At 40.8% G+C, this 144,179-nt stretch overlaps 1 protein-coding gene across 2 annotated transcripts; it reads left to right on the top strand.

Annotated features, from left to right (window-relative positions):
* Window positions 1-49,034: 49,034 nt before the first annotated feature.
* Window positions 49,035-115,121, top strand: LOC126234703 (dehydrogenase/reductase SDR family member 11-like). Of its 2 annotated transcripts, XM_049943445.1 has the most exons (6): window positions 49,035-49,166; window positions 82,375-82,537; window positions 91,230-91,359; window positions 95,750-95,879; window positions 113,463-113,612; window positions 113,863-115,121. In XM_049943445.1, the coding sequence occupies exons 1-6, from the start codon at window positions 49,035-49,037 to the stop codon at window positions 113,917-113,919; spliced, it is 762 nt and encodes a 253-aa protein (XP_049799402.1). In that variant the 3' UTR covers window positions 113,920-115,121. The 2 variants fall into 2 exon arrangements, with proteins under 2 accessions (XP_049799402.1, XP_049799404.1); XM_049943447.1 differs by lacking the exons at window positions 49,035-49,166; window positions 82,375-82,537 and adding an exon at window positions 88,094-88,302.
* Window positions 115,122-144,179: the final 29,058 nt, after the last annotated feature.

Raw genomic sequence — 144,179 nt, 5'->3', positions numbered from 1 at the left:
TTGGTGTTGAGAATGCTACATCAACATCGATTGCACCCGTACCATATTTCTATGCACCAGGAATTGCATGGCGACGACTTTGAACGTCGAGTACAGTTCTGCCACTGGGCACAAGAGAAATTATGGGACGATGACATATTTTTTGCACGCGTTCTATTTAGCGACGAAGAGTCATTCACCAACAGCGGTAACATAAACCAGCATAATATGTACTATTGGGCAACGGAAAATCCACGATGGCTGCGACCAGTGGAACATCAGCGACCTTGGCGGGTTAATGTATGGTGCAGCATTATGGAAGGAAGGATAATTGGCCCCCATTTTATCGATGGCAATCTAAATGGTGCAATGTATGCTGATTTCCTGTGTAACGTTCTACCGATGTTACTGCAAGATGTTTCACTGCATGACATAATGGCGATGTATGTTCAACATGATGGATGTCTGGCACATAGCTCGCGTGTGGTTGAAGCAGTATTGAATAGCATATTTCATGACAGGTGGATCGGTCATCGAAGCACCATACCATGGCCCGCATGTTCACCGAATCTGACGTCCCCGGATTTCTTTCTGCGGGGAAAGCTGAAGGATACTTGATGTTGTGATCCACGGACAACGCCTGACAACATGCATCAGCGCATTGTCAATGCATGTGCGAACAATACGGAAGGTGAACTACTCGCTGGTGAGAGGAATGTCGTTACACGTATTGCCAAATGCATTGAGGTTGACAGGCATCAATTTGAGCATTTATTGCCTCAATGTTGTATTTATAGGTAATCACACTGTAACAGCATGCGTTCTCAGAAATTATAAGTTCACAAAGGTACATGTATCACAGTCGAACAACCGAAATAAAATATTCAAATGTACCTGCGGTCTTTATTTTAATTTAAAAAAAACTACTTTTTACCAACTGTTCATATAAAATTGTGAGCCATATGTTTGTGACTATTACAGTACCATCTATCACAAAGCGAAAAAAGTGGTCCAACTAAAACATTCATATTTCTTTACGTAGTACATGAATATGTAATAAAAAACGGGGGTTCCTATTTTAAAAAATGCAGTTGATATCCATTTGACCTATGGCAGCACCATCTAGTGGGCCAACCATAGCGCCATCTGGTTTCCCCCTACAAACTAGACAAGTTTCGTTCTTTGTAGTTTTTTTGTTTGATGCTTATTTTGTGAGATATATGGCCCGGTCATGATCAATGGACCACCCCGTGTACAGATACCAGATATGCAGCAAACATCATCCCTATCTTATAGTAGTGAAAGGGGTAAAAGAGTTATTAAATAACACTACCAATGGTTGACCATAATGCTCATTAAGGCACTCGAAATAACATGGAAAGAAAACACACCTGGGAATCAGAACTACTTCTGTTCCAGTACGTAACTCCAACAGAAATTTCCATTTTCTTCATGCTCCACAGATGGAGCCACCCCAGTAATATAAACATGATATATTTCTTTCTGAGAAATGTTCCTTTCCCATGTACACAGTAGTTCCAATGAATAGCCAGACAAGGTTGCGCATCTATTCAGTCTTAATGTTTAAATCAGAACATAGCAGACTATAAACAGTCTAACCTAATGGTAATCACGTCCAAGATGTAAGGTAATTGAATTTCACTATAACTGGCACAAACATCAGAAGTAAACTTTACACCAACTCTAAACATTTTCTCAACTTTTCACAAAATCATCAGCACAATGAGAGTATAACATTATAAACTCAATGAGAGCATCATATCCAAAATGTAAAGTAACAGAATTTCATTATAACTGCACAGACATCATAAGTAAATATCAGACCAACTCTCCTCAAAAATCATACATATGTCGCATTATCATATTTTCTGACCACCTGCATTTATTTAAACAACATAATCCTTGAATTACTAACTATTGGAGGACATGGATAGTGGAAGGGGGGTCAGTTTGGACAGAAAAGTAAGAGAGGATGTGACTTGAAAAGGAAAGAGTCACACCTACTCGGAGCCTTGGGTTCACCACCCCCTAATTGCAAAAAGAGTTTGCAACCTCCTGAGGAAAAACAATTCTTGTGATATATGAGTGATCAAGGTTGTCTGTATAATTTCAGCAATATAACATTCCTGAGTCCAAATACAACAAATTCAAATGGTCCTACATAAATATCAAACAACCCTCATTATTGCCAGGTAAAAGCATACACAGGTGTTCAAATATGCACTTTTCACCCCCACTCTACAAATAGACAAAATATAGATAAAAATATGCAAATATTCACACATAAAAGAAAGATGAATATAAACTACAAAAATTATTTTACAGTATTAGCTTCAAATGTGTTAAGTTATCCAATTTATCACTTCTCTGTGTTTGAATTTACAGAAAGCACTGAACATTATTTGCACCTTTTATGATTTGTAATTTTCTTTCAATTAGTCTTTTCATTAATACTGGGTCAGAATATTCATAACTTGTCTTAATAAGGTGTACAGCATGGGTTTGTCTGTGTGGCATAGAGTATACATTCTTCAACACAGTTTACTATTTTCTGGTTGTTTATTTGGTTTTGTGGTACTTTTATTAAATGGGTAATTGTTTTTGCAAAGCTCCCTCAAATCTGTCTGCAAGCTACTGATCTCAACACACACACTCCCTTCCTCCACCGCTTGTACACATTCACTGATTGAATTACCTTTACGTACCTGTTCCAAATTCCAAAACAACTTTCCTTTCCTAAATGCACATTTTGACAAATTTCATTTATGATTTCAAACTTTTGGCCACTATGATTACATCTGTTACTATAGTCATTACATTCAGACACAACATCACAAACATCTGCTGGCAAAATTGAACAGTCATGTACTTCTCTACTTGTCTCAAAATCATCACTCAAGCTTACATCAGAGTTTCCAGAATTATTCAGCACACAATCATCAACCTTAACTTCTGTATACACCATTTCATCCAATTCTGTGAGCAACATAGTATTATCAACCACATCATCATAATCAGAAACATTATCATCACACTTAATGTTATTCTCAGCACTAAATTCATTTCTCTCTTCACACACGTCTTCAACAACCTCAACAGTGTGACCATTCTGTTCTACCACATCCACATTTTTCTGTCTATTATCTACTGCAATTTCATCTGGAATTACCCTGTCATTCTGACTTTTATTGCCAAGTGCATGATCATTAACTTCCAAACAGACAACACCAGTATCAGTTTTTCAGTCATTCCACAATCACTCAACATTTTCACTAATCCACACTCATCAAATCTGTTTTCAACAATATCAGTAGATACTACTGCACTACTACTGCCAAAGAAATTTGTCAAAACGTTTTCATCTAATTTAAATTCAGATTTTCTTCTACTTTTCTGTTCATTTCTGTTTTCAGATAAAAAAAGTTTCCCAAAATGCTCTATCAAACTTCATTCTATTCACTTCAGGTTGTGTTCTGGATACAAAATCTTGGTATGTCCTATTTGTTCTACCCTTTCCCCTTCTGAATTTGGCACCATGTTCCTGGCAGTCTACGTTTCACTGCATCAGTTTGGATCATTTCATCAAGTGGTTTATCATGATGTACTAAAGTTCTTAACTGTTGTTTACAAAAGGTTTTCGTGAGACCACCTCCCTGCTTGAAATTGGGGCCATTCAGAAATTCTGACTCAGTTCAGGCTTGTCTAATCTCTGACCAAAATTTGTTCATGAAAGCACATTCTGCTTCATTAAACAATGTCTCATGTTTGATTGCTTGGTTCGCCCATGACAAAGCCTCCCAATCTAAAAATCTTTTAAAAAATTTATTTTCAAATTATTGGACATTTTATTGTCAAAGTTATCTTTTATCTGGCACATGAAATCAACTGGATGTATATTCCCTTCCCCATAAAATGTTTTAACATTGACATTGTTCCATAAAGGATTGTAATTACTGAAGGATTTCATAACAACGGAATCTTGAATTTCTTGGAATTTTGATTTTAAGTTTGAAATTTGGCCTAAACAAGTACCTACATCTTCTTTTAATTCTGCACAATTGTCATTTGTGATTTTTGTGAAATTTTGTATACTATTCACAGTTTCTGAAAATTTCTTAACGATCTCTTTACTGAATCCTTTTAATTGTTGCACCTCTGCAGTTTTTTTAAACTATCCACAGAATCTAACCTCTCTTCAAATTTTTGGTATTCCTGTTTTAAGGTAACGATTTCCCCTTCTGTAGTCGACACATTTTTGGTATTCTTGTCTACTTTTTCACAACATCTTTCTAAACTCTCATTTGTCTCATGAATTTGGGTTCCATGCTTGTCTAATTTTTTATCGATTGAATCAAGAAAAGTTTTCTGTTCATCAATTGATCTTTTTTGTTCATCCATTGATCTTTTTTTTTTTCTTCCATTAACTGAACTAGCCTATCATAGATACATTTGTTCAGATCCACGGAAGGATGAACATACACTACTGTGGTCACTATCATCTCCGATTTCATTGTTCCGATTAAGTACATCATTTACTTCCTGTCTTGATAAGCAAATACATGCATTATTGCCAGTAACATCTATGCTATTTTGCATGTTTCCATCAATCTACTTCCCTATTGAATGAGATTTTCACTCTGCAGCAGAGTGTGCACTGATTGAAACTTCCTGGCAGATTAAAACTGTGTGCCAGACTGAGACTCAAACTCAGGGTCTTTGCCTTTCTGAGGCAAGTGCTCTACCATCTGAGCTACCAAAGCATGACTCACGCCCCACTTCTGCCAGTATCTCATCTCCTACTTTCCAAACTTCACAGAAGCTCTCCTGCGAACCTTGCAGAACTAGCACATCTGGAAGAAAAGATATTGCGGAGACACGGCTTAGCCACAGCCTGGAGGATGTTTCCAGAAAGAGTCGTGCTTGGTTAGCTCAGATGGTAGAGCACTTGCCTGTGAAAGGCACACAGTTTTAATTTACTTCCATATTGTTTTCCGTACTGATGATACAATCGAAATTTTCCACAAGTAAACTATTAAGTAAATTTTGTACTCACAGTTAGGTTTTCCATGTTGCGTTTTACATAAGTATTATTAAGTTCTTTTTGTAGAGTTTTTCATTTTCTTTGTTGCCCAGTCATCACAAAAGGAATTTTTGTAGTACAATAACAAATAAATTCTCAAACAAAATACAATAATAGTTTACAGAATTACACTGCATCCCAGCTCAATACACCACATAAAACATTACTATGAATTAGTTTGATTTAAGGTCGTGTACTCATTGTTGCAGACGATCTGTCGCAGCCGTAATCCTGGTTTCTTAGACAGCTACTCTAAAATGTGACTATGAAGTTAAATGAATAATTAATCCCGTATAATGTTTCAGCAGAGTATTCATTACGATCTCAAAGTAAATCAAAGCATCTTGACTAAATTGAAATAAGTAGTAACATACTTACAATAATGAAATCAATCCTACTCAACAAGCTACATGCTTTCTGTCCAAATACTCACAAAGTAATGACTCCCAAGCCAACATGGCATACCCTATATATATGTTCTAAGCAGTCCCAAACAATCATCAGCATTGTTATAAAGGGTTTTTTAATAAAATTACAATTAAAACTGTTATCTAAATATTAATGTCTGATTCCATCAGTTGCATTGGCACTTATAGAAAGAACATATATAACAAAATTTAACCATTTGATATTTTATAAATGTGAAAATACTCAAATATGAAATATTAACAATACTTTGGATGTTTTTATTAATTACAGAAGATTCATACTGATGCAAACATTCCAACTAATTACAGGACCTACACTCTTCAATACAATTTCAATATACTAATTATCTTATTAGTGACTATTTCACAAGTACATGTTTACCTACATCCCTATAGTATTTATGTCAGAAATTTCTTGTTTATAGTCGAAAATATTTTTTTTAATCGGTTTTAATGGACTGTTATGTCTCAAAAATGTAGGTCTAACCAACCAAGTGTCTAAACTTAGCAAAAAGAGTAAGTTCTCATAATCATGTGAATTATAAGGGAATTGCTACTGAATTCACATAACCATCTGTGTAATAAACTGAGTGACAATAAGCAAGGTGACAAGTACACATTTATATGGACAAGTGTGAGGAATAAGCAATGTACTATAGAATCTATGCAGCCATGTATCTAGTAAATTTAGTGATAATAAGCAAAGTGTCAGGTGTTGGTTAATATAAGTACATGAGCAACAGATGTTCAAGATAGTTTACCAGACATTCACAATTGTCAGTATTTATCAGTTTTCTCATGCCTAAATGAAAGGACATCTGGAATTGTTTTCATCTTCGACATAAGCAGCATACCTACAGATTTCATCTAAAAGGACTATACATGTATTGGTAATATGAGCGGGTTGGTAGTATATGTGCAAAATGAATGCTAGGAGTTCAAAATATATGTGTGTGTGTGTGTGTGTGTAGAAATGGTGTAAAGAATAGAAAAAGAAAGGAATGTGATATCAGAAACTATGTTTATATTGAAGAAAATGCCACATGGCTAGGGCCCTGTATTTACCACATGCATAATGCATAAAGAGGATGCATTTTCCTGATTGTATTTTTCTCTTTCTACGGTGAAATGTAATGATCAAATTCATATGAAGAAAATTCCAAATTGGTATAAAAATTTCTGAATAAACAAGTTGGTGTGTAAAAGGTATTAACTTCATCAGAATGCTTGAATGGTTTCAATTGTGTTACATTTTTGAGTCCATAAAGCATCCTGGATTTGAGAAATGAGCCTGTAAGCATTAGAATGTGGGTTTTCATAAATTTAAAAGGTTCTATGTAAATATCAAAAAATTTCTTGATTTCACTATTTTCTGCTTTAGAATTTGTACGAATTTTTGTTAGAACTAAATCTACAATTTTAAATTGTATGGGTTTTACTTTCCTATTATATCTCTGGTATCTCTTATTGTAATACTGTCTCCTAGTCCCTTACAATATCCTCCCTTTCAGTGGCAACTATCCTTTTGCACACTGGAATTCACTGAGTTCATTAATGAGGTAAGCCAGTTTCCTGTTATAAAAAATTCCATTTGGTGAGAATTCTGTTGCAGTATGTCATAAGCTTTTTCACCGTCTTCAGAACTACTGATATATTCTAATCAATTTGAATGATCCTTACTGCAGTATGTTCTACATAAATGATTATTTCTCCCATGTATCATTTTGTCAGGTTACAACTTGGTGGCTAAGTGGAAATATGTTGTAGTCTTCGATAAATTATTTCCATACTTTTGATGTAAACTGACTTCCTTTATCAGATGAAACTGTCTTTGCTATGCCTACTGTTTGAAAAAGAGTCCTTCGTGGTTTTAGTAATGATTTTCTTGCTGGATGATTTCTTCAAAGGACAGAGTTTTATATATTTTGAGAACTAACCTACCATGACAAATATATATTGAAAACTACCTTCAGGTCTTGCCAATTTGCCAAACAAGTCAATATCTACTTAACCCATTTGCTTATTGGGTATAACACTTTGCAAAAGGCCTCTATTCATTTTGTTGTTAACATTAACCCTTTGATATCTATCACAATTACCAGAAACTTTCTGATTTTTTGGCAATGTTGTGAAAAATGTTTTCCTGAATTTTTTTAATACCCTTCCACAAACAACACTGTCCAAAAATTCCATGACCATCTCTTCTAAGTGTGTCAATATATACAAGGTGTTATCCAAAATTTTTGAGTGGTGCTGCCATCTGTTGAAAACCTTACCTTTGGACTAATGGTCTCGAAGTAGTTCCCATACACACATACACACCAAACCCAGTGCTTCTGCCACTGGTCAAACATTTTCTGGAAGGCCTGTTCTTTGATGGTGTTTATCACTGCCAGTGATGCTTCTTGAATCCTCTCTAGAGTGTCAAACTGATGGCCTTTCAACTTGAGTTTCACTTTTGGGAATAGTGTGAAGTTTTTTGCCAAAAAGGTCCTGGTGAGCAAGGATGTATGACAGGACACGTTGTCATGATGCAACAGCCAGTTCCCTTGATGCCAAAGTTCGAGCCGTCATCACCGCACATTTTCACAGAGCCATTGCAAAACATCACAGTAGTATATGGAATTCATTGTTTGTTTGGGTGGGATGAATTCTTTGTGCACAATGCCCTTGGTATCAAAGAAAATGATGATCATGCTCTTCACTTTGCTCTGCACCTGTCTTGCATTTTTGGGTCTTGGAGAGCCCGGGCTCTTCCACTGGGACACATGTGTATGGCTCATGCTCTGTCCCCCAAACAGTTGTTGAATCATTGCAAGGGTCTCTGTAGCACTTTTTCAGAAATTCACAGAATCTGATACATGCACTGTTCTGTTCGCAGATCCATCGTAAAATTTCCACACACCAAACACAGAGTATTATGGAAATCACTGTGGACCTGCAACACGTCCTCCCACTTGCATGCCACTCCACACATTGACTCATCAGATATGCAGCTCTCCCCACCTAGCAGTGCGAAGATCTACTACTCCTACTTTCCAGATGGCACCACCAGTCCCAAAAATTTTGGATTCCACGTCATATGTCTTTCCAACAAACTTTCCATCTGTCACTGTCAGAGCTCTGTCTAAAAAATAAAATAGCTGTAAATTTGACAGTAAAGCTATACTTTATAATGTCCCTTCTTTCTTCTGAAATTTACAGTCAGATTTTTGTAAATAAACTGTACACATGGTGTTTCTTTGACAGTACAGCTTACACTTTTGAATACATAATAGTGCTTTGTCATCTGAGAAAACTATAATTTTGTGACCAAGAAAATAATTTATATATTTGTTGAAGCTCCAAACCATTGCTAAAACTTCTTTTTCTGCGATCATGTAATCTGTTTCATGTTTTTGTAAATTTCTACTGGTGAATTGCAGTAGAATGATGTTCAATTAGTCCATTAACCTCTTTTTCTTCAAATAGATACACATTTAATCCTGTTTCACTGCTGTCTGTCATTAAGCAGAAAGGTAAATCTCTTTTGTATAGAATCTTCCTGTCACACAACTATTTCTTAATTTCAACAGAAGCTAGTTAACATTTTTCACTCCATTACCACATAGTATTTTTCTTTGAAAAACTATTCAAACAGGGTGCATTACATGTTTAGGTTCTTAAGTACTTCCCATTGAATCATACTAATCCATAAAATAACCTTAATTCCTTCTTATTTCTGTTTTGAAAATTTTGCAATGGTTTCAATTTTCTCTCTTGATCAGGCATAATTCCCTGTCCAAGGAACTTTACTTATATCACAGCAAATCTACAGTTTCCATGTTTTAATGTCATTCCCTCTAGTTTCAGATTTTCCAAATTTTTCTCAAGGAACCTATGATGTTCTTTCCAAGTTCTACTCAGTAACAAAATATCATCTACATGTATAGTCAAATTTTCCAAAAGTTCTATTCCCAACACACAAACTAATCCCCTGATAAACTCTGCTACTGGAACATTTAAACCAGATGGTACAATATGACACTGAAAGCTTTCTCCGTTATATAAAAATGCTGTATTTGTTCTGGAATCATTTTCTAGTTCAATTTGTTGGAAACTGGATGTCAGACCAAGACTAATCATAAACTTTACATTTTCAAACCTATTTAGCACTTCATCAGCATTCTCTGAATGGTCTGTTTCTCTTTCACAGTACTTATTTAAATGTCTAGGGTCCAATACAAGTCTTATTCCTCCACCACGTTTAGATACCACTACTGAATAGTTTGGTACTGACCTTCTCTATACTACTCTCCACTTCTGCAGTATTTGCAACACTCTTTCTACTTTCTTTCTTATAAATATTGGTATGGTATAGGGATTAACAAAAAATGGATCATGCTGATAACCTTTTACTCTTCCTGGCTTAACATCAAAAATATCATTGTGTTCCCACAGAAAATTTACTAGCTCCTCTCTGTTTTCTGTCCTTAAAGATTCATCTTCAGATAGTTTATTTAGCTATTAATTCACTATAGGAATTACTTTTGATTTCATCATCACAAAATTCATCGCCCTCATCATAATAACCTCTATCTCTAAATGCTTCTATCTCCCTGATCTGATTACCGTGGCTATTGTTGAACATCACAATACTTGTTTCTCCATAATTCCACTTTTGGTTCAGTAAAAGTTATTCTTATTTACATCCAATTAAAATTTATGTTTACTTTAACCATCCAATCCGTACCAAGTATTAGGCATTCATTTATTTCCTTAATTACCAAGCATCCTTGAGTAAAGCTAACATCATTGATCTTGAATTCTAGTGGTCTAGTATTTAACTTGCTACTGTTTCCAGCAGCTCCTTTGATTCTAACATGTTACCAGAAATTCGTAAAAACTGTTCTTCATTCTACCTCTTAACTTTTTCAACATTCCAGTAAAGGGACTACCACTGTTCAAAAGACAGTAACCTCTCCAATTATCAATCTGATCAGAAGTATAAAGGTTTCAGAGTTCATCATATGTTTCAACATTTCCATATATTATATCTTCCTCAGTTTCTCTAAAACTCATTCCTTTCTCTTACTTCTTTCTACAGGCTGCAAACTTTCCAAAACTACCTTATGACTGTATGGCTTCTCATTACAACCAAATTTTATTTCGTTATCTGAGTGCACATTTTGATAAATTTGCATTAAATTTTCATGCATTTTTTTGCCATTGTCAACATTATCATAATAATCACAAGCTACTTTCAGTAGTTCATTACTAATTAAATCATTTCTCTTTCTACGATCAGAACAAGTTGACACAATCTCATCGATATCAATTGGCAAGAACAAATTTTTGTGTGCTTCCCTACCTAACATAGAATCATAATCTAAACCTACAATAATACTACTAACTCCATTCTCCATTGAAGAATCAATTTTAATCTCCACATAAACTTTTCCACCTAACTCATCACATGGCAAAGTGTTGTCACCAGCATCACCGTTATCATCAGTAAAAACTCAATCAACTTCATCACAAAAGTCATCAACAAAGATATCATTATCTTCTATATAAACATCATCAATAGCATCCAAATCATCATCAACTATTTTAGTAATCCTAACAGAATCATCATTAATAACATCATCATCATCAGTACTCGAATCATTATTCATAGCATCCATCATTTAAGCATCCCCCTACATATCCTCCTCTCCCCTCAAGTACATGACTCTTATCCTCTGCACATTCAACCTCAGTACCAATGGGTTCATTAAACACTTAAAAGGTTAATGAATAATTTTGATACACAATACCATATTAGTCATAATTCACATTGTTTTCAACATTAAGCAGTACTTACTGTTACTTGATTCACCAAAAAAATTTGTCAAAATATGACTACTAATATCTACTTCAGATTTTTTCTTGCTATATGCTTCTTCTTTCATCTTTCCTAGAGTATCTTCTCAAAATTACATGCTAAATTCAATTTTATTCATTGCCCTACTGGTGTCTCCACTCTGGTTTGTCCTATTACAGTTATCTCTCCCTCTTCTGAAATTACTGTTGTCCTGATCTTGGTCCATATCATTGCCTGCCTCAAACCAATAGGTCACCCATGAGGCATGACTTGGTTTTTCTGATTTCTCCTTCCATTTCCGAAGTTCCTATTACCACTGTTCCTGTCATTACTATTTCCCCATTGTGTATACTTTGCTCATGACCTCTCTCTTCATACCTATGCCTGTCATTCCAGTGATTATCCCTCCTGTTACTATTATAATTATCCTAATAATTGGTTTTGTTATCCCTCTCTTATCTCCATCTCCATGATGAGCATTGGAAAAACCACAGTTCCTATAAAAGACATTTTCCCCTCTGTCTCTCCATGTGTCTGTCATTTTCTCCCAAGCCATATCCAATTTATCTACATATCTTACAAATTCTTCTACTGAATCACCTGGTCCATAGACCAGTTCCCATTGAACCTTGTGTGGTAATTACCTTTTAAGAGTATCAATTTGAACCATTCCATCTAAAGATTTTTCAAGCATACTAATGTTTTAATCTGTTCTTTGCACAAGGTTTTCATTCTGCCACTACTACCATGAAGTGAAGTCCAATTAAAAACTCTGACTTTATTCTTGATTGTTTAGCTTTTGACAAAAATTTGCTCATGAAACACTTTTCAGATTCTACAAAGACCATATCTGGATTAATAATCTAATATTCCCATTATAGGGCCTCACCATCTAAAAATTATTGTACAAATTGGATTTTCAAGTTAACTGAAATGCCAGCGAAAAAATTATCTATGTATTGACAAATGAAATTGACAGGGTGTATTTTATTAGCACCTCAAAAATTTTTGGTATTAATATTACTCCAAATATTATTGATATTGCTGTAAAAATTTCTAGTTACAATATTTTCTTTAATGTCACCTACGTTTTACTTTGAATTTGAAATACTGTTAACACATGCATCAATATCACATTTAATTTCTGGAAGACTGTCGTTAAAACTTTTAGTTCTTTAGTTCTTTCTTCTACCATCTTATTTAGGGTTTATGTTCCATTCTTGAATATTTTGCATTGTATTTTGTCCAAACAGTTCTTCATCCTTGTTTATTGTTTGCTTGGTCGAAATTTTCTTGCAAATTTTGACGACTGACAATATGTCATCAAAATATAACAGAATGTCAAAACTGTGTGGGCACTTCAGTCAGAAATTTATGTTTATTCCAGCTCCTTCACCAAATAAAAGTTTCCCTTGACTAGGATCAAGTGCCTGAAAGTCATTTAATACACTGTACTTGTTAAAGTTACTGAATTTAATAATGCTGCAATAAAGATTCTTGAAGTTATCAGTTGATTAGCAGTATCTGCAGAAAATGAATCAATGGGAGAACTCACTGAAGGTATGTTTCCCATTATTACAGAAAGGATAGTTGCTAATCACCATATAGCGGAGATGCTGAGTCGCAGATGGGCACAACAAAACAAAAAAACCGTAACAAAATAAGCTTTTGGTCAACAAGGCCTTTGTCAAAAATGGACAAAACACACACACACAGGCAAACGAAACTCGCACACACATGACCACAGTATTTGGCAGCTGCCGCCAGACTACAAGCACCAGCAGCAGTGAATGAAAGCGGAAACAACTGGGTGTGGGGAACGAGGATGCAGGGTAGGGATGGAAGATAGTGAAGTGCTGCTGGGGAGCATGCTGCAATGAGTTGTAGAGAACGTAGGACAGCTAGGTGCAGTCAAGAGGTTAGTCAGAGGGCAGGAAAGGGGGGGGGGGGGGGGGGAAGAGTAGTTTAAAAGAAGAGAAGTGAAAAGACTGGGTGCATTGGTCGAATAGAGGGCTGTGTAGTGCTGGAATGGGAACAGGTAAGGGGCTAGATGGGTGAGGACAATAACTAACAAAGATTGAGGCCAGAAGGGTTATGGGAACATAGCGTTTATTGAAGGGAGAGTTCCCACCTGTGCAGTTCAGAAAAGCTGGTGCTGGTAGGAAGGAGCCATATGGCACAGGCTGTGAAGCAGTCACTGAAATGAAGAATGTCATGTTGGGCGGCATACTCAGCAACAGGGTGGTCCAGTTGTTTCTTGGCTACAGTTTGTCAGTGGCCATCCATGCTGACAGGCAGCTTATTGGTTGTCAAGCCCACATGGAATGCAGCACGGTGCATGCAGCTTAGCTTGTAGGTCACATGACAGGTTTCACAGGTTTCACCAACCCCACCAATCAGACTCAACTAAAGATCAATATTGAACCCTACCTGACTCAGTTCACTCCTCCATCCATCCGTCCATATTCCATACCCATTGCCCTCACATCAAGTCCTGTTAACTTCTCAGAACTTTTTAACCTAAAAACTGGCTTCATCATTATTCCCCAAATCCCTTAACACGCAAACTAATCTTATATCTGCAGAAAGAGCAGCAGTCCACCAGCTAAAAACTGATCCTGATCTTACAGTTCTACCTGCTGATAAAGGCTCCACCACTGTTGTTTTGAACCACAAGGGTTATCTAGCAGAAGGACTCCACCAGCTGTCAGATACATCCACCTACAGACCTTGCCAAAGTGACCCCATTCCAGAAATCCAGCAGGCTCCCCAGTCTTATCTCAGTCCCTTAGGCCCATATCAGAACCTCTCCACAGAGTCCATCTGTCTCCTCACCCCTACCATTCACCCCACTCCTAACTTCCACCTGCTTTCTAAAGTCCATACACTCAATCACCCAAGACACCCCCTTGTGGCCAGTTACTGTGGCCCCACTGAGAGAATCTCTGCTGTCATTCACCAACACTTTCAGCATATTACCCAGAACCTACTCTCCTCCATAAAAGATACCAACCATTTTCTGCACTGACTCTCCACAGTTTCTGTTCCTTTACCACATGGTGTCCTTATCATCACTATTGATGCCACCTCCCTTTAGACTAACATCCTGAATACCCAAGGCCTTACTGCTATTGAACATTATCTTTCCCACTGCCCCAATGGATGCAAATCCAACAACCTCCCTCCTAGTCACCATGACCATATATATTCTCACCCACAATTACGTCTCCTTTGAAGGCATTATCTTCAAACAAATCCAGGCTATGACTATGGGAACCTACATGGCGCCATCCTATGCCATCCTATTCATGGGGGAGCTGGAATAATCCTTCCTAAACACCCAGAATCCTAAAACCCTCAAATAGTTCAGTTTCACTGATGACATCTTTGCAATCTAGATCGAGGGTGAGGGACACCCTATCCACATTCGCCTAGAACATCCTCAGCTTCTCCCCCATTCTCTTCACCTGGTTCTACTCATCCCAACAAACCACCTTCCTACATGTTGACTTCCACCTCAGAGATGGCTTCATCAGTACATCTGCCCATATCAAACCTACTAACTACCACCAATATCTCCATTGTGATGGCTGCCATGTGTTTCAGGAAGTTCCTTCTATAAGGCCTAGCCAACCATGGCTGTTGTATCTGCAGCGACAAGAAGTCCCTCTCACTGAGGCCTTTACAGACTGTAATTATCCTCCCAACCTTGTACAAAAACAAATCTCGTGTACCTTATCTTTCCAGTCACCCACCACCTCAAAAAGTCTCACCGTCTGGCCACAGAGGAGCATTCTCCTCCTAACTCAGTACCATTCAGGACTGGAGCAACCGAATTACATTCCAGGTATTTAGGAAGGATTCCTTTAGATGTCCCTTGAATAGGTTGTCATAGGATGGTGCCATGTGGATGCCTATAGCCTCTCATCATGCCCTGAAATGTGAAATGTCCTGCCCACTATCCTTCCTACCCCTCCCACAGTGGAATTCTGCCATCCACAGAACCTACACAATATACTCGTCCGTCCCTAAACAACACCAGCTCCCAATCCTATACCTCATGGCTCATATACCTCTAATAGACCCAGATGCAAGACCTGTCCCATACATCCTCCCAACACCACTTATTCCAGTCCTGTCACAAACATCACCTATCCCATCAAAGGCAGGCCTACCTGTGAAACCAGTCATGTGACCTAGAAGCTCAGCTGCAAGCACTGTGCCGCATTCTATGTGGGCATGACAACCAACAAGCTGCCTGTCCACATGAATGGCCACCAACAAAATGTAGCTAACAAACAATTGGACGACCCTGTCACGGAGAATGCCGAGCAACATGACATTCTTCATTTCAATTACTGCTTCACGGCCTGTGCCATATGGCTACTTCATACCAACACCATCTTTTCTTAATTGCACAGATGGGAACTCTCCCTGCAGTGTACCCTATGTTCCTGTAACCATCTTGGCCTCAATCCTCATCTTCCTCAGCCATCCAACCTCTTCCCTGTTCCCATTCCAGCACTACACAGTGATCTATTCTACCAATGCATCCAGTCTTTTTACTTCTCTCCTTTCTCCTTTCTTGCTACCCTCCCCCCCCCCCCCCCCGCCCCCCCCCGCACCCTCCTCTATCCCCTGCCCACTGTCCGCCTCCAGCACCTAGCTGTCTTACCCTATCCCCATCCCACCCCCGCATGCTCCCCAGCAGCAATTCACTGTCTCCCATCCCTACCCTGCTATACCTTACCCTCCCTGCCCCAGCCTCCTCCTTACCCCCAATCAGTTGCCTCTCCCATCATGCACTATTGCTCCTGCTGCTCGTAGTCTGGCTCCAGCTGCCAGACTGTGGTCACGTGTGTGTGTGTGTGTGTGTGTGTGTGTGTGTGTGTGCGTGTGTGTGTTTACGTGGGAGGGTGGGGGACAGTTCAAGTGCCTGTCATTTTTGACAAAGGCCTTTTGGCTGCTGAAACCTTATTTTGTGACAGTGTTATGTTGTGCCCATCTGCGACTCAGTATCCCCGCTATGTGGTAAGCAGCAACTATCCTTTTCATTATAATATTCATTACATTGTTTGAAGGTATACTTAACATGAGTTATCTGCAGTTATCTGCATTGTAGAGCTGATTTTCTGCTGTTGCTGTTCCATAGAAAAAAAAATCCAGATCCTGGTATAGAAATGTCTAACCTAAGTGGGTAAAATGCTTATATTAATTCCTGCCACATATTGTTGTGGGTGACAGTGTAATTTATTTCTCTCTTGAAGTCATTCAGGTAATGAAACAGGCCATCATACAACTGAAATAAATTGGCACAGTGTATGCCTCTAAGAGTTGATTATATATTTACCAATCAGACTGGCATGGAAGCCACCTCAAAAGATTGAGCAAAACTGTCATGCAACAGCAGTCCCATGTGGGCCTTATATACATTTTGCTACACTGTCAGTTATTGTTAGAACACAAAATTAGTGAAATACAATGAATTTTGACACATAGTAGAATGGAAAATAACAACAATATGGGAAAAGATAGATTGCTACTTACCATAAAGTAGACATAATAAGTCACAGACAGACACAGTTAAAGACAGTTATGTAACATTTTCAGCCACAGCTGTCATCAGCAAAGGGAAACAGAGAAACACACACCATTCATACACAGACACACACACAAGCACACCTCAGCACACATGACCACCAACTCCAACAGCTAAGTGTGTATTTTTTACAGTAAGTATGAGGCTAAGTCAATTATTATCCACAATTTAGCTATATTTTTTTTTGTTTTGGTAGTATGTCATTTTACATTGATGACACATGCTTTGTTTATTTGTTGTTATATCTTTGCAATTTTCAAGCTGCTAGGTTAGTTTCATTATCGCTGCTGTGCTTTTAATCATGGCTGCTCCACTGTCTATTTGCACCAAAGAAAACCAACATTCAGTGATCCATTTTTTGTGGTCAGAAGGCATATTAGGGGCCAAATTCATCAAAGTCTTTTGGTACAGTATGGCAACAGTGTTTTTCCACAACGGAGTGTCTATGAATGGATGAAAAATTCCAAAATGGTCGCACAAGTGTTCCGCACAATGAAGGAGTCAGACAACCATTTACTACCACAAATGAAGAAACCATTTAGCATTCACATGGAATGATTCTCTTAGATAGAGGATTAACTATTGACAAAGTGGCACATCATCTGCAATTTAGTCATGGTTCTGCCTATGAAATCATCTACAACAGTCTTGGATTTCATCTTGTGCAAGATTGGTCCCAAAACAACTCACACAGTTGCATAAACAAATGCACTTGGACATCTGCACAAAACATTTGGATTGCTATGGCAATGAAGGGGATAACTTCTTAGACAGGATCATTACTGGTGATGAAACATGGATCCATCGTTATGAGTCAGAGAGTAAACGGCAGAGTATTGAATGGAAACATCCAAATTCACTGGGCAAGAAAAAATTTCAATACCCAACTGTCTGCAGGAAAACTGATGCTTACGGTTTTTTGGGATGCACAAGGTCCAATACTGGAACATTATGGGGGAAGGGGCACAACAATACACAGTTTACATTGCAGTGAGATGCTTACTGCCAAGCTACAGCCTGTAATTCGAAGCAAATGGTGAGGATTGCTGTAAAAAGGTGTTGCATTGTTGCACGACAATGCCCATCTGCATACTGCTGCCCACACTGCTGAAACGCTCCAGAAACTCAAATTTGAAGTACTGAATCACCCTCCATATGGTCCCAATTTTGCCCCTTCTAACTATCATTTGTTTGGTCCACTGAAACAGGCATTACGGAGCCGTCGATTTGCCTCAGACGAAGCAGTGGAAGAAGCGGTGCATTCCTGGATCGAAGCTCACCTGAGAACCTTCATTTATGAGGTCATCAGGAAGCTTGTACAATGATGGACCAAGTGTGTTGAAACGCAAGGAGACTATGTCAAAAAATGATGTTCTTGTAAGTTTCCTATTTGACTGTAATAAAATTATAATTATCATTCTTGTTAATTACAACAATTATGTACCACACAGACAGGATAATGTTTTGTAGTCACACTGTAAACCTATATTTTAATTTAATTCTATTTTTTTTCAGGTAACAGACAATCATTGTAACCATATTACAGTCACTTTTCATATTTGATAATTGATATTTATTGATCATCCATTTTATCATATACAGTGATATGGGCTTGCCAAATGTTGATACAAAAAATTTAAATAATAGTTTCTGCATACAAATCATACAGATAACCAAATACACAAGTCAAACAAATTCTAAGTTTACATTATATCCAGTGATATATGGCTACATTTAACTTAAGTTATGGATGCCCCTGAATTCATAAAATTTATGTACTCATCAGCACTGTAAAACCTTTCATTTATGGGCATTTTATTAAGCTCATTTTTAAAGATGTGCAGCTCTGATAATTTTTAATTCTTAAGAGAAACACACTAAAAAGAATTTTTGGATGATATATTCCACTTTCATGATACTGGGCTTTCTTATGTATTTCTCCATGAAACTTGAGTTCTGTGGCTAGTTTCATAATCATGGTTATCACCGTTCAAAGAAAATAACTTGGAATGCCATTTCAGAAAGCACATATTTTCATAACTTTCAGTTCTTTGAATATTTCCCTGCAGGACACACTAAGTGAAACGTCTTTTATAATTCTTATTGTTTGGTTCTTAATAGTAAAGGAGTGTTTTGCTAGACTTGAAATACCCAAAAATAAGACACCATATAACAGTAGACTAATCAAGAATATATAGTAGGCACTCAGCACTGTTTCTTCACTGCAGGAGTTTTTGAGCATTCTAAACACACAATAGCATTTACTTAATTTTTAGTTGAGCTTTTCTGATTGTTTATCCCATTCAAGATGCTCAACTAACCAAATTCCTAAAATTTTAGTATGTGAAGTTTGTAGTATTTTCTGTTCATTTAACTTCACTATTATATTAGGGTTTACTTCATTTGGTGTATGCCTGAAATTCATCCATAACATTTCCTTCTTGTTAACAAATAGATTGTTATCTCTAAACCATTTAACTGCTTCTTCAGTTGTTATTTATATTTTTTGTGTTGGTCAGTTATATTCTGAGTCATTGGTTAGTTGCATTAACAAAGAGACCAATCTTGTCTGCAAACAGTACAGCATCAGCTTGTGTTAAATAACTTGGTAAGTTATTTATTAATATCAAGAACAACAGGGGTCCCAACACCAATCCTTGGGGTACTCCATGAGTAACTTTCTCATATCCAGGAAAGTAGTATTTACCTTCATGAATTATTTCCACTTTCTGGTAGCTATCAGATATGTATGATTTAAAACACATTGAGCTGTACCATGGACTCCATAGCAAATAGTTTGTCAAGCAAAATTTTATGATCAATAGCATCAAATGCCTTCACTAAATTTTAAAACAATCCATAATATACTTCATAATGATCAATGAGATGTAGAATAACTTCTAGGAAATCATATACAGCAATTTCAGTTGCTCTGTTTTTTCTATAACCATTTTGTTCACTGTCAAATATTACAGTCTTGTTCTAAAATGCAGAGTGTCTTTCATACAGCATTCTATCAAAAATTTTTTTGAAAACGAGGTACGTTTGATAAAGATCTGTAGTTTTTTGCATCATAAGGATCACTGTTTTTATACAATGATTTTATTGTTGATAGCTTAAGTTCTCTAGTGAAAATACCAGTGCTGAAAGAAGCATTAATTGTACCAACACACAGAGAAACAATACATTTGCTGTGTTTAATTACTTTATCTGGAATGCCATATGTACCACAAGTATATAGTATGGTTTCAAACACACCTGCCAACTGCTGTGGCTAAGCAGTTCTAGGTGCTTCAGTCTGGAACCACGCACCACTACGGTCGCAGGTTCGAATCCTACCTTGGGCATGGATGTGTGTGATGTCTTTAGGTTAGTTAGGTCTAAGTAGTTTTAAGTTCTAGGGGACTGATGACCTCAGATGTTAAGTCCCATAGTACTCAGAGCCATTTGAACCATTCAAACATACCTGACAATTACAGTGTCCACATGAGGCACAAGGGATACTTTGTACAGGTTTATTTCATCATAACAGTTCCCAAAGTGTAGTATTACATATGCTGTCCATACCTGGCTGTGCTTAGGATTGCTGTTGACAAGTCATTTGCTTTTCAATTAATTAATTTGAGTGAGAATCTGTTGCTAACAAGCTTTAAAGAAGAGGAAAGGTCCTAGCTGTTAGATTTCATGAGCTGCTCTTTCTAGATCACATGTTGCATATTGTCCCACCTAGCTCTGAGGATGGAACCAGAGTCTCAGACTGGATGAACAGTGGACTTTGTCAAACAGGAAAGGCACACACATGATTCTGAACAGTCTTGAAAGCCACACAAGCATAGCAGCAATATCATATGCAAAATACAATGCTATTATTTTGCTGACTCTGCCACCTCACATAGGCCATAAGCTACAGCTTCTGGATTTGGGAGGTTTTCTTCTTTCAAGAAATTCTATAATATAGCACCCTGTGAGCTTATGGCAAGCACATAGGTATCAGTCACAATCTATGATATCGGTTGACTGGTTTGCCTTCACCAACCTAATATATGCAGCTGTTTTACAGCATGCAGTACTGAACAAGTGAACTCAGATATTTTTCAGCCTGAAGACTATCAACCAGCTCATTTGACTAATTGACTTTTGCCAACTCAATCTGATCAATTAATTGATTTGTTACCTAGTTCCTCTCTTGATAGTTCTGACTAGACCATAAATGCAAATCTCAAGATTCACAAACCTTCTGAAGAAGCAAGGTTGGTGGAGAAAGAACTGAGGCAATATCACCAGATGACACTTGGTCTCACCCCAAAATCCCTCCACCAGGAAGAATACAAACTAAGAAACATATATCAATGATTTGACATACACTTCCATTAAAAATGAGTCTTGAAGAAGAAGTTAGATTAGCACAAGAAGATAAAATGAAGAAATCTAGTAGGCCTATAGAAAAGGTGTAAAAATGAAATCTTCAGCAGTGATTCTCTCTCCAGATTAAGAAAGCAATGTGTATTCTTCAGGATATTTCATTATTGTTAAAGTCTAAGGCAAACATTCTACAACTTTCATACATTATGTTGCTAAGGTTTTGCAAGTTCTAAAACACAGTGATCAAATGTCATTTCACATGTACATGTGACTAGACAATAAAATTTATGCCAGCACATGAAAGAAGTTTTGTACATGAGACTAATGGATTTAAATCTAATCCATTTTAATTAAAAGCAGTTCATTACACAAATATGTTACCTTTTAATTGTGATTTGCATAACTTTAGTTTCTATTAGCTATTTATTAGCCTTGTGAGGGCTTTTGTGTTTCTATAGTTTATTGTTTACTTGTAATTATGCTGTATTCTGCAGTGTCACTGGATACTTTTTATATTTTGCATCTGAATTCCTCACTTGAATACTTTTATAGTTAATATTTCTGATCGGTACAACCTAACAGACAACTCATTTGTAAACCAGAAAATAAAATAGCAAATCAGGAACTAAGAAAAGTTTGTAACAGTTTTAAACATGTTAAATTTATTGAAATAAACTGTTCACTTAGGGAACACTTCACAAGACATGGGCCGTGTAGCAATCCTAAGCAGAAGAGGAAACTGTGTAGACAAATCTTACATGCTATTGCCGATACCAAAACAGAGAAATATCACCACCTGAACTATCTAAATTGGCATCTTGTGCAGCATATTCAATGAAAGAAATTAATAGGGGGAAACATTCCACGTGGGAAAAATATATCTAAAAACAAAGATGATGTGACTTACCAAACGAAAGCGCTGGCACGTCGATAGACACACAAACAAACACAAACATACACACAAAATTCAAGCTTTCGCAACAAACTGTTGCCTCATCAGGAAAGAGGGAAGGAGAGGGAAAGACGAAAGGATGTGGGTTTTAAGGGAGAGGGTAAGGAGTCATTCCAATCCCGGGAGCGGAAAGACTTACCTTAGGGGGAAAAAAGGACGGGTATACACTCGCACACACACACATATCCATCCACACATATACAGACACAAGCAGACATATTTGAAGACAAAGAGTTTGGGCAGGCTCTGCCCAAACTCTTTGTCTTTAAATGTCTGCTTGTGTCTGTATATGTGTGGATGGATATGCGTGTGTGCGAGTGTATACCCATCCTTTTTTCCCCCAAAGGTAACTCTTTCCGCTCCCGGGATTGGAATGACTCCTTACCCTCTCCCTTAAAACCCACATCCTTTCGTCTTTCCCTCTCCTTCCCTCTTTCCTGATGAGGCAACAGTTTGTTGCGAAAGCTTGAATTTTGTGTGTATGTTTGTGTTTGTTTGTGTGTCTATCGACGCGCCAGCGCTTTTGTTTGTCACATCATCTTTGTTTTTAGATATATTCAATGAAAGGTTTGATTACAGAGGTACAAAATCCAGTTCTCTCAGCACTAGAAGAATTATTGTCAACTGATTTGACACCACACTTAAGTGCAATATCAAGTGCCAGTGGCACACAGTGCACTCAACCCATTGGAATCTAGACACATAGAATTATTCAAATCTCCAGCAGCAGTCCAGCAGCAGCCACAAGACTAATGAAGCTGAGAACAAAGAAGACTTCCACACTCCAGGAGGAATTTTGGTATCCTTTACTGCAGAGAAAAAGGGTACAGCTTATAGCACAAAATCAGAGGCACAAATCACCAACACATGTCCTCACTGAAACTAGCCAGACATCTCATAATTCTAAAAATGGTGCAAATATAACCAACTGTAAATATCTAGCAATTTCCTACCACAACATGACTTAAAAATAAAATAGACCATTTAGTAATGAATCTAAATGATACTGAGTGTGAAATGCATCCTGTTTATAATTTTTTTTAGACTGCAGCAAAGTAACCTCTAAAGTTAGTTACTTTGCTCCACTTAATATAAACATTATTTTGCGACAGGATAATAGCTTGGGGCAATGTTAGACTCTTTAAAATTTATTGTGTTACCATATAGGACCTTATAAACCATTATCTATGCACTATTTTTATTTTAAAGGCACAAAAGTAATAAAAATCTTGGGTTGGGCAATTTTTTTGTCTAAGTTGTAAATAAAAAGTAACGAACATGAACAAAATTCAGAATTTTTTTGCTGTTGAAGAAAAGGTCAATGTTTCATTAAGTATGCTGGTGCGTCAAAATGTCAGTGATTATGCCAGAAAAACAGTTAGCACAAATTCATCACCATTGCCAACTGTCGCACTGAGAAAATACCTCTTTTCTCCCTGAGGGCCTGAATCTCACTGATGCCTCATCTGCAATAGGAATGGACACCAATACTCAATCAGTGGCAGCAAGTGACCCTGAGGCGTAAACTGCCTCCTTGAGCGTTTCATGCCTTCCAAGCCTCACGATCATGTCATCCTCCAGTGGAATTGCGGCGGATTTTTTTACACCGCCTGGCTGAGCTATGGCAACTTTTAAGCTTTACACCTGCTTCCTGCATTGCCCTCCAGGAAACATGGTTTCCAGCAATGCAGACCCCTGCCTTCCACAGCTATAGGGGATGTTACAAGAACTGTAGCGACTATAATAGAGTGTCAGGTGGAGTCGGCATCTATGTTCTGAACTCAGTATGTAGTGAACCTGTGCCCCTTCAAACCCCTCTTGAAGCTGTGGCTGTCAGAATATGGATGACACAGGAAATAACTGTCTGCAATGTGTATCTTCCTCCAGCTGGTGCAGTACCCCTGAACGTAATGGCTGCACCTATTCATCAACTAACTAAACCTTTCCTACTTTTGGGAGATTTTAACCCCCATAACCCATTGTAGAGTGGCACCATGCTTCCTGGCTGAGGTAGAGATGTCAAAAATTTACTGCCTCAACCCAACCACTGCCTCTTAAATACTTGGTCCCCCACACATTTCAGTGTGGCTCATGGTACTTACTCAGCCATTGATCTGTCCCTCTGCAGCCCAGGACTTCTCCCATCTGTCTACTGGAGAGCCCACGAAGATTTGTGTGGTAGTGACCACTTTCCCATCTTCCTGTCACTCCCCCGGCATCATTCCCCTGGATGTCTACCCAGATGGGCTTTAAACAAGGCAGACTGGGAAGCTTTCACCTCTGCTGTCACCATTGAATCTCCCCCACATGGTACCATAGACGTGATGGTTAAGTGGGTCACTAGAAAGATCATTTCTGCGGCAGAAAACGAAAACCCTTGTACCTTAGTTTTCCCATGGCAAAAGTCAGTACCTTGGTGCCGCCGGAAATTGCTGAGGCAATTAAAGAGTGTCAGCGAGCTCTATACTGACATAAGCGGCATCCTTCCCTGGAGCACCTAATAGCTTTCAAATGGCTCCATGCCCACGTTCGCCAGCTTATTAAAAGACGGAAACTAGAGTGTTGGGAGAGGCACGTCTCGACCACTGGGTGTCATATGTCACCTTTCCAAGTCTGGAAGAAGATCAGACATATTTCTGGGTAATAGACTCCGATAGGTATCCATGGCATTAACAGAAATGGTGTGTTCTCTACCGAAGCAAATGCAATTGCCGAGAACTTTGCTAAGCACTATGCTCAAGCCTCTGCATTGGAGAATTACCCCCGCAGCCTTTAGCATGGCAGATGGGAGGGTAAGTCCTCTTGTTCACTGAACATCACAGTGAACCTTATAATGCACCATTTACAGAGTGAGAGCTCCTCAGCGCTCTTGCACATTGCCCCAACACAGCTCCTGGGCCAGATTGGATCCACAGTCTGATGATTAAACATCTCTCATCAGATTACAAGTGACATAACCTTGTCATCTTGAACCATATCTGGTGCGATGGCGTATTTCCATCGCATTGGCAGGAGAGCACCATCATTCCAGTGCTCAAACCTGGTAAAACCCCGCTTGATGTGGATAGCTATCGACTCATTATCCTCACCAACGTTCTTTGTAAGCTGTTTGAAAGTATGGTAAGTCAGCAGTTGTGTTGGCTGCTGGAGTCACGGGGCATACTGACTCCATGCAAGGGCAGTTTCCGCCAGGGTCTCTCTACCAGTGATAATCTTGTGTCCCTCAAGTCTGCCATCTGATCAGTCTTTTCCAGGTGCCAACAGCTGGTTGCCATCTTTTTTGATTTGCTAAAAGCTTATGACACAACTTGGTGATATCATATCCTAGCCACTTTATATGAGGGGGTTCTCCGGGGCCCAATCCCGATTTTTATCCAAAACTTCCGGTCCCACCATGCTTTCTGAATCCAAGTTGGTGTTTCCCATAGTTCCTCCCCCCCACCCCCCACCCCACCCGCCATACCCAGGAGAATGGAGTACTGCAGGGCTCCATATTGAGTGACTTTCTATTTTTAGTGGCCATTAATGGTCTAGCAGCAGCTGTAGGACCATCGGTTTCATTTTCTCTGTATGCTGACTTCTACATTTTGTACTGCTCCTCCAGTACTGGCGTTGTTGAGTGGCGCCTACAAGGAGCCATCCACAAGGTGTAGTCAGGGGCTCTAGCCCACAGTTTCCAGTTTCCTGCCCTGAAGTTGTGTGTCATGTACTTCTGCCAGCGTCATACCATTCATCCAGAACCAGAACTTTATCTTACTGATGATCCACTCATGGTAGTGGAGACATATCGATTCTTAGGGCTGGTTTTCGACGACCGCTTAACTTGGCTTCCCCATCTTTGTCAGCTTAAGCGGAAGTGCTGGTAGCACCTCAATGCCCTCCACTGCCTGAGGAACACCAACCGGGATGCAGATCGCTCTATGCTGCTGCAGCTGTACAGAGCCATTGTTCAATCCCGCCTTGACTATGGGAGTCCAGTTTATGGTTCAGCGGCGCCCTCAGCGTTGCATTTACTCGACCCAGTGCAGCACTGTGGAGTGCCACTAGCAACAGGAACTTTTAGGATGAGTCCAGTGATCAGCTTACTGGTGAAAGCTGGAGTCTCTCCATTGCAGATCAGACATGCACAACTGCTCACCAGTTATGTTGCACACATTCATAGCACTTCTAAGCATCCAAATTACCATCTCCTTTTCCCAACCATGGCGGTTCATCTCCTGCATTGACAGCCCAGGTCAGGACTTATGATTGAGGTTCACATCCGATCCCTTCTCTCTGAACTGGAGTCCTTCCCTTTACCACCTCTACTCAAGGTCCACTCACATACACCTCCATGGTGTAAGCCTAGGACAAAGCTTCATCTGCACCTTACACACAGCCCTAAGGACTCAGTTAACCCCGCAGCTCTCTGCTGTCACTTCCTCTTGATTCTTGACGTGACCTGGGGCTCTGAAGTGGTTTACATTGATGGCTCAATGGCTGACGGTCACATTGTCTTTGCCTACGTTCACAGATGACATATTGACCAGCACTCCTTGACAGATGGCTGAAGTATTTTCACTGCAGAGCTGGCGGCCATGTCTCATGCTCTTGAGCACATCCGCTCATGCCATGATGAGTCGTTTCTTCTCTGTACTGACTCCTTGAGCAGCCTCTAAGCTATCGACCAGTGTTACTCTCGCCATTCTTTGGTAGCGACCATCCAGGAGTCCATCTATGCTCTGGAATGATCCAGTCATTCAGTGGTGTTTGTCTAGACCCCAGGACACATTGGCATCCCAGGCAGTGAAGTTGCTGAAAGGCTGGCCAAACAGGTTACATGGAAACCACTTCTGGAAGTCGGCAACCCTGTAACTGACATGTGTTCATTATTATGCTGAGAGACAGAATGGCATAACCTCAGTACGCACAACAAACTGGATGTCATTAAGGGGACCACACCGTGGTTCAGGTTGAAAAAGATCGATTTTCAGTTTTCATCATATTTCGATTGATTAAGATTTTATTTAAATGCTCTGAAAAGGATTTTGCTGAAAAAAATTTTTTTCGAGTATTTAAAGAAAATTTTCCTACCACGTGTGTTTATGTGCCATGCCCACTTTTCTGTCACCTACTTTTCTGCATATATTTTAGATCTTTATATCCCCTACATTGCACGTTAGGCATTTTTGTTTTACTCCTGAGTGTGTTGGCTTTCCTTGAAATGCAATGGTCAGTAGTCTTTTGTTTCTGCTGTTTGTAAACTACACGCTTTCAAACACACGGATAGTTTTGTTCAAGTGTGATTGCGAGTAGTTGTTATACTTACGTTTGCAGTGCTTATTTATGTGTGTTTTGTTGTGTTTATTGAAGATGATGAAACGTAAAGGCATTTTCAAGAAACTACAATTTAGAGGAAACAAATTTAGAATGCTTTCTGTACAAGAGGTTATGTCTCCTGGCAATGATGTTTTTAATTGTAATTCTTTAACAAGTGCATCATCAAAGAAGCTCTCACCATTTCAAGAGAGTTAAAATTAATTTACTGTAAGTGACAAGGGGTGCAGTAATATTTATTATAAATTTGAGAATATTATCAGATGTGATTTCTAAATTTGTACAATGTAGACAGTGTGGTGAGTCACAGAATGTGAAAATTTGTGAGAGTGCCAGTGGGAGAAAAGACCTAGCAATTGCTTTGGATTTAATTTACACTAAATACTCAGCTGTGACTTCATTTTTAAGTTCTTCAAAACCAGATGCAAGTGGCCCTATGAAATCAATACTAGATTAGTTTATGCCTTACAATCCATTGGCAAGGGCATGGCTGCAGGGAGAACATTTTGTTCAGTGATGAATTTACATCAACCACCAAATAAATCTGAAAAAGTGACTGCAATATTAGAGAAAGCTGTATGTGAGGTCAGTGAGGAAAGCGTGAAACAGGCTGTTAGGGAAGCAGAGGAAGAAAATGATGGATGTTCGGATATTGTAGTTGCACTTGATGGAAGTTGGCAAAAAAGAGGACATACTTCTCTGAATGGAGTAGTGATTGCCACGAGTGTAGACACTGGTAAAGTGTTAGATGTGGAGATAATGTATAAATATTGCAAATGATGTAAAGTCAATGAACATAAAGAACACAACTGTGTGGCTAATTTTAGAGGAACAAATGGTGGTATAGAAGTTCATGGAGTACAACAAATATTTCATTACTCCATAGAAACAAGAGGCGTATGATACACCAAATATTTGGGCGATTGTGACAGTAAGGCATACAACAATGTGGCGAACTCTAAGCCATATGGAGATGCCATTATTAGCAAAATAGAATGTGTAGGTCACGTTCAAAAACATTTGGGAACAAGGGTGAGAAAACTAACTGTTGATAGGAGAGGAAAAAAATTTGAAGATGAAAAATGTTGACCGGACAGAGTCAGTTAACTAAAACTGAAATAGGAAACTATGGACAGGCACTTAGGAGAAGTAAAGAAAATCTGGGGTAATGAAGAGAGATGTTTGGGCCATAATCTTCCATAAGTCCTCTACTGATGATAAGACATGTCATGGATTGTGTCCATCAGGAGAAAATTCGTCGTGCAAATACAGTAGGGCTCAGGCAACTGGAGAATCTTATTCTCACCAGCATTCTCTTCCTGCTGCTGTTATTACAGCAATTAAACCTATTTTCAGAGACTTGGCTCATCCTGACTTTCTAAGGAAATGTCTGCATGGGCAGACACAGAACCCAAATGAATGTTTCAACAGCACAATTTGTAACCGCCTTCCTAAAACTGTATTTGTAGGCATGCATACAATGAAGCTAGGAGATCACAATGCTGTTATTACATTCAATTGTGGCAATATTGGAAAGTGTTGGGTACTGAAAAAGCTGGGAATAAATCCTGGTGAAAATATGATCACTGGCGATAAAATGAGGATAGCTGAAGCTGACAGATCTGCATCTAATGTGGCCAAGAAAGCAAGAGAAACATCCAGGATGGTGAAAAAGAAGCTGGAAGACCTGATAGAGGCCAAAGAAGGGCCCTCATATGCAACAGAACAGTTTTAATTAACTGTAAGCAACAAATTTCAAAAGTTTTTTCTTTAAAGTCAATTTCCCGCAAACTAAAATTTTCAGTACATATGCCCCATTATATCAGAAACTCTCATAGATAAATGAATGAAATTTTCAGAGACTCTGCATAGCATAAAAAGCCACCTCTGGTACGACATTCATTAATATTCCCCCATTAGGAAGTTCACAAAAAATATTTTCTGCAGAAAAACTTAATTTTTGTTAATAAATTTAAAAAAGTATTTCATAATAATTCTAAAATGGATAAAGCAGATTTTATTACAGTTGACTCTATTATCATCATGTAACATACAGTAAAAATATTAAGGTCCTGCATCAAATAGTTTTTATCGGAAATGGGCCAAATACTTGCCTAAATTAACATGGGTTAGATAGGCAGGGTGTGGTCCCCTTAATGAGATTACAAATGTCTGGAAGGCTTCCATGCGGGCCTCTCACAGGAACATTATGATTGTCTGCTGGCTCCGCATTGGCCACACTTGGGTGACTGACGGCTATCTTCTGTGCCATGAAGACCCACCTCAGTGGGGGTGCAGTGCCCAGTTGACAGTGAGTGGTCCGTATTCTGTTGAGCTGTCCTACTTTGACTGCCCTGTGATGAGATCTTTGATTACCAGACTTGTTAGCATTAATTTTAGCTGACAACACCTCATCGGCTGATTTAGTTTTACGTTTTATACGTGTGGGTGGATTTTATCATTCTATCTAAGTTTCTGCGCATGCCCTACGTCCTCTGTGTTGTCCATCCTAATGCTTCCAGGCTGAAGCTTTTAATGTGTTGCAGAGTGTCTGCTTTATGCTTTTTATTCTCGTGATCAGCCAGCCATGTCCATCTGATCTCTTGTTTTAATTCCTTCTGCCTGTTTTATGCATCTCTCTGTGTTTTTCTTGTACTATTTTATCGATTGTAGCGTCTGTTGCTCTTCTGCCATTCTTGTGGTTTTTACCTTTCTTGCAGTTTTATGTTGTAAGTCTAATTTGTTTCATTCTCGCCTTTGTGGAATTGTTTTAATAAGAACAAGGGACCCATGAACTAGCAGTTTTTTCCCTTTCCAACTCTTTAATCCAACCAACCAACCAAAATACCTCTTTTGCATAAGTATTTAGAAGGTCTTACACCTTCAGTCACATCATCCCATTTGTGAAATAGTATATCTTTATTTACTGGCCATTTCCAGGCATCAAGAGATGCGCTATGGTATTTATTGTGGCAACATCTTTGATGAAACTTTCAACAACATCGGGTAATGTTTATTTTCATACTGTGTAGCCACCAAAACATCAGTTTGCTTACTGACTGATTTCAGTTTTTTCTGTGGTTTTGATAGGCTTTCTTAATATTCCACACATGCTGCTAATACTTCCATTTAATTTTTTCTGTTTGATTCTCAATCTTTGTGTGAACTTCAAGTTCTGTCTGGAGTTTCCCCTTTTTTATTTTCTTTTTTTAAGAAAACCTGGCACTGGTTTGGAATCATTTGGTGACATTTCAAGCAAGTGTTCTATTTCATATGGATTCCAGGCATTCCTTCAAATTTTCAGTACTGTAAACCGCATATTGTTGAAGTTCTAGCTCATGTTTAAATTTGCACCATACTATAATAACTTTAATTTTCTTAGGGCCAGTTGTACAATCTTGAGATAAATCATGGGCTAGGTACCTGAGGGAATGAAATGAGCATATGGCATTGTTGGTCAGGAGGCCCTATGTGGGAAGCTCAGCCACGAAGTGCAAGTCTTATTTCAGTTGACGCCACATTGGGCAACTTGCATGCCAGTGAAGAAGATGAAATGATCATTAGGACAAAACAAACCCAGTCCTCGAGTGGAGAAAATCTCCAACCCAGCCAAGAGTCAAACCCGGGCCCTCTTGCATGGGAGGTGAGCATGTTGCCACCCAGCTAAGCAGGCAGACACTAACTGAGGAATAGGCTAATCATGGATTAACTTGGAGTGCGCTTTGTACATCGCCATTTTATTCCTTTGTTATCTATTTTCGGAATAGCATTCATGTCTAATTAAGTTGGCAACAGCTGAGGAGCACTCTGAATATTTTTGCGTATGTCATTTAATGTTTAGTTAGTCACTGTCTGCAGAAATAGCATGTTAAACATGAGTGACAAGCGTTTCAGATCACAAAACGTTTCCCTTAAGTAAATTTTGTGACTTCTAGATATTGGAAATGAGTTCAAGAGTATAGTAAAAAACACGAAAAGTGCTACAGGATCATTCAATGAAAATATTGGTGCAAAATTTTAACTAAATTGGTAGGGTACTGGTATGTATAACAGTGTATCTTGACATTAATTAAATGATCAGGTATTTGTTATTTGACCAGTAAAGGATCTTTCTAGATTTTCGAGTAAAATATAAGAAAAAATATGAAACAGATTCCATTCACAAACAACTTCACATTGAGCAACAAAGCAGCTATAACAGACGTATGATTATTCTTCTTCTTATTATTACTTTAAGGAAAGAAACATGTAAATATTATTCACGGAAAAGGTCGCAGAGGCAACGGATTGGTGGCACTCCACATGTGGAATGTAAGTTCCAAATTGTGTGCAGTGAAATACAGGAAAAACTGCCCCTTGTTCATGTTGTCCAGTGTCATACACATCCTTTTACTAATCATGCTGGCTGTCTCACTGCAAATACCAGTGAAGTCTCCAATGCGCACAAAGAAATCACCAAAGGCAAAACATCTGAGTGTCTGTAGTAGCTGGTTCATTGGTGGAACAGAGCCTTTTTTAAAAAAAAAAAAAAAAGAATGGCATGAGACAATTCAAGAGAAATTTAAAAATATAATTTGCCAGCCACTCCTTCCACTGTTATGATTATGCAGATTCAATAACTAAAGATTCCTGTCAGCTGAATGAAAAGTACCTATGTTCCTGAAACACAGTGATAATTACTTTATGATGAATAAGGTTGTGGTTATGTGAATAACAATACACACATAAAAAAAGTTTTGCATCACCTCAGTTCCGAGAGTTCCAGAACCTGTACAGAAAATTGGAACAGAGATCAACATAAACATCATTTCCACCCTTTTTACTGCTCATGAAAACAATGCATTGCATGTTGTACCACCATACAGTGAGACATTCAGAGGTGGTGGTCCAGATGCTGTACACACCGGTACCTCTAATACCAAGAAGCACACCATCTTGCATTGATACATGTATGTATTCGTCCTGGCATACTATCCACAAGTTCATCAAGGCACTGTTGGCCCAGATTGTCCCACTCCTCAATGGCGATTTGGTGTAGATCCCTCAGAGTGGTTGGTGGGTCACATCGTCCATAAGCAGCCTTTTTCAATCTATCCCAGGCATGTTTGATAGGGTTCATGTCTGGAGAAGATGCAGGCCACTCTAGTCAAGTGATGTCGGTATCCTGAAGAAAGTCATTCACAGGATGTGCACAGTGGGGGTGCGAATTTTCATCCTTGAAGGCAAATGCCACACCAATATGCTGCCGATATGATTGCACTGTCGGTCCAAGGATGGCATTCGCAAATTGTACAGTCATTCCATGACCACCAGCGGCGAAGATTGGCCCCACATAATGCCACCCCAAAACATCAGGGAACTTCCACCTTGCTGCACTCGCTGGACGGTGTGTCTAAGGCATTCGAATTGACCGGGTTGCCTCCAAACATGTGTCCAATGACTGTCTGGTTGAAGGCATATGTGACACTCATCGGTGAAGAGAACGTGATGCCAACCCTATGCATTCCATTCGGCATGTTGTTGGGCCTATCTGTGCCATACTGCACGGTGTCATGGTTGCAAAGATGGACCTCGCCATGGGTGTTGGGAGTGAAGTTGCACATCATGCAGCCTATTGAGACGTAACATGACGTCCTGTGGCTGCACAAAAAGCATTATTCAACATGGTGGCGTTGCTGCCAGGGTTCCTGTGAGCCATGACCGAGCAGTCATCCAGAGCAGTAGTAGCCTTTGGGCGGCCTGAGTGAGGCATGCCATCGACAGTTGCTGTCTCTCAGTATTACCTCCATGTCCGAACAACAGTTACGTTCTATAGCTGGGTAAGCATCATCTTTAAATTAAAAAAAAGTGAAGAAGAACAACAAAAGGAAAAAACTAACTTTCCTCTTAATCTTCCTCTGTTAAACGTAGCCCGAGTAAGAACGATAGATACTGGCTTCAGTAAATAATGGTAGGTGGATGACAATGTTCGTGCTCTCATGCATTAATGGGCCTGTGATCCTAATATTTTCACTAAACGGAGAAACGTTGTTATGGCACTGCTGTGGTAGTTTACAAAACGTGGAATTCCCGGTAGAAAACAGAACGGAACAATATTTTCTGCTATTAATATTTTCTGCTATTGGTGAAACTGGGGCACTGCTGTTTTATCGAAACTTTTTGCAACACGAGAAAATCTGTTTCGTCAGAAACAGAAAAAGTGGTTGATACAAATAGTACACATAACGTGTGGTTTTTCTATCTGATTAATTCTATTATTGGAACTGTCTGCTACATAAAACAGAGAGTCCTTTCCGCTACTGCAGAAATTGCAACACACGCTAGCGTACAAGACTATTTTTGTATGAATCGTCATTTTAATATGCTGAGATTTACATAAATAACACGACGGAATTTACGAGGTACTGGAATCGAATGAATATTACTACAGTTAAATAGTATTATTTTAAAAAACTGAGAAGTAGTCTCACCTGTCCGTCATGCTCCAGTTTCCCATGTGCAAGGTTGACAAGATGAAGTACAGCTTCCTCTGGTAAGTAAAATCTGAATATAAATGCGCAATCGGCGGCGTCCCTTTCCTTCCTCATTCTCATGAACAGTTCAGTCACAACCTCGTCGTCTCTGTCTGCATCTGCCACTATGCCTACTATCCTGAAAAGTTATTCCCCTGTTACGCTCGCTAACCGGTCAGAAATCGCCAGTTATCTCTATTTTATTCTCTGGTTAGCTGTTAATCTGGGTTCGTACAACGCGTTTCTCGCTCTATTCCGAGAGTAGTGCTGAACCGGCTACTAACAGAGATTGTACAACTGGCCATTAGCAGTACTGACTTTGAACATAACGAGATTCATCCCAGGCTAAATCAAGTCTGAAAACAATTAACGAAAATACTGTGGCGCTATTTTGATCCACTTTATCAGTGGGATAAAGTTACCCCAGTTTTCCCGGAAACTGATCTTCACAGCTGTTTTGATCATACAGGGATAAATAACACGATGGATACGAATTTGCGGGTATGATTTAGGAGATAACTAATTTCTACACATGACTGAATGCCACTCTTTAAACAGTTGTCTGGTAGCACAGTACCACTTATTCTTGACAAAAATTACCTCAAAAATGCAGTAGTCATACAGATTTGATTAGCAGAAAATATCCAAGATGGCTAGTGACAAAATAACTGAAACACATGAGCTACCGGTAGTAGCAACTGTCAACTGGACAGAATCAAAAATGTTTCGGAATGCGTATTAGAACAGGTGCTTCATCAGAGCTGGAGCAAAGTTACCCCCAGAAGCAGACAAGGCACACTTTACAGGATGGTGCATTATGCTGGTGAAAGAGTGCTTTTTGGAGTGCCAACCTTGGTCTTTCTTCAGCCAACGCAAGTTTCAAACGATCCAACAATAAAGCATAACAGGCTCCAGCTATGGTTCTGCCTTTTTCTAATTAATCTATGAGAATTATTGCTTGGGAATCCCAAAAAACAGTGGTCATCATCTTACGAACTGCAAAATGGTATTGGTTTCTTCAGTGTCCTTTCAACAGCCTTTGTCCATTGTTATGACTGCTCTTTTGACTCTGGTATGTAACGGGGGATCACAGTTTCATCAACAGTCTCATATCAGCACAAAAAGTCTTGCCGATTGTGGTTAAACATCACCAGACATTGTGAAGAATTGCTGTGCTAGATGTCAGCCCTGGATCTACGATATTTCCGACCTGGGACAAGTACTTGATAGTGCACCTGCGCCCCATCCCCTCCCTTCTCTCAATCCCTCAAGCGGTTTGAGATAAGACGTCAAAAATTGTAAAAAAAAAATCGATTTTAAAAAAAATGCTCATTTTGTAGCGCACATATTTTGAAGAGTTTTACATATTAAACATGTAAGTTCGACGAAATGTAAGACACGTTATTTGGTCTTATGTGTGCCAAAGTGCAGTATCAAGCCTCTCCACTCAGCATTCTTCTATCGCACATCACTGTATTTCACTCTGTGGAACTCAAACGTATGTGCCTTGTAATGGAAGCCATCAAACGAATATTCAGGGCAGTGGAAATTAAGGTCTCCTGTGGTACCTCTCCTGCTCCCAGTCAGCTGGTTTGACATCGCCTCCCCCCCCCCTTAAAAAATTCACAGTTAATACTGGATGGGATTATTTGTGACAGGGAGAATAAGAACTCTTCAGAAAATTTGTATTCTTTATTCCCTATTGGCTAATAACTTTTTCTTTTATGTGACGTAAAATTAAGTATAGGAAACTCATAAGCAGCAAAGACAGGAGACAAGCAATACAGTACATTTCTTCAATCCTTAGGCCCCAGTATTTTTTTTCATTAATCTTGCTACAGCTTTACACAGCTAGATTTCCTTTTTGCAAAAGAATCTGTTACCCCATCAAAGTTCGTCAACCGTTTTGCTAGGTGAAAAATCAAAATGTCGTTGTCTAATACTGAAAAATCTGTTATTACGAATAGCACCCAAGAGTGATGTGGTTTATTGATTTGGTTAGTCTATTTTGTCACTGTGTTCTAGATAAAACGAAATAGGACTTTCTAATACTGCAGCAGAACACACGCCAAATAAGCGGGACTGTTTCTGCACAAATGGTCATTTTCAGCTACCGCATGTACATAAAAAACAAGACAGAATATAATTCACGAACAACCAGTATCAAATGCCTATTGGGCATATTACAAGCAAGAAGTCTGACGTTAGGAAGTTGTTTCACATTTCATTCCTAAGCTCCAGTTTCTCAAGCATGAGATAGAAAAGTAGTAATAGTACGAAATTTTCATATAAATTTGGAATCGTCATATTATTCCATAAAATTTGTGCAAAGTTCCCGTTCCTTTTCCTTCCTAGTTCTAACAAACAATCTTGTCATCACTAATTCCGTAACTACTTCTGTCATTGTCAAAACTTATTCTCTAGTTAACTTCATTAACCTTGCCGGAATCACTAGTTCAGTTATCCCGTGTCTATTCTCTGGTTAGCCATTATTACAGGTTCGTACAACGAGTTTTCCGCGCTTTTCGAGAATAGATCTTAAGCGGCCTCTAACCGGGGCTGTACAACTAGCTCTTGTAGTGTAGCAATGTGGCAAAAATTGTTTGTCAAAATTTCGTTATCTTGGATGCACCGTGAAGGTAATATGTAATCTTATCACTTATCTTACCGCTTATCATTCACACACACAATCAACCACATAAATAAACAGCGATTCGCATCCACCCATTCAGGTGTATTAAGCTCAGCTCTTATAGCCCCATCCCCTTTTGTCTGATGGAAAGCTTTTTATTTCTAGAAGCGAAGGGGATTCCCCTTTCAGAGACATCACATACACCATTCACACATTCAAAAATCAACTTGTGATTAGTTCAGAAATCAACTTAGAATATGTTCAAACATGTTCAAAAACCAACAGGGATGCATTTCAAAATCATATGAATAATCGATAGACTAATGTGCACTGGGTGCTAGGCGCTTTATGAAACAAGGATTTTTTTTTCTTTCTTCAAGGATAAGAATTTGGCGACCCCTGAAATTGCTGCCCAGGGCAAATGCCCTGGTTTGCCCCCCATAGATTTGGGTCTGTTGGATGCACATTTGGTCGACTGTGAGTAATCACGGCACTCGCCTCACACACAGCTACTTCATAGCCAGTTCTCTAAGCAGGACATTGTGCACTCGCCTACAATCTCAGCAGTGACTCCAGTTGGACAGCTTAATGGTGCTCTTACTTATCCAAACATATTTAAATTCATTAATCCAAAAAGTTAATGGTCTTCAGTGACAGTGCAGATTCCGCATGCACTTCATCCAATTCTGTTTTGATTTGTGTGGCAGTCTAACCCTTCAAATGGAATTCCTCCATTTTCAGTCACAGTTGACATGTCGAGCAATAAAGAAGGTAGTCAACAATGAACTGTACATTGTTGAAATTATTTGTATGATCCTTGGAATAATCATGAAGGCCCACCAAAAATGTTTCCAGTCTTTAAAATAAATTTACCAGATTTATCAAACCACCCTCATAATTAGCATTGTGCTATTAGATTTCAGAGTAACGAAAACATTTTAGATTCTAATATATTCTCGTGATTTATTCGGATGCCATCAAAGTATTAAGTACTGGTAGCTACTGATAATAACTGAATATAACTTATTTTCTTGGGCAGAAGATACTAGTCCATTAGCTTTCTGATGATGTGGTTTTACAGGAATATTCACTCACAGCAATTATGCTTATAGTCTTGCTTGTTGAAAACACATTATTGTTTTCTACAAATTTTCGATGTTGTGGTTATGCAAGAACCTAGCAGCACAGCTTAAATTGCTGAGATTTGTAACGAAGTGAAACAGATTTTTAACTGAGATCAAATCACATTTCTACAAGTACTCGAAATTATCTTTTGTTATCCAGAAGCGTTTGATGTATTCAGCTTTACATACTCAATATCATTAGCGATGACCCTGAGAAGCAAGATAACAAACACTACATTTTGCTGAATTTATTTGAAGTTGTGCACCCATACGTTAGTTATCCTTCAATTACCACCAGTTAGCATATATTGAAAGATAAATAAAGCTTAGAATAAGACACTAGGAACAAGTAAAGCATTGAAAACTGGACACACATAAGCAGACACACGTAAACAGTGATATCATTCGCAAATTACATCTGACTTATGATTGGCCGTCTTCACTTCCCGTGATTCATCACACTGTTACCACCAGGTACACAACATGTAAAAAACCACCGACACAGAATGTACACTTTTACTGAATGTGGCCCAGTTAATCTAACATAACCTTCTTCAACAGACGAAGATAGAATGACTTCCACTCCCTGCTCCTCAAATTGGTATCTGTGCACAGAAAGAGCTGCTTCCATCGTTAGTTGACATATAAGGCTGTGTTCACAGCGGTAGTGACAATGATCATCAGACTCTGCCAACAGAGGCTACATGATAACATCGGCCAACAGCTTGCTCACTGTGCGTCAAATCTCCTTCGTCAGTTTGTGGCAGAGTCAATGAGGTTAGGTTAGGTTAGAATCTATTCTGTATTTGCAATATAGGTTAGATTATTACCTCCAAACGTGGGATGGACAACACGACACCTTTGTGCTTGGAAAACAGTGCTGCAGTGCTGCATTTGCTATTAAAAAGATTACCGAATGCATCTAAATAATCTGTATCTGTTCTGGAAACAATATGTAGCATACTGTACATTCTGTCATCATTTATTGGAATTTCCGGTGTGTGACTAGTTTTATGAATATGAGGTGATGGGGAAAAAGCCATGCTACAGAAGTTAAAAATGCTTTAACTATGTGACTACTTTTGAATCTAAAATGCTGTTCTATATATATATATATATATATATATATATATATATATATATATATATATATATATATATATATATAAAATATGTAGTTTCAAAGATACACCACATTAAGACTCTCTCCTAAACACATTTTTAGGAGTATGGTTTATTATGCAACAGAGGTAGGATGTGCGATTTCTATGTATGAAAGTTTTGCCAATGAGGTAATGAGCACATAATGGTTATGTTACATAGTAAAAGTAGATACTGCTTCTGTTGTATGATACACAGATAAAATTTCTGTGAGCATAAGGATGAATTATTCAATCAATGAAAGATAGATTTGTGGTCTCACAGCAGCTCATTTTATTTTAAAAATGGTGAAAATTAATGCAATGGTAGCAGTATATTCGGATAATCAAATTTTAGTATGGGAAACTTCAATGCTCTTTAAACACTTGCACAGTGGATTTGAGGAAGGAAGTATCAAGGTTTCTAATAGCAGTATTATTTCAGATTGAGTGTAGCTATTACTAAAGGAAATTTTCTATAACTTTGTCTTTTTAGTGCACTTGCATAATGCATTTGGTATAGAATAAATGTAAAATTTCGCAGTATTTGGAGTGCAAGAGGGAAGATATTAGCTTTTAAACTACTCTTAGGGCATCATAAATACTAAGGTAACAACCGAAAACTCTGAAATTGTGCTTTTCCAAATGTGGTATGGCTTGAATAGTGGAAAGATGTAATTCCCAGATGTCACTGAAGTGTCACATCTACTTTTACTTAAGTCAGAACTGCATCTTTAATGTATCAGATTTTTTAATTGAGCTATAATCACAGCTCTACAAGTACTCAAAATTAGCTTTTGTTATCCGAAAGTGGTTCCCGTATGAGTCTTCAGCTTTACATATTCAATGTGATTAGTGATGACCCTGAAAAGTAAGATTACAAACACTATGTTTTGCTGAATTTATTTGAAGCTGTGCAGGCATACGTTAGTTAACCTTTAATGACTGTTATTTAGCATATGCGTGAAAGATAATTAAAGCTTAGAATAAGACACTACGAACACGTAAAGCACTGAAAACTGGACGCACAGCACTGAAAACTGACCCACATAACACACCATTTGCGAACCATTTCATGTAACAGGATCACCCCCCTCCCCCTACCGATCACCCTGGTAGCTGAGTGGTCAGCACGACAGAATGTCATACCTAATGGCCCGGGTTCGATCCCGGCTGGGTCGGAGATTTTCCCCGCTCAGGGACTGGGTGTTGTGTTGTCCTTATCATCATTTCATCCCCATCAACATGCAAGACATCAACTCGAAAGACTTGCACCAGGAGCACGGTCTACCCGATGGGAGGCCCTAGGGACATGGCATTCACATCCCCCCCCCCCCTACTAGCATAAAAACGTATGTAAGCAGTGTTAATAATTTGTAGACAGCTACTGTCCACCTCCAATAACACAAAAAAGATCCACTACGTAACTTTAGGCATAAGTTACTCCATCATTCTCATTTGAACAAATTTTTTTTTTTTTTTTGTTATAATTCACACCTAAAATTTCCGATAAAGATTTTGCCTACTAGTGGTTTTCCAACAAACCTGCCATTTCTGTAGACAGATTCCAAACTATATCCAAAGTACGATATGTTTATCCTCAGAATGCTACAAATTCATCAGTTTCTCACAGCTCAGATGTGAGAACGTCAGTCGATTTGACTGAAGAAAACAAACAGATTTGAACTTCACTGATTGTCATCCAAAGTCTATACGTTAGGGCAATGAGATTGGCTACAGTCTGACCGCGCTCATAGTGGCATACTGATTTGAAAAGATCAACTATCTTTGACCGATGTTGGTCGTCGGGGGAATTCACTGATATCGGTGCCACTATGACCACAGCCTAAGATTTGCATTGTATTTTCAATCGCAGTTGACTCTCTGACCAATAAAGCGTCTGTTGAGCTATCGTGCCAACGTATATTTTCCGATATTTCCTAAGATTTTTTCTGATAAATTGTAAATTTCTTAATTTCTTACTATCCCGGTACATCGTTTCTAACACATTTTGAGTCTTGTCAGTAACGTTTCTATTTACTATCGACAGTTCATATATCTGAATCTGCTCATGACGAATATAGTTGAAGTATATTTCCGGTGATAGTTTCCATTTTCTACGATAACATTTACTTTCATTCATTCTGTGTGTCGTGCGTGACGTCCGTTGCTACGGCAGTTTCTATTTTATGTACGATACTGTTAGATACAATATGTGCCTAGAAATCGTCGTAGATCGTGAAGCTGTAGCACAACTCGACGTGCGTGGACTAAAAGTCTGAAATAGTGCTGGAGGGAAAAGACACCATGAATCCTGCAGGGCTATCCATAAATCTGTAAGAGTATGAGGGGATGAGATCTTTTCTGAACAGCATCCCAGATATGCTCAATAATGTTCATGTCTGGGGAGTTTCCCAGTGGAAGTGCTTAAACTCAGAAGAGTGTAACTGGAGCCACTCTCTAGCAATTATGGACGCGTGGGGTGTCGCACTGTCGTGCTGGAATAGCATAAGTCCGTCAGAATGCACAACGGACATGATGCAGACCTGTCAGAGTCGTATCTGACGTATTACGGTCCCATACACACCATTACTACAGAGCTTCAAGCTTCAACAGTCGCCTACTGACATGCAGGGTCCATGGATTCGTGAGGTTGTCTCCATACTTGTACACGTCCATCCACTCGATAAAATCTGAAATGAGACTCGTCCAACCAGGCAACATGTTTCCAGTCATCAACAGTCAATGTCGGTGTTGACTGGCCACGGCGAGGCGTAAAGCTTTGTGTTGTGCAGTCATCAAGGGTATATAAGTGGGCCTTCGGCTCCAGAAGCCCATATCAATGATGTTTCTTTGAAAGTTTCGTACACTGACATTTGTTGACGGCCTATCATTGAAATCTGCAGCAATCTATGAAAGGGTTGCACTTACGTCATTCTGAATGATTCTCTTCACTCGTTGTTGGTCCCATTCTTGTAGGATCTTTCTCCGGCCACAGCAATGTCGTAGATTTTGTGTTTTACCGGATTCCTGATGGTCATACGAGAAAATCCCCACTTCATTGCTAGCTCGGAGATGATGTATCCCATCACTCATGCTCCGACTATAAACTCCACGTTCAAACTCACTTAATTCTTGATAACCCACCATTGTAGCAGCAGTAATTGATGTAACAACTGTGACAGACACTTGTTGTCTTGTATAGGTGTTGCCAACTGCAGCGCGCCATACGCTGCCTATTTACATATCTCTGTAATTGAATACACATGCCTGTACCAGTTTCTTCGGCGCTTCAGTGTAGCATTTTCTTTTTATAGTTATGAAGTTTGTCACATGTTTCCTGCGTCGTTGGCCAAGGCCACCAACTTTAGTAATTCTTCCAGTCCATTTAATTGTAAACCATGGCGACTATGATATTTGCATCCAATGCCCTTTACGTTTATCCCTCGAGCATTTTTGAAATGAATATGTATTTTTTAGAACATTTCGTTTTCTGCTCTTATTTGTTGGCTGACACAGGTCTACCGTACAAGATCACACCAATGTGCAGTATTGAATAAGACAGTGGAAGGCAGCTTACTTGTTTCTGTTTTGCAAATTTATTAATTTCTACAAATGACGCACCAGGCTTGACGAACGCCATGGCATGCATACAGATGTTTCAGTTTTGCAGTAAGAGATGCTGCAACCTTGGCCATCATGTCGCATACCATAGTTACATTTTTCCTGCAGTTCCAGTGTTTGGTTGGATGGAGATAGGTGAATGGTAGTCACTACATTGTGTATCAAAAAATGTTTAAATGTGTGTGAAATCTTATGGGACTTAACTGCTAAGGTCATCAGTACCTAAGCTTACACACTACTTAACCTAAATTATCCTAAGGACGAACACACACACACACATGCCTGAGGGAGGACTCGAACTTCCGTCGGGACCAGCCGCACAAGATTGTGTATCAGGCTGTCTTCAACACTGCTTTGTAAGGCATTATCAACATTGATTTCACTGGCCACTTTTATAGTATGTTTCCTCTCCAGGGGACACCACCTAGAAGTAGTACTGCCTGTGTGGGTGGAGAGGCTTTTGTGCTCACATGAAGCTGAGGGCTAAGCCGGCTGTGGGAACCTGACACCACCTAGAAGTAGTACTGCCTGTGTGGGTGGAGAGGCTTTTGTGCTCACATGAAGCTGAGGGCTAAGCCGGCTGTGGGAACCTATGGTCGGTAAGGTCTAGGCCAATGAACCAGACTGTCCCTCACAACGACCTGTCATCCCACATCCAATCCTTGTCCTTGCCCAATTCCTAAATAACCAACACAAGGTGTCAAGTGATCCATGCCAAGGGGTGCTTGGCATATGGGAAGATGTGTCTTGAATGGAGCCTCAGGGATACTGGGCGACCTCCCAGAGTAATTAGCCTTGCACCACTTGGGGTTTCCGTCATGTGGACCGATTAGATCCCCAACTCTCGTGGGACCAAAATGGACACAAAAGAGAACAGCAATACTGAGGGATAAATAGAGACTTCAGACACCCAAACATCTGGGCTGGAACCGATGGAAAACATCCTCTCAATTGAACAGGCGGACAGACTTGTTCAAGAAGTGGAAATGGTTACTAAGAAGTTGGTTCAGATTAAGATCAAAGACTTGTCTGGCTCACAGAGGAGGAAACTTTTAGAGAACAAAAGTTAAAGGAAGGAAAAGAGTAGCTTCCTAAACAAAAGTGCAGTGAACTAAAAGGGCTTGAGCCCAAGACCTCCAAAAAACGACTGTCCCAGGGCAAAGGAGGTGTACAAACCCCTTCTACATTGAGGGTAGACAGTAAGAGAACAAGGGAGGAATCTAAGACTCCCTCTTCTCAGGATACGTATACCCAGAAAAAGCTGAGGAAAGAAATAGGGAAACAGACCCATAGTGCTGCAGTCTCAGTTTTTAGAATGGCGGTTATCCAGCAAGGCTGTCCACAGGTCAAGATCACCTCGCAGCAGGAGGAGCTCGTACAGATGGCTCTCTTCAAGTAGATTGGCAGGGACGCTGGTCCGGGACCCAAATTCAGAAAAGTCTATCTGGATCACGGTGCTCTTATCTTTGTCTGTGAGGGGGTGGGTACAGTGGACTGGTTTACAGAAAAGGTGCACCTGATATCACTGTGGGAGAACGTGAAGCTGCTGGTAAAGACAGCAGCTGAGCTCTTAAAGACCGCAAAGATATTAATCTGGGTGCCGAAAATCCTTAAGGATACTTCTCCAGAGACTGTGATTGTGGAAATAGGGTCTCAAAACCCGAAAGTCCCGACAGAGGATTGGAAGATAAACAACCAGAAGGTTGCATCAAACAGCCAAACCCTTGTGGTGGAAGTCGGAGAGAAGTCCCTGGAGGCAATGCAGGAACAGGATCTGAGACTATTCTTGGGGTTCTCACAGATTGCCATCTGGGTAATCAAAGACATCAGAAGTGACAATGGCAGCAAGATGGAGACTGATTGCGCTGCAGATAAATCAGCGACACACTAAAGGGGCCACTGCTGTCATGAATCGTCTTCTGGGAAGACAGGAAGTGGACGTGGCCCTGATTCAGGAACCCTACTTCCATAAAGGGGATGTATCACGCCTCGGCGGCACTGGAGGTAAGCTGGTTTGTGCTAAAAATATAAGAAACTCAAGAACGTGTATTTATGTAAAAAATGGAATCCCGTTCATTCCAATGGTGGACTTTTGTTCTAGGGAGTTAGTGACCATCAGGCGCAAACGCAAAATGGCTATATCACGAAAAGCATTTTTGAAAAAGAGGAGTTTGTTAACGACTAATATTAAGTTAAATATCAGGAATTCTTTTGTGCAGGTATTTGCTGGGGTGTAGCCTTGTTTGGAAGTGAAACCTGAACGATAAGTAGTTCATACAAAAAGAGAATAGGAGCTTCTGATATCTGGTGCTATAGAAGACTGGTGAAGGCTAGGTGGACAGACTAAGCAATTACTGAGGAGCTACTGAATCGATTTTGGGAGAAAAAAGAAATTTTTGCCAGAACTTGACTAAAGAAGAGATCGGTTGAAAGGACACACTCTGAGGCATCAAAGGATCGTGAAACTGGTACACTGTAAGGTGCCTTGCGTTGTTAGATGTATGTGCAGATTCTGGAGCGTGCGCCACAGCATTTGGATGCATAACGGCCTTGGCTAGAGAGAGAGAGTTCGTTTGAGTCCACGTTACACAACGTTCCCGTCTGTGTATACATACACTGCAACCTTATCTTGTTCTGCCAAGCAGTGGTTGTTGTGTGCTACTTGGAAGATGAAGTATTATTTTTTGTCAAATGTTTGAACGCAGCGGATATAGACTCCAAATGGTTCAAATGGTTCTGAGCACTATGGGACTCAACTGCTGAGGTCATTAGTCCCCTAGAACTTAGAACTAGTTAAACCTAACTAACCTAAGGACATCACAAACATCCATGCCCGAGGCAGGATTCGAACCTGCGACCGTAGCGGTCTTGCGGTTCCAGACTGCAGCGCCTTTAACCGCACGGCCACTTCGGCCGGCTGATATAGACTCCCAAGAAACTGCCCTGTAGATTATTGTCCGAATTTTCGTATCCAAGCTAAGAGTGGGGAGTGGACACTTGGGGTATCAGACTAGGCTATCGTGAAGTCTGGTTTTAAACAAAAACAGTTGGCTGAAAGTATTCAGAGTAATTAAGAAAGATATAATTAGTGATTAGAGGGAAAAATATTTCACGAACGGGTGCTGCTAGTGTGACGATGTGTCAACAAGTTTTTCTCCTCAAGGCCCAGTTATTTTTCGCATAAGAAGTTACATTAGTGTGGTATTTAACTATCCAAACGGCTTTCTTCGAATCAAGTTCGTACTACATTCAGGATATTTCTAGAACAGAAGATGCTAGGAAAGCAAATGGTGTCATGCGTTCACCTGTCCAAGGCTAGCTATTTTGCCTGCAAAAGGTTGCTTTGGTGTGTTATTTGATTTTTGAAATGGGTTCCTTTGAATCAGATGCTAAATTTTTAAAAATGAAATAAAATATTATGTATTTCATGCTTTCTGAACGAAATGTGAAAATTAAAAAAAACTGAAAAAAATACCTGTCAAATGTGTTGTGAAATGATTTACCTAAACGTTAGAAATAAAGCAGACGAGAGAAACATTTATGTGGCTTTGAACGACGTTCTAAATCATGCAGCAAATGAGGCGGTGACAGAAATTAAAGTTCACTGTAGGATAGACTAACAAGTATCCTATTGCTGTACTTGATTTCGAGCATCACTCCAATGAGTGCCAAATGTTCCTCTACTCTGCTTCATTTCTTACTTTTAGACGACTCATTCTACAAAACATTTGACCTTCCGTTTTTTTCAGTATTTTTTATTCCTTCCTTCTTGCACTTTGCTGTTGCCTCACTGCTATGTTGCGCATGAACTACGCATTCACTATCTTTAGTACCCCATCTTACTACCTGCGTTGCCCAACTGATCAGGGACAAACTACATACACCTAAAGGTCCTGAGCTAAGGCCAGGTAGTGCGATCCCCTACTTCCACCATTCTAGCACATAACTGTGAATAACCAGAAATAGTTTTCCACAGTATTTTCAAGAAACAATTCTTCTTCTAGGAACACAATAAATAGCTTACTGTCTAGCTTTCTAGCGTGTATTGACCATAAATGCCGAATGCCGACCTCTCAATCTCTAATACATTGAAGAGCCAGAGAAACTGATAACCTGCCTAATGTCGTGTAGGGCCTCCGTGAGCACGCAGAAGTGCCGCAACACGACGTGGCATGCACTCGACTAATGTCTGAAGTAGTGCTGGAAGGAACTGACACCATGAATCGTGCAGGGCTGTCCGTAAATCCGGAAGAGTACGAGACGGTGGAGACCTCTTCTGAAAAGCACGTTGCAATAATGTTCAAGTCGGGGGAGTCTGGTGGCCAGCGGAAGTGTTTCAAACCCGAAGATTATTTCTGGAGCCACTCTGTAACAATTCTGGACGTGTGGTGTGTCGCATTGTCCTGCTGGAGTTGCCCAAGTCCGTCGGAATGCACAATGGGCATGAATGGATCCAGGTGATCAGACAGGATGCTTACGTACTCGTTACCTGTCAGAGTCGTATCTAGATGTATCAGGAGTCCCATATCACCCCAACTGCACACGCCTCACACCATTACAGAGCCTCCACCAACTTGAATAGTCCCCTGCTGACATGCAGGTCCATTGATTCATGAAGTTGCTTGAGTACCCGTACACGTCCACCCGCTCGATACAATTTGAAACGAGGCCCGTCCGACCAGACAACATGTTTCCAATTATACACAGTCCAACGTCGGTGCTGACGGGCCCAGGCGAGGCGTAAAGCTTTGTGTCGTGCAGTCATCAAGTGTACATGAGTGGACCTTCGGCTGTGAAAGCCCATATCAATGATCTTTTGTTGAATGCTTCGCACGCTGACACTTGTTAATGGCCCAGCATGGAAATCTGCAGCAATCTGTGGAGGGGTTGCACTTCTGTCACGTTGAAGACAGACACTTGTTGTCTTATATATGCGTTGCCGACCACAGCGCCGTATTCTGCCTGTTTACAAATCTCTGTATTTGAATACACATGCCTATACCAGTTTATTTGGCACTTCCGTGTATAATTGCATTGCTATATTATATTGTTGTTTGTGGTCTTCAGGACGAAGTTTAGTTTGATACAGCTCTCACGCTAGTTTCTCCTGTGTAAACTTCTTCATCTGTGTATAACTACTGCATACTAAATGCCCTTGATCTTCATTATTGTATTCAAGCAGAATGTAGTATTTCCGCAGAGCAGTTCAACTGTTGTGACACTCATCACTGTGCTACTGACACATGTTGTATTGAAGATAGAGTCGTCACAGAATCCGGCGACTGTTTTGTTAAAATTTATCCTTTCTTTTATATTACCTAGACTCGGTTCTATCAGAGAAAGCTCCAAATTTCGAATGCTATTGCACCATAGTTCTATCTTTTTGAAGACAAGACCATTTCAGTTGTAAGTCCTCTATTTATAGGCACGTCCGTCCCGATAGCTGAATGGTCGCCGGCACGGTAGCTCTGCGTGTTCGGTCAGAGGGTTTAGCTACGCTCTGTGATTAAAAAACTGAGTGAACAGATCAACGAAAAACCTGAACGGGTTCATCGGACGTCCGCCACGAACAAATTCAACCAACAATATAGAACAAAATAGGATTTAAAAAAAATGGTCAGCATGACGGACTGCCGTCCTAAGGGGCCCGGGTTCGATTCCCGGCTGCGTCGGAGATTTTCTCCGCTCAGGGGCTGGGTGTCGTGTAGTCTTCATCATCATTTCATCCCCATCCGGCGCGCAAGTCACCCAATATAGCCGCCACGGTAGCTCAGCGTGTTCGGTCAGAGGGTTTAGCTACCCTAGGCAATTAAAAAAAAAAAAAAAAAAATCCTGAGTGAACGAATCAACGAACAACCTGAACGAGTGACATCGGACGTCCGCCACGAACAAATTCAACGCACAAGATAGAACAAAATGAGATAAGAAAAATGTGGCGTCGAATGTAATAAGACCCGCACCAAGGCGGCCGAACCTGCCCCGTAAGGGGCCTCCCGGTCAATGACACCAAACGCTCATTTCCATTTTTTATTTATAGGCACGACCGGTTTCGCAGCATTTTAGCTGCATCATGAGATGCAATATAATCAAGTCATGTTCCGATAGAGGAAAGGGAATGGGATGACCCAGCTTTGGTAACAATTTTTTTCTAAGTAGCAGACGTCAAATATAGGACCGCATGAAATAACATAGAACGTTCCCGTGATACCAAGACTACTAGTATATGGTGAGCTAACAGGATCCCATATACCGAACAAGTGAGGGAAGTGTGCTACATAATTCTATTAAGATTTCACGCTGCATAAGCAGCGACGAACCAGAAAGTTGCCAGTGTGCAAGCAAGGTCAGCTGTTTCGGAATACGGAGAGCGACAAGTCGAGTGTGTTTTGCAGAGTCGTACCAGACGAGCTGCGATAGCGCTATGGAGAGGTACACAGGTCGCGTTGCACTGGTTACCGGCGCCAGCGCGGGCATAGGCGCTGCCATAACGCAAGCTCTGCTCCGGCATGGCGTCACTGTGGTAGGCCTCGCAAGAAGAGTCGACAGGATAAAGGTAGGCCATTGTTTATGCTATCCGAAACAAGCAAAAGCGTGCCTCCTTAGTTATGGGTCGTATTTGTGAGCTTTTCGTCCAGCATTTGTACATGCAAACTCTCACAGCACATCAACCTCATCAACGTCTCATGTTGCGGTCTTGCCTAGTGCGTGAGGTGCCGAAAGCAATAGTATGTGATAAAGTAAATCTTTATAACAGACTATCCAGATACTCCGGCAACGCTAGTTTCTTATTTTACAGACATTTAAAAGAATCATCATCCGCGATTGTTCTGTTTCTATTTTTCACTATTCTGTGGGCATTTGCATTTTATACCACGAAAAAAATTTTCGGTTTTACTTTCAGATACTTGTGGTTTACCCTCGCTTCGATTTTTTCCCAATTTTTTTTTAACAGTCTACGACATTTCTGTCTATGCTTTCTGTTGCTTTTTGTTATCTCTTCGGTTGCCTTAGCGGGAAGCCGCGATCTGTGAAAAGGAACGTTGTAATGGTGTGGAAAACGGAAATGAGCGTTTGGCGTCATTGGCCGGGAGGCCCCTTGCGGGGCAGGTCCGGCCGCCTTGGTGCAGGTCTTATTACATTCGACGCCACATTGGGCGACCTGCGCGCCGGATGTGGATGAAATGATGATGAAGACAACACAACACCCAGTCCCTGAGCGGAGAAAATCCCCGACCCAGCCGGAAATCGAATCCGGGCCCGTAGGACGGCAATCCTCAAGCAGACCACTCAGCTATCTTTTTTATTTTTAATCTCATTTTGTTCGTTTTCGTTCGGGGCGGGCGTCGCAAGACACCCGTTCAGTTCGTCGTTGATCAAAGGGTTCAAATGGCTCTGAGTACTATGGGACTTAACATCTGAGGTCATCAGTCCCCTAGAACTTAGAACTACTTAAACCTAACCTAAGGGCATCACACACATCCATGCCCGAGGCAGGATTCGAACCTGCGACCGTAGCAGGCGCGCGGTTCCGGACTGAAGCGCCTAGAACCCCTCGGCCACACGCGACCGGCCGTCATTGATCCATTAACTCAGTTTTTTTATTACAGAGGGCAGTTAACCCTCTGACCGAACACGCAGAGTTACCGTGCCGGCATGTACTCTAAATAAAAATTACTGGAACGCAGTGTCATAATAGAGCACTACTTACAAGGCAACGGCAATAAAACTACAATAGGTTTACGAAAATATCTGGTGCGTGGACAGTGATATATGGGCAGTCTTTTTTGGTTGACATTTTCATTCTCTGTTTTTGGGAGACTTGGGTGTACCCCTTTCGGAGCTTAAATGTACATATTTAAATAGAACTCACATCTACTCAATTTCAAGAAATAAGAAATGCACTGTAGTTGTACGTGAAAAAGGGCAGTATCTTTATGTAAATGCACGAGAGAGTTGAGTGAAAGTTCCCAACTTTGCGCCACTATTTTGACTCCAACATGTAGGGCCTAAGTGCAGTCGACTCGTTCTGAGTGTTCATTCTTCTTTAAAAAGTAATGCAGCTACAACCCAAATGATGCTTTCACCATTTTCATCTAGAAGTTTTTCTGATACTGGCGGTAAACCCTTGCATCCATGCAACTCGAGAAGTAACATAGCCAGGTATAGGAAAGGGCAAACTGTGTAAAATAAATAATGACGCTTTTTAGATGCGATTCGTAACATAACGTGAAGAGCAAGATACGAAAATGTTGAATGACTCATGATGAAGTGACTTTCTTGGCAAATTAAAGCTGTTGTTAGGACCTGGGAGTGAAACCCGAAACACTGCCTTGCGTAGCAATGTTTTTATAACCTGTGTCCAGGCACGACCGACAACCCCGCTCCATAGTTTGATTTCTGCCAGTACCTCTCTCCTACCTCTTCTTCACAACGGGCATCACAGTCATAAATACGTTGAATGACGGTGACATTTTTCCAGTGAGGCTGTATCATTTGTTGAAACCTCTTCTTTCAATGAGTTGTACAACTGTTTTCGAGTGTTTACCCAAAGCAAGATACCACAGGTCTGAAAACGTCACTAAACTCACACAGTGCACTGCTATTCGTGATGCTTTATAAACTATATCAGAAATTTTGTGTGGGCTGGAACTATCTGTGTGACTAAGAAGAAGTGTTACTAAACACTACGGTATTAGTGGGAAAAGTCACGTTCGTTCAACCTCTCTTCTGCTTTTAAAACTTTACAGGCGTTCTCCTGCACGTATATCTGAATTAGCACTCGTTTCATTCAACTATGTATTACGGGAGCCCGCCCGGCTAGCCGCGCGGTCTAACGCACTGTTTCCTGGGCGGGAAGGCGTGTCGGCCCCCGGCACGAATCCGCCCGGCTGATTAGTGTCGAGGTCCGGTGTGCCGGCCAGACTGTGGATGGTTTTTCATGCGGTTTTCCATCTGCCTCGGCGAATGTGAGCTGGTCCCCTTTATTCCACCTCAGTTACACTATGTCGTCGATGGCTGTACAAACTCTGTCTCCACGTAATCGTACTCAATAATTACTCTACCAAGCAAACATGTCCACTTTTTGGCAAAAATTAGATGTATGCAGAGAAGGCTTCAGGATACTTAGGTGCAGCATCTATGCAAAATCACACTTGTCTTACACATATTAGTGCTTTTACAGGCATACAGTTTTTCGTGTTCTTTGCAGTAGCAACATGAGTCCAGGACTTACTATTGCAAGAAATGCCAGATGGCAGTACCAAACGAACATACTCGGATCTTGTTTCATGTAGTGAATAGAATGCATGCCAGATGGCAGCACATCTGACGCCTGTGATCTTGTTACCTGTGTGCATTGTTGTAGCAGCTGCGTATACATTGTCGTTTAGTTTTGTTTATAGAACACGTTTCTTTGGATTATCTATGCACAATGTCGAAGAAGAGAGGTGCGCAACCGGAACTATATAAAAGAAATGTTATAAAAGCTGCCAGAACGAAGGGAATTGGTTACTTGAATCACAGTGGAAGAGAAATTAATGCTGTAAAAATAGGACCTGACTGTGGGTAAGTTCAAAGGCTATGTGAATTAATCTCTTGTCTGTGTATTTTTTACTTCTTAGAGGTTCCCATCTGTTCTAAGTTTTATGGTACGCAAATATCATATAGATAATTTACTCTATCAATAAAAAAAATTGATTTTACGTAAGTAATTTTTTTGCAACTCTTTTACATTTTCTGACAATGGTATTCGTGTATTAATATGTTTCTGATCTAAGAAACTGTGTTTCAAGAGGATCTCTGAACATGAACAGATAGATATATTCACTAAATTTCACGATTTTGGGAGTAAGAACACACCAGATGGCTACCTTGCAGGGCTGATCAAAAAAGAAGACGTGGTACCCAGAAGACCCCGGAAAAGTGATGGCCAGCCTAAGCCAAGAGCACTAGATTATCGATATCACGTGGTAACTGGAGATGCTGGGCGGGTCTAAGTGTGCAAAAAGGCATTTTGTAGCCTTTTTGGCATTAGAAATGAACGTGTGCGACGAATTTGTAACTGTGTGAAAAATAATGTTCGCCCATGTGACAGTAGAGGATGTACTGCTTCAACCATTGCAACACCACATATAGTCCTATCGATAATTGAGAATCATATTAAAACATTCCCTACTAAAATCTCTCATTATTCAAGCAAAGAAATGTATTACTTAAATCCTGAATTATCTGTAAAAAGTATGTACGAACTGTTCATGAAGTTATATCCTCATACCACAGTGTCATATGGAATTTATTTAAGGGTTTTCAATGAGCGTTTCAACTTACGCTTTGGGCGGCCGCAAATCGATACTTGCTGCTGTTGTGAGTCACTTTCAGTGAAGACTAAGAGTCCATCATTGAACGATACTGCAAAGCGTGTGGCCGTAGCGGAACCCACGGTACATAAAAGAATAAGCAAAAAATTCTATTTAAAGATGGGTGCTGTTAAGGAGAAGTGTGCAGAAAATGACCGTGTGGTAGCATTGTGTTTCGATTATATGCAAAATCTGCAGTTGCCTAAGCTCCCAGTACAGGAAGCTTTTTATTTACGGCAAATTAACGTTAATGCATTCTGTATTACAGACCTAAAGAGCAGCAAATCCAAGGTATATCCACCGAGCGAGGTGGCGCAGTGGTTAGACACTGGACTCGCATTCGGGAGGACGACGGTTCAATCCCGCGTCCGGCCATGCTGATTTAGGTTTTCGGTGATTTCCCTAAATCACTCCAGGCAAATGCCGGGATGGTTCCTCTGAAAGGGCACGGCCGACTTCCTTCCCCGTCCTTCCCTCATCCGATGAGACCGATGACCTCGCTGTCTGGTCTCCTTCCCCAAACAACCCAACCCAACCCCAAGGTATATCTGTACCATGAAGGTACTGCCCACAAAGGACCTAACAAAGTATGTTCGTTTTTGTTTGATTACATCAACACGGAGATACCTGATAGTGTTACTGAGTTACACCTGTTCTCGGATGGGTGCCCTGCGCAAAATAAGAACAACACAGCGGTTAGGGTAATGAACTGCCTTGTAAGTTCTGGCAGATTCAAAGATGTATTCCAGCATTTTACTGTGCGTGGCCATTCATTTTTACCATGTGATCGTACATTTGCTCCCATAAAGCAGGTGATAAGAAGAAAAGACAGGATATATTCTTTGTATGAGTACGTTCAATGTATGGTGACATCATCCAAAAAACAAAATGTTAATGTAAAGCTTGTTATCATGGAAGAGATTTTGGGTTACAAAAAATGGTAGCCCAAATTTTATAATCGATCCTGTTTGTCTGACGACATTTATGGGACGAATGTGGACAAAAGCAGTAAAGTGAAATTCACAGTGTCCTCATTTATGAGCTTCCATCATAGTGAAATGTTTCCAGGTAAAGTTGACTGTTACTATCATATTGACGGTCTCGTAAAACACCGCTTTTCATTGCGACATTCATTACAGACAGAACCAAAGTTGGCTGCAGAAATTGCATATAATAACAAAGTTGCAATCAATGTCAAAAAATTTAAAGATGTGGGACAATTAATGCAATATATTCCTGATGAGCACAAAGCCTTTTATCTGGAATTGACTGAGTGGCCTTCTGTGGACACTCCTGAAGATGATTCATAATAAATTTTTGGTGTAAAATAACCTGTATAGCGTAGTGTTAATCCTTCATTGTCCTGTGACGTGAAATAAGAAATTTAATTCCTAATGTCACGATTTACATCGTCATATCTTTAGTCTTTCCATACAGTGTGTGCATACATTAACAATATTTTTCAATTTCTCTGTTAAACAATATTAGACAATGTACAAATAATATTGTATATTAAATTTATACAATAAAGTAATTTTTGATAACATAAACAAATGTTGGTGTTAAAATGTCAGTCCAAAATGTCCATCCTGCAATAACAACATAAGTCCGTACAATTAAAAAAATCGTTCATGCAAAGTTATTACATTTAAAGTACTTTGTTTTATTGTTAAAGCGTACCTAACATACACAGTCAATATTAAAATTAATGGATTTACCCTAATGTCCATTATTTAGCCTGTGTACAGTTTTTTGCTTCTCCTGAAAAATTTACTTTTTTGGACTACTCTTGTTTTTATAATTACTGATTCACTTGTAAGAAGTCCATGGATGAGGAATTTACTGCTAGCGCACTCGAGCAGATGTAACTTCGATGGAATGCTCACGCGCAGCCTGCGATACGTAAGCTACAATAGAATCGCAGACCAGAGGGCAGTGTCGGCAGTAGCAGCAGTAGTAGTAGTAGTAGTAGCTCGTAGTTGGGCGGTTGGGTCAGATCGCTCTTAGAGAGCAGTTGTCTAGTTGTATAGGTCACAGAGAGCACTTGTGTCTTGTATGGAGTTGCGGGGGTCGGTCGTGAAGAGCGATGGTGGTGCCTGTGCGATGTAGTCTAAGATAAAACCAAAAATTACTATTTATAACAATTTGTAACAACTGATTTTGTACTTTTGTTACAGCAAGTCCCATGTAAATGTTTTTAAAAAATCTTTTAATAATAATCTTTCTTAGAAAACTAACTTTTGACAATCATTCATCTGAATTTAAAGATTTTACAAATTTCTCCTATCCATGGTTATCTCAATTATCGTAAAGAAAAATCAGTTGTTTCTTTTTATACATGACAAATCTAGCGGTCAACATTGCACTGGGCTGTGCCAGAAATTTTTTTTATAGGAGCAGATATATACGCGTTATCCGGCGACATAATTGAGGTAAGAATTTTCAGTCTATTCAGAATGACTTTTCAGAGCCATGACGCAGCATTGCTGACGTCCAGATTACCAGTTTAGATTCACAGTCAGTTAATTATTGACAGGTTATATATGAGTCACAATTTTATTGAGAGGTTAGTCACATTTTTATTGCGAGGTTACGTAAATAAACTGTTGGGAGGTTACAAACTGTTTTTTGTGCAAACAGTCAATGCAGGACAAAGGGGTACAGCTCCGAAAGGCGTTCGACGTTGTGCCACCACATCGTCGATTAATAACCAACATGCAGTCATACGGAGAATATTCGCAGATTTGCGATTCTCTCCGCGAAATTTTTAACAATATAATTCAGTGTGTTATACTGCAAAGCGCATGTTCAACAGAAACCAAGTTAACATTGGATGCCCCTCAAGTAATCGTAGTAGAAAGATGTTCGCAATAACTATACGACTTATCACATAGAGTCAGCAGCACTATCAGACTGTTCCCTGACGATCCTGTTATCTTACACTCATAAGGAAATGTGGAATGACTTGGACAAAATTTCGACATGATCTGATGAAAGATAGCACTATCCAATTTGCAACAATGCAATATAACACCTATTACAAAAAGAATATACCCGACAATATCCGACTGCAAGGTTAACTGAGATCGTAGTTTACATACGTAGGGATTGTCTACGTATATCTCTAAATGGCTAATCCCGTTCATGGCGTACAGCCCTAGTTGCAGGCTCCCTGCCTAACGGCTTCCAGGCATAACAAATATTTGATTTTCAATATTTCATATAAGTATTGCCCGAATTTATAAATTTAAATGCTGTCATAATCATCTCATTAAGAGGCAAACTTGTATTAAATGCTTCAAATGGCTTTAAGCACTATGGGACTTAACATCTGAGGTCATCAGTCAGCTAGACTTAGAACTACTTAAACCTAACTTAGCCTAAGGACATCACACACGTATAGGACATAATCGTACAACTCCAGCACAGCAGTAACCATCCCTGTATTGACGGACCAAGTGCAACAGGCATGGAACTCTATCCCACAAACTGGCATCTGGCACATGTATAACACAATGAATGCACTTTTGCATGCTTACATTCAACATTCTGGTGTTTACTCCGGTTATTAATGTACCTGCATTTCACATTTGCAATGGTTTATCTCGCGCTTACATTAACCTGTGATCTTGTAATGTTAATCACTTAAATATTTTTTCCTACACAAATGTATTCCCGAAATTTCTTTATTCTACAGTGATTATTTTTTGGAATTGCGATTTTTTTACGGTCGGTGTAGATAAGGTCTGTAATTATCTGCGCGGAATGATTGAGACATCCTTCGAGTTATTACTGCATGAATTGTCTTATTCCCAGCAGGTAGTCTTCCAGTCACACATATGCGTTAGGAGCTGTAAACACCATCACCACAAAAAAAATCGTTGTTTATACATATCTCTCAGCCAGCGCGGATTGAGATCTATAGCATATTGCGAAGATTGATTTGCCCATAGTTTCTAAATCTGTAACTGATTTTGATATTAAATGCCATAAAGCTGTTGAGGGAGTGAAATGTGGAAAGGATGAAACGTGCGAATGTAGTATTCGCAGAACACTCCGTTAACTGATCCCACTCGCAGATTCAAGATTTCTCGTAGTGACATGTAGATAGTGTGCGACCCTTGCTAAAATGATTATTGCATTTCCCTCATCAGTTGCAGCTCTTTTAGTTCGCGTATTTTATGCTCCACAGTTCCAGTTTCCTGATTTTTCTTTTTCTTTAGTAATGTTTGCAAATGTAACAACTATACTTTTATGAATATGTAAAATGTATTTTGACGAAGCCAATTGCATGGTAAACATGCTGAACGGCTAATAAATGAACATACGAAAGGGTAACAGTAAAGTATTGGCACGATAAGCATCGTTCAACATACAACAGCACCAGTGCTCTAACGGTTTGGCGAAATTCTCCGTAAAGCAGAAAAGTATACACTTTTTCGACTGACATTGTGGAAATCTGTATAGCTTCAAGAGTAAGTGGCCTGATCGGTACAATAGCAGAGCACAGACTGATAGCCTTCAGGCGCACGGGTAGGCAGACAAACTTAAGGGTTTGCTTACATTATTGTTACACTGAAGCCCCCTTTACACCAGGGCGAATGAAAGCGATCACAAGCATACGTGCATTCGCAGACAATTCGCGAATGTTCAGTACCATTCGCTTGCACGTGTGAACTAGCGTTTACACGGGAGGGAAAGCAAGATAACACGAAATATAACGGACATGGCCTATGGACGCTGCGTTATATTTTTTGGCACTAATAATCGGCACACGTGATACACTATACGGCTAGCGCCACGATGCAAAATTTTGATGTTCGGAGAGGATTATTTTGCAAGGTGAGAGCCCTTTTTGACGAAACAAGCCAAATAGCGTAGTAGGTAGTGCTTCTAACACTGAGTTGCAGCTCCATATTTCTTCTGCACAGATGTCAGCTGACGCTTTCCGATTGCTTCTCATTACAAATGAGCGGGAAATTTAAAAGCGGAACACTAAATGGTTCAAGTGGCTCTGAGCACTATGGGACTCAACTTCTGAGGTCATTAGTCCCCTAGAACTTAGAACTAGTTAAACCTAACAAAGGACATGACACACATCCATGCCCGAGGCAGGATTCGAACCTGCGACCGTAGCGGTCTCGCGGTTCCAGACTGCAGCGCCTAGAACCGCACGGCAGGAACACTAAATTACCGACGACCAACATAACCTGAAGAAAGGCCAACATTTACACTGTGATTATTAGCAACCGGAGACATTTTTGTTAGTGGTTATGTTGCATTCCAGTAGCCGCTATATGAGTATATCAGTTGCTTTCTGATATCTGCAGTAATTTATACTATGCAGCAATCAGTCGTCTTTTTTTTGTAGGTTTTATTTGGAAAATCCAGATTTAGTTTAGTGCCTAGTCATTATCAATGCACTATTTTCTAGTCTACTGTATTCAAAGAACTGTGACTGACGCCCGAACAACAGGTTTTTGGCATGCATCGAGACTAGAAAATAGTGCATTGATAATGCCTAGGCACTAGCCGAAATCTGGATTTGCCAAATAAAACCTGCAAAGAAAAGGACGACTGATTTCTGTGCTCTGTAATTTATAAATTATATCACAGTCGCTGAGTGCACCCACTTTCCTAATGGAAGGTAACATGATGAGGTATGCTAAGCACTTCAAAGGTTTTATTAAATCACGTAAAGGAAGATAATGTCAATAAAATATGATTAATGAAATAAGAAATATAAATATGATCTGTCACTTTATAAATTCCGCTATATAAATTGTTAGAGGGCAGACAGCATAATTCCGAGTAACCCATTTTTATGTATCATCCAAAATTTCTAACATAATAGTGATACATAAGCCGTGTGATTAAAGATACCATGAAGGTCAGCAACGAGAAATATCATGCCCTTCGTATATTTTCAATTGTAAGCAACATAATACATCCTTTCCATTATCAAGGAATTTTAATGTGCCTTTCTTTTTAGCAAAATGAATAAGCTTGTGCTTCTCCATTACGTTCCCGCTTGGTGCAGGCACCCATGAATTTATTTTCTTTCTTGTGCATACCCAGTAGGACCTTAGAGCGCTTCATTAATTTTCTGCCAATCGTATCTCTTTTGCTTAGCCATTTTTACAGTGGATCTGTTGAACCCCAGAGATATGGAAACTACTGTGAACTTCTGACGAAACTTTGCATAGATGTGTTGAACAGCGTTTCTAATACGACCGCCGATCGCGTACAGAGCGTCACAAGAACCGGTGGCTAGATTTTGAAACAGAGAACAAGCTGCAGATCATCGTAGAGAAATGGCAAAAAGCACAGGCGGCTGCCTTCTATGATGAGGGTATTGGAAAGTGGGTACAATGCTAAGACAAATGTCTCAGTCGGAGCGGCGAGTATGCTGAGAACTAACTGGAAGTTATAGCTAACTGTTGCCAATAAAACATTTTTGATATTCACTGTGGTTGCCATGTCGCGAGCAATCGAACCTTACTTTCCGAATAGCCCTCGTCTATTCTTCTAGTAGCAAGATTACACTCTCTTCAGACCACTCCATCGATGGCGCAATTCGTGTCAACAACAACAACTATAGAGGAGTAGTCGGCAGACGAAAGCTTTCTGCACTGTCGGGACCGAAGCGTAAAGCACACAAACATCCTTTGATCGTTCGCTTAAAGACCGACAACCAGCGAACCTCGAGCAAACTCAAGCGAATGCGAAGAGAACACATGACTGAATACCGTTTGCAAAAGCGCCCATAGCGCTTGCACCAGAGGGAATAATTTTCGTTCGCTGTTGCATGTTCGCTAGTGTTCGCTTCTATGTAAAGGGGGTTTGTGGACCTCTTCTGACGGCAGGACAGTGGTTTGCGACGCTGTTATCTCGTTACTATTCCCGGCGGGGTCAGGGATTTTCTCTGCCTCCTGATGTCCTTAGTTTAATTAGGTTTAAGTAGTTCTAAGTCCTAGGGGACTTATGACCATAGATGTTGAGTCCCATAGTGCTCAGAGCCATTTGAACCATTATCTCTTTACTATTTAATCAGTTTCCATACATGTTACGTCTTTGAGGTGCTGTTCAAAGACTCTTTCAAAGCAACAGGAACGTAGGCTATATAGTAGTTCCAATAACAAAACCTCTGTGTCACAATTCGACACCTATAAACGTTAAAAAATCTGCCATGTTGTCCAATACAAATTAGCTGAAACATCACCTCCATCTATTGACTAATTCTAGATATACGTATAGCAGTTGGCCTGCCATATGTCTATATGTGCATGCAAAAAAATGGTTCAAATGGCTCTGAGCACTATGTGACTTAACAGCTGAAGTCATAATTCCCCTAGAACTTAGAACTACTTAAACCTAACTAACCAAAGGAATCACACACATCCATGACCGAGGCAGGATTCGAACCTGCGACCGTAGCAGTCGCGCGGTTCCGGACTGAAGCGCCTAGAACCGCTTTTTTTCACTTTTTTATTTATTTATTGTTCCGTGGGACCAAATTAAGGAGAAGTCTCCATGGTAATGGAACGAGTCAATACATAAAATTATAACACGATATTAGAAACAGATAAAATGAAATATAAAAAACATATTCAGGTGACAAGTCATAAGTTTAGATAAAGAAAATCAACAATGTAACACTGGAATTTGCTTAATTTTTTAGCTCTTCCAGGAGCTCCTCGACAGAATAGAAGGAGTGAGCCATGAAGAAACTCTTCAGTCTAGACTTAAAAGAGTTTGGGCTACTGCTAAGATTTTTGAGTTCTTGTGGTAGCTTATTGATAATGGATGCAGCGGAATACTGCACTCCTTTCTGCACAAGAGTCAAGTGCATTCCACATGCAGATTAGATTTCTGCCTAGTATTAACTGAGTGAAAGCTGCTAACTCTTGGGAATAGGCTAATATTGCTAACAAGAAACGACATCAAAGAAAATATATACTGTGAGGGCAATGTCAGAATTCCCAGACTATTGAATAGGGGTCGACAAGAGGTTTTCGAACTTACACCACATATAGCTCGAACAGCGCGTTTTTGAGCCAAAAATACCCTTTTTGAATCAGAAGAATTACCCCAAAAAATAATACCATACGACATAAGCGTATGAAAATATGCGAAGTAGACTACTTTTCGTGTTGAAGTGTCACTTATTTCAGATACTGTTCTAATGGTAAATAGAGCAGCATTTAATTTCTGAACAAGATCCTGGACATGGGCTTTCCACAACAGCTTACTATCTATCCGAACGCCTAGGAACTTGAACTGTTCCGTCTCGCTTATAATATGCCCATTCTGTCTGATCAAAATATCGGTTCTTGTTGAATTGTGAGTTAGAAATTGTAAAAACTGAGTCTTACTGTGATTTAGCATCAAATTATTTTCCACAAGCCATGAACTTATACTTTGATACTGTTTCAATATTACACACAAGATCCTTCACTATCAAGCTGGTGTCATCAGCAAACAGAAAAATTTTTGATTCACCTGTAATACTAGAAGGCATATTATTTATATAAATAAGAAACAGCAGTGGCCCCAGCACCGACCCTTGGGGAACACCCCACTTAACAGTGCCCCATTGGGACTGAACATCACAACTACTCTCAATATTGCGGAGAATTACCTTCTGCTTTCTGTTCTCAAAGTAAGAGGCGAACCAATTGTAAGCTACTCCCCTTACTCCATAATGGTCCAACTTCTGCAGTAATATTTTGTGGTCAACACAGTCGAAAGCCTTCGTTAAATCAAGGAGAACACCTAACGTTCGCAACCTTTTATTTAATCCATCAAAAACCTCACAGAGAAAAGAGAATATACCATTTTCAGTTGTTAAACCATTTCTAAAACCAAACTGAACATTTGACAGCAATTTATGTGAATTTAAATGCTCCAGTAACCTTGTATATACAACCTTCTCGATAATTTTAGCAAACACCGATGGCATAGAAATAGGTCTAAAATTGTCGACATTATCAATGTCTCCCTTTTTATAAAGTGGCTTCACTACCGAGTACTTTAATCGGTCAGGAAACCGACCACTCCTAAAGGAAAAGTTACAGATATGGCAACGTACTCGGCTAACATACATAGAACAATACTTCAGTATTCTGCTAGATACCCCGTCATATCCATGAGAGTTCTTGGTCTTTAGTGATTTAATTATTAACTCAATCTCCCTCTTGTCAGTATCATGGAGGAGCATTTCAGGTAACAGTCTCGGAACACTCGTTTCTAAGAGCGCTATATGATTCCCTGTTGGGACTAGGTTTCTGTTTAGTTCACCTGCTATATTCAGAAAGTGATTATTAAATACTGTACATATATGCAACTTATCAGTAACACGGACATTCCCACTACGCACTGATTCAGTATCCTCGACCTGTCTCTGCAGACCAGCCACTTCCTTAACGACTGACCATATGGTTTTAATTTTATCCTGAGACTTAGCTATTCTATCTGCATACCACGTACTTTTTGCCTTCCTAATAACATTTTTAAGCACCTTACAATACTGTTTGTAATGGGCTGCGCATTTAGATTTTGACTGTTTCTAAGGTTTTGATATAATTGCCACTTTGTTCTACAAGATATTCTTATCCCTCTAGTCAGCCACCCAGGCTGCCTGTTTGTGCCAGTACCCTGTTTTGAACGTTCTAACGGAAAGCAACTTTCAAAGAGCACGAGAAAAGTCTTGAGAAAAGCATTATATTTATCGTCTACTGTATCATCGCTACAAACATCTTGCCACTCTTGTTCCTTGATAAGTTTTACAAAGGTCTCTACAGCAACTGAATCAGCTTTCCTAAACAGCTGATGACTATATTTAACACGTGTTGCAGCACAAAAATCTTTTAGAGTTAAAATTTGTGCATTATGATCTGAAAGGCCATTCACCTTTTTGCTAACAGAATGCCCTTCTAGTAATGAGGAATGAACAAAAATGTTGTCTATGGTTGTTCTACTGTTCCCTTGCACTCTCGTTGGCAAGAATACGGTTTGCATAAGATTATATGAATTAAGGAGGTCTACCAGCATCCTCTTCCTTGCACAATCACTTAGACAATTAATATTGAGGTCACCACATATAACTAACTATTTGTATTTCCTATATAGTGAACCAAGAACCTCCTCTAGCTTTAGCAAAAATGTTGTGAAATCAGAGTCTGGGGATCTATAAATAACAACAGTTAGAAGTTTAGCTCCATTAAATTTAACCACACCTGCACAACGTTCAAACACCTTTTCAGTGCAGTACTTTGAAACATCAATTGACTCAAAAGGGATGCCTTTTTCACATACATGGCTACTCCTCCACACCGCAAAGAGCTCCTCGAAAAGCTGCCAGCCAACCTGTATCCTGGTAAAGGAAGCCTCTGAATTATCTCCTTATTTAAGAAGTGTTCAGATAAACCAATAATTTCAGAGTCAACATCTATAAGCAGTTCACTAACTTTATCTCTAATACCTTATATATTTTGATGAAATATACTAATTCCCTCATTACGCGGATACCTAAGCTTTGTCAAAAGTGGTTCCTTTGTTAGAGAGACTTCCCTTAAGCAGGAATACCTGTCAGCTGACTTCAATCTAAAAAAGGTGCAGCTCTAACACCCACTACTGCAGGAATTTTCCCATGAGTGATCCCACCAACCCCACCTATGCTGTCACCTATAAGCTTTGCCAACCTCCCCTTCCCATATCTGTTGAGGTGCAGGCCATGTCTAGTGAAACCTGTCCTGCTGATAGACTCCACCGACACCACTGAAATGTGACCCATGCTTTCTGTCATCAGCGCACCCCCAAGTCTCATGTTATTGTGCCTGACGGCTGTATTAAGAAGAGGCCGACCGTGATGCTGAAACAGTTCCACGAAATGCACATTCGTGTTGCCAGTCTGAGTGGCTATCTTTTCCAGGTCACCATCTATGTCATACTTCCCATCCCTATCAATATTATTACCAGCCCCACCCACAATCACTACCTGATCCTCTTTAGTAAAATCCCTACATAACCCCCCTATGTTCACAGTCACCTGAGCCAATCCTGCATTAGGCTTCACAATGCTGGTGACCTGGTACTCACTCCCCAGCACTTCCTGCAACTGCTGGCCTACACCTCTGCCATGAGAACTACCTAACAGCAGAACATTCTTCTTCCTCTTCGACTTTGCAACTGTTCTAGCCCCCACAACAACTGAGATCTGCTGCATACTTCCTACATCTACAGCTACTAGAGATTCCTCTCCACTAGACTCTGACAGTTGGTCATATCTATTGTAAACACCAATAGTAAAACTATCTGAAAATCTTCTTCTCCTAGCAGATCTCTTGCCAACAGCCAGCTCCCATTCCCCAGCCCCCTTCTCCCTCCTCATCCTATCTAGCTCCTCCTGTGCGTTTTTCAACTGCACCTGAAGGGCACAGATCTTACGCTCCTGCTCCTCTATCAACTTACTCTTGCTACATAACCTGCAGTTCCAGGAGAGGATCTCACCAGAATGCCCACTGGCTTACCCACTGCATTCCCCCCAGTGAAAATACTTTGAACAAATCTCACACTGCAATCCACTACTCACGAACCTACGGCAAAGCCCACACTTCTCACTCATGGTAAAATTTTACTTTTTCTAAGTTCCGCTACTACAATAAGAAGATGTTAAAAACCTGACTACAATAATTACAAACTTACTCTACAAGGGAAGTAATTACTATTATTAACAGTATTAATAAACAACAAATGTGAATATAACAAAAGACTAATACAGAAAGCGAATCAAACATCTAATGACACAGTAACGAAGCTGAAAACAGTTCCCGAAAGGTTCTTCTGAAATTATTTCACCAGAAAACACAAAAAACACCAGTTGAAGACTATTAAAGTTCCTAAATAAACCACTATACACAAACAATTAATTAGTACTTAGCTTTCGATGCGCCGCTACAGCTGCAACTGGTCAGTGTGGAATGTAAACACAGGTAAGAGGTTACGTTGCTTGATACGAAACACTCACAAGTATCAGGTCACAACACAAGAAAGGCAGAGGTGAATGAAGAAACCACTAATAAGTCACTTATATAGTAAATATTATCACAAAAACCGTTAAAATATGTATCTGAAACCCAAAAATATATAAAAACTTGAAGAGTGATCTCACACGCAGTCACTCCCTTATGACATCGCACCAAAGATATATCCTATGGACACGTTTAATACATTCTTTTTTTTATTTCACAAAGTGATGACCAGTTTCTGTAGCTGGACTACCATCTTCAGATCACATGCAGTATTATAAATGCACTCACAGTGTACAAGACCGTTGCATCGTCCATAACACTCTTATTTTAAGTCTTCGGGTAAACTGTGCTATGTACAGCCACATAATCTGTGACAGCAATTGAAACAAAAATCCTGCACAGGGTCATAAACAGTTGCTGTCACAGGTAGCGTGGATGTTTTTTTTTTTATTTTTTTTTTTAATTCCACAAAAACAGTAACAAAAATGGCTTCAATGAAATGACATAAATAGGTGACAGATAATTGCAGTCATAAATTACAGCATTCAAAAAATGAGTCTTTAGCAGTAGCACAATTTAGCACCTTCACTGTCACCTTCAACTGGTGTCAGATCAGCATGCACATTTTCTTCTTCTGCAGCCAGTTCCTCATCATCATTTTCCAGACCCAAATTAATCATTCAGTAAATCCTTGATGTGTGTTCCTTCCAGGGTAAATTACATGGACAGAAGAGCAGTCCCGAACTGCGACATCGCAAAATACTTCACTGCCTTGTTATTTTGGTCAGTTACAGCCTTCTAAATGCATCGATAGGGAGTTCAAGACCTTCCTTTATATCAGACACCAGATGTTTGTCACCATATTCTTGTATCTGATGTACTACTGATTTATTTTTCATGTGTGACTTGCAGGTGAGGTTAGGGTCGGGAACATAACCCAACCCATTCCCTCTCTACTAGGAATCCAGTTCCTAACCTATACCCATTCTGTTGAAGACTCGGCCACCACGGCCGGCATATGTACATGCAGATTAAGATGTTGAAATATTAAAAGAATAACAATCATACAGCCTCACTGTAAGCTGTTATCAAAGGTGCTGCATTTCTCATGCAGCCTTGAAGATTGAATTATTATTACTTCGCTTCAGGATCCTGTTTATCTATTATTCATCAACAAAGAGGAAAAAAGAAAGAAAGTCCACCGGTATTTATTAAACAGAGCAACTGTCTCAGTTCGTTATCTGAATGATGATAGAGTTCCGCTACATACGTCCATGGCTGTTTCTTCTTAACGCTGCACGTAGGTATCTCAATTCTTGAGCCAAGTTTTCATCTTTAGACATCACATAACATCAGCAACATAAAGATGATGTCAATGAATCATCAAGGACATGAGCACCTCGCCATCCACACCCTAACCCAGGTGCCTGTACCTTGCCAAACATGGAGCTCAGGCGATTCACTTTACACTGAACCTTAAAGGACAGTTCACAAGACGATGCATATATTCGGACGTCTGTACACTCAAAAAATTTCGAAATGGTCGCACAAGTGTTAAGCACGATGAAGGAGTCGGACGTGCGTTTACCGTCACAAATGAAGAAACCATTGAGTGTTCATGTGAAATGATTCTCTTAGACAGACGATTAACTATTGACCAAGTGGCACATTGTCTACAATTTAGTCATGGTTCTGCCTACGAAATCATCCACAACAGACTTGGGTTTCATAAAGTTTGTGCAAGATGGGTCCCAAAACAACTCACACAGCTGCATAAACAAATGCGCTTGGACATGTGCAAAATACATTTGGATCACTATGGTAATGAAGGGGGCAACTTCTTAGACACAATCATTAATGGTGATGAAACATGGATCCATCATTACGAGCCGGAGAATAAACAGCAGAGCATGGAATGGAAACATCCAAATTCGCTGTGCAAGAAAAAGTTCAAGACCCAACTGTCCACAGGAAAACTGATGGGTACAGTTTTTTGGGACGCACAAGGTCCAGTACTGGAACATTATGGGGAAAGGGGCACAACAATAAACAGTGTAAGTTACAGTGAGATGCTTACTGCCGGGCTAAAGCCTGCACTTCGAAGCAAATGCCGAGGATTGCTGTAAAAAGGTGTTGTGTTGTTGCACGACAATGCCTGTCTGGATGCTGCTGACCACACCGCTGAAACGCTCCAGAAACTTAAATTTGAAGTACTGGATCATCCTCCATATAGTCCAGATCTTGCCCCTTCTGACTATCGCTTGTTTGGTCCACTCAAACAGGCATTAAGGGGCCATCGATTTGCCTCAGATGAAGCAGCTCAACCGAGAACCTTCTTTTGTGAGGGCATCAGGAAGCTTGTACAACAATGGACTAAGTGCATTGAAATGCAAGGAGACTATGTCGAAAAATGATGTTCTTGTAAGTTTCCTATTTGATTAGAATGAAAATTTGTAACTAGTTTGCGGTTAATAATTGACTTACCCTCGTATATGTAAATGAAAAACTTTGCATAACCTTACATTATTCAAGTTTGCAAAACATATAATGCACTACCTGTTGTAGTGCTCTGAAATGAGAAATGTTCTGTTCACTATCCTTCCCACCCCTTCCACAGTGGTATTCCACCGCCTACCAAACCTACACAATATACTCGTCCATCCCTACACAACCCTTGCTCCGAACCTGTTACCTCATGGCTCATACCCCTGTAGTACATGTGGTTTGCAAAACCTGTCCCTTACATCCTCCCACCACAACTTACTCCCATCCAGTCACAAATGTCACATATTCCCTCAAAGGCCACTACCTGTGAAACCAGTCATGAGATCCACAAGGTAAACTGCAAATACTGTGCTGCATTCTATGTGGGCATGACAACCAACAATCTCTCTGTTTGCATGAATGGCCACCAACAAACTGTGGCCAAGAAACAAGTAGATCACCTTGTTGCTGAGCATTCTGCCAAACATAACATCCTTCATTTCAATGACTGCTTTACAGCCTGTGGATCCTTCCCACCAATACCAGCTTTTCTGAACTGCACAGTTTTGAACTTTCCCTGTAATACATCCTATGTTCCCATAACGCTCCTGGCCTCAACCTTCGTTAGTCACCATCCAGCTCCATATCTGTTCCCATTGTAGTACTACATAGCCCTCATTCCACCACTGCACCTCATCTTTTTACTTCTTTACTTCTTTCCTTATCCACTATCCCCCCCCTCCCCCCCTCTCCCTGCATCAAAGTGTGCTAGAAGCCCAGGAAGGTAGACACAATAAAATTAATAAAAGGAATGATACTGAACACTTCAGTTATTGTTTTAAAATACAGATTGTTGTGTCACCACAACTTTTTTACATACATACTCATAACTTTAGTAATCTGTAAATGAATGGAGTTCTGCTGACATATACAGTTCTGCGGACATATACATTGCATCACTTGTGAAACCAGAACACTTTGATAGCATTAACTTATTGTTACAAGATGTGGAAAACCAGTATCAAGTATACCTCAGACACAAACATATACTCCTGTAAAATAATAGTTAACTGTTAAAGTTAAAGACCTCAAAGGCGAACCACATTCTGTAAAAATCACAGGACCTGTAGGCCTACTCTTGTGAAACTAATGTGACAACCAATCTTTGTTTACACAGAATACACTCTTAAGTCTTGAAATATTCTCTTTATCTGTGGATGTTATTTTCAAGGCCATTATTATAACATTCAATTGAGATAATAGTTTGCCTGCTTAAGAATTTTGATTTTCTCTTTGCATTGAAAGTTTACTACACACATGGCTTACAAATTTCTCTCAAAATGTGTCAGGAGGTGGGCTCTGTGGATTAAGGGAAACATCTTTCGACCACTCTAGAAATCAAAGAGATGCATAAAATAACAAAATCAGCATAACATGACACATTTTTGAAGTACAGAAATTATAACTACTCTCCAGAGCAGCAATTCCCGAAAGACAGAAAAAAATCTTCCAACATAACAATGAACACATTGCACAATAGTCATACACACTCAAAAAAAGAATTTATATGCTGACATTTTTAAATTAATGGGTTGTCTCCTGAGTACAACACACACTCTCTGGATTGTCTCACATGTAAATACTGAAGTAAAACTATGCAGTTCATGGAAACCTGCTGTGACACCAGCTGTCAACAGCCAATTTTGTCAAACAGGTACCAGTATCATAGAATAAAATATTCCACTTATTTATGAAACCACTTGTGCAACTTACCCTCTGCATGTATGACAGGAACAATGAAAAATGCAAGGCATTGTGCTGTCTCTGATGCAAATGCTTGATACTGAAGTTAGATATACATCAACTTTGCAGATACGCTTGGAACATTTTGAGCTATATTCCATTGGTGTGCTATATTTTATCATAATGCTCAATTCTCAAGCTTTTCATTTCACTGTCCTTCATTAACTTACATATTGTAAACATTAAAGTTGAAAGTCACTGGATTTAAACATCAACAAAAGCAGTCCATATTTAAACCAAAAATTTTAATTTAACTGAGGGGATCGATTTGTTACATACAGTAATATCGAACCCAACATTAAGTATTCACTCGTTTATAATGAATTAACTTTATTTTGATCATGTCAGTACAAACACATCCGCTCGAATACAGAGTTCTGGACACACTGAGATCAACAGTTTTTGAAGAAGATCGTTCTCAATGATGAGGCGGTCGACTCTTGCAGTCGATAACCACCACAGAGCCCCCGCCGGTAGTGCGGAGCACGGTAAGGATGATGAGAGGCGTGTGTGCACCCGGCCGGCTGGTGGCGCAGGTGCGCATGACCGATTGTGCCGTGGCAGGCACTAGTGCAAGGCGCGATCGGACCATTTCTCTATGCCTTGGTAGGCACAACCAGTGGAGGGAAGGAGGCGCAGAAGGAGTCCACAGGTTGACCATGCCATGCTGCTGATGGCACGGTGGAAGCAGAAGGTGTCAGTGGGGAGAACATCTTCGTGCCGAGGCTGTGCAGTGCAGCGGGGTTTTGATCCGATCAAAGGTGCGGAGTGCATCGAATATGCAATGCGAAGTATTGGCAAAGTATTTGCTGGCGAGTGCAATGTGCCCGGTAGCAGTTTGTTATTGGCTGTATGACATAAAGGAGCAAGCATGCTGTGGCTTAACAGGTTGCGTAAGAGATGCCGGATGAGCAACACTCACGGTAATGACGGAGTTATGGAGGCGCTTGATGTCGCAGCAGTGGAGAAAACAGCAAGCTGCACATGACTGACCTTGGCGGTGGATGACTTCAGTGTAGACGGAAGCGTCACCTCAGAGTCCGTCGACGGTGAGCGTGTTACAGCAGTAGATGGCAGGATGTTCTGAGTGGAGTTGACAGTGTCGGTGTTTTGATGTGCAAAACAGCCGTGATCGAAGGTGGGGGGGGGCGTGGCCGTGAGCCCTGTGCATGAGGCATGGCGAAGGCGAGAGGTGATGGAAAGCGGACGTGGTCGGCGAAACTGTGGTCGGAGCAGGAAGGTGATGAGACGTAATGCGAATGTGAAGAAGCCGAATCGGCGGATGAACTACTGGTCCGTGGCGGAGAGGTGACACAGTTCGATGGAACTGTAGCTGTGTGTGTGCTGTCACTGTCAGCGCTGCAGTCGAGTCATAAGGCTGCAAGCTGCTTGTGCAAAACTGCTTCACGGTCGTGTGTCGGAGTGGAAAGATGCTCACTCGTCGAAGCAGAAATGGCACATGTGTTGGTCGTACAATGCTAAGGTAGTGAAGAGGGCGGCAAAGCAAGCGGCACTGGAATGTGGCTGTTTATGACGTGGTACAGAAATGAAGTGTCTGGAACTACCAAGGAAAGCTGGCAGCGGCGTAAATAAGTTGCTTGTATCACATCAGTAACATAGAATTTCCACTTGAGGCGGCGTGATGATGACAGTTGTGACATCTTGGACATAGATCCATGTAGCATGATCGTCAGGGTATTAGTTGTAGCTGGTAGTAACGGCAAAGGATCGTCAGCAGTTGGAGGTGGAACAATGACAGGAGCATCTCGTTGCATGTCATGCTTGATCAGTGCCGGCTGCAGCATGTGTAACTGATCTTGTACCAACAAGCTGTATGTCGCAATTTGCTCACGTAGCTGTCGCAGTTGTTCAGGCGAAAATGTATGTCGTGAAGCAGTCTGCTGTGTATCACTGAGTAAGTTGGGGTCGAAATCAGAATCTGTCTCTATCATAGGGTAACCTGGCATACAAGACAAGGTCGGCGACACAGTATTGACGTAACAGTTCGAGTAGAAGAGATCGTGTTTGCGACCATGAATGTGAAACTCAATATTCAGCGGTGGCGGAGTGAGAACACGTTCACTGCTGTATGAAGCATTGATATGGCTGAAATCGTCTTCTGGGGCAGGTGAACAAGCTGTGGGCACGATTGAGTAGTGAACTGCCGGGCTGTAAGCGTGCATAGTGTCGGCGAGTCATTGACAAGATGCGGGTGCGGTAGCCGTGGTGGGATTGTATGTCATGCAGTTGTTTGTTTTGACTGGGTCGAGGTCAGTGAGCCAGTAGGCGGCGGCCGTGATGTCGCTGTCGGTAGCGGTCGAGCAGAGTTGGTGCGGCTCGGGTGCTGTGTAGGGGGAGGCGTAGCGCGTCCAGTGTTGCACTGAGAAACAGCTGGAATTGTCATCGGTGTAATTGGTGCATTATCGTTGATCGGCAGGATGGCCTTGATGAAATTGTTCCTGTGAATTCGACCAGGCATATGATTTAGCCATAGTTCAGAGTTCGTGCGAACTGGGATTTGCAACATAGTCCCTGTTTGTTGCAGTCCATTGTTTGGCATGATTGTCCGGTATCGAAGCACTGCACAAAGTTAATTCATTACACAAAAGCAAGTCAAAATAGTCCAAATTAATTGGCGAAGGAGCACTGCACTGTCTGGAAGTGAAATTACCGACTCGTCGAGCGGGTTTTGACGGATGACATTTGCGCCTCGGTTGCATTGTTGATGTGTGAGAAGGTGACGAAAGTTACCAAAAACCACGATTCACACAAGAGTCGGGAATTTACACACTAATTACACTTCTTGTACACTGCATCCAGATGCGGCGCGATGTGAAGTTGATGGACGTAGAAATCCGACAAAGGGTTGCTGCATTGTTTGTCCATGACGATGTTCCAGTACACATTTCTGGCGTTGTAAGCGGCGTTCGTGAGCATCGGGGTCACCAGTGAGGGGATCGAGATGTTACATACGGTATATTGAACCCAACATTAAGTATTCACTCGTTTATAATGAATTAACTTTATTTTGATCATGTCGGTACAAGCACATCCACTCGAATACAGAGTTCGGAACACACTGAGGTCAACAGTTTTCAAAGAAGTTCATTCTCAAAGATGATGCAGTTGGCTCTTGCAGTCAATAACCACCACATAACCAAGGCATTTACATGCAGCTGATTTTCCACTTCTGATGGACCCGCAAGCAACACAAGTAACGATTTTTTCACAAATTTGTGTTATCATTTTGGTGAATAACACAGCAATACAAATGCACACTACTCACGTGTTTGGGTCTTCAAACTATGGTGGGGTGCATAAGTCACTGAACTCACATTTAAGGAGTTAGGGATCTCCATAGATTCTAACCTCCTAGGTCCTTCATTACTTGCAGCTGCACAACTTCTCTCTTATGGTCCACTGCTGTCAGAAACCTTATACAGGCCAAAGTTTTCATTTGAACCACTCAGAGAGTTTCTGTGTCCTCTATGTAAAACAGTCCCTGACTTAAAAAATTTACAAAACTGCTTCTAACTGTTTCACGTAATATTCCATTTATGACAAACACATTTTTCATATTTAGTTTACACATTCATACAACAGTGGAACTATCATACATAGTAAGGAAATTTAAAAAATCACATTCATGGAAGAGGAAAAAAATAATGTTATAGTGTCACTAACTTTACTATAAATTAAAGTTTCTCTCCTGTGTGAATGGACTATTTTATCAGTACATTCAAACTCCATGTCACTGAATGCATGTGACCCAAGGGTGAAAAAAAAAAAAAAAAAAAAAAAAATCTGTTTTTATTCAGATGTTACTCAGTCTGTCAACAGTCAGCCTACTACCACAACTCTAAGAAAGAAAAATCACACTGATAGAGGGCCTTATCCTCTTGCAACAAGCACCTTCAGCTTTTAGCCAACAGTAAGAAAAGTCACGGCCTTTGTCAACAAGTAATTACATAGAAGTGAGACCAATGAAACATTATAATGTAACCACCTTCTTAGGTTGACAATTGTTATTTTACTTCAGTTCTTGATGTTGAAATACAGGGTTCACAGCAGTTTTCTCCACCTGACTATTAGTTCCTGGATTCCCCAACACTGTCAGGCAGTTTATGCCTTAGTTAATCAAATTCTATAGAAATGATGTAGCCAAAACATGTAAATCTGTTTTCTAACACTATTATTACATCTCAAGAGGACATCACACACAACTGAGCCTTATACAATCAAGAATGAAATTGATAGACTCCGGCTATTGGTGTCCAGATTTATATAGATTCTAGCCACCAGACCATAGCTATTTACATTGTTTAACATAGTAATTTTGATGAATTCAGTTAAAATTTGTACAGTTTTTTAGGATAAATTGCAAAATTTAGATGCATAAATCGTTACTAACATTCCAGAATAAGAAACAAGTGAGTATCATTAACATTGCTAAAACACAGAAAATGTGGTTTCATAATAATATATAATTTACAAAATTGAATATTTTTTTAATTACCAAATCTATTGTATTCATTTCAATGACTGAAATGGAAATAATGAATTTTTATAAATATAATTTTCAGTATTGTCAATATTTGATTATGCTTTTGGATTAAAACTATATTTCTTGACATTTTAATTACAGATTATCACAACAATTTAAAAAGTATGGAAAGAAACTTGAATTGACCTCTCAGCACTGTTACAATACATGCTCGGCACATTTATCAACTTCATGTGGTACATTGCACCTTAGTAACAGATTCTTTGAATACTGTTACTTTATGATGTGAGAGTAGTGCGTGAGGCCACAGGCTCCATGTTAGCTACAATAAACTGCTATTGAGCCATGCTAGTTCACAGAAGTTCTTCCTCATACATTGCAAGACTAGCACTCCTGGAAGAAAGGTTGTGATGAAATACAAAAGCCCAGAGATGGTTTCCAGACTGAAATTATGACTCTGCAGTGGAGAGTGTGCTGTTTCAAAACTTCCAAGCAGGCTAAAACTGTAATTTAGTCTGGGACTTAAACCCAGAACCTTGTCTTTAATGGGCAATGTTCTTACTGACTGAATTATCCAGATGCGACTTGTGAACCGTCCAAACACCTTCACTTCTGCTAGCATCTCTCAGCTTCTTGCTAAACGCAATAGGAGTTCTCTGGCATACACTATGCAGGACTAGTACCTGAGTAAAAAAGAATATTGCAAAGAAATAGCTTAGCCACAACCTTGTGAATTGTTACCAAAATAAAACTTTTAATCTGCAGCAGAATGTTTGCTGTTCTGAAGCTTCCTAGCAGATTAAAATTGTGCATGGGCTTGAACTCAAACTTGGAACCTTGTCTTTCATGGCCAATGCTGTTACCAATTATGGTAAAGATAATTTAGTTGCTTCATGAGGGCTTCTCACTTCTGGTTGGATGTAGGTTTCCAGAGAGAGATTCACACAAATATCAAGCTGTCAAATTAAAAATTGCTATTAGAACAGCAAGCCAATTTGTAAATTTTTCAGTAATGAAGAAGAGTAATCTCAATTTACAAACTTTGACTTATCAGTGTGTTTCATGAAAGCCAAAATTTGAATCTTGTCTCCAATAATTTAGGGTACTATTGTTAATAATTGTGCAGAGAATCTGAAAATAAGTGTTGTGAGCATTTGAAAAGCTGAGCTACGGTGTTCCTGTTATGTTATCCAATGAGATAGTCTCAGTGGATTTAGCCACAGGAAGTGTCAGATTCTGAGGGGGATAATTGACCTTTATTGTGGTTGCTGTTGATATGGAATCACAGTTAATATGCAGTATAATGGACTATATAAGTGCTGATGCCCAAACTTGCTGAATATCATACATATACAGACATCACTACCACTGCACTCTTCTAATGGAACTTAGTTTTAATATTCAGCTCATGTAAATTTTTGTTGTATTTATTTAAGGTACTGCTGTAATTAACAATTTTGTATGCAATTCTTCCTAGTTCACACATGAAGTTTAGTGCTTGATTCAGTTACCAGAGGCCACCAAGCCTGTCATCAGCTGCATGTAATTGCTATTTAGGTTAGAGCTCAAGGCTCTGCCAGCCACTTGTGTATTGCTAGTTGTGTTGTGCTTTGCCTTCCATGTGTGTGTACTGTTCAAGAATTAAAGTACAGTATTATTGGGTTAGAAGACTTCAGTCATTTGTCCTTTAAGTTTAATTTCCATGGAGGCAGTGTTTAAATCTCTTCTTGAGCAGTAGTAGGAACTGACAGTTGCTATTTCTAGTTTAACTACATTTGCATGACCTGTGGCCCCACCAACAATGTATCCACATAAGACTGGGACACTTACAAAGAATACCTGTGGCAGCATTTCCAGGCATTTTGGTTAACAGATGTTAACTTGTGCAATGTCCTGTTTTTGTCATGGATTTCACCTTGAAGGTATCAATTGTAGTGTCAGCTTGCTCCCTTACAAGAATCTTCGAGTCTTCATTTTGATAAGACATGTGAGTTACATTCTACCCATCATTGTAAATGAACTCACATTATTGCTGCTTGTGTGGGGTTTTACCAATGCCAAAAGCAGCTGAAACAGTCATTCGGATAATGGGCAGCAGAACTACATGGGCTTAGCCATTGTTGTAATTTTGTGGCAAATGTTCATAAGGAATCCTATGCTTATGAAAGTGTTGCACATAGCTCAGTCATTTGAAGTTTCACAAGTTGCAGGTAGCTAGATAGAAGCCTGGTCTGAAGTTTCAGAAATTAGTTCCTCTCACTCCTCCCAGCCATCAGTCAGTTCGCAAGAGAATGTAGACGCTACTGCAGCAGTCCAGAAGGCATCTCAGCATCACACAGGTAACCATAGTTCGTGACAACAACAGCCCATGTCACAACAGCAACAGCCTTGTGCTCCACTGCCTTCATGCCCATACTGCTTCATTCAATATAAATTGACCACATGTCCCAAGCACTGGACAATGTGTAATAGGTGCCATAAGAAAGGACACATTGCTTCGCTATGTAAATGGCTTGGTTCAAATGGCTCTGAGCACTACGGGACTTAACATCTATGGTCATCAGTCCCCTAGAACTTAGAACTACTTAAACCTAACTAACCTAAGGACATTACACAACACCCAGCCATCACGAGGCAGAGAAAATCCCTGACCCCACCGGGAATCGAACCTGGGAACCCAGGCGTGGGAAGCGAGAATGCTACCGCACGACCACAAGCTGCGGGCTGCTATGTAAATCCTTTCCAAACCTGAGTGAGGATGACATGAACATGGATGTGAACAGTGTGTCAGCAGTGACGATGTCTCAAAGCGAGTTATACAGGGTGTACATAAAGTCTGGGAATACTTTCAATTATTTATTGCACAAGAACCAAATAATGTACTGATATCATACATATGAAATTTTGAAGAGAAACCCTGAAAGTTTTGTTTCATGTATACTGCCACAGCGTAGTTCGGTAATTTGCCGATAGTCAGTGCTAGTCGCAAACCTGGCGAGTTCAGGCGTGGAGCGAGCTTTCTGCGTGTTGCATGGCATTGCTGATCACTTACGTTTTAGTGATGAAGCCACTTTTCACACTAATGGGAAAGTGAACAGGCATAATTGTCGAATCTAGGGCACAAAGCATCCACTAATGGGAATGCGTAGAGGCATAATTGTCGAATCTGGGGTACAAAGCAACCACACCAATGCATTGAATTTGAGCATGATTCCCAAAAGGTAAATGCTGATTACTGTATTAATGTCTGCCAGGTCCCTCATGGTTCACATATCGAATGTTTGTAAAATTAACTTTTGGAGTTTCTCTTCAAAATGCAATATGTATGACATCTGTACAATGTTTAATTGTTGTGCAATAAATAATTGAAAGTGTTCCTGGACTTTATGTACACCCTGTATATTGAAGTGCGTGTGTTTAACAAACCATAGAGAATGCAGGTGGACATTGGTGCAGCAGCAACATTGGTGAATTCTCAGACACATGTGGATTTGGGTTCTCCCCCTTGACGCCAATGCCATGGCAGCTGATGAGTTATAACATAAAGCACATTCCCATTCTCAGACAGTTCCTGCACCTGTGACTTGCAATACTGTGGTTTGTTCATTAACTTTCCTAGATGTGAACAATGCTTACACTGAAAATCTGTTTGGTTTGGATGTTCTTAAACTGTATGGATTCTCTTAAATGATGAAGTGCATTTGGTTTCTGATTAAGTTCCATATCAACAATTAAATGCTCTCTGTGCTAAATTTTCATCTCTTAATTTCTCCAGGACTGGGATGTCCCACAGAATTTCAGGCACGTATTATGATGAAACAGCTGCCTGTCACTGTTTTCTCTGGGTCCACCTGGTACTGGTGACTTTATAGGATCAAATACAAGCAGAATTAGATTGTCTTCAATCCCTTGATGTTATTTGACTCATTTCTTCCAGTGAATTGTCAGCACCACAGGTAATAGTCAAAAACCCTACCAGTAAATTATGTCAGGGATGATTTTAAAAAAACTGTTAATGCACAGTCAATCATTGATAACTATCCTTTGCTGTGGCCTGATGAACTGTTAGCAAAATTATTTGGGGGCCATTATTTTTCAAAGACCGACTTGGCAGAGGTATATTTACATCTGCTGCTCGACAAGAAATCTAAACCACTTCTAGTCAGCTATACCCCATTTGGGCTTCATCAATACATGCATTTGCCTTTTGGTGTGGCTTATGCAACAGCTATTTTTCAATATTGAGCAACTTATTGCATAAGTCCCAGGCTGCATCAACTATTTAGATGACATAGTAGTGTCTGGTGCCTCTACAGTGGAACATTTGTCGAACTTTCAGGTTCTATTTTCTGTTCTACAGTCTACAGGGTTAAAATGCAGTTTAGACAAGACACAGATTTTCAACCATCTATTACTTATTTGAGTTTTTAAGTGTCATGTATTGGCATGCACCAGCATATTGATGCAGTGTTGCACTGCACATCCATCAAGGAATTAGAGGAAGTTTTAGACAAAATTACATACTACCACAAATTCATATTAGATGGTGCTACTGCGGCACAACCACTCGATGCATTATTATGTAAAGGTGTTCATTTCCACTGCTCCCTGGCTTGCAATAGGGTATTCAAGTTGGTGAAATCTATGCTACAGTAGGCTGCTTGTTTGGTCACTTTCTAGCTGGGCCACCACATTGTGTTAGCAGCAGACATGTCTTGGTTTGGCCTTGGTGATGTCTTTGCTCAATGCAGACTGATCTGAATGTGCTACTGCATGTGCCTCTGAATCCTTAAATTCAGTGCAACAGTATTATTCTCAAATAGAGAAAGAGGCTTTCGTGATCATGTATGATCTATAAAAATGGATCTATGTTTCATCTGATCACATACCACAAACCACTGTTATCTGTTTTTAACCCTTTGGCATCCTTGATGGACAAAGCCACATACTGCTGGCAGTGATGAGCTCTTTTCCTGTCATGATACAATTCTGAGATACATTTTCAACATACAGTGCAACATGCAAATTCTGACACCTTATTGCATTTGCTGACTGGTCCAAATCCAGAGTTTCATAAAGAGGAATTGTTCTGTTTTCATTTAGACATGGAAGCTCAAAATATCATTGTAGTTTTTCCTATTACTAGCATTAAAATTGCAGCTGTGGTAGCTGCGGGTTCTCTTTTAAGTAATGATGTTTCCTTTGTGCAACACAGCTGGCTTGACAAACCTCTGGGCCATGCTTCTGATCCTTTGATAAATTATTTTGCATTACAAAATTGTCTTCCTGTTTGGGGTGAAGTGCTGCTGTTTACTGTAGAGTACACCACTCCCCAGTTGTAGTCCCCTCTGCCCTTCAGCATGAGGTAGTGTGTTTATTACATGTGGACTAGTGGGGTACATCACATACAAAAGCATTAGCATGCAGACATGTTTCTTGGCTAGGTACTCTTTGGGAAGTAACACAAGTTGTTACAGCATGCCTACAGTGTGCTACCCATCAGGTGGCTCCCCGTGTGTCTCTGTCACCGTGGCCAGATCTTCAGCAGCCCTGGGAATGCATTCATGTAGATTTTGTGAGACCATTTTTAAATTTCTACTGGCTTGTTGTAATTGATGCTTATTCTAAGTTTCCATATATGATGCATTGTCTGTCTCCTTCTGAGGCTACTACCTTTTCAGCTTCATGAATTTTTGCAATGGAGGGTCTTCTGTATATGTTAGTTACAGACAATGGCCCCCATTTCATATCTCAGGAACTTGAAGATTTTTGTAAAAAAATGGTGTTCATCATGTCACAGCTCCAGCCTTCCACCCTCAATTAAATTGGGAAGCAGAACATCTACTACAAACATTTAAGACTCAGATGAAAAAATACATTTTGGATGTGTCACCAGAAGTAGCTCTTGACCAGTTCCTCAGTTCTATTAGGTTCACCCCTATTGGTGATAAGAGACCAGCAGAGTTGTTGCACTGTTGTGAGCCCTGGACTCTGCTCCATCTGCTTCAGCCAATGCCAGGCCATCTAATGGCATGGGCACCACAATGGTTCTGGCCTGGCACAGCGGTTTGGGCTCATGGGTTTGGAATCTGGGCAAAATAGGTGCTGGTGGTAACTGAAACCATGGCTGACTCCTCTGCTTTATTTGCATGGCTGAGGGGAGGGTGTCACAACATATTGACTAGCTATGACCTCGCGTGAGCGACTGCACACTGGGTGCACCTCTGCCACCCCTGTTTCCTCTGTCTGCCTGGCCATCTCCTATGTTGCAGCCAGTGATCTTGCTCCACCACTGCTGCCAATGTCTTCACAACAGCCTCCTCTGCTGTGATTGCCTCCTTCAGCTGTTGTGGGCCACAGCAGGACCCTGGCTCCCACAATGTCACAGCAATGCTCCACCACTGCTGGCTCCATCACAGCTGGTACTGCCTGTTCCACCATCTTTGTCACAACCTCCTTCCTTGGGATTTGACTCAGATGTGGAACTGGAAGCTGCACCAGCATTGCGTCCTACCATATGATCTCTCATGTGGGGGCAGGCACCGCACTTGTCTGTGCTCGCCCCGCTTCCGACCCTACACATCGATGGTAGTGTGTTGCATGACTTGTCAGCCTACATCAACCACAAAACAAATGGACAGAAGCACAGTGCTCACTCCCATGAAAAGGAAGAGGAGTGCTGTAACTACCAATTTGGTGTGTGTGCCACTTCATACACTCCTGGAAATTGAAATAAGAACACCGTGAATTCATTGTCCCAGGAAGGGGAATCTTTATTGACACATTCCTGGGGTCAGATACATCACATGATCACACTGACAGAACCACAGGCACATAGACACAGGCAACAGAGCATGCACAATGTCGGCACTAGTACAGTGTATATCCACCTTTTGCAGCAATGCAGGCTGCTATTCTCCCATGGAGACGATCGTAGAGATGCTGGATGTAGTCCTGTGGAACGGCTTGCCATGCCATTTCCACCTGGCACCTCAGTTGGACCAGCGTTCGTGCCGGACGTGCAGACCGCGTGAGACGACGCTTCATCCAGTCCCAAACATGCTCAATGGGGGACAGATCCGGAGATCTTGCTGGCCAGGGTAGTTGACTTACACCTTCTAGAGCACGTTGGGTGGCACGGGATACGTGCGGATGTGCATTGTCCTGTTGGAACAGCAAGTTCCCTTGCCGGTCTAGGAATGGTAGAACGATGGGTTCGATGACGGTTTGGATGTACCGTGCACTATTCAGTGTCCCCTCGACGATCACCAGTGGTGTACGGCCAGTGTAGGAGATCGCTCCCCACACCATGATGCCGGGTGTTGGCCCTGTGTGCCTCGGTCGTATGCAGTCCTGATTGTGGCGCTCACCTGCACGGCGCCAAACAAGCATACGACCATCATTGGCACCAAGGCAGAAGCGACTCTCATCGCTGAAGACGACACGTCTCCATTCGTCCCTCCATTCACGCCTGTCGCGACACCACTGGAGGCGGGCTGCACGATGTTGGGGCGTGAGCGGAAGACGGCCTAACGGTGTGCAGGACCGTAGCCCAGCTTCATGGAGACAGTTGCGAATGGTCCTCGCCGATACCCCAGGAGCAACAGTGTCCCTAATTTGCTGGGAAGTGGCGGTGCGGTCCCCTACGGCACTGCGTAGGATCCTACGGTCTTGGCGTGCATCCGTGCGTCGCTGCGGTCCGGTCCCAGGTTGACGGGCACGTGCACCTTCCGCCGACCACTGGCGACAACATCGATGTACTGTGGAGACCTCACGCCCCACGTGTTGAGCAATTCGGCGGTACGTCCACCCGGCCTCCCGCATGCCCACTATACGCCCTCGCTCAAAGTCCGTCAACTGCACATACGGTTCACGTCCATGCTGTCGCGGCATGCTACCAGTGTTAAAGACTGCGATGGAGCTCCGTATGCCACGGCAAACTGGCCGACACTGACGGCGGCGGTGCACAAATGCTGCGCAGCTAGCGCCATTCGACGGCCAACACCGCGGTTCCTGGTGTGTCTGCTGTGCCGTGCGTGTGATCATTGCTTGTACAGCCCTCTCACAGTGTCCGGAGCAAGTATGGTGGGTCTGACACACCAGTGTCAATGTGTTCTTTTTTCCATTTCCAGGAGTGTAGTTCACATGTGAAGTTTGCGCTTAATTTGATCACTAGAAGCCATTCAGCCTGCTAATATGACAGCAGTTGCATGCACAGCCTGCTGGTTGCAGCCCCTGTTGGAACTAATTACTATATAAGCCATCGTAGAATGCTCAGCTACCAACTTGTGTATCACTAAATGTGTTGTACCTTCTCTTCCATGTTTGTATAGGACCTACTGTTTGAGCAATAAGTTACAGCGTTCTTGGGTTAGAACTGGTATACAATTTTTTATGGTAATCAGAGTTAATTGTATTATTTTTATGTATGCCTGAAGTGATTATCCTACCATGACTCTCCATGAACCTTTTTTGTATCCAGAGGTGAAGAGCAACCATGTAATATATTCAGAATTAAAAGCTCATATTAAATTATTTTTTGCACATATGTAGACACTAATTTACAGTAAATGTCTGTTGTAGGCTCTGGAAAGTAATGAAGCACCTGGGAAACTGTATGCCTTAGAGGGTGATGTAAGAAATGAAGAACAGATTCTCAGTGCTTTCAAATGGATAAATGACCACCTTGGTGGTGTTGATATCCTGGTTAATAATGCTGGTGTTGCTCAAGATTCAGACCTTACAGGTAATAGTCTGCCTACCCCTTACATCACTCTATAAAATACACATTCCTTTGAATGTGTCCAGTAAACTGTGTATGTTTAAAATCCCAAGAAATCCTTGAACTGGAAATAGATAGCTGTGGGCTAAATGTCAGTTATATTACAGTGAAAGCATAGGATGTGGATAGATCAGTGCAACATGCAATGAACATCATTCAGTTGCATCTGACTCAACATGGAGATTAGAAATTTTACAGGTATGTGTAAAGTATATTTACATATTATATAAATGTTACAAAATTAATACACTACAAAAAGAATGTAATAAGTTAGTATCCACCTGAGAACAGTTACAGAACTAGGCCCATAACCAAATATTCTACACCTGCATCTACATCCATATTCGGCAAAAAATGTCAAGTTCATAGCAAAGGGTAATTCCCAGATATCAGGGCATCTTTCCATTCCATTGACAAATGGAGAGCAGGTAGAATGATTGCTAAAATGTCTCCAAGCATGCTGTAGTTAGTTGAATCATGCCAATTCAGTTTTTTCAGCATCTCCATTATGCTATCCCATATGTCAAACAAACTTGTAACCATTCATGGCACTCTTCTTTGTAAACGTTCAGTATCCATTGTTAGTCCTATTTGATGTGGCACCCATGCACTCCACAAGCAATACTCTAGGATAGGCCATGCCAGTGTCTTGTAAGCTATCTTCTTTATAGACTGATTGCATTTATGTATCATGCTACCAATGAACAAGTTTGTCAATCACTTTATCTACAGCTGAGCCATGTGATCATTCTATTTCTTACCCCTAAGGTTGTTAAGCCCAGGTATTTGTATCAGCTGACCAATTCCTTCTTTTCTGAAGTTCTCAGTCTTGTGACTAGTTTGAGGCAGCCTGCCATGAATTCCTCTCCTGTGCCAAGTCAGGGTAGCACTTGCTCCCTATGTCCTCAATTATTTGTTGGATGTATTTCATTCTCTGTCTTTCCCTACAATTTTCACACTCTACAGTTTTCTCTAGTACCATGAAAGTTATTCCCTGATAACATACGTCCTGTCATCATGACCCTTCTTCTTGCCTGTGTTTCCCATGTGTTCCTTTCGCCCATTCTGTGGAGAACATCCTCATTCTTTACCTTATCATTCCACCTAATTTTCAACATCCTTCTAGAGCACCACTCACCAAACACTTTAATTTTCTACTTTTTTAGTTCCCTCACAGTCTGAATTCCTTTACTTCATCTACTTCTTGGTCAACAATTTTGAAATTTATCATTAACCTCATTTATGCTACTCCTGATTGCTTCAATCTTTCTCAGGTTTGCTCTCAATCTGTAGAGTGTGCTCATAGACTCTTCATTCCATTCAGAGTGCTCTGTAATTCTTCTTCACTTTCACTGAGGGTTACCAGCAGATCTTTGCACTGCTACTTTTTCATCACTCTTGAAATGTGATATCCTTTCACCATTCTTGAAACTATAATTCTGTTATTCTTTCTTCAGTTTGTAGATTGAACAGGAGGGATTAAAGATTGCATCCCTATCTTACACCCTTTCTAACTCAATCACTTTGTTTTTGCCCCCATTCTTATTGTTCCCTCTTGGTTCTTCTACATATTGTATATTACCTGTATTTCCATATGACATTCTCCTCTGGTTCTCAGAATTGCCAATGTCTTGCACCATTTTAAACCGTTGAATGCTTTTTCTAGGTTGACAAATCTTATGGACATGTCTTGATTTTCCTTAAGCCTTGCTTTCATTATCAAGCACAATGTCAGGGCTGTCTTTCTGGTGCTTTTAGCTTTTTGAAAGCCAAACAATCATCACCTAACAACCCCTCAACTTTGTTCTCCATTCTCCTGTATATTGTTCTTATCATAAATTTCCATGCATGAGCAGTTAAGCTGATTGTATGATAGTTCTTGCACTTATCTGTCGTTAGTATCTTCGGAATAGTGTGGATGATATTTTTCCAAAAGTCTGATGGTATGGCTCCAGTCTCACACATTCTGCATGCCAACATGAACAGTCATTTGGTTGCCACATCTCCCATGATTTTAGAAATTATAAAGGAATATTATCTATACTTCCTGCCTTATTTGTTGCAAGTGTTCCAGATCTTCTTAAACTCTGGCCCTAATTCTGGATTCCCCATGCCTTTCATACCAACACACATTTTTTCATCTTTCACATCATCAGACAGTTCCTTCTTTCTCTAGAGACCTTCAGTGAACTCTTTCCACTCTCTGCTCTGTTTTTAACAGTCAAATTAATCTCACACTCTTAATGTTGATACATTTGCTTTTAATTTTCTCAAAAGTTTCTTTGATTTTTCCATATGCTGAATGAGCCCACCCAACATCCCTTTTGTTTTTTAAGTTTCTTCACATTTTTCCTACAGTCATTTCACCTTGACTTTACTGCACTTCCTATTTATTTCATTCCTAAGTGACTTAGACTGCTGTATTTCTGTCTTTCCTGGTAGTTAGTCCTATTTCTGTAACTGTCCTGTTTTGAGATACCCACTCTCCTTCAACTGAACTGCTAACCACGGTATCTTTTATCACAGTTCCTACAGCTTTACAGAACATCAAACATGTCTCAGTACTTGAGTATCTCACTTCTTTCCACATTGATTTGTCCTGACAATCCTCTTGATGTTCAGTCTACTCTTCATCATAACTAAGTTGTGATCTGAGTCTGTATCTGCACCTTGGATTGCCTTGCGGTCCAAGGATTTGAGAATTTTTGCCTGTCTGTGATTTAATCCAAAACTCAAAAGGCACCTTAAGAATCAAGACAGTTCTCAGTTGTTGTGTCATGGACATACTGAACATTCAATTTCTGAAGGAGCCAGACCTACAGCCATAAAACATAATACAAATATGAAACAAAATAGATTCCTAATTGAGAGACAATTGATTTTAATTGTTTCTTGGGCAATCAAGAGCTTGCATTCAGAGGATACTTTGAAGATGGAAGTTCCAACAACAAAGACAATTACCTTGAATTAGTGGAACTTTTGTCTTGACAGGAACAGTTTTTATGTGTTCATTTGCATTGCACTTCTGGCTTTAAAGGAATGTCAAGCACTATTCAGAAGAATTAACTGAATTGGCTACCAATGTTATTAATGATAACATTAAAAGAAGTTATAGTCATAAGAGTTTGTTAGCGTGCAGGTAGATGAAAGACTGGCTGTTCCTTGTAAGTCACAAATGAGTATTATTCTCAAGTTTTGTACACAGGACAGTCTGGTAGAAAGATTTATTGGTTTTCACAATGACTGTAGAGACAGAACTGCTCACGGTTTATCAGAAATTATACTCAATGCATGTGCTGTTTGGGGAGTTACTGACAAAATAGTGAGCAAAATATAAGATGGTGCTTCTCTTAAAATTATGGGGAGAGAGCTTAGACTCTCCTTATGCTGATTTTGGCCGCATTTAGTTTTTATTTGTCTGTGAGGTTTTTGCTATGTTTAAATTTGCAGTGCAGCTTTCTTTGCTTTCATAACAGCTTTCTAACACAGCTGTCAAACCATGGCCAGTCTTTGCCATGCCTCACAACTTTGCTCATCAATACCTGGCTAAAGTATACCATATTTTACAATGCTCTTCATCTTTTTCTGATGATACTGAATATTGTTACAAACATGCACACAAAATTCAAGCTTTCACAACAAACGGTTGCTTCATCAGGAAAGAGGGAAGGAGAGGAAAAGACGAAAGGATGTGGGTTTTAAGGGAGAGGGTAAGGAGTCATTCCAATCCCGGGAGTGGAAAGACTTACCTTAAGGGGAAAAAAGGACAGGTATACACTTGCACACAGACCCATATCCAACTGCACATACACAGACACAAGCAGACATTTGTAAAGGCAAAGAGTTTCGGCAGAGATGCCTCTGTACTTCTGCCTCGACTGAAATCTCTGCCGAAACTCTTTGCCTTTACAAATGTCTGCTTGTGTCTGTGTATGTGGGGTTGGATATGGGTGTGTGTGCGAGTGTATACCTGTCCTTTTTTCCCCCTAAGGTAAGTCTTTTGCTCCCGGGATTGGAATGACTCCTTACCCTCCCCCTTAAAACCCATATCCTTTCATCTTTCCCTCTCCTTCCCTCTTTCCTGATGAAGCAACCGTTTGTTGCGAAAGCTTGAATTTTATGTGCGTGTTTGTGTTTGTTTGTGTGTCTATCGACCTGCCAGCACTTTTGTTTGAATATTGTTACAGCTAGACATGAAATTTTTTTTTTGCTGGCTGCTCATGTAATCTGAGATCCGTTTCTTGTCACTCTTGCTAAGCAGAGTGATTTTCCTACCTTTTCTTGTATTCCTATATATGGTCAAATTCAGTGATGCTGTAATGGTCTTATGGTCACTGATACCCTGTTCTATGCTAACTGAGTTGGAAAGTTCATGTTGTTTGTCACCAGCAGATCTAAGATCTGTTCTCTGATTAACTACTCAAAGTAATTTTCGGATAAGGCCTACAGAACAATTTCACCTCATTTCCTGTGCCTACTACCTGCCATAATTGCTTGAGTCTCCTAATCTATATCAGCTGAGTCGAAATTCCCATCTAATACTACAACATGAGTGAGAAATTTACATGAAAAATTCAAGTTTCCCCTCAAATGTTTTGCTACTACTGCTCTTGGGACAGGGATCTATAAAAGCGTTTGTAACATCTATGAGCCACCTTTAATACTTGTTTTCACCCAAATTATTTCACATTCAGAATCTGTGCTAATCTCTCATTAGATATCACATTTTTTGACTATAAACACACCTACACCACCAGGGTCCATCCTATCTTTGTGATATACATTCCTGTCAGTGTTTAAAATTTAATTACTGTTAATGTCTGGTTTGAGCCAGCTTTCTGTCCATAGTACTATGTGGGCATTGTCACTTTTTGTAAGCAAGACTAGTCTGGGACCTTTCCAAAAATGTTCCTGCAGTTAAGTAATACTGTATTAGCATTTTCGTTTTCCAAATTGCTGTGATGAATGCTATCCTGTCTGAAATCAGAACTTATCTTACTGGGCCTGCAGACGAATCACAGTCCTAAAAGATCCACTTGTTAGCCACTTCCTATGTGTAATGAATGTGCGACCTGTTAAGTGGGATTCTACAGTTCTCTGCCCAACAGTGGAGGTCTAGAATCCACATCCAAGATAATCGTAGAGTCATCTGAGCCTCTGGTTTAGGCCTTCCACTTGGCTCCAAATCAAAAGACCATGATCAGTTCTGGGGATTGTGATACAAAATGATAGTTCTGCTTCCACCCCACAGACAAGGCTATCTGTCATCACCAAATCAGCCAGCAGCCTGTAAGAATTGAGGATGGTCTCTGTACCCACGTGCCTGACATCATTCATACCTACACAAGCCACAGTTTGCAGCTGGGTGCACCCAGTGTGCTCAGTCATTGCCAACAGAGTCTTCTCCACAACTTCAACCAACTTGGATGAAATTAACCTCCCCCCCTTCTCCAGCAAGTAAACAGAATGAACACTGGCCTTCTTTAACAAACTGCCCACAATTTTTGTGACAATCTTCATCACACACCTGACAATGGAGATCCCAGTGACAGGCAGCCTACTCTCTGTGCTTGTCCGGACCTCTCAGGAAGATCGAACCATTCCAACAGGCAGTGCATCCCATCCTGGCTCAGATGTACTTTCAGCAGTAGGCAATATCTCAAACCTGTGTTTAAGATGCAAGGAGACAGTCATATGGCCAGTACCCACTGTTCACCAATTGTCGTCAGGTAAGTGTTGACTGGCCGGGATATGTGAAGGCATCAGAGATCCCAGGCTATGCTATAGGTGATGGAGGTGTCAAAGCATTTATCTCAGGTGCCCCAATTCCACTGTAGCCCAGGGTAGCAGCCGGAAGCCTGTTAACCGTGGCCAACATAGCATTCAGTTGTTTACAGACCATGGCCATTTCCCCTTGAGTCTGTACACAACAGGTGTAGTCCTACCCATCTTTAACTAATTTTTGTCTGCACCACAAGCAATGTAACACTAGCCCAAGAAATCACCGACTGCAATCTAAGTTAGCTACTACACTACTTTTATTTTTGACCACACTCCAAAGTCAGCTCACACAAAGATAATGCACTGAAGTTTATGCAGATAGCTTATAGTAAGTTAGTAAATACTAGTCTATGTAACAAAATACACTGAAACAATTCACTTCTCTACAGAAGTTTGTGAAAAACAGAAGCTAAAGTAAATTCGTTTGTATAAAACGGAAAACTCTACTACTGCACCAGCCACATCCGTTGGGCTCCTCAACTGCCACTACACAACTTTTCTTCTAATATTGTGTTTGTGAATTTCACATTTCTTTTTAAATTCACTAAAATTATTAATGACAAATATCATTAGGAACTTAACATATTGGCATGTGATATGGTAGTAAGAATTCCAAGGTTCCTGAAGAAGGTTCCACAAGATGTTAGCACAATATTCTTATCACAAGATTCTGTAAAAATAAATGCTTTTGTGACATTACCTACATTCAAACAGAATAAAATAGTACCAAGTAAAAGCACATTAGCCACTTTGTCTGCAATTCATCTCAGTAAGAGAGAACTGTAAATGCAAAGCAGGAAGAACAACGTTCTTTGGTTGTCTTATTTACATGCTGGTGCCAACATATACTTTTATTCTTTTGGATGCTTAGGAATTTCATTATCAGAGTTTTTTGTAGTGTATGCCTATTTATCTCTACTCATGGCAGATTTAAATCATTTTTTTGTGTCAGAAATTGCTTTGGATAAGCTTTTTGTAAAATTAAGAGATGCCTTTTTCATCTTATTCTGCAGGATATATTTTATTCTTCTTTGTAATGATAGCAAACTAAGTGACAAATTATAATGTGCTCCTAACACAGGTAATACAGTCCCATTACTAATGCATAAAAACTGTGGAAGTAGAAAGAAAAATTGAGGACCATTTTTGCAACACTTGCTTTATGCAAGAAATAAATATTTTATGGGAGACACATTTATTTAATTAAGAAGCAAGTAGAGAAGAATTTTTTTTTACAATTATCAAATTTTGTATAGTTTCAAATATGTTTTAAGATAGTCTTTGAATATACACAAAATTTTTATAGCTTATCAGTGGCTGGGTGTAGAAAAACAGTTTTCTTTTTCAAAACTCACTTTATGATCAAACTAGATCAGTGATGCATGAATATCAAATGCCTGTTTTTTACATTAAAGTTTTTAAATAATATTTCTTTTTTCTCTTCTGCACCACTTCAGTGTACCCTTTATGCTCAAATTCCCTATGAGCTGTTATGATCTTCATACTCTTCACCACCTGCAGAGAGTGTATCACTGTCGAAACTTGCTGCATCCTTAGAAATGGTAAAGAAATGCATGAGGTTCATTATATCCTTTTCTGCACTCAAGTATTTATCTTGGGAATAATCACAGCACGTTTCATGGTTTTGAATGAATGAAAGTTCTTCTTGAAACATCACAGCATACTTCTGCTCCAGATAAATATAGAATTTTAACAGCACATTGAATCTTAACATTCTCTGTAAGTTATTGATTGTACATCCATCATTTTAAAAGGCAAGGTAGACTTCAATAATTCCTTAGAGATTCAATTAGAAGTTGTAGGAAAATCAGTCTTTTCTCCACACCAGTGACTTTCCAAGCTTCACAATGTGATTTGATCTCTTCCTTCTTCCAATAGTCAATCCAAACTGTACCAAATGTATGATCCAATAGCATGAAACTATATCTGCGAATAGAAAAGTAGTGAGTAAATTTGGAGAAGACTATAGTGTGTTCCATAAAATGAGGCAGCATAAAGAGCATTACAGAATTCTTGTTCTGGTTGGTGCACAAGTCTGAAAACAGCTCAGGTTTCAGCTCTCTCTTACCAATACCTCTAATCCCCTCTTCCAAATAATCTAGGAGAAAATTTTGTAGCAGATATGCGATTTCATTTGCACCTCTTCCAGCTTCTGTTTCACACCAAATATACTGAGAAATGTTATGAGTGCCTTGTTTTGGTTCATGTATCAACTCAGTAAGGTTATAGAACCATACCTGTCATGCGTAAAAGACTTCTCCAACAGAGATCTGTGGCAGAGATCAATTTGTTGTATGTCAAAGAAAACTTCAGTGTTTTCAGAGTATATATTCAGGAATACCTGTAATGGATTTGGCAAACTAAGTAGCATAAAGTGAGTTTTGGAAGTACCATTACATATGCATGAGGTGAGACTAGCAAAAACCTGGTTGGTTGATCTGCAAGAAACTTCAGTGTCAAACTTTAATACATGACTTCTTATGTTGAACCTGTAATGTATGATTATACCTCTTGATTGGTTGATTTGGTGTGTAACGGGACCAAACTAAAGGGTCATCAGTCCCTTGCAAAAATAGGTGGTATTTTGTGTTCTGTAAGTGTGGAATAAAACATGTTTTGCTAAAATCTGCTGCATAGGCTTGTAGAGAAAGTTGAACAGTATTTGTTAAGAAAAAAAATTGAAAAATGTGTAAAGCGACTTTGTAAAAATGGTCCTAAATTCTTCTTCATTAAAATATTCAAGTAAAATTATTTTAGAATGCAGTTCTTTCATAGTAAACATTAAATTAATTTCTATTTATTCCTGAAAGTGCTGGTTGGCATGTTCTTTTTGTAGAATAATATTTATTTTCAGCTGCACCAACAGAAGAGTGGAGAAAAACTTTTGAAATTAATGTCCTCGGACTAAGCATTTGTACAAGGGAGGCTGTACAAGGAATGTTGCAGAGGGGTGTTAATGATGGTTTCATTATAAACATAAGTAGGTAAGCAATTTAGGTTACTGAGTACAATCATCAGATTTGAAGTGCAAATATCACAAAACCCTCTTTATTAATTATTTTAACCTTGCCAATAACTAGCACAAGTGTAGACCTCTGTTATAAAGTAGATTCTTTTCATTCATCAATAAAACATCATAGTATGTAGATATTACCAAAGAGAACAACCTTTAAGAAAGTGAATAGGTCAAGATATTCAGAGACAGAGATCTATCAGAAACAATTTAAGTACTGTATTCTAACAGGTATATATTGTTGAAGAGAAATTTCTGAAGTATGTCTGTGCTTATAAAGCTTATAAATGAACTTCCATAAATATTTGTAAATATACACTGTTCTAAACATACAATAAAATAATCAGAGCACATATCAAGTTAGTTACATTCAAATAATTTTCTGAGATGAAGTCAACTATACAAAACATCCTTATAACACTCTGCATAATTAATTATCACTATCCTTCAAATCACTGTAATACATTTTGTGCAAGTGGTGCACCACAGCATGTTTATGCTCTGACAACAGCTGCTGAAGAAACAAATCTTTATTTGCTATATGTATTTTATCAGCAGTCTCAGAGGCACATAAATATGCTTTCACCTGTGGCAGATTTGTTATGCCATACCACACTCATGATCGTGTCTTCTTATTCTTAAGTTAAAACGATGTTGTAATTGACATTTTAGTGAGTGGAGTGGTAGGGGCCAAGCACCAGTCAGTCATAGTTCTTTCTTTAGAGGCATATGCTCACTGTGTTTCCAGATTTACAGGTAAATTCAGACTTGGCCAAGCTTGTCTGAATGTACATGGGAACACTGCCTCCCACAACTGCAATCTGTGAATCACAGAGTTATTTCATTTTAGCTACAGCCTGTAAGTCTTGACTCCATTACAAAACCTAATTATATGTAGTACATCAGTACCACATATTCCCTCACAGCACTGACAAAACATAAAGAGTCAAGCATTTGGCACCTGTTTAAAATGTAGATATAATCTTTGACATGACATAAATATTTTATCTAAAATTTTGTATTGGTATGGTCACTACCAAGCTGTCAATCAGAATGAAAGCCAGTATAGAAACTGTCTCCATCAGCAAACAAATCTTTGTACCCTGCTCCTGAGAATGCTATGGAATGTAACTTTTGGAACCTTGTAACTAGTTTTATCAGTTGTGTTGGTTGGAGATGCTCTGCAGACACAAGAGCTTCCACATATCAGGGTATTACTTGTGGGTATAGGGTGCTCAGTAGCTGATTTTTTATGATGGTACTAAAATATTTCCATATAAATTTGGTTAATATATTTGTAAAATGTAAAACTGAAATACATTCCCTCCCTTCCAGTTCATTCTCCCATTAATGTGTACCCCTCCCACGCAGGCATGAAACATTGAAGGATCATCTCACCAGAGGAGGAAACCATGCAATGTTGTCTTGAAAGGTGAAATAACTGGACTTCAGTCACCATTCTCAGTCACTGGAAGGAACTGTGTGTCCTGGTTGGACAGTCAGTTTCAATGAACATAGTTTGTTTTCCATTAATTCGTGCGACATGTACTCTGTGACAAGCAATTCACTGTTGTGGCACAAGGGGTCACAAAAGCATATTCAAAGCTTAAAATTTTAGAGGTTTATCATCAGTTGAGCGTTACATGTTCATTCATCATGTTTCACAAAACCCATCAAGAAGGGGGATGTCCAGGGATGTGCAACAAGTCAATGTATACTTAACAAAAGCCAAGGAAATAATAAAACCTTAAGATGTATTACATATTAACAGGAAACTTCCACTACACCACTTAAAACTAGTCACACTCATGCAGGCTGAATTTAATCACACAAATTAGAGAGAAGGATGCTAATCTGAAGAAAGTCTGCTACCTCAACAACCAAAAGATCCCAGCTCATGTTCTCTGAATTCCTTAAACATGAACGCAGCCACAAATGACCTAGTTCCCTGAGATGCTCAGCGTTTGACTAGGGCTCTCAAAGTAATGACTATATTTTGTACTGTATGTTTTCAGTATTGTTGGAACACATACCATTTGCAAGATATTCAGAATCTCTACTTTTGTTACTGAAAGTTATTAACTTATTACACTGTGCAAAAGACTTGTTGAATCACTTTTTCGAAATGCAGTCATTATCTTCAGCTGTTATGCAGTAGCCTGAAATTTGTGCATTGTATCCTTGGGCTTAGTGGTGCTTCAAACAGCAAGATGTCAACACTTGCGAAAAAAGGGCATAGCTCAAAAGTTCATGTGAGGTGTTAAGTGAGTTAATGATGTCACAATATAATTCTGCCAAATGCCACCACAATGTGTCACATGATGGGAAGGTCATCACATCCACCCTTACACTGCGGGGCTGCAACCACATTGAATGTGATCTGAATCCTTTGAGGTGTAGTATGCCCACAATTTTTGCTCTGGTATACAGGGTGGAATCACTGTGGACTTTACAATACCATACATTAAACTTTGAATGTGATCTGAAGCAGCAAAGATGAGTATGCTTTTGAAGCTTCCTGTTTCACACCTTCCTGTGACATAATCACTGCAGGAATAAAACAGAAAAAGGTCACTCTAAGACCCCTCAATTCATTAGCACCCTCAGAACAACCCATACACTTTTATCAAGCATTTTAAATAACATCCTTGCATGCAGACAACTGTTGATCGATTCCTATGCACCTGCAAACAGACAATCTCTTTGACACCACTCAGATTCTGTACATCTGCAAGGAGGCACTAGAGCAACACTTGAAGGAAGAGTTTCAAGGGATTCCCTGCCTGCAGGTGCCTAACAATTGGTCTCAGGTTGTCTCTGTATAGACAAATTTGTAAAGTTCTCAACAAAAGAGCATACAAGGCACTGAGGACATTGCCAAACTGGAAAGTCTTAGAGAGACTCTTTGCACATGTCAGTGTCACATCCCACTGTGATCATGCCACAGGAGAGTGCAAAACAGGATGGCTGAAAAAGTGTAAGCACTCTTTGCTGCTTTGGATCATATTCAGATTTTTTCAAGTGGTTCTGAACAGTCCCTAGTGGTTCCACACTGTATACCAGAGCAAAAATTGCAGTTGCAATACACATTAAAGGGGCAGATCATATTCAGTGGTGTTGCAGCCTCACAATGTGCTTGGAGAAGGGTTGACTCATTCAGGGGTATCAACAGCACCAAAGGATTTCAAGAAAAGTGTTCTGTGCACATGGTACTGTAAGCTGTCATTTTTTATCACAAAATATGTTTAAAAGAATAATCCAAGGAAGGAAGAGGAGGAGGAGATTAGTGTTTAACACCCTGTTGACAATGAGGTCATTAGAGATGGAGCACAAGCTCAGATTAGGGACAGATGGGGAAGGTAACCAGCCCTGTACTGTCAAAGGAACCATCCTGTCATTTGCCTGAAGAAATTAAGGGAAATCATGGAAAACCTAACTCTGGATGCTGCAAGTGGGTTTGAACCATCATCCTCCCGAATGCAAGTCCTGTGTGCTAAGCACTGTGCTACCTTGCTTGGTTCCAAGGAAGGGGTGGTTTCATTGACACCCTTTATGCTCCCTCCTGGGGCCTATTTGTGTTGATTCTGGGCAGCAGTGTGTCTGAAATGTTTTCCTCAGTCACCCATTAAAAAACCACCTTTTTCAGTGCTGGGCATCACAGTTATGACCTCCATCACAGAGGTGCCAAGAGAAGGGGTGGGTGTGGGTAAGGGGAGGGGTGTGATGATGTTCCCATCACGTGACATATCCATGGTGACATTGGGAAGAATTGTGGTGGAATTTGATGCCAATGTGATGTGATCAACGCACCTTACACCTCATGTGAACTTTTGAGCTCTAGCTTTCTTTCCACATGTCCCAACACCTTACTGAGCCCGAGGGTAAAAGCACAGAGCACCATGCTTTTGCACAATATAGAGGGAGGTTTTAGGCACCTTTGAGACAAATTTCACACTTCTGCATTGCCATGGAAGAAAATGATGGGGTTTCAGAAAAGTGACCATTGCGTTTATTGTTTCCATCTGAGATTTATATTACAGCTGTCTGTTTTCTTCTTGAAATTTTTATTGCAGTTTATTGGTTTTATCTGGGTATTTCCAACATGACTTATAGTTTCTATTTTAAAATTTTTAATTTTGCTTATTGTTTCCATGTAGGAATATCCAATATTGTTTATTGTTTCCATCATGTAATTTCTATTGATGTTTGTTGTATCCAATGTGGAATTTTCATAATTGTTTCTTGTTTCTGTCCTGAAATGTTCAGTGCTGTAAGTGTCTTAATCTAGTTTCTATAGCCCACTGTAATTTTCATGCACTTAATATTTAACCTGTAGTACCAAGATTTGTGTAACTTTTTAGCACTGGTGGTCTTCGTTCACCATCTACTTCAAGCCTTTGCATGTATAGTGCAAGTAAACATGCTGTTCAGGTGCTCACTGAAGGCCTCAGAAAAGACTTGGCTGACAAAAAATCTGGAATCAGAGTCACGGTATGATATCAGCTTTAGAGCTTCAAACATTCTTTACTTATGAGTTGAATTCTTTTCAGAGCAAAGTAGGGGAAAGAATACCAAGGGTTATAGCTCCACATAGTAATGTCACATCATGAAGTAAGTAGTGTAGCCTTTTTGGTTTGGTTTTGCAGCTTTATTGATATTTGGAATATACTGAGGCAGTATAATATATGATTTTCTGAGAGATTGCTATATTTCAATGGGGCACCTGTGCTTAAGTGGGTGGTGTTATTAAGTGTTAATAAAAGTACAACTACTGATACCACCATCTGGGGATTATGACCAAATGTTATGTCAAAATATTGCAAAGCTTGAGAAACATCATTAAATGCAATACCTGAAAATCCTCAGCAACATTTATTACCTTGGGAGTCCATAAACAGTACAAATGTCTTTGATATAACCCTTGTGTAGAATTTGAAAGCACAAATTTGTGTATAATGGAAAATTAAAGACTTTAAGACAAAGTGTCATAGCACAGGAGACAACACTATGATTAATGAATGTGGTTAGTGAAATGGCAATGCAGTTTTAAACTTTTGGAACTAGACATTCATCCTTTTGGTATAACATGTAAATACAGAAAATAATCCAGAAAATGATAAAAGATAAATATTTAAATTAATTATATGTACAATATTACTTATTATCAAGCTAGACAGTTACTTAGTTCCTCCAATGCTAGGTAGCATATTGAGCAACAAGTTTCCTTCTGCAAACCTGATCAGCTGCTTTTGCAAAAGTTTATTTCCAGGTGTTGTGAGGTCTTTCTGTACACCTGTATCCATCTGTTGGTTTCCAAAACAGTGCTGTTTTGGGGATTCTTTCTTCTTCCATGCATATAACATGCCTCTTAAGCTCCAGTCTTCTTTCAGCAATGCTTTTATGCAGGCTGCATAGAGCACTTATTTTCAGAACTTCATGAGAAATGTAGTCATGACAGTTGACATCCAAAATTATTCTCAAGCTTATTTGGTGAAAAACGTTGTGTTTATTTACTGATTTTGTGGCATTTTCCAGGTCTCATATGCATAAATGGTTATCAGTAGGATGATAGAGGTGTACAGCCAAAATGTTGTGCACATACTTGTAGAGTCTTACTGCCATGTTAATCACATTTGTTGGAGGACTGCTGAAGCTTTTCCAGTTCTACTGGTGATGTCTGCATCATCTACACCCCTGTTATTACAGATCAGGCTGCTGAGATAAGGAATTTGGCCAGTATATTTTAATACTGTGTGTTGCACTATAATGTGTGTGTGTGTGTGTGTGTGTGTGTGTGTGTGTGTGTGTGTGTGTGTGTGTGTGTGTGTGTGTGTGTGTGTCATCCAAAAGATAACAAAGCCCTCAGTCTTATTTATGTATCTACCAAAGCCCCAGTGCCTCAACTATTAAGTGGGTTTTTGTTTTTACTCCATAAATTATAAACGTTACAGCACACTCCAGATTATCCAGCTTAAGGTGGACCCAAGACATCCCAGATAACAAAAAAAATGGACAATTCCAAACATACATGTGTTTACTGGAAGCTGCTATTTACTGCATTTCCAAAACAAGCTACAAGTCACATTTGAAAGCCCACTGTGTTACTGACAGGTTACTTGCCAGAAACAAACAACTTAATTAGAAAAAAAATGGTTCAAATGGCTCTGAGCACTATGGGACTCAACTGCTGAGGTCATTAGTCCCCTAGAACTTAGAACTAGTTAAACCTAACTAACCTAAGGACATCACAAACATCCATGCCCGAGGCAGGATTCGAACCTGCGACCGTAGCGGTCTTGCGGTTCCAGACTGCAGCGCCTTTAACAGCACGGCCACTTCAGCCGGCCACTTAATTAGAAAATTACACTTAATGCACAATGTATTTCATATCTCTTGCTTTTGATCCACATTTGGGAAAATTGTAGTTTTCTTTCTTTTTGTTTTTATTTCACCTTTTCTTTGGTGAGACAGTTCTCATTCGCCAGTGAGTCAAAGTATCAGTATTGTCAAATTAATTTTGTCCTGCATGTACTCATAACAGATCAATGAATTTCAGTACCTCAGGGTTCATTATAATGAATTCTTCAACTGTCTTGTATTTGCTCTCACACTTTTTTCACAATGTCTACATCACTTAGCTGGTCAAATCACAGGTCATAGGCACCACTATTTAGACATGCATGAATTTTTTGTTATCAGCATCATAACTGGAAGTTCATATTCTAAATTAAATATTAGTTCTAATTGAAAATTGTTACTACAGGCTTCATTTTTTGCTACTGCGATGTTGGACAAGCCTTTATGTACTTGTTTGAGAGGTTTGTGTAAATTGTCACAGGATAGATATAGAGAATGTAACAGAATGTGTCATTGCGATAATTTTTCTTATTCTGGGGTCAAATATGGTTTCTTCCATAGAGTGGGTTTTATATAAGCAAGTAAATATGAAACCCAATGATGGCAATTAAACAGCAGCTGTAGAGTGTACCTAAGGAATCAGCAGCTTTTTGTAAAATGGCAGCTTTATTTGTACTTCACTTGATTGTATTTAGATATCATAAGCATGAATAACCTTAGGCAATATAGTGACAGTTTCTTGTAAATACAGCATACAAATTAAACTACTAGGGTTTTCTTGTCTTTTGTAAATTCATGCCTTTCTTCTGCTTTCTTTGTTTGGGTCATCTAAGGACCATGCACCAGTTTTAATGCTTCCTTCTTTGTTGTTCTTCTTCCTTTTTCCTTCAGTATTCTTTCATCTTTTCTACTATGTATCCTTTTTCTCTCTTCGGTTGATTCTGACCCTGTCTTCCTCTCCCTCCTGCCTTGTAATCCTTTCATTTTTAACATTTTCCTCTTGAAAATCTCTCTTTCTGTTGCATGTTTTTAACTTATGTTGTTTCTTTCCAAATCTTTCCTAACTTCTTGAATCCAGGATATTGTTGACTTATTGTCCCAGAGATATTTAAAAATCTGTTTGGTTAACCTGTTGCTGTTCATTCTGTATAAGTGTCCAAAAAATAGCAGTCACTTCTTTCTTAGTGTTTCATTTATGTTTCCTATGTTCTGATAACTACTTCTTCATTGCTTCTTAATTTCCATACCTCTGTATTTTTTTGGTGACCCAAGTACTTTTTGAATGATTTTTTTTCTAGGACTTCAAGTTTGTGTAATTTGTGGTTCAGTACTAAACATTCACTTACATAGAGTCATTCTGGTTTTACTACTGTGTTGTAGTGCTGTTTCTTAAAATTTTTAGACAGATACCTTTTGTTGTAGACATTCTCAGTTATTCCATAAGCTCTCTCCATTTTATGTACTCTTTCTTCTACAGCAAATTCTTTGAAGCCATTTTCTTTGATAATTTCTCCCAAATATTTAAATTTATTTACTCTCTTTATCTGGCCAATATCTGTTGCTAGGGATTTGGGAGCATTTTTTATATTTGTCATAAATTTTGTTTTTCTACATATATTCTTAAACCTGCTTTGTTGGCTATTTCTTTTAAGAGATTGATCTGTATTCCAGCATTTGTTAAGTTTTCAGAAAGAATGGCTAAATCATCTGCAAGTGCTAAACAGTGAATTTCAGTACCTTTGTTTTTAATTCCCAGTCTGATTGGTGATAGCTTCAGTTCTTTTAATTTTTGTTTCCATTCTCTTACTATTTTCTCTAGTACACAGTTAAAGAGGAGTGGAGACAGGTCATCACCTTGCCTTACACCTGGATTTATGTTGATTGGCTTCGATATTTCACCCTGAAACTTTACTTTTGATTTGGTGTCTGTGAGCATTTCATGAATATGGTTTGCTAATTTAGATTTGAGGCCAAATTCTCTGATCACTTGATCTATCAACTGAGTCAAATGCCTTTTGAAAATCTATAAAAGTTACAACTATATCTTTGGAGTTTGTAAGTCTGTGATGAATTATGGACTTCAGATTGAAGTCTGTTCTGAGAAAGATCTTCCCTTTCTAAATCCACTCTGATATTCTCCCAATTGGCTATCAAGTGTTGCTTCTACCTTGCCTTTGTTTCTTGCACATCTGGGAAAGTTCTTTTACTTGATCAGACCAATGGAACACATTGAACGAACGAATGGAAAATGTTAGAAAATTATATAACAATTAAAAATGACCTAACAATTGACTATAATTTTTCTATATGAATGATTTTTTTCTGGTTACTTCTTTCAGGTCTAATAGCATCTTCAGAGTGTGTCATATTTTTGTTATACAACTTTTACATTTTGGCTGCCATTTTGGGATGGAACAAGACTTGAAAATTATTTAAAGGAAAGTAAATCATGAAACTGTACATAGCTGCTGTATTTTTTTTTTATCACTGTTAAGTTCGAACTATCATGGATAAAGATGTTATTTACAAGTTATTAACCATAAAGAAGCTCTACACTCTATTTGAGGATACTTTTTTTTAAAAAAAAAAAAAAAAAACTTATGAAAAAGAGTGGAAAAATGAGTCTGGTTAGTAAATAAGATTATGCTACTGTACTCATTTCTCAGTATTATTTCCAATAGGACTTCTTATCTTTCATCAAATGTATCTTTCATCCCAATTTATTGTTGCTGTAATCAAAGAGCTTATTGTTGTTGTTATTGTGTGGCACAATGAGTTAATTAATGTGTGCACCTAACAATTTGTAAACTCATAGCAAATAAATTATTCAGTAAATTACATATATTCTAAAAATAAAATAATTATTTTAAAGCAATAAAATTTCTATGAAAATAAAAATGAAGACCATTTAATACTACTTGCATCCTCAAAATTCACAGTGTTGGTCGGAGCTGGGACCAGTGTTCACAGATTTTGCTCCATCTCATTACAGATGTGCTCAATGCGACTGAGACTAGGTAACCAGAGGGACCATACAAGCCTGTGGACTGTTCTTCAAATTATTCTTAAGTAATCTGGGCAAGATGGGGTGGAGTCTTTTCTTACTGAAGACACAGATTACCTGTCATGATATTGTAGCTAGCCTAACAAACAAATTAGACAATAAGGTTAACTGGATACTCCATCAGTACCTGGAGGAACATTGACATATTAAAAACTTTGATACAAACTATAGGAATTGATTTTCTACTTGCTATCACAGTTGGATTCCTCAAGGGCAAGTTTCTAGGCAGGGAAAGAGGAAATACAATTAAACTGCACTGACATGTAAACAGTATTTATTGAGTAAGAGATAGCTAATACAGGGGATATAAAATGAATTAACATGCAGGCATGCTACTCATGATGTCATCAAGAGATTATACAAAGTGTAAGGAAAAACACATGTACAATGGTTGAACTACCATGTCTTGGCTTGAAACAAAATCACTAAAGAGCTGAAATAAAGGCACAGTCACAAGTTCACTCTTGCAGGGCAGAGAACAAAACTGGTGCAACGAATGAGACCCCCTACATGACTTGCGTTTACACACTGAAAACACTATATACAATATTTCACTCACAATGTTTTTTTTTTTTTTTTTTTTTTGGGGGGGGGGGGGTCATCTCTACATGAATTTAATTTACACAGAGCAAAAGGACACACTGTTCAGCCATAAACACATTAGATAGTGAATTATTCTAGCTATAACTTTGTGTGAAATGATAACAATGATGTTATTTCATATGTTCATAGCCCACACACAGGTACATATTTGACTTGTCAAAAATATGTGAGGACTCTCAAACATACTTGCATGGGCCTGTAAGCTGTGCCATTTGGCAGGTCTTGGAACACTGATCTTCCGTCCCGGCTAATGTTAATGTGGCAGTAATCGAGAAGCGATTCCTGGAGTTGCACCTGGAATAACTTTCTGGAAAGAGTGGCTGCAGGTGCTTGCTTACATTTAAGAGGGGTAGGCCCAGTGGTTCTCACTGATTATACAAGTAGCCTGCAATGCTCGCGCAATGTACTCACACAAGCCCAACTTACTAGTATGTAGCCTTCTGGCTGCTCGTACACTTATCTGGTAGCACTATACAGCAAGCCTGTAAGTTCTGTTGTCATATGGTGAAACACTGTACATCATTCAGCAGTGGTGTCTGAACTCACTTGATCGGTGTCCACAAGAAAGAGTGCCAGCAGTGGGGAAAAAGCTTACAGCCACAACCGGCCCAAGAAAAACCTGCCTATGGCAAAGAGGCAGCCAGGGAGAGAGTCTATGATGCCACGGTGCTGGTTACATATTTGTCACATGCCCATGCATCTTCTGCTGAAGTGTTTGTTTCATCTGAAGGGAAAACGAGTGGCAGGTGTGAATGTTGGAGGGTGCATGTCACCACACATTCCTTTCCTCTCTCCCTGTGAGAAGGAAATGGTGGGGTGTAGGTTTAAGTAGAGTTCATGGCAGTGAACCAGGGCATATGATAACAACAGCACTGTCGGGTCAGGGCCAGTGGTGTAGGCTGGTGGCCCAGTACTGCAACAGAGGAGGTGGTGATGTCATATGTGGTGAGCTTGTATACCTCACACAGCAAGCTTGGTTAATGGCATGGGTGCAGTGCGGAGAAAGTGCAGGATTGTGTGGAGCGGTGCCACTCTACACTGCCAACTGTGGCAGGGGTTGATGTTGTCCCGTGGCCAGGGGTATGGGCAGGTCCATGGCAACACAGTCACGGAGTCATGTGGGGGTTGTGGGCTGGTAAGCTAGTACCTGCGCAGGTTGTGCATGGGCAGCAGTGCACTGGTGTGTGTGTGCTAAATGTGTATCGGTGCATACTTGTGCCATGGGTAGCTGCTGTTTTGCATATAGTTGGATGATCTCTTCCCATGTCACTGTGGGGGTTGTGTGCTGATATTGGGTTTAGTGTGCCAATGGGTTCAACTGGCACCGTAGACAAGGTGATTGGTATACTGGTGCTGAAGGTGCAGGGGCAACATGACACACTGTGGGTGGGGGTCAGGTCAGGTGGGGTGAGGTGGTAGATACTGCAGGCAGCTCCTCCGGGACAGGTAGTGGCAGACTGATTGGTAGGGTGGCTTTGATACTCAGGTCTCAAGAGCTGCCCATTGGGTCAGTGCTACCAGCAGGGCTGGTGGCATTGGTGGTGGCATTGTCATTGTCTGGTGCCAACTTGACCTTGACTGGAGATGCAGAGAGGCTGGGGAGACTGGGAGTATACACCAGCTTAAACCAGTCAATGGAGACCACTGAAATGCAGAAAATGGGTCTTTTCTCAATGCTTGAGAATGAGTGAGGGCCCAAGTACTGTGAGTTGCTTGTGGCTGGTAGGCATCTGTGGGGAGCATGACATGCAAGTACCACTATTCTGCTGTACAAACAGACTGTGTTCACCATGGTGCTGTGGGGTCATTGGGCATAAGCACAGGTGGCCACAGACAAGGGCTGTGCCTTGACAAAACCACCTTGCACAGCAAGCAGATGCCCAAATACAAAATTAGTGGTGGATGTCCTCAATTTGACCTTGTGGTCCACAAGCAAACCAAGGAGAACCAGTGACAGGGTGGCAGATCATGTGACAGTCTGGCAGGTGAGGACAGCTTTTGAAGTCATGTGAAACCATTCCACCAGTTCATCTGTGGCGTTGTAGTAGCTTGCAGTTAAGTGAACTAAAGTGTCACAAGTCTCAGTGGTTTGAAAATACAGGACGTAAAGTGTCGACTGCAGTCTGCAGTTAAGTGACAGGTGAAAACCGAAAAGCAAGACACATTTCTCAACGAAGACCTAGCAATGATATCTTATGAGATGCCCAGCACTGGCTCAGCCTCCAGCCAGTGAGCGAAGCTGTCGACTATGGTGAGCGTGTATTGGTAGCCATTAGACCATCGAAGTGGGCCCATGTTGTCAACATTTACATGCAAGAAACATTATTCCACTGGGGGAAAACCAGCCTAATCAGAGCATGCATATGATGCAAACTCTGGTGCACTGGCACAGTAACAGTCACAAGCCCAGTTATCGCAATCCTGCTGAATCCCAGGCCTGAAGAAGTGGTTCAGCATGAGAGCCACTGACAGACAGACACTGCAGTGTGACAGGTCATAGAGATAGTCATAGGCCAGTTTGCACAAGTCAGAAGGGGGGGGGGGGAGTAAGGACGGTTATGATCTGGTCTGCTGAGTCATCTGACTGATCAAGGTTTGTAAGGAAGTCGTATCAGATATGGAGGTTGGTGGTAGCAACTTCTTGTGGTTGGAAGACAAGGCCAATGTTCAGGTCACATTGTAACTTGCGCAACTAAGGGTCAGAAGATTTGGAGGAGGCCAGGGAGATAAGGACACAGAAGGGGCTGAGGCAGTCAGCAGCAGTATTTTCAATGCCTACTATGTGCTGGATGTCTGTCATGAACTGCACCATGTACTCTTACTGGTGCAACAATCTGGGGGATGTCTGGGGACTTTCCTTCTGACAAAATCCTATCATAAGATGGTGGTGGTCACTGAAGACTGTGAAGGGGCATCCTTCAACTTAGGGACAGAAGTATTTGACCACCTCATAAACTATGAGTAGCTTGCAGTCATATATGGCCCATTTTTGCTGTAGCTTGGACAACTTCACTGAAAAGATGGCCACCAACTGCCAGGTTTGCCCATGTGTTGCTCGAGGATGGCGCCTAAGGTAGACTATCAGGCATCAGTGATGACTGCAGGTAGGGTGGGGGTGGGTCAGAAGGGTGATACCAAACAGGTCACACTTCATTCACACAAAACTGTCCATCATTGGACACTCCAAAGCACAGGCTTATTTTCTTTTGCTTGGTAGTGGCAGTGAGGGGCTCTTGTACACTTGCAGCATTTTGTACATGACAGTAGGAAAAATTTGCCATGCTGAGGAACCGATAGAGTTCCTTGAAGGCTGTGAAGCACAGAAAGTCAGCTATTGCCTAGCCCTTCTTGGCGAGTGGTGTGTTCCAGAAGTTCAGTTTCTGGATTACCGAAAACATACTCCTCCAGGTTAATTACAACTCCTGCCATCGGAAGCAGAAGAATAATATATGGAGTGTCGACAGTGCTCCGTGAGACTGCAAGGGTAGCATAGCATTGCGGGGCACAATGGTGAACGTTATCTAGAAAGCACTGCCAAGTTTGAGCAGCATTGTGGAACCAAAACAGCATAAAAATTTCTCATAGAGGCTGAACGGTGTGATAATTGCTGTTTTATCTATCCTCCAGGGTGACCGGGATTTGCTTGAATGCTTCCGCACAATCAATCTTGCTGAAGACTGTTGTGCTGGAGAGGTTGTCACTGTAGTTTCAAAGGTGGTGCATGGAGTAACTGTTTGGGATCATTTTCAAACTTATCAACTGATAGTCACTGTAACAGCACCATGTCCTATCTTTTTTTGGGACCATGAGTAGGCCAGAGGCCAATGGACATTTACAGGGGTGGAGCATACCAGTGATGGTCACTGCCTTGATCTGTGCGTAAACAGCTCATCACTTGTCTAGTGGGAGGCAGTGAGAATGGTGGAAAACTGGAGGGCCCAGCATTGTTGCTATATAGTACACTGTGTCACGGTGCACCTCTTAGGGAGGGGCAGTAAATGTGTGTGGCAAGAGGGAATTCTGTGAGAAGATTGGCAAAATGACCAGAGTAAGATAGCCATTTGATTGTGAAGTGGGTGGCTGTGTAGGATTCACAGGGGATGTGACAGTGGGATGTGCCATCCACAATGCGGCAGATCACCAGGTTGAGGAGCAGGACATAGTGGGAAATGAAATCGACACCAAGTAAGTCCCATGCCATTGTCAATGGTGAAAATTTCATATGAAATTTTGACTGAGGGTTAGGTCAACAGATCAGGTGTGGGTACAGTAGGTGGTGATAACTGAGCCATTAGCTGCAGTGAGGAATAGAAAGAAAGTAGCGGTGCCTACTGCTGGTCACCACTAATGTTTGGAGCCCATGAGCACAGTGCTCAACAATGTGTGGCATTGCTACTGAAATGTTTGTGGTATCAGTAGAGCAGAGAAGAGCAGAGACCACAATGGTCACAAATGTCTTGGTAGACACCACTTCATTGGCAGGGGTGGGGAAGGATTGGGGGGAGGGAAGGGTGTGCCTTTTGCAGGCATGTGCACTGGGGGCTATCAGGCAGACAACCATCATGGGTGTAGGCATCAAGAAAGCTGTACATACCAAGCTCACAATGCTTGTGGATGATGGTTGGCTGAATTGGCATGGCACGCAGGCGATCATGTTGAAGACTCTGTCTTTTAAAGTGGCTACCTCATCAGTGTTTGTGAAATCATATGTGGCCAGGTGCCATGCAGATTGTGGTGGCCAGGTGCATGGGCTAGTTTGGGAACAATAGTTGTTTGGACATTGTGATGGGCTCTGTAAGGGCACAGAGGTGTTGGAAAAGCTGTGAAGGTTGCATGTCAGTGCATTCTTCAGACAAAAATGTTTTGTATGTGCACTGCATCTTGGATTATGTTCATTGTGATATCAAATGGTCTTTTGGTATGACAGAACTGTTGGACTGCAGTAGATTTGATATGATGTCAAGTGAGTGCTATGGTTCCTGGTCCTGTGCTCCATGCATTTGTTTGATGTGGGTGTGATCCTCAATGACTGACTGGCCCAATTGCCCCACATTTATGTTTTCATAATTATTTTGTGGCACCTGAAGGTGAAGCTTCAAGCTTTGAAACTTCTTGTGGCTTAAATTTAGAAAATTAGAAGCAACTGAAGTGGATTTTTATTCTACAAATACTTTCCTCAGTTGGTGATGTTCACCTGATCAAATATTTTGTGGAATGAAAGTACTGATTAGACAAAAGTGAGCAGTCAGAATAACATGTGATGTTCACTGAAAATCATCACCTAACCAAGGAGTTATGTATTTTAACTGGTCCTTCACAATAGACATATTTGCTTCTGGAATTCATCATATAGAATCCATCAAAACTTGGCAAGAATATTAATATCCTGTAATACAACAGTAAAATAAAAAATAACATTTATTACTCATTGCTGTAGTTGTCAGTGGCTTAGAAAAGAATATAGTCACAGAACTCTTTGATCTGTTGCCCAATAATATTAATTTTTAATAATATTAAATCATATTGTAATATAAAACTAATTTCTAACAACAACATGGATAGGTTAGATTGCAACTCACCACATAGAGGAGATGTTGAGTCTCAAAGAGTCACAATGAAGAAAGGTAACAGAAATACTGTATTTCAGCTTTTGGACAAAATCCTTCTTCAGAAGTAGAAAAAACACACACATTCACACAACAACAACTGGCACACATATAGCCACTGTTAACAGGCACTAAGGCCAGACTGCAACTGCATCTAACATGAGCAGAAATCTATCTGGGTAGCTGGGCGAGTAAGAGGCATGAGGTGGAGAGGGAGACTGGTAGCAGTGTAGACATGAGGGAACATGCTAGTGCTGCCTGAGGAAGTGTGCAGGAGTATGGTGGGGGCAGGATAGGGAGGTGAATTATTGGGTTGCTGTGATGGGGGGGGGGGGGGGGAGGGAGATTGAGAGAGGAGAGAAGAGAAAAAGGCTATGTAGTTGTGTAGGCTGGGGGGGGGGGGGAGGAGGGAGATTGAGAGAAGAGAAAAAGGCTATGTAGCTGTGTAGGCTAGTGAATGCTGAGGCCAGGGGTGTCATGGGAAAACTAAACTCATTTCTTTTGGACAACTCCTATTCTGCAGATGAATTTTTAATTAAAAATTTGTAACATGTGAGCTCAAAAAGAAAAATATGTGTTAAATATCTGTGTATCACTAGTTACAAGAGAAAAGTTTATTTCTATTAAATTTAAGGCAGTGTTTATTTAGTAAAGTCTAAACTATACAGTAAGTGAATACATTTACTACTTTCACTATTTACATTCCATCCAATACTTTATAATATTGTATCAGTGTTAAAAATATATGATAGTTGATTGTGACCTTTGTCCTCAATACAGTATTGTTCACAGCAGTTCAATCTGGTGACATTCATAATGTGGGCTAGTTTGATTTAAATCATTTATCATGTTCCATAGATTCCACCATAAAGGAGAACTTCAGGGCTGCAGATCAAGTTAGCATGTACACTGACAAGAGACAATTAATTTGATATCAAAAAAGAGAATAAGAACTATCATCATTTTTAACAAAGGTGCCTGTTTATAATAAACATCGCAACTTAACATGCAGCTAACGGGAGCATTCAGTTCTCGAAGCCAGATTATTAGCAATTTTGTATGTTAGCAGTGGCAACTAAAATTTTATTTTGAATTAGTACGGATTCTAAATGTCTAACTTTCAGAAAATATAATGCAACTGAATAGATAAAAAATCTATTCACCAAGTAATGGCAGGAGAAAATATATATGAAGGTTAGAGAAATGTTCAAGCTTTCTTAGCCAGTGGCTTCTTCTTCTGGCAGAAGAAGTGAAGGGAAAGGATGGGGGATGAAAGAAAATGACTGGAAAGGTTTAGGAAATAAGCAGAGTTCAGAAAAGTTGCCCAGAACTCTGGTCAGGGGAGACTTACCAGATAGGATGAGAAGGAAAGGCTGATTGTTGGAGAATGCACTGGATGAGATTTGAAAACCTGAGATCTTAAAGGTGGGAGATAGGGTAATAAGCAAGACAGAGATTACTGACAAAAAAAACCATTTGAGTATATTTCAAAATTGTTACAATGCTTTGTGAGTAACCAAATATTTGTATCTACCAAAAGGACTGAAATTAACATATGGAAGAACTGAAAATATTCATCAAAGATTGTTTTGTAGATGAAAATTGGGGAGTTATATAGTATAAGTCTACACCAGGCCATGTAATTAGATTTTTGAAAATGTAATATTTTGGAATTGTAAGAAACAGGGAAGTGTTACAAAATCTTCTACTTTTGCTGAGTAAGTAGCACTGACAGAAGCTGTCACTGAGATTAAGTTGATTCTGGATATTTTGATGCAAAGTCTGATGAATCTTTAAAAGTATATGAAGACAACTCAGGGGCAGTTGGTATTGCAAAATATGGTAACTTTACAAAAAGCTGAAATGTGTTGAAGTACACTACCATTTTTAGAATGAATGTTACAGGAACAGAATTACTGACATTTGCACAGTGGATTTAGAAAACAATGTAGCAGACACTTTAACAAAATTCATGTGCACAAGTAAATCTGTAACATTTTGAGAAATGTTGGATGTAATTTGATTGCAAAATAAATGTAAGGAGGCATGTTGGAATGTGGTACATTTATATCAATAGTATTGGCAGTGTCAAGAGGGTTCTTAACAATAAGCATACATGAGTGTATAATAGCCAGTTTGATATTCTGAGTATATTTGCTGCATGAAGACAGATGTAAATTGTATTTAACTTTTTGGTAATAAAAAGTCTTAACAGTCTTCTCCATCTATGACCATGTCTGAAATGTTTATTATGAAGTAGCTCTACACTAATTATAACTTACTGCCATTTTGTCATTGGCTGAATGACTGGATTTGACACATTACTCCCATTACTTCTTACAGTATATCAGGCCATAGTACTTCTGCAATAGACCTGGTCACAGAGGCAGATGGGCAGAGTTTCTCCACCAGTTTATTCAGGGTCTCTGCCTTCTTCCAGCTAAATATGGAACACAGGAAGTTCAAATAGGTGGATGGAGCCTCTGCTTCCTTCACATGTTTTTAATGCATTTAGATACAGAAATCATTAGAAATTAGCTTATTTGTGCTTCAGAGGAAAGAGAATGGCAGGAAAGTGTGGTGTCTTGCCCACACGTTGCTAATAGGGTGCTTACGGGATGCAGTGTTCTCGGAATGCTATGCAACAATTCAATCAAATAACATTAGTAGCTTTATTTTCAAAAAGCAAATTAACAATTCTTAACTTGACTATAGCAAATGTTGCTAGTGAAAGGTGACATGAAAACAATACAGTCTGATAGTGAAGCACTAAACACACTGCAGACTTGGACTGATCTAAGTGGCTGAGGCTAGCAGGAGCTGCATATATATTCACTTGCTGCAGGGGACATGTCTGGTGCAGAGCGGTACAATTCCGTGCACCATTGGCTGCCCTTTCTTCACTGCCTTCTCTGCTTTTGCATGCCGGCTTTTCATTCCGGCATTTGTGGATATGCTGGAACAGAAAGAAAATGGTTTAAAATCTACTGTTACCTTTTAAATGCATGGGAATACAGTTTCCAAATTCACAGAAGTGAATTATGTATAAAGCTGACTTTGTATTTAGTAGGATATAAATTGATATAGTTTTTATAAAGGGTGAAGCGGTTGTAAAAGTAGGGCAACCATTATAATGTTGTTGTTATTGTTGTTGTGGTCTTCAGTCCAGACACTGGTTTGTTGCAGCTCTCCATGCTACTCTATCCTGTGCAAGTTCTTCATCTCCAAGTAACTACTGCAACCTACATCACTCTGAATCTGCTTGCCGTATTCATCTCTTTGTCTCCCTCTATGATATTTCCCCAAACGCCTGCCTCGAGTACTAAATTAGTGATCCCTTGATGCCTCAGAGCGTGTCCTACCAACTGATCCCTTCCTTTGGTCAGATTGTACCACAAATTTCTCTTCTTCCCAATTCTATTCAGTACCTACTCATTAGTTATGTGGTCTATCCATCTAATCTTCAGCATTCTTTTGTAGCACCATATTTCAAAAGCTTCAATTTTCTTCCTGTCTAAATTGTTTATCACCTATGTTTCACTTCCATACATGGCTACACTCCATACAAATACTTTCAGAAAGGACTTCCTGACACTTAAATCTATCCTCAGCATTAACAAATTTCTCTTCCTCATAAATACTTTTCTTTCCATTGCCAATCTACATTTTATATCCTCCATACTTTGATCATCATCAGTTATTTTGCTCCCCAAATAACAAAACTCATTTCCTATTTTAAGTGTCTCATTTCCTAATCTAATTCACTCCGCATCACCAGATTTATTTCGACTACATTCCATTATCCTTGTTTTGCTATTGTTGATATTCATCTTATATCCTTCTTTCAAGTTATTGTCCATTCTGTTCAACTGCTTTTCCAAGTCCTTTGCTGTCTCTGACGAATTTGCAATGTCATCGGAAAACCTCAAAATTTTATTTCTTCTCCCTGGACTTCAATTCCTACTCCAAATTTTTCTTTTGTTTCCTTTACTGCTTGCTCAGTATACAGATGGAATAACATTGGGGATAGGCTACAACCCTGTCTCACTTCCTTCCCCATCATTGCTCCTCTTTTGTGCCCCTCAACTCTTATAACTTGTCATCTGGTTTCTGTACAAATTGTAAATATCCTTTTGCTCCCTGTATTTCACCACTGCCATCTTTAGAATTTGAAAAAGAATATTCCAGTCAACAATGTCACAAGCCTTATGTGAGTCTACAAATGCTATAAACATAGGTTTGCCTTTCAATAACTTGCCTTGCGTGTTCCTACATTTCTCTGAAATCCAAACTGATCATCCCTGAGGTTGGCTTCTATGAGTTTTTCCATTCTTCTGTAAAGGATTCGTGTTAGCATTTTGCAGCCGTGACGTATTAAACTGATAGTTCAGTAATTTACACTCCTGTCAGCACTTGCTTTCTTTGGAATTGTGGTTATTATATTCTTCTTGAAGTCTGAGGGTATTTTACCTGTCTCATACATCTTTCTCACCTGATGGAAGAGTTTTGTCGTAGCTGGCTCTCCCAAGGCTATCAGTAGCTCTAATGGAATATTGTCTACTCTCGGGGCCTTGTTTCAACTTAAGTCTTTCAGTGTTTTGTCAAATTCTTCATTCAGTATCATATCTCCTAGTTTTCCTCTACATCCTCTTCCATTTCTATAATACAGCCCTAAGTGCATCTCCCTTGTATAGACCCTCTATATACTCCCTCCAACTTTTTGCTTTCCCTTCTTTGCTTAGGACTAGTTTTCCATCTGAGCTCTTGATATTCATACAGGTGGTTGTCTTTTCTCTAAAGGTCTCTTTAATTTTTCTGTAGCCAGTGTCTATCTCAACCCTAGTGATATATGCTTCTACATCCTTACATTAGTCCTTTAGCCATCCTTGCTTAGCCATTTTGCACTTCCTGTCAATCTCATTTTTTAGACATTTGTATTCCTTTCACCCAATTTATTTATTACCTTTTTATATTTTCTCCTTTCATCAATTAAATTCCATACCTCTTGTGTTACCCAACTGTTTCTACTAACCCTCGGATTTTTTCTGACTTCATCCTCTGCTGCCTTTACAATTTCATCTCTCAAAGCTACTCATTCTTCTATTGTATTCCTTTTCTCTGTTCTTGGCAATTGTTCCCTAATACTTCCTCTGAAATGCTCTACAACCTCTGGTTGTTTCAGTTTATCCACACCCCATCTCCTGATTTTTTATCTGCAGTTCATAACAAATAACTTGTGGTCAGAGTCCACATCTGCCCCTAGAAATGCCTTACAATTTAAAATCTCGTTCCTAAATCTCTGTCTAGCCATTATATAATCAATCTGAAACCTTCCAGTGTCTCCAAGTCTCTTCCACATATACAACCTTCTCTCATGATTCTTAAACCAAGTATTAGCTGTGATTAAATTATGCTCTGTGCAAAATTGTACCAGGCAGCTTCCTCTTTCATTCCTTTCCCCCAGTCCATATTCACCTACTAGTTTTCCTTCTCTTCCTTTTCCTACTAATGAATTCCAGCCCTCACGACTATTAAATTTTTGGCTCCCTTAACTATCTGAATAAATTCTTTTACCTCATCATACATTTACTAATCTCCTCCTCATCTGCAGAGATAGTGGGCATATAAACTTGTACTACTGTGGTGGGTGTGGGCTTCTTGTCTATCTTGGCTACAATAATGCTTTCACTATGCTGTTCATAGTAGTTTATCCATGCTCCTAATTTTTTACTCATTATTAAACGTACTCCTGCATTACCCCTATTTGATTTTGTGTTTATAACCCTGTATTCAACTGATCAGAAGTCCCATTCCTCCTGCCACCAAAATTCACAAAATCTGACTAAATCTGACTTTAACATATCCAATTCTCTTTTTAAATTTTCTGCCTACCTGCCCAATTAAGGATTTGACATTCCACCCTCTGATTTGTAGAACATCAGTTTTGTTTTTCCTGATGACGATGTCCTCCTAAGTAGTCTCCACCAAGAGGTCCAAATGGGGGACTATTTTACCTCCAGAATATGTTATTCAAGAGTATGCCACCATCTTTGAACTATACAGTAGTGCTGCATGCCCTCGGGAAAAATTACGGCTGTAGTTTCCCCTCATTTTCAGCTGTTCACAGTACAAGCACAGCAAGGCCGTTTTGGTCGATGTTAGAAGGCCAGATAAGTCAATCATCCAGAGTTTTGGCTCTGTAACAACTTCAGATACCTTATGCTTGTCTGGCCTCTCAACAGAACCCCTCTGTTGTGGTTGCACCTATGGTACAATTATCTGCATTGCTGAGGTATGCAAGCCTCCCCACCAATGGCAACCTCTGGTTTTATTTTTATTTCTTCGTTAGATACATTCAAATAATAACTGTTTTTATAAGACCTTTGCTGCCTTAGTAAACTGATTATTAATTCTATGAGAGCAATTAATTTGTCATTATTTCAGTCAATATGTCCTGGATTAGTGAAAACTGAGATAATGGATAACCTCAAGATACTTGACAAGAAAAGGATTTATTCCAAACTTTCCTATCTTCAACCAGAACATATTGCAGATGCTGTTGTGTATGTACTCTCACAGCCTGCTATTTTGGAGGTAAGGTATCTTTCATGATCCAGCATCTCTTACTTAAGTAAACAGTAATTTGGAAGAAGTCAAGGAGTGTATAATTCAAACATTTATAGAAAGGGCTAATGTATTGTACTATTTAGTATATTGTTATTGCCTGCCCTTTTTTGTTTCAGAAACAGTTTTAATAGTTATTTTTTCAATTTGAAACATTTTTACTGTGCTGTCACTGATTAGTTATCTATTTTGTTCTATATTTTATATTCTTATTTTCTAGGTTCCTATGTTGGTAATACAGCATGTTGGACAGGGAAGAATAATTGAGTCACAGTGAAGAATTAAAACAAAACTTAGGATCATTCATAGAACTGATAACCAACAAGAAGCCACAAAACTGGAAATATACAACTGAATGTAAAAAATTAATATGAAATTCTGCTCATAATGTCTCTCCACTTTAGTTGAATTCATTGATAAAGTGAAGATACAATTTTACAAATAGTATTTCACACTGTGTATACTGTTGTTCTCTTTTTGGGTTCCATACCTTATTCAACAAAAATGGAACACTTATAGGATCACTTTCTTGTCCTTCTGTCTGTTTGTCTGTCAGTCCAATTGTTAAGATTCCATTTTGAATGGGTAGAGGAATGAAGTTGGAATTTGTGTTACATTCTAAGGTATATGATCCCTTGATGGTGTCAAAAATTTTAGCTTCTAAGTCAATGCAATCAAAAGATGTGGCCATGTATGTCACATATTTTTATACTCACAAAGACACTCATCAAAACCTATAGGGTACTTCCTGTTGACCTAGAATCAGAAGATTTGGCAAGAAGCAAGGTTTCATGGTAAAAGTAAAGGAAAAAATCTGAAAATTGTGTTTGTATCACATTTTTTACCATTTGTTCTCTGTCTCCCTCTGTCTACCCGTCTTTTCAGACCCCTTTTCCCCTGAAATGGGTAGAGGTATCAAGTTGAAATTTATGTGAAATACTGAGTTATATGGGCCTTGGCAGTGTAAAAAATTTCAGCTTCAAAGTCAATACACTCAGAAGACCTCTTTTTGGCAAGAATGGATAGAGGTATGAAATTGAAATCTGTCAAATAATAAGGTCTAAGGTACCTTGGGGGTGCAAATAATTTAAGCCTAAAGCAATGCAATCAAAAGATATGGCCATTTATGTCACATATTTTGATACTTGCAAACTTACTCATCAAAACCTGTAAATGAATTATGTATATATTTACTGGTCCTGGTGTACAAGCAGTAAAGCATGTACATGGAAACGAAGAGGTTGCGATATTGAATCTTGGCCAGACTACAGACTTTTCAGTCTTCATTTTAACCAATCCTTCACCTCCCAGTGATGAGAGGAGTTACTAGAAACTGCACATGATTCAGATTCCATGTTAAACTGTACGTCCTCTTTCCCCATATGGAGAATCATTGAACTGATGCTTACACATTGCCTTATGTCTGTGAATTGTCAATTACATGTTATGTAATCTCTGTGATACAGATGCTTTGTGCAAATAAAGGTACATGTATCTGATGTTTAAATTTGCTAACTGTTCCTGAACATTTTCTGGTGGTGAAACATAGGAAAGCCACAACAAAGAGAGAATTTTCAGAATCACAGGGATGTCGAAGATATACTGAGCGAGCGTGCACCAGTTCCAAGTGACTACGCGGTTTACTACACAGCAGCATCTCTTCTCACGTAATGTGCAGTGCTTTCCTCCAGCTAAGTCATTCACATATTGTGGCATTCTGTTTGCCTTTATTGATTACTGAAACATACTACATTACTGCCCACATACTAGTAGCTGAAGTAATAGTTGAGTAGAACATAGGAGATAATTGATTTGTGACATGCATAGCTTATCTCTAGTGAGAAGGTCAATACAGAAGCCTGCAGAGTACTGTCACAGATCATGGCCATGAATACTGAAACAGCAGATTGTCTCTCCAAGCTAAAATGTGATGAGGAACACAGCATTCCGATGTTACCCCTTTGTCAATGAGGTGGAACATGTTAGCAATTGTCTGCAGGAGACAGCGTAAGAAGATTACACAAACTCGGAAAAACGAGATATCCTAAGGGTAATTTCAGATGTCACGGCTGTCAGGGCGATGTTGGGGGTTTCTGCACAGTCGTTGAACAGTGTTTGACTACCACAGATTAACTAGAGTCATTCTCCAGAACTTCAGCATTGGGCTCGCTTCTGGGAACTGTCTGAATCTTCCATTGAGGCAGACTCAAACTTGACAGTTGACAATAATCAGGTGTTTCTTCGAGGCTCTCTTGAGGAGGAACCCAAGAGTTTGATAGAAGTAATTTGTGAACTATAGCTGAGTACAAGTGCACTAAAGAAATTTTGTTCACACTTTATGGTGCAAGGCCAGAATTATTCAGGTACATCTTGATTACCTGGAAGCCAACATGCATGAAACATCCGGTAACATCCGATTCCCCGAAAGCTCTGAACTTATCATTTATTGAATGTAACTGGTGCATCCGAACTCTATAGGCGCCAGGGGAGAGCGTAGAATCTTATGGTCGAGAGCTAGTCCTTAAAACACTTCGTGCCTTCCAGAGAATAAATGTTCGCGCTGGACAATCCATATCAAAAGCATACTATTGTCTGAAGAAAACATTCTGAAACTAATGAATTTCTTGTCAGATGAGGTGAATGGAGGGCTGATGGTACAAAGCATTCGAAGGGAAACTCCCAGGGTACTTCACATGATACGCAAGCCCCAGTGCTCACTCTAAGTCAGGAGATACAATATGTAAGTCAGTTTTGGAGGTAGGAACCTACTGTGTATTTTCCAAGCAGCATGGTCACTGGGAGGCAGTCAAGCTTGTTCAGGACCGCCTCAAAATTTTGAAATCCATTAATAGGTGTTTTCTTTTCCTTGACGAGGGCTGTACAGCAAAAGACTAGAGAAAGAAAGGAAAATGGCTTTGTCTCTTTTGCAAGAAACGTTATCAAACGTCAGTCTGTACAAATACCGAACATTCTATTTCGCCAGTTACTCCATCCGAAAATATTTCTGTCGGCAATGTGAACATTGGATATCTAGGATACACATAAATTCAGGCGGGCTGCTTGTTTGTAATACAAATACAAATGTTTTATTCCACCGTTGAGCATATTTACATGCGATTGGTGTCGTCAGTGTTTACATAATAATAATAATAATAACAATATAAACTTCGACAAGACAAATGTTATTAACTACAATATAATAATCCAGGTTGGATGCAATATATTTTTGTGCATATGTAAATACCAACAAGAAGTTTCCTAATAGATCAATTACAGGATGAATGAACTACATAGTTCAGTGAATGAGAAATAAATAATCAAACAGATAATTAACGATAAGTACATGAAACAGTAATAAAATAGTTGCACAGTGTGGTGTATGTATAGTTTGCAGTTAATTTATAGTTCATTCTCATAAGGAAAGTGGGTCATTTGTCACATACTCAAGGAACTCTTGAGCAGTGTAAATTACTTTACTTTTGATCCACCTCGATAGACTAGTTTTAAATATATTTACTGACACTGTGTAGGCATTTTCGGGTAATTTGTTGAAGTAGACAGGACCAAGATGTTTATAGCTGTTATGTGTCTTTGCAAGCCTAGCATATCACATATTAATTGTATGTCCACTTCTTATGTTATGGTCATGAACTGTTCTCCTTAAGTCAAATTTACTCAGATTCTCTTTAACGAAGACAAGACAGTTGTAAATGTACAGGACAGGCACTGTCATTATATTTAGTTTCTTAAAATAATCTCGACATTATTCGTATGGGCTAAGTTCTACTATGCACCTTATGGCTTTCTTTTGCCATTGAAACACTAATTTTGAGCCTACGTAATTGTCCCATAATAGTGTTCCGTAGCTCAGGTGCGAATGGAAGAATGCAAAATATGCATACCACACAAGTTCTTTACTGACACTGCTCCTCAGCTTGCACAGTAGATATATGGCACTTGCCAATTTGCCACATATGTTCCCCGTGTGAATACCCCAGCTGAGCTTATGATCTATATTAAATCCTAATAATTTTACTGTTTTGTTACAATGACTGGGAGCATTAAGGTTGAATACAATAGCTTCAGTTTTACTATCATTCTTCTGCAGTACATTTGCCTCAAACCAAGTAGTGCACCTCTCCATTGCCACTGCCATGCTGTGTTGCACATTTTCAAGATTGGTAACACATGTGCATCACATGATACAACTGCAGGTAAATCATTTATATAAATAATGAAAAGGATAGGTCCAAGAACAGAGCCTTGAGGTACACCCTTTACAACTGGGAGACATTCTGACACTTGATTATTTACCTTAACTAACGGTTTTTCTAGTGTGAGTGCATTATACATAGAGCATTCTCTCTCACTCCATCGCGGTAGAGTTTTTTTTTAGAATATTGTGGGAGACCATATCAAAAGTTTTCCTGAGGTCCAACAATGTTGCACAGATAATATCTTTATTTTCAAAACAATTGTATGTTTTTGCTATCATATTCTCAACGGCTTTGACTGTAGAAAGGCTAGATCTGAAACCATACTGTGAGGAGGTGTGTATATTATTATGTTCAAAATGTTGACTCATCTGTTTATGCATGCAGTAATAGGGCCCGCCAGAGTATGTAGACTCACATGCTGCATTCTAGACGAGGCAACCACTCTAGTTTTATCAGTAGATTGTTGATCGATTACTTAAAACTAGAAGTCACTGGAAATCATCCACAAACCATCGATACATTTGAGTCTTCATTTGCTACATCACACACACACACACACTTGGCGTTTTGACTGACTGACCCTGAGAAGCTCATGGAGCCATGCTCAAAATGATGTTACTGTGATTGAGAGTTTTCATTCCTTTTCAACCTATCCGCCGTACCTCAAGAATTTTAAACGAAACACATTACTAATTTTCAACTGGCCGACTTGGCAGAAGAATATGATAATCTTCCCATGGAGTGCCATGCATATCTCTAGCCTTAATACCTTCTAAAATCGTTTGGATTCTTAGCGAAATCGGTTAAGCCCGTTAACCTCGCCAACCTGCCATGCAACCAAGCATTTAACAACACAGTCAGGGTCTTTTGGGATAATAGCGATATGCGACGATCAAGGTCGCAAAATGAGTGCGAAAGATTCAGAACACCAACGAGAAATTTCACGCTTTCTATTCTGTCGAGGATCAACGAAATACATAGTCTGTCTTCCACGAAAATCGAAAGTCATTCTTCCAAATAACCTCAGTAATACCGAGAAACGTTTCCTTGCGTTGCAGTGACGTCTGGAGAAGAATGACGCCCTTAGTGTCGCATACGAGGCTCAAATGTCAAACTACATCCAAAACGAACACATCGAACTGGCCCACCACAGAACTGAGCCGACGCCTTCTGTAAGCCTCACCGAATAGTAATAACGAAGAAACACAAAAGCGTGATATGGCGAATCGTGTTCGACGCATCTTCACACGAAAAGGAAAGGCCTTCACATAATGATGCCTTAGAAACCAGGCCCTCCTGCAGTAACCGCAGTACTTAAGGGTTTTCTAACGTGACGGTTTGCCATTGTCTAGCCACTCGACGTCAAATTTGGATCTCAGCTCTTCCAAAATTGTCACACACTCATGTAAAACGCTGGATAGAGGACTCAGGGACAACATTCACCCACGTTTTTTGTGATGGTTCTGAGCACTATGGCGACATCTGAGGTCATCAGTCCCCTAGAACTTAGAACTACACTACTGGCCATTAAAATTGCTACACCACGAAGATGACGTGCTACAGACGCGAAATTTAACCAACAGGATGAAGATGCTGTGATATGCAAATGATTAGCTTTTCAGAGCATTCACACAAGGCTGGCGCCAGTGGCGACACCTACAACGTGCTGACATGAGGAAAGTTTCCAACCGAATAGGCCTACTCATACACAAACAGCAACTGACCGGCGTTGCCTGGTGAAACGTTGTTGTGATGCTTCGTGTAAGGATTGTAGCCTATCGCGATAGCGGTTTATCGCATCGCGACATTGCTGCTCGCGTTGGTCGGGATCCAATGACTGTTAGAATATGGAATCGGTGGGTTCAGGAGGGTAATACGGAACGCCGTGCTGGATCGCAACGGCCTCGTATCACTAGCAGTCGAGATGACAGGCATCTTATCCGCATGGCTGTAACGGATCGTGTATCCACGTCTCCATCGCTGAGTCAAAACATGGGGACGTTTGCAAGACAACAACCATCTGCACGAACAGTTAGACGACGTTTGCAGCAGCCGGCCGCGGTGGTCTCGCGGTTCTAGGCGCGCAGTCCGGAACCGTGCGACTGCTACGGTCGCAGGTTCGAATCCTGCCTCGGGCATGGATGTGTGTGGTGTCCTTAGGTTAGTTAGGTTTAAGTAGTTCTAAGTTCAAGGGGACTGATAACCACAGCAGTTGAGTCCCATAGTGCTCAGAGCCATTTGAACCATTTTTGACGTTTGCAGCAGCATGGACTATCAGCTCGGAGACCATGGCTGTGGTTACCCTTGACGCTGCATCAGAGACAGGAGCGCCTGCAATGGTGTACTCAACGACGAATCTGGGTGCACGAATGGCAAAACGTCATTTTTGCGGATGAATCCAGGTTCTGTTTACAGCATCATGATGGTCGCATCCGTGTTTGGCGACATCGCGGTGAACGCACATTGGAAGCGTGTATTCGTCATCGCCATACTGGCGTATCACCCGGCGTGATGTTATGGGGTGCCATTGGTTACACGTCTCAAAAATGGTTCAAATGGCTCTGAGCACTATGGGACTCAACTGCTGTGGTCATAAGTCCCCTAGAACTTAGAACTACTTAAACCTAACTAACCTAAGGACAGCACACAACACCCAGCCATCACGAGGCAGAGAAAATCCCTGACCCCGCCGGGAATCGAACCCGGGAACCCAGGCGGGGGAAGCGAGAACGCTACCGCACGACCACGAGATGCGGGCGGTTACACGTCTCGGTCACCTCTTGTTCGCATTGACGGCACTTTAAACAGTGGACGTTACTTTTAAGATGTGTTACGACCCGTGGCTCTACCCTTCATTCGAGCCTTGCGAAACCCTACATTTCAGCAGGATAATGCACGACCGCATGTTGCAGGTCCTGTACGGGCCTTTCTGGATACAGAAAATGTTCGACTGCTGCCCTGGCCAGTACATTCTCCAGATCTCTCACCAATTGAAAACGTCTGGTCAATGGTGGCTGAGCAACTGGCTCGTCACAATACGCCAGTCACTACTCTTGATGAACTGTGGTATCGTGTTGAAGCTGCATGGGCAGCTGTACCTGTACACGCCATCCAAGCTCTGTTTGACTCAATGCCCAGGCGTATCAAGGCCGTTATTACGGCCAGAGGTGGTTGTTCTGGGTATTGATTTCTCAGGATCTATGCATCCAAATTGCGTGAAAATGTAATCACATTTCAGTTATAGTATAAATATTTGTCCAATGAATAGCCGTTTATCATCTGCATTTCTTCTTGGAATAGCGATTTTAATGGCCAGTAGTGTACTTAAACCTAACTAACCCAAGGACATCACCCACAACCATGCCCGTGGCAGGATCCGAACCTGCGACCGTGGCCGTCTCGCGGTTCCGGACTGAAGCGCCTAGAACCGCTCGGCCACCGAGGCCGGCTTTTTTGTGATGCTGCAGAGAGTGCATATGGAGGAGTCTTGTGTATCAGGTCAGCCGCTAATAGTGCCACGTTCAGTTAATCTATAGTAAACTAAGCCGCCTACAGACGATCTGATTTGGTCAGGCGGTGTGGCCGCATTTGGTCAAGTCAGACGCATTGTCGGGTCGTGTGTAGCTGTGTCGTAGGTATGGGTAAAACCAACCAGTTAAAGCTGATGCCGGCATTTTAAATCTAAAAAACAGGTATGTTTAGGTATTTGCTCGGCCTCGGTTATAGTAGACGTTTTTTATTTTTTACTAATAACCGCGTAAAAAATCGAATTATCAGCTAGCTATAGCTGCATTCTAAAATTTTTCTTTTTTAAATAAACCATTTTTTAAAAAAAATGAGTGATTTTGATTCGTAAAACTTGCATTAGTTTGATATATTGCGTTAAAAAAATGGGAAAAGCCATCCGTTCTATTTTAATAACAAGGGCGACCGAAACGAGCAACAACACGGCGTAAAAATCGGTGCAGCACTGCCCAGACAATAATGTCAATGTTTCCGCGTGTCATGGATTAAGGTAAGCTTGTACGTGCAATGTGCATGACTGCCCACACCTAGTCTGCACGGTAGTTTTGTACGGTCATCGCGGGAAATCCGTTATGTTGCAGAATGGCACCAACCCTCGACTGGAAATATTTTATGAAATAACGTATCAATTAAGTACAGTGCTTGATTTGCTTGAAAAGATTAGATTTGTCTGCCATTTCTATAAAATAATAGGAGAGAAAGGAAATTATGGTATGAATAATACATTAAAAATTTGACAACAATTAATTCATAGTATACAATAAAAATATAAAGTAGCTAATCTACTGATGTGTGTACACAGTATGGCTTTATCTGCTTGTAGCCTTTGAAAACGGACATATGATCACCAGAAATAGTTCTTCAGAATCAGTTTTCACCCTTTAATGCTGACTATTCGTAATGCCCAGATACTAATAAGATCCCCGAATAGAACACGATTTTTGAGCAGAGTTAAAAAAATAGAATCAGTAGGAGAATACCGATGATTATTTGTAGTATTCAAAAATGGTTCAAATGGCTCTGAGCACTATGGGACTCAACATCTTAGGTCGTAAGTCCCCTAGAACTACTTAAACCTAACTAACCTAAGGACATCACACACACCCATGCCCGAGGCAGGATTCGAACCTGCGACCGTAGCAGTCCCGCGGTTCCGGACTGCAGGGCCAGAACCGCTAGACCACCGCGGCCGGCATTTGTAGTATTCAGTCACTTACTACTTTTCCAGAAAACCTGTGAACGGTGGACGGACTAAGTTTTCTTTTGATTGCCTATTTACGAGTAATTCAGTATTTCGATGCTATGTATCTTGAAACCGAGCGAGTCAAAATTTTTCAGTGTTTGTTCGATTTCTACATTTATTACAGAAAATAGCAGAAATAAAAAAAATCGAAGATCGTTACTTTAGAAACTGGTCATTTTGAGCGGTTTTAACATTCAGTTTGGTTGTATCGGCGATAACCGCCATCCTTATCTAGTCGGGTCACTGTCGAACGGCCGCGCCACCCGACCGCCTGACCGCACCATAGCTCTGTCCTATGATAACGCTTGTCAATTGTGCTCTGCACTTCATTGCCAGAAGGTCGTGCGCCTGTGCGTCATAATGGTGACTTTGCAACAGAACGACAAGTCTTTATGGAGTTCTTGGAACTACACAAGGACTGTAGAAGTTTGTGGGGAGAAGCAGTACTGCAACATGGATGCCGGAAATCAGGCATTACAAATCCTTGCACAGAAATTAAAAACAGTTGCAGTTTTCTGAACCTCAGAAGAAGAAAACTCATTGCCTTACATTCAGGAAAAGATTAATCGAGATGCCACAGTCGTTACTTTCAGCTGCACAAAAAATGTAAAGAAAAGAAAAAACAAAACAGCTGAGGTCTATTGGCGGGCTGTTAGCCTGCAGCTACGAGAACCGTATGACGTTCAACGTTGCACTGCAGAAAAAATATCTGAGGTTGTTTTTCATGGAAAATTAGGAAAGCTCTCTGTGAAATCATCGATAGCGAATTTAAGTGAAATCAACCCGTGCCCTCACCGTCGCCTTCATCGTCATCATTTGTTAGCACATGATATCGTATTTTAAAAAAGCGTGTATTTATTTTCAACGTTGTCACATGGTAAGTATTCAGGCCTGGCAAGTACAGGTTCAGTTGTTTCAGCAAATCGTGTAGTTCAACAGTTCCCCCAGTTATTTCAAATATACTCTGTTCTGCTGCACAAAGTGAAGCAGAAGAAAAATAATTCTAAGACAGTGCTTACACTCTGAATTGGTTCCATGTACTTAAGAATACTGGTACCAGAAACCATTTCAATGATTTACATTCTCAGAAAGTGTTTTCTTTACATGTACACTACTTTCCGTAACTTTGGAAACACCAAATGATTAAGGATAATGGAAAGGAAATACATTATAAAATTGCATTTTATTTCTGTCTAAATGCCTACATTCAGGTGACAAAAGTCATTGGTACCTCCCAATATCATGTCGGGCCTCGTTTTGCCCGGCGCAGTGCAACAACCCGATTTGGCATGATCTCAACAAGTCGTTCGAATCACCTACAGAAATATTGAGGCCGGCCGGTATGGCCGAGCGCTTCTAGGCACTTCAGTCTGGAACCGCGCAACCGCTACGGTCGCAGGTTCGAATCCTGCCTCGGGCATGGACGTATGTGATGTCCTTAGGTTAGTTAGGTTTACGTAGTTCTAAGTTCTAGGGGACCGATGACCATAGCTGTTAAGTCCCATAGTGCTCAGAGCCATTTGAACCATTTTTCGTCCATAATTGCGAAACTGTTGCTGGTGCCGGATTTTGTGTACGAACTGACCTCCCGCATAGGTCCCGCATATGTTCGATGGCATTCATATCGGGCGTTCTGGTTGGCCAAATCATTTGCTCAAATTGGTTCAAATGGCTCTGAGCACTATGGGACTTAACATCCGTGGTCATCAGTCCCCTAGAACTTAGAACTACTTAAACCTAACTAACCTAAGGACATCACACACATCCATGCCCGAGGCAGGATTCGAACCTACGACCGTAGCAGTCGCGCGGTTCCGGACTGAGCGCCTAGAACCGCTAGACCACCGCGGCCGGCTGCTCAAATTGTCCAGAATGTTCTTCAAACCAATCGGACACAATTGTGGCCCGTTGACATGGCTAATTGTCATCCATAGAAATTCCATCTTTGTTTGAGAACATGAAGTCCATGAATGGCTGCAAATGATCTCAAATTAGCTGAACATACCCGTTTTCAGTCAATGATTGGTTCAGTTGGACCAGAGGACCCAGTCCTTTCCAAGCAAACACAGCCGGCACCATTATGGAGCCACCACCACCTTGCACAGTGCCTCGTTGACAATTTGGGTTCATGGTTTCACGGGGTCTGCGCCATATTCAAGCTCTACCATCAGCCCTTACCAACTGAAATCGAGATCCAGTGACGAGGCCACGTTTATGCAGTCGTCAAGGGTCCAACCGATATGGTCGCGAGCCCTTGAGAGGCGCTGCAGGCGATGTTGTGCTGTTAGCAAAGGCACTCGCGTAGGTTGCCTGCTGCCATAGCCCATTAACGCCAAATTTCGCCGCACTATCCTAATGGATACGTTCGTCGTACGTCCCACGTTGATTTCTGCGGTCTGCACTGCTTGTCTGTTAGCACTGACAACTCTACGCAAATGCCGTTTCCGTCGGTCACTAGGTGAAGGCAATCAGTCCTTGCATTGTCCATGGTGAGAGGTAGCACTTGAAATTTGGTATTCTCGGCACATCCTTGACACTGTGGATCTCGGAGTATTGAATTTCCTAACTGCCCCGTGCGTCTAGTTCCATTTACGAATTCGTGTTCTAAGTCTGTTAATATCCATCGTGCGTTCATAATCACGTCGGAAACCTTTTCACATGGATCACGTAAGTACAAATGACATCTCCGCCAATGCACTACCCTTTTATACATCGTGTACACTACAGTACCGCCATCTGTGTATGTGCATATCGTGATCATTCGAGTTTTATCACCTTAGTGTATTAAAGCTGTTGTAACCCCGAGTCGCACATAAATTACGCTTCAGCCATGGGAGGAGTTTTTAGACTGCATTTACGGCAGACGAAACTAGTACGTCAGTACTCCAGCCGACTTCTGCAGTGGTAGTCAACATTTAGGGACTATGTCCTGTGTCGCTGGCACGTGCAGCGAATAGGAAGGAGCTGCAGTATCACTCCGCTCTATTGTATAGGTCGTACTCTGCGGCCTAAGCGGTGTTTTTGTGTTATCCAGCGAAGAGTCTTCGAGAGTGTCCACAGCAGTAGCCGCCACAGCGACAGCCATACCGAACATTGGACTGAAAAAGAACTGATACTCTACGACAATGTTTCTAACATGATAGAGGTGGCATTTTCTAATTGGACTTGGTCGCTGGCAGGACAGATACAGACTTGCATTGTACACTGATTTTGATTACGAGTATTTGTCTTCTTTTCATAAAACTGTGTCTTTGGAACCTTGCACTGTAACTGTTTCAGTAGTTACGGTTTTAGAAGGCTTGGCTGATGTGAAATTTGGAGTGGTGCACCATTTACATTGACGTCAGCGGCACTTCAAAAGCTGTTGTCAATATCCTATTTCACAACGCCTGAACCACAGCAGAAGTTGGAACGAGGCTCTCCGGAGCAGTAGATCCATAGCAAAATTCTCTGACCAGCGCCACAGAGTAATAGTTTGTATGCTCTATCACCACAATGTTCTGTAAAGCTTCTCATCTGCCCTGACTGCAGTAAATCGCCTCCGCGGTCCGGAGCAAAGACGTAACTATCCATCAACAATATGCTAACCAAATGAACCTAGCTAATTGCACGTAGCGGTGCTGAAGTCATAGTATTTCCCGTCGCAGCAACGCTAAATCTACGACTTAACAGAATAACATGCAGTCGTTTCGGGCCTAGAGACGGTGTTGCCTTGTACGGAAGTGAAACGTAGGGGATAAATAGTTCGGACAATAAGACAATAGTAGCTTTGGAAATGTAAAGCTTTGGAGGAATTCAGAAGATTAGATGGGTCGATCTAATGATTAACGAGAAGATACTGAATGAAACTTGCGCAAAAATTGTGCACAACTTGACCAAAAGAAAAGATCGGTTGACGGGACACATCCTGAGACATGAAGGAGTGGTTAATTAGTGGGGAGAGGGGGGAGAGTAAAAAGTGGAGAGGGAGACCAAGCTTGAATACTGCAACAAGTCCCAATGCATATCGGTAGCAGTAGTTATTCAGAGATTTTTACACAATGATTTTGACGATGTTTGGTTTCTGGGGCCCTCAACTGCTTGGTCATCAGCGCCCCTACAAAGTCCCAATCTTTACACAGTCCAATTTTCTTTTCACAATCCAATGTGGTCACTGTCACAAATGATAATGATGAAATGATGAGTACAACATAAACACCCAGCCCCAGGCAGAGAAAATCCCCAACCCGGCCGGGACATGTTTTTACACAATAGACTAGCATAAAGACTGCATCAAAACAGTCTTCTGCATGATGACCACAGTAACATAAATTACGTAATATCAGTTTCAATACGGAGAAAAACATTCCTACGGATGGTCAGAGTATATACCTGTTATTACGTGTGCAGAACGTTACTGGAATTGCACATCGTGAAAAAATCTTCCCCTCTTGCTGTTAAGATACTCTCATTAAAAAGTCACGACTTGTTCCGCATCAGTGGAGTTGCATCTTTGGGTGATCTGTTTAAGAGACTGAAACGTTAAAGAATTACTTTGGCTTTAGAAATAGATACGTCATACCACAAAGCGCTATCTATCAGTGACAGCTTAGTATTCACAAGTTTCTTTATCTTTTTAAACAGCCGTGGTACGAGCCAATCACCATCGTTTATCGTCAATATTAAACCAACAGCGAGCTAAAAGCTGTTGCCTGTCATCAGACTGACTGGGATCGTGGCGCACCTATAAGGGAGAGAAAGATATGTAAAACTTCTAAATTTCTACACACTACTTTATATGAAGGGCAACCACAGCCGAAATATACCACGATTTGAATAAATAAGACAGCTGCGACTGTTATAATTCTTTATTGGAGAACACGACCAGTTTCGCCAATTAAATTTCCATCTTGAGGTGTTTCAAATCAAAAGATTAAAGGTTCTGTTTAAACCGGATGAAGCCATTCTCAATATTTATATCTCAGGTATATAAAACTTCTGACTCACAAAAGTGCGATCGTCTATTATAAAATGTGTTAAGGGTTAAGGCCATCCCTAACCTATATTGTAGACAGCCTGGGGAGGAAGCGATGCTGTTGCGGGGGGCTCGCAGACTTGTGTGTCAGAAGTTTTAAATACTTGGCTGTAAATGTTGGGAGTGGCTTTATCCAGTTTAAATAGAATCTTTAAACTTTTGTCTTGAAGCACCTGAAGATTCATTTCCAATTTGCGAAACAGGTGGTGTTCTCATATAAAGAATTTTAACAGTCCGGAGCGGTCTTGTTAATTCAAATCGTTTTAAATTTCTGACTTCCGTATAGTTATGAGAAGAACTAAAAACACCACATTAGCATTTCTCAACTTCGACAGAGAAGTAAACAATACAGAAGGGTCGGAATTACGAGCCACGTGTGCAAGGTGGCGCTAGCTCGAGTCACGGACCGAACTGATGCGGTTTATGACAACAGAGGTGGGGCTTGACTTTATGTGTTATATGGTCAGCTCAAAGTCCATTTGTGTGAAACAGGCCATTGAATTAGTAGCCTCTATTCAAATTTGCAGGTGCTGCACTGTGAAAATAAGGGTATTATACTCAACGTTTTAGAGAAGACTGAAATTTATCGGTCACTAAAAACGTTCCCCAAAACTACTCTTAACGTGCAGACGGAGCTGCGCCACAGGCGTCTACTAACCAATTTTGATAGATAATAGTTAGCTCACCTAACTGTTGCATTCATACAGGAGACTGTTATTCTTTGTTGTAACTTTGCTTTCGTAAGAATTGTTTTGTTTATTTTTATTTTCAGTTAACGTAATTGGCTTCAAAAACTTCTTTATGTGCTGTGCAATAGTACGGATACGCTATATGCTTGCTGGTTCTAAAAAATATGGCGCAATGTAGCATTTAAAAGATTCACGTTATTAACTAGGTTTTTTCAGTAGTGTACTAACTTGTATTTTAACGGTTTTTAACTATAAATGTTTTTTTAAAAAGAAATTCCTAATGACCATAAACATGTAAGCCAATCCCCACCTTTCTTGGCATAGATGCGTCAGTTCGGACTGATTCTCGCGCTAGCGCCACCTTGCGCAGGTGGCTAGTACTGTTTGCAGTGGCATCGTGCACACTTCCATGTCCACGCATAGCTAGACATTCAAGGCCCTTTTACACTTCTCTCTCGAAAATAAGATGCGCTAATGTGGCGTTTTTAGTTGTTTCCTTCATTACACTGAAGTCAGAAATTTAAACAGTTTTATCTGGTTTCCTCTCGCTTATAGGTGCGGCGCGATCCCAGTTAGTTTGACCACAGACAAATTTTAGCGCGCTGTTGGTTGAATATTGGTCATTACGCCATTTTACACTTTAAATCACCATTTTATCGCCTGTTTTTCCTTGTTTCTTTCTTCTTCCTTTTTTTTTAAAAAAAAAGTCTGTAGGCTGTAGAGCAGCGTAGTAAGCTGCTGCCAGCCCGCCCCCCTTCGGGGGGAATTGAAAATCAATAAAGAAAAAAAAATATTGGTCCTCCCGTATCCTGATGTTCCTTAAACCTGGCAAACCGCCACCCGCCGTCTCCTCCTACCGTCCCATCAGCCTTACCTCAGTCTTCAGCAAGGTCCTGGAATCCATACTCACCCGACGCATCCACCAGCATCTCCGCCAGCACCGCCTCCTTCCCATTAACCAGTGTGGCTTTCGGCTGTCCTTCTCTTCCGACGACCTTCTCCTTCACCTCATTCATCTCCTTTCCGAACAGCTTAATTCCCGTCGCTCTGCAATCTTCCTCTCCCTGGACCTCGAACGTGCTTATGATCGCATATGGCGTTCCGGTCTCCTCTTCAAGCTCCAAACCTTTGCCCTTCCCATTAACTACGTCCGTCTGATCGGCTCCTTCCTCTCCCACCATCCTTCCTACATCACCATCCATAACACGGTTTCCTACACCTTTTTTCCCTCCGCTGGTGTGCCCCAAGTCCTCTCCCCCCTTCTGTACCTTTTGTATACCCTATCCTCTGTTATGCCCATCCTGCCTGGATCTCCGCCCCCCCCCTACCTTTTACAAGTCCCTTCAGATCCTTGGACACCATGCTCTTGGCCTCGCCTATCACATCTGTCTCCCCTCCCCCACGCGAATCCTGTACGACCTCATTCCGTTCCCCACCTTCTCCTTTTCCTTGAATGGATACAGATCCTCTACACCTCCCATAAACTCGATCCTCCTCACCCGCTTGTCTCCCCCATCCTCTCCCACCCCCTCCCGCTGCCACGCCTGTATTCCCATGTCCCGCCTGCTCTCCATCTCTCCACCCTCCTTACCCTCTCCCAAGGTGGCTTCCGCCAGCTCCCCCTCCCTGATGATGCCCTCCTCCCCTCCATCTACCCCTCCTGCCAACTTTGATCCTCCCTCCCTTTTCCTGTGTTTGCTCCTTTGGGCACCCTCCCTCCCATCTCTCCCCCTTCCCTCCCTCCTCCATTTCTCCCCACTCCTCCCCCAGGCTTCCCCTCTCCTGTCCCTCTACTCCTCCTCCCATCTCCTCAGCCATTGGCATCGTTGTTCTCCCGTCTCCCCCCCCTCCTCACCCTTCTACCCCTCTTGGCAGGTCCTCGGTCTCGCACACGCTACGTGTACATTCGCGCGCCGGAGATTATCGCCATCAGTGTCTCATGTGTGCCATCGTCTTTAGTGTTCAGTGTTCACCGTCGCACTCCATCGTTCACCTGTGCCATCAACATCTTCAGTGTTTGTGTGTCGTGTCAACAGTTTGTAGTGTGGATTATCGCCGAGTGTGAATGGCTCCGTGTTTGTCTTTATGTGTCTACTGTTTTATTACCCACCGTTATGTAACTTATATGTATTCTTTCTGTTGTTTCTTTGTCTATTCTATGGCTGAAGGGCAGCGTAACATGCTGCTGACAGCCTGCCTGATGTACGGGTTTAAAAATAACAATAAAGAAAAAAAAAAGAATATTGGTGGTTCATCTGTGCCGTCGAAGTCGTCAGTGTTTGTGCGCTGTGCTGACAGTTTTTAGTGCGTTTTTCGTCGAGTGTGAACGGCTTCGTGTTTTTTGTTTTCTGTTTCTACTGTTTATTGCCCGCCACTTTGCTCAGTTCCTTTCTGTGTCTTCTTTATATTTTTTCATTGTCAAACCTGTGGCTGAAGAGCGGTGTAGGATGCTGCTGCCAGCCCACCTTCTGTAAAGGTGTTAAAATAACAATAAAGGGAAAAAATGAATCTTAGTGATAAACGATGGGAACAGCCTCGTAGCATTTATTCTGCTGCAAAATGACCGTTCAAAAAGACAGGGAAACTTCTGAGTACTCAGCTCTCACTGATGTATGGCGCTTTCTGGTATGGCATAACTGTTTTTGAAACCATTGCAATTCTTTAATTTTCAGTTTCTTGCACACATCACCTGAAGATGCATTTCCATTGAAGCGAAACCTTTCGTGACTTTTTTTATAAAAGTATTTTAACAGCCTATGCGGACGATTTTTGCCCCATGTGCAACTCTGGCTGCGGTTGCCTGACCTGTAAAACAATATGTTGCTTGAACTTTTCAGGTGGAAATCATAACGCAACATGGCCAGATAACACGCACACGCTGCGTGTTGCCATGCAGGTGTGGATTCTGGGATTTGGTTCAGGACAGGGATTCAAAGTTTGGATGTTTATAATAATAATAATACTAAAATATACAAAATGTTTCAACACAATAGTAATAATAATTATTTAATTGCTGTAAAGTATATACAGTATTTTAATGCAGATAATAATAAAACAATAGTAATAATAGGTTATTTACGTCAGTAATTAGAACACTGCTTTTTCATAACAACTAAGAAACTGCAGTTCAGAAAAATATAAAGCCTTTGAAAAGTTTAACCCAAAAAATTTGAGAAGTATATGTGTAGCCTTTGAAAAGTTTAAGCCAAAAAATTGAGAAGTACATGTATCATACAATTAAGGGGAGGTTTACTATTTTTTGGTTAAAAAAATCGATCTGTTTTAAATTGCATTTATTGGTCCATAAAAGTGTTTAGAATCCACCCCTGAAACGGTTTTTCCGAATACGGAACGGAAATGTTTGTTATTCGCTGTTGAACAAAAAAATGCACCTGCTTGAAATCGGCCTTTTTCACGCACCATTTTTTTCTTTCGGAGGACGAGTTATTGTACTGGTGCTTGGGAAGAAACACACAAAATTCAAATGAAAGTTTGAACGGGCGTGTTTGGAAGTTAGCCCCAAGCATTTGCATTCTGGTGCGAAGACTGTGGAGATTACGACTTTCCTGGCAGTGAGCAGCTTCAACGAAGGGTATTCAGCAATTCTGTAGACCATAACAACGAGGGACGTCATCCTGGGACTCTGTTCGACGAAGTTCGCCAAGCATTCGGACGACCACTGGGGATTCAAGTGGCCGAAAACTGCTTGTCACCGGCCGTACGAGAGGCTCTGGAGCAGCGCAGGAGGGCCCAGATCGAGCAGGACGCCCTCTGTGAGGGAGAGGAAGGACTAGTTTATGGACCCGGTATAGCAGATTGAACGTACGTTGCATAATATTGCATTTATGTGTAGTCAAAACTTCAAACGCGTTTTTCTCGAAATGACGTTTTTTTATCATGCGGTATGGTAACTTCAAATCTACTGAACCGATTGACATGTTTCTTTGTTTCCGATGAAGCTAACTAAATTGTCTAGGAATTGTACCTCTTTTATTCTGATCCATCAACTATAAATATTTTTACTTGGCCGACGAAATCGAAAAATCGATGAAAAAAACCATATTTTTTTCAAATGGCCACCATTTTGTTTCCTATGGTCCAAATAACTTAAGCGAGGTACAACTCCTAAAGAATTTTATATACTTCGCTAACGTCAACTCAATTTTGATTTCAGACGAGCCGGCTGACCCGTGACCCCCTCAGGGAACTCAGCATTCATTTGCTGGGTACGGGCTTGGCGAACCCGGGGTCGCCAGGCTGTGGACTGGTGTGCGCCGCCAGTCCTCTGACACCGTAAGCTCTGGGCATGCTTCAGCGACCACCGTGTGGCGCAACGGTGGAACGTTGTGTGCCGCAGGGACGTGGGATCTTGGCTTGATTGCCTGGATCGCGAGGACGGTACATACCTCTATAAAAAACCCTTCAATCTTAAGGTTTGCTGCGCGCCGATAAGATGCATGGCTGTTGAGGTGGAACAGTTGCTAGCGGGCAACCTCTGGGGAACCTGCCGCACCTCAGTTGTACAAGGCTTATCCAGGCATGCGGTGCTCTGTCTGGATGGACATAAGAGATCCTAGCTGCTCGTGGGACAACCATGGATACCACGAATTCTTCCTCTTTTTCTCCTTCTAATTTTTCACTGGCCAGTGGGATGGGTGGACCACTGGTAGGCAAAAAAAAAAAAAAAATGGTTCAATTGCTCTAAGCACTATGGGACTCAACTGCTGAGGTCATTAGTCCCCTAGAACTTAGAACTAGTTAAACCTAACTAACCTAAGGACATCACAAACATCCATGCCCGAGGCAGGAATCGAACCTGCGACCGTAGCGGTCTTGCGGTTCCAGACTGCAGCGCCTTTAACCGCACGGCCACTTCGGCCGGCTGACTGGTAGGCACTACCACCCAATCAAACAAGAGGGCTAGGTTAGCCAGTCCTCCTGACTCAGGTGTCAGCAAACGTACAGCAGTTCAGAGTAACAGAGCACATACTGATAACCAAAATGTGTTTTTAATAATAAAAAGGAAAGAGGGTTCCTTTCAAAAAGGTTTCGCCATTCTATATCCAAAAGGGTCTAGAAGGAATAGCTGGAACTTTAAAATCAGTGAAGCGTTTACGGAATGAGACAGTGCTTGTTGAAACATCAACTTCTCAGCAAGCAGTTAACCTTCAAACAGCTAAAAGCTTGGGGGAATACACAATCGATACAGAGCTTCACAGCACCCTGAACTTCAGCAAGGGTGTTGTGACCTGTAGGGATCTCGTTGACATTCCTGTAGAAGAATTAAAGAGTGAGTGGGCTCAGGAGGGAATTGTTGACGTTCAGAACATCATGAAAAGGGTGGATGGGAACCTGGTGAAATCTGACTCCTTCATTCTTACTTTCAATACCCCCCAAACTCCCAGAACACGTCAAGGCAGGATTTCTTCGCCTAAACGTACTGTCGTATGTCCCAAACTCAATGCGCTGTTTTAAGTGCCAGCGTTTTGGGCATACAACTCTAGGGTGTAAAGGAGAAGCGATGTGTGGCAACTGTAGTAAGGCTGCCCATGACGGAGTTGACTGTTCGTCTCCTGTCAGATGTATAAACTGTTCTGAAAGCCAGCCTATTTGGAGTAGGGACTGTAGAATCTTCCTAGAGGAACGTAAAATACAAGAAATAAAAACAACTAAGTGTATCCCCTACAGTGAAGCCATAAAGATCTTTAAGGCCATGCAGCCCCCCACATTCGTTACGTCTTTTGCCTCCATTATTCAGAAGCCGCCTCCAAAAGTCGATGCATCTACACAGACGGAGGTTGTTAGTGTTGGCACGAACACCTGCACATGTCAGTGCACTTGCAAGGCAGCAAGTGTATCAGAGCCTGTAGCCCCTCCTCGAACAGCAGAGAAAGGTACAGTAGTTAACATGTAAGAGCTCCAGGCATCTCAGATGCCCAGCATGGTCATAAGCACCCCAGCTCCAGTTCCAGCAAAGCCCCCTAAACAAAGGAAAGCACACGTCAAGCAGCACCAACAGATAAAATCGGCTGGTAAACCCTCGGATCATGTTAATGTGGTCCCACCAGACGCTTCATCAGACTCTTCCCCAGAGCTGATGCAGTCTGATAATATGGGGCAATCATGTCGCCTCAAGACTGAGCCTCCACCCGCTGCGGTCTCCCCACCCCGGCGGAAAGAGAGGCAGAAAATACAACCACCGTGATGGCTCCCATATTACAATGGAACCTGCAAGGGTTCAGGACACAGATAGACCTATGTGTGTGTGTCTGCAAGAGGCAAATTTTAGTGAAACATACACCCCTGAGCTACGTGGTTATGTCCTCCATAAAAAGGGCGATCTGAGTGGACAGAGAGCTCGAGGAGGAGTAGGCATCTTCGTCAACACCGACTACCACTCCTCCCTCTCTCCCTCACGACGAATATACAGGCAGTTGCAATATTAGTACATCTGCGTCATATGCTAACAGTATGTTTGCTTTACCTACCCCCACATGACGTGCTCGACGAAGAGGCTCTCAGTGATCTTCTTACACAGCTCCCCTACCCCTTGATCCTCTGTGGTGATTTTAATGCACACAAAATGCTTTGGGGCTCTGTGAGTACTTGCTCCAGGGGTAGAGCAATCGAGCGGCTTCTTCTGTCTTCCAGTGCCTATTTGCTAAATACAGGTCAAAGCACGCATTTTTGCATTGCAACTTGGTCGTTCTCTGCCATTGATCTGTCGCTTTGCTCTCCAGCCATCGCCCACACTGCTGAATGGTTTCGCGTCTCTGTCGTAATTGGTTCGTTATAAACTCTTTTCTGTTATTATTATTATTATTAGCGTAACAACGCATATATGAAAAGAGCCGCGAAATACTTTTTATCAATGCTGTGCTTTGAATTTCTTTATCATCATTACCTTTTAACAAAACAAAATATATATATTGAGATCTTATTGTTCTGTATCTGGCCTACAGTTAAAGGAACGTTTTTTCGTGACTGTAACTCATTCTAAAAATCAACATATCTTCCCTACTTTATAGTTCGTATGATCGTTCAACAACAAAATTTTGCAGTGGATTTTGTTTCTCGGTAAAACACCATTCAATACCACGACTAGCACAAGAACATGAGACTCTTATTGGAAAAATACGTTTTCACTATGAAGTTTGCCAGACCAGAACGGAGCACAGCAAGATTCCTATTAGATTTTGAAGGTACATTAACTTATTTGTACTGTGAATTATATACTATCAGCAGCCCGCGTCAACCTGCAACACATCATAAAATCTGCTGATCTGCACTGCAAGTCTGGAAGCTAAAAGAAATAATATTATTTTACTATTACTTTACCGCTTCCTTGCGGTATGATAGACTATATTGGAAGTCGTTTGAATACGCCGCGGCAGCGGCTCTTTCGTTCGCCACGCAGCTCAGCACCTAGATAATATTTATATAACTGAAAAATGTCTCAACAGGATGGGATAATAGGCAAGCAAGCTTTAACAATTAATAATGCAAGTTTTCATTTAAATAACTCTATTAAAACATTTAAATATTTCAATTGTTACACACCTTTATGAATTCACACGTAATGGCGTACATCTCTTAATCTCGACAAAAGAATGCTACACTAGCGTTCGCTACTACGACACAGGATATCTTACTCGCTCGACTCCCAGATGAAGAAGACAAAGAAATTAATGCTTGTCACGTATTATATACTAGTTACCTATTTTAATCTTTGTTGGACATTTATCGTCTGTGGCGGTTTCATTACTCGCCGACGCAGATGTTCTCAAAAATAAATAATAAAAAAAATACATAATTTCATACAATAACACACTATGATACATATAAATTTCTCGTTACTACATAATATATTGTTTTTTTCTTACTAGACGTTACAATGGGAAGTGGTTGATGACTTACACGGCAGCGATCACTTCCCCATCTGGATTCACCTGCCACATGCAGTGGAACCGGAAAGGAAACCGCGTCGATGGGTGCTCGGTAGAGCCAACTGTGGACTGTATAGTCAGCTAGCCCAGTTTGAACATCGGGTCAGCGTCCAGGAATGGGTGGATCATATTACTGAAGTGATCCACCGCGCCAGTGAAGCGTCCATCCCACAGTCTGCGGGACAACTGAAGCGGCAGCCTGTCCCTTGGTGGAGCGACGAATGCCGCTCTGCAATCAGGGCTAGGAGGGCAGCTCTGTGTAGGTTTAAATGCCGGCCAACTGTAGAGAACCTTGCAGCCTTTCGGGTGGCGAGGGCAAAGTGTCGTCGGATTATACGAGAGAGCAAGAAGAGGTCGTGGCAGCAGTTCCTGAACACCATTAATCGTTCTACACGAAGTTCCATTGTATGGGAGACCATCAGGAGGATTTCTGGGAGAGGTGGGAGGTGCCCTATGGCTGCTATAATGTGGAATGGTACTCTCCAAACGACCCCACAAGATGTTGCCCAGTCTATGGCGGCTCATTTCAGCTATTACTGCAACCGCCATTGAGAATCCAGCTTTCCAGCCCTACAGAGTGGCTGCTGAGAGGAGCAGTTTTGACTTCCGCTCACCAAATACAGAAGAGTACAACTGCCCATTTTCCATGTGGAAACTGGATTCTGCATTGTGTGGAGCTCGTGATACATCCCCTGGTCAGGATAGAATCCTCTATAGCATGCTGCGGCGCCTCACAGGGAGAAATAAAGAAATCCTCCTCCGACTTTTTAATCTTGTTTGGATGTCCAGTCACTTCCCTGACTCGTGGCGTGAAGCCATTTTAATTCTTCTTTTAAAACCTGGGAAAGACCACACGTGCCCGGGTAGCTACCATAGTGTTGCCCTCACTAGCTGCGTGGGAAAGGCCTTGGAGCGGATGGTCAACCGCCGCCTTGTCTGGATGTTAGAATCCAGACAACTCCTTAGTCACTTTCAGTGTGGGTTCAGGAGGTATCGCTCCACCTTTGATAACCTGACCCTCCTGGAGGCAGCTCTACAACAGGCTTTGCTGCGCCAGCACAACCTGTTGGGAATATTTTTTGACACTGAAAAGGCATACGACACTACTTGGATGCATCTTATCATCAGGCAGCTCCACGAATGGGGTTTTCGTGGATGTCTTCCCAATTTTATTCGGTCCTTCCTGTCGCCACGTTATTTTCGGTACCGAGTCGGAGACGTACTGTCTGGTCGCTTTGAACAAGAGAACGGTGTCCCTCAAGGTAGTGTTTTAAGTGTGACGATCTTTGCCATTGCTATTAATAGTATTACGTCTGTCGTGAAAAGTCCTGTGCAGTGTTCCTTGTTTGTGGACGATTTCTCTGTATTTTGCTCTTCTTCAAGCCTTGCAACGACGACCAGTCAGTTGCAACTCACTCTGCGACGTTTGGATGAATGGGCACAGAATAATGGTTTTAAGTTTTCAACTTATATGTCAGTGTGTGTTCTTTTTAACCATTCTCGTTCCATTTTTGACTTGCCTGAGTTGAGGATGAGGGACACCGTTCTGAATTTTAAAGACACGGTGAAGTTTCTGGGCCTCACTTTTGATTCTAAGCTTACGTGGCTGCCACACATTAAGGAACTGAAAAAACTGTCTGTTAAGGCGCTGTCTATTTTAAAATGTCTTAGTCACCACACATGGGGAGCAGACAGGACTTGTCTGCTCCGGTTTCACAGAGCCTTTGTGCAGTCCCGGCTTGATTATGGATGCACGGTGTATGGGTCTGCAAGACCCACTTATTTAAAGCTGTTGGATGTGGTGCACCATGAGGGGATTCGGTTGGCCACTGGGGCGTTCAGAACGAGCCCCATACCGAGCCTCTGTGCAGAGGCAGGTGAACCGCCACTCACCTCCGGCGGCGTCTACTAATGGTGCGCCAGGCCTATAAAACATTATCTACACCATACACACCTGCATACCACACTGTTGCTCGGCCTCCACTGGAAAGGCTTTTTCGCAACCGGCAGCGAGCAACAAGTCCCTATGGGATTGGTGCAAAGGATTGCATTTTAGAGATGGGTGTGGTCAGTTTTAATGTTTCACGTCGAGGTTGGAGCAGATATTCACCTTGGCTCCTCCAGAGGCCCAGACCGATTTTAGATTTGACAAATTTTAAGAAAGACAGTACATCATATTTTACTTTCAAATCTTTGTTTTTTAATGCACTCCTGGAAATTGAAATAAGAACACCGTGAATTCATTGTCCCAGGAAGGGGAAACTTTATTGACACATTCCTGGGGTCAGATACATCACATGATCATACTGACAGAACCACAGGCACATAGACACAGGCAACAGAGCATGCACAATGTCGGCACTAGTACAGTGTATATCCACTTTTCGCAGCAATGCAGGCTGCTATTCTCCCATGGAGACGATCGTAGAGATGCTGGATGTAGTCCTGTGGAACGGCTTGCCATGCCATTTCCACCTGGCGCCTCAGTTGGACCAGCGTTCGTGGTGGACGTGCAGACCGCGTGAGACGACGCTTCATCCAGTCCCAAACATGCTCAATGGGGGACAGATCCGGAGATCTTGCTGGCCACGGTAGTTGACTTACACCTTCTAGAGCACGTTGGGTGGCACGGGATACATGCAGACGTGCTTTGTCCTGTTGGAACAGCACGTTCCCTTGCCGGTCTAGGAATGGTAGAACGATGGGTTCGATGACGGTTTGGATGTACCATGCACTATTCAGTGTCCCCTCGACGATCACCAGTGGTGTACGGCCAGTGTAGGAGATCGCTCCCCACACCATGATGCCGGGTGTTGGCCCTGTGTGCCTCGGTCGTATGCAGTCCTGATTGTGGCGCTCACCTGCACGGCGCCAAACACGCATACGACCATCATTGGCACCAAGGCAGAAGCGACTCTCATCGCTGAAGACGACACGTCTCCATTCGTCCCTCCATTCATGCCTGTCGCGACACCACTGGAGGCGGGCTGCACGATGTTTGGGCGTGAGCGGAAGACGGCCTAACGGTGTGCGGGACCGTAGCCCAGCTTCATGGAGACGGTTGCGAATGGTCCTCGCCGATACCCCAGGAGCAACAGTGTCCCTAATTTGCTGGGAAGTGGCGGTGCGGTCCCCTACGGCACTGCGTAGGATCCTACGGTCTTGGCGTGCATCCGTGCGTCGCTGCGGTCCGGTCCCAGGTCGACGGGCACGTGCACCTTCCGCCGACCACTGGCGACAACATCGATGTACTGTGGAGACCTCACGCTCCACGTGTTGAGCAATTCGGCGGTACGTCCACCCGGCCTCCCGCATGCCCACTATACGCCCTCGCTCAAAGTCCGTCAACTGCACATACGGTTCACGTCCACGCTGTCGCGGCATGCTACTAGTGTTAAAGACTGCGATGGAGCTCCGTATGCCACGGCAAACTGGCTGACACTGACGGCGGCGGTGCACAAATGCTGCGCAGCTAGCGCCATTCGACGGCCAACACCGCGGTTCCTGGTGTGTCCGCTGTGCCGTGCGTGTGATCATTGCTTGTACAGCCCTCTCGCAGTGTCCGGAGCAAGTATGGTGGGTCTGACACACCGGTGTCAATGTGTTCTTTTTTCCATTTCCAGGAGTGTATTTTAGATAGGCATCATGATTTTACAGTAGTCTACACTGATGGATCACAACAGGGGGATTTTCTTGGCTGCTCAGTAGTGTTCCCCGAACGTGTCATCAGGATTCGCTTTCCCCAGGAATACACTGTTTTTTCCACAGAACTGCACGCGATCCTGAAGGCATTGGAGCAGATACGGTGTACTCAGGGCAAACACTTTCTAATTTGCTCTGACTCACTGAGTGCATTACAGTCACTGCAGAACCTGTACCCAGCGGAGAAGTTGGAACAGCTGATTTACGACCAACTGTACATCCTCCAACGTCAGGGCAAGCAAGTGTCCTTTTGCTGGGTGCCAGGGCATGTGGGCATACGGGGAAATGAACAAGCTGATAGAGCTGCCAAGGACACCTGCAGATTACCGGAGGTGACACAATGTTCTATTCCCTTGCAAGGTGTCGTTTCTGTGCTGCGGCGGAAGTATATGCAATTGTGGGAGGAGGAATGGCTGGCGGTGAGGGAAAATAAGCTGCGGTTGGTGAAACCCACCATCCAGCCGTGGTGTTCCTCCTGCCGGTCACCTAGGCGGGACGAAGTGACCCTTACACGTCTTCGCATAGGGCACTGTCCTCCTACGCATGCCTTCTTACTACGGCGAGAGGAACCCCCGCTGTGTGATGCCTGTGGCGTACTAATCACTGTACGCCACATTTTAGTTGCGTGTGATTTATATCGTTCTGTCAGGGCGGAAGTTAACATTAGTGGGTATCTGCCCTCGATTTTAGCCGATGACGAGGCGAGTATCAAAAAAGTTCTAAGGTACTGTGACGTTTCAGGGCTTCAGCCTAAAATTTTAGGTTGGAATTTTTAGTGTGTTGCCGAGTGGCTGACCACTCCTTTTTATTCTTGTAATAGGCCAGTTCCAAACATGTGCTATGTGTTTCATTTTAACCCCTTGCCCTACGTTCTCTTGCAGTTCTCCTCTTTATGTTCTGCTTTCCACTTGGCTACTGTTGACGTGCACACTGCCTATGTAGACTGTCACCTTTAATTTTAGTCTTGTTTTTGCACTTGCTGCATTTTAGTGATACTCGTCCGTTATTGTTTCCGTTCGGGCGCTAAAGACTACACTGTTGAGCGCCCATAACACCATATCCACCTTGACCAGTGACATACCGCGCATGGAGGTCTACATCTAAATTTTGTTTCATTCCGACGGCACTTCCACCTTTGCTCTTCGACATTTCCTGTCGAAAAAATTCCAGTTTGTAGAGGAAATATCAATACACATTTTGATCAAATTTGACATTGATATCTATAACACATCCCGAGAAAAAAAATCCCAAGGAACATACTTTTTCGGGCCTCCCCTTAATTTAAGACAAATTGCCTGTTGTCTTCCGTCTAGGGTTCTTCAGCCGATGTATGTTTGACGGTTTTTCTGACGTTTCGTCAGCCCGAGTGGCTGGCTTTGTCAAAGCTTCACCGTGCACTGGTGGTGGTGGACAGGAGTCGAGCTCGCGGCCGCGGATTACAATATTTACCTGGCGCGCCAACGTCCAAGGACTTATCCGTGAGCATTAGACCTAATGCCCACGTAAGTCCGCAGCTCGTGGTCTTGCGGTAGCTTTCTCGCTTCCGCGCACGGGGTCCCGGGTTCGATACCCGGCGGGGTCAGGAATTTTCTCTGCCTCGTGATGAGTGGGTGTTGTGTGTTAATCATCATTGACTCGCAAGTCGCCGAAGTGGCGTCAGCTAAAAAAGGACTTGCAATAAGGCGGCTGAACTTTCCCGCATGGGGCCTCCCGGCCAACAATGCCATTCGATCATTTCAATGCCCACGGAAAAGTCCTTGGGTATAGACGTATACTCTGCGGCCTTGAGCTCGACTCCAGTTCACCACCAACAATGGTTGAAGTAGCTCTGACAGTGTCAGCCACTCGTACTGGCGAAACGTCAGCAAAATCATCAAACAAATGTCGGGCGAAGAACCCCGGACAGAAGCCGAAAGGCAATTTGTCAAGTGATCACGAAAGCCTTAACAATTTTGAGTCAATTTAAGAATAATAGCAGCAAACAATCAAACCATTGAACATATTACAATTTACACAAGACAAAAACAATGGTTCAAATGGCTCTGAGCACTATGGGACTTAACATCTGAGGTCATCAGTCCCCTAGAACTTAGATCTACTTAAACCTAACTAACCTAAGGACATCACACACATCCATGCCCTAGGCAGGATTAGAACCTGCGACCGTAGCAGTCGCGCGGTTCCTGACTGAAGCGCCTAGAACCGCTTGGCCACCGCGACCGGCTACCGGCATTCATCAAGCAATACAGTGTGAACACTGGCCTGCAAACTGTGGCTGTGGCGGGGGAAAATACTGTTTCTGACGGTAATTTTGTGTTTTCGCGTATTAGTCCGATCCGCGCGATTTTTTCATTTTTATGTTGGTAAACATGTCTGGAAAGTACTGGCAGTAAATGACTACTTATTTATTGTGTTGCCAGCTGTCAGTAATGTTGCTTTATAGTATGGGAGGTTGTTTATTTCATTTAAAAATAGAATAGGGAATTTGTATTAAATTTTGCTGCAAGAAAGAAATAAAGTGCAGCAAAATTTCCGAAACGTTAATTCTGCTATAAGAAAAACAAGGGTTACTAGTGGTATAAGCATTTCAAAGAAGGCCATAAAAATGTTCAAGATGACAAACGCCCTGGATACCCCAGGACAGCATAAGGCGCTGGAATCGTGGAAAAAATTAAATAAATGATTATGGACAGTAACCGAGAAGTTGCCCAGAACAGATAATTACTTTGAAAATGGTAACGGTTTACTAACAAAGAAGACAAAAAAAACATGTTGTTACCTTTGTAGACTTCACAAAAGGTTATGATTGTATCCACAGATCTTCAGTGATGAAGGTACTACGGAATTTTGGTCTCCAGCCCAAATTAATAAAAACGATAAACTTAAGCCTAACAAGCACCAAAGCTAAAGTAACGTTCAGACGCTAAATATCTGAGCCATTTACGATTAAAACAGGATGAAGATAGGGAGATGGTTAATCGCCGTTAATTTTCAACTGTGCACGCGAGTACGTGATGAGGAAATGGTACAAGGAAAATCCGAAGAACATAAGAACTGGATTCAAGAAGTATCACATAAACTTAAATTGCTTGGAATTCTTAACGTTACTTGCTAATAACATTCAACAAGCCAGAAATCAAGTAACAAGACTACAACATACAGCACAAAAAATAGGACTCCAAATATCGTCTGAGAAGACTGAGATAATGGTAGCAGATCCACTCGTAATCTTCAAAATAACGGTAAATAACAAACTGAAAATAGTGAAACAGTTTAATTACCTAGGAGAAATTTTAATGTACAACTTCGACAAGAAACCAGCATCGCAAGCAAGAACTAGCAAAATGATAAAAGCTCACAAATTAATATGGTGTACATACAACAAAAAATTTCTATCAAACAAAACTAAATTAAAACTTTACAAGACGGTGGTTCAACCAGAACTGCATACAGAAATGTATCTCTTTCCAGAGTCACACAGGAAAACAATCGATAAAAATCCTAAAAATAGAAGAATAGCTAGAACTTGGGTAAATAAAAAATATCAAAAAGATGAGTAGTGGTGGTGGATACTGTCAAATAAGTGGCGTACAGCAAACTGTAGCCATTAACAGATCCTATATGGGAAAAAGGATCTCTTTTTTTGTTCACATTACGAGGTCATCAGAAATCAGATTATCAAGAAAAGTTATAGAGAAACTTTCGAACATGAAAACAACAAGTAGGGTGGATAAAGGAAATCAGGGAGGAGCTGAAAGAGCTAGAATTAAACCAGGGCGATGTGCAAAACAAAACAGAAAATTTAAAGAAATTTAAAAACATAAACATAAGATTTAAACCAAAAATAACAGACGACAAACAATATAAAGGTTATTCACAGATGAAGACCGACAAAAAATATAAGAACGAATGAAAAGATGTTGGGTAGTTGGGAAAGAAACCTACTAAAAAACATGGCTAAAAAATGATTGACTGAAATAGTCCAAGAAGGCCGCAAAAGCAGAAGAAGAAGAACGATAACCGACTCATAATCAGAGAAGTCGCTGATGGTGTTGGTATTCCATTTCTCTCATGCCATGATTTCTTTTGGCTGTTTTATGTATGAAATGTGTGACAGAGATATTTGTACAAAAACTGTTGGATATCGAGTAAAAATAGAGGCGAGTTCAAATTGCTCAGTAGTCGTTAGACGAAGTCAACA

The sequence above is a fragment of the Schistocerca nitens genome, chromosome 2 (assembly GCF_023898315.1).
Source record: "Schistocerca nitens isolate TAMUIC-IGC-003100 chromosome 2, iqSchNite1.1, whole genome shotgun sequence".
NCBI lineage: Eukaryota > Metazoa > Arthropoda > Insecta > Orthoptera > Acrididae > Schistocerca > Schistocerca nitens.
The sequence above is the reverse complement of the archived record's forward strand: the minus strand, read 5'-3'. Positions and strand labels throughout refer to the sequence as shown.

Excerpts from the sequence above, each read along its gene's own strand:
- LOC126234703 (XM_049943445.1), top strand. The coding sequence starts at position 49,035 with ATGGAGAGGTACACAGGTCGCGTTGCACTGGTTACCGGCGCCAGCGCG. Across the intron at positions 91,360-95,749 it reads TTCATTATAAACATAAGTAG|CACTGGTGGTCTTCGTTCAC; the intron begins GTAAGCAATTTA and ends GTAACTTTTTAG. Across the intron at positions 113,613-113,862 it reads CACAGCCTGCTATTTTGGAG|GTTCCTATGTTGGTAATACA; the intron begins GTAAGGTATCTT and ends CTTATTTTCTAG.